This window comes from Dendrobates tinctorius, unplaced genomic scaffold (assembly GCF_039654945.1).
Source record: "Dendrobates tinctorius isolate UK_male_01 unplaced genomic scaffold, ASM3965494v1 ptg000007l, whole genome shotgun sequence".
NCBI classification, from domain to species: domain Eukaryota; kingdom Metazoa; phylum Chordata; class Amphibia; order Anura; family Dendrobatidae; genus Dendrobates; species Dendrobates tinctorius.
Genome location: NW_027361675.1, coordinates 24,317,759 through 24,461,937, shown reverse-complemented (window position 1 = coordinate 24,461,937; position 144,179 = coordinate 24,317,759). Strand labels below are relative to the sequence as shown.

Genomic DNA, 144,179 nt, shown 5'->3' with positions numbered 1-144,179 from the left:
CACATGGAGACTGCGGTAAATGATATGCTGACATTGTTCTCTGCAGCGTGAGTCCTGTTTACACAGGAGAATGTGCCTCCGAGAACAATTTTTTGTGCAGCAGAAAAGAGCAGGTCACCTGACAAACCGGCGTTTTGTTCAGTAATCAGGTGTTCGGCAGCCAATTTATACTGCAAGATTATCATGAAATGAGTGTTCCTTTGAATACCCAATGATGATAATATTGCAGTGTAAATGGACCCTTACAGACTATCAAATTTTTGGGGATCCTTCAGAAGAAAAATGGGTGCCCTTTCATAGATTTCAACTAGAATCATGTTATTCAAATTGTCAAGTGAACTTAATTGGTTGTCCCAACATTACATTGTTTCAGTTATTCATAGGATAGGTGATACATTTCTGATTGCTGGGGGTTCCATCACTGGTACATCCATAGGTAAGAAGCACATGCACTTCCACGTTATTCAAAGTCTATGGGACTAGCAAAAATGGCCATGTATAGTCATTACCTGCCAATGACCTTTACTTTGAATGGAGTTGGCACTGCACATGCTTGGCCTTCACTTCTTACAAACAGGGGATTCGAGATCCCCCTTCCTGTGTTTGAGAGACCTCAAGAATGATAATATAATATGTTGTGATTGTGGGACAACCTCTTTAAATAATAAATTGCGACACTTCTGCACCAAAAAAAACGATAAGGATATTGGAAATTATAAAAGTCAAAACTGCTTCTTAGAAAACCAGTAGAAAAACAGAAATAACCTTTGGGGCCTGTTAAAGACAACTTTTGAGTGGCTAAATTGTAGCATTTATTTTGGCTGCAATGTTCAGTAGGAATGGCTTGAAAAAGTAATAAAATAGAAATTCTGAATGCAAAAACTCCAGTTGTTCAAGTTCTCTGTAAAGAATGTATAGTTGACCTGCACAAGAATGTAACAATCTGAAGAATATGTGTCTTGTTCAGACAGAGGGAATATGACTTATTGCTTTCATGTATTATTGCATCGATGACATAAGCACGGCTTTTTCTAATGAAGTAGCCCTGGAAAACATCTAAACACATGATGCTCTGTGACAATGCAATGACTAGATCTCCTGAGCTGTCAGATGACAGTCTAAATTCACAAGTCTGTGTTATACAGTCTGCGTACAGACCACAAAGCCCAGACCGACCACAGGTCTCCTGACCCAAACTAACTTGCCGAAAGTCTATACACAAACCGTAAAATAGTGTGGTGGTGAAATCCGGCTGACAGATTCCCTTTAACCCTTGTAACCAGTTGTGCCAGGATTTCCCACTATTTCATCAGTATTACCATACAGCTTTATACATGAATTAATATCAAATATTTGTATCACATATAACAGATTCATGCTGTATTTCCCTGGAGTATACTCACTAAAGAATGTGGTGTTTTCACTTGGTGTTTTATGTATTTACAGCTGAAAAAAAGTAATCCACCACCCAAGATGGTGACAAAAACAGCAATCAGACAGGTAATCAACATGACCAATGAATAATCTGCAAACAGAAAATATACATACATATAAAAACATACCATAGTAAAGCATGCAAAAATGTTCTGTATACATTTGCACCATTTATATAGCTGAAAATAATAATTTACTGCATCTGTAAGTGATCTATAAAATCAACCATTACGTGAGTTGAGATAGAAATTTTTAAAGTGTACATATATCTCTCTCATTAAACCCTAGACCCTATCACAGTGATCAAAATAAAAAAAAGTTAGATAAAAATAATAAAATAAAAAAATATATTTATTTCCATTTTTCCATTAAGGTTAGAGTTGGGCTAAAGTTAGTGTTAGAGTTAGATTAAAGTTAGGGTTAGGGTTGGGCTAGGGTTAGGGTTGGTGCTAGGGTTAGGGTTGGGCTAAAGGTAGGGTTGGGCTAAAGCTAGAGTTGTGGTTATAGTTGGGATTACGGTTAGGGTTGGGATTGGGGTAAGGGATATGTTAGGGTTAGGTTTGTGGTTAGGGTTGGGATTAGGGTTAGGGGTGTGTTGGTTAGGGTTGTGGTTAGGGTTATGGTTGGGATTAGGGTTAAGGATGTGTTGGGTTTAGGGTTGGAGTTAGAATTGGGGGGTTCCACTGGGTACATCAGGGGGTCTCCAAACGTTACATGATGCCACCATTGATTCCAGACAATTTTGCGCTCAAAAAGTCAAATGGTGATCCCTCCCTTATAAGCCCTGCCATGCGCCCAAACGGTAGCTTTCTCCACATACGGAGTATTGGCATTCTCAAGAGAAATAGCACAACAAATTTTTTGGTTCATTTTCTCCTGATACTCTTGTGAAAATAAAAAAAAAATGGTTCCAAAGTAAATTTTTTGTGAAAAAAGTAAAATGTTCATTTTTTCCTTCCACATTGCTTTAATTCTAGTGAAGCACCTGAAGGGCTAATAAACTTCTTGAATGTGGTTTTATGCACCTTGAGGGGTGCAGTTTTTAGAATGGTGTCACTTTTGGGTATATTGACTCCCCCAAACTCACTTCAAATGTGAGGTGGTACCTAAAAAAATGGTTTTGTAAATTTTGTTGGAAAAATGAGAAATTGCTGATCAACTTTTAACCCTTATAAATTATGTTTCCAGAATTGTGCTGAAGTAAATATGACATGTGGGAAATGTTATTTATTAACTATTTTGTGTGACACCACTCTCTGATTTAAGGGTACAAAAATTAAAAGCTTAAAAATTGCAAAATTTTCTAAATTTTTGCCAAATTTCTGTTTTTTCATAAATAAACGCAACTCATATCGAAGAAATTTTACCACTAACATGAAGTACAATATGTCATGAAAAACAATCTGAGAATCAGTGGGATACGTTGAATTGTTCTAGAGCTATAAATTTACAAAGTAAATGGAAAAGTCTTTTTCAGCTCACTTGTCCACTCTGTGCATGGCTGCCATCCCAGGAAAATCTAAATCAGAAGCAAAAAAAAATCCAGCACCAAAAGATTGCATTCCAACGAACTTTATTCCAGAATCTTCGTATAAAAGCATAGACAACCGACAGTAGAAAAATGGCTAAGGGGCATATTTAGCCCTGAAATGCTTAATCCGGTTGTCTATGCTTTTATACGAAGATTCTGGAATAAAGTTCGTTGGAGTCCAACCTTTTGGTGATGGATTTTTTTTTTTTTTGCTACTGATTAAACTTTATAAATTGACAGTGGTCAGAATTGTAAAAATTGGCTTGATCATTGAGTACCAAATTGGCTCTGTTACTAAGGGGTTAAGGAGGCAAAGGTGACTTTTATTTTCTATATTTTTAAAAACTTTTCTTTTTAGCTTTTCACTTTTCTTAGTCCCCTTAGAGAATTTGAACCTTCGATCTTCCGATCGCTTGTGCAATATATAGCAATGCCACAGTGCTGCTGTAAATACCAGGTGACAGTATTGATGAGAGTGGGAGCACTACGCTCCCTCTCCCTTCATCCCCCTCTCAGCGTCTGACGTCCCTGATGCAGACACTGACAGCGGTTGTGATTATGTCACTACTCGGCGCCCGCTGTCCAGAGATGTGTGGGCGCTCGGAGGAGTGGGCGAACGAGGAGGAGAGGTGAGTATTGTATTTAGTTATTTCTATGGGGGTACATTATACTATACAGGCCTATATTATATGGAGTCTGCCTATGGAGGATACATTATACAATGTAGAGTCTGCCTTTGGGTGGGTGCAGCATACTATATAGAGTCTGCCTATTGGGGGTGCATTATCAATATAGAGTCTCCCTATGGGGGGTGCATTATACTATATAGAGTCTGCCTATGGGGGTACATTTTACTATATAGAGTTTGCCTAAGGGGGCTGCATTATACTACAGTCTGCATATGGGGATGAATTATACAATATAGAGTCTTCCTATGGGGATGCATTATACAATATAGGGTCTCCCTATGGGGGATGCATTATACAATATAGGGTCTCAATATGGGGATGCATTATACTATATAGAGTCTGCCTATGGGGGTACATTTTACTATATAGAGTTTGCCTATGGGGGCTGCATTATACTACAGTCTGCATATGGGGATGAATTATACAATATAGAGTCTTCCTATGGTGGTGTATTATACTATATAGAGTCTCGCTATGGGGGTGCATTATACAATATAGAGTCTGTGTATGGGGAGTGCATTAAACTAAACAGAGTCTGCCTATGGGAGGTTCTTTATACTATATAGAGTCTGCCTATGATATGAGCATTATACAATTTAGAGTCTCCCTATTGGGGTGCATTATACTATAGAGTCTGCCTATTGGGGGTGTACTATATAGAGCCTCGCTATGGAGGTGCATTAAACAATATACAGTTTGTGTATGGGGAGTGCATTATACTATATAGAGTCTGCCTATGGGTGGGTGCATTATACTATAAAATCTGCCTATAGGGGGTGCATTATACTACAGAGTCTGCCTATTAGGGGTGTATTATACTATATAGAGTCTCGCTATGGGGGTGCATTATACAATATAGCGTCTGTGTATGGGGAGTGCATTATACTTTATAGAGTCTGCCTATGCGGGGTGCATTATACAATATAGTGTCTGCCTATGGGGGTGCATTACATAATATAGAGTATGCCTATGGGGAGTGCACTGTACTATATTGAGCACTATCTAGTGCATTATACTATATGGAGGCTATCTAGGGGGTCATCCTAGAGTGTGGAGATTACAGTGAGGGGACCATCATACAGCGTTGGAGCCATTAAATAGTTTGGGGGATATTAAGGGGTCAGTATATATTCAGTGAGGGGGCATCATACTGTGTATAGGCGAGCTGTACAGGGGGAGACTCGGGACATTATTAAATGTAAAGTGGACACTTATTGTTATAGGGGAACTCCGGTTACTGTGACTGTCAAAGGGGCACACAGAGGGCATTATTACTTTCCAGGGGACAACATGTGGGCACTGTTTTCTAGGGCACTTGCACCCAGCATTACTATATCCTACAGGGTTGCTTTATAATTTAGAGGGCACACAGAACCACACAGCAGGTGTAGCAATGGGGACACATATGGAAGCAGTGGCTCAGTATTGTGGTATCAGCAGGATTAGGAGTTGGTGCAGGTTGAGAATAGTCCCATTGGGGAGAGTGCTGAAAATATGAGAATTGAAATGTGTCTTTCTTGTAATCTCTGTAGCCGAGTCGTGGCTGGAGGAGTTGTCATGTCGGTTTGGGCCAGATGAAAAATATGTCAAAAGTGAACGATTCCATCAGAACCAACGTCAGCTTTAAGTCATTATCTGTAAGTCTGCGGTGATCGCTTATATGTTCTGTAGGACTGGTATCTACCACTGGCCATATGGCGGTAATATCAGTGTTGGTCATTGTATAGAGATTGTTTTCAGAAACAGCGTGTTCATCTGCTGAGGTTCTCCTACATCCACTATTAGGGTGCGTCACGCAGTTGTAATCAAGGTTACCTTGTTAGGAGCCACTCAGAAGTTTAGCCCCCCCCTGATTCAAAACCCTAGCTACACCTCTGGATATAGTCCAACATTACATATAGGTGCAGCAGTATTCCGTGGTTTGTGGGGAAGGAGCTCTACTTCATCGCTTCCTGTATTAGTCTATGGTCACTTTTCTGTTCATCTCTTAAGTAAATTGGTGGAAGCTGCACCAGTGTTCCCCAGTGCAGTGGGTGACACTTTCAAGTGGCTAATAAATGTGCCACAGTCTAAAAATTAATGTCAGGTTGTACTTAAAAAACCATCCCTCGACCAAAACTGTACCGCTAACTATAGACCTGTCTCTAATCTTCCCTTCATCTCTAAACTCCTGGAACGCCTGGTCCACTCCCGTCTTATCCGCTAGCTCTCAGAAAACTCTGTTCTCGACCCTCTCCAATCCGGTTTCCGCTCTTTACACTCCAATGAAACTGCCCTCACTAAAGTCTCTAATGATCTGCTAACAGCTAAATCAAATGGTCATTACTCCATGCTAATTCTCTTGGATCTCTCGGCAGCATTCGACACTGTGGATCATCAGCTCCTCCTCACTATGCTCCGTTCCATTGGCCTCAAGGACACCGTTCTCTCCTGGTTCTCCTCCTATCTCTCTGACCGCTCCTTTACTGTATCTTTTGCCGGTTCCTCCTCCTCTCACCTTCCCCTTACTGTTGGGGTCCCCCAAGGATCGGTTCTAGGCCCCCTCCTCTTCTCCTTGTACACTGCCCCTATTGGTCAAACAATCAGTAGATTTGGGTTCCAGTACCATCTCTATGCTGATGACACCCAATTATACGCTTCTTCTCCTGACATCACGCCAGCCTTTCTAGAAAACACCGGCGATTGTCTAAACGCTGTGTCTAATATCATGTCCTCACTATATCTGAAACTGAACCTGTCAAAAACTGAACTCCTGGTGTTTCCTCCCTCTACTAATGTACCTATACCCGACATTGCTATTTCTGTGGGTGGCTCCACTATTACTCCCCAGCAACAGGCCCGCTGTCTGGGGGTCATACTTGATTCCGAGCTTTCCTTGGCCCCCCACATTCGATCACTGGCTCGCTCTTGTCATCTGCACCTCAAAAACATTTCTAGAATTCGACCTTTTCTTACTTTTGACTCTGCAAAAACTCTTACTGTTTCTCTTATTCATTCTCGCCTTGACTATTGTAACTCTCTTCTAATCGGTCTCCCTCTTACCAAACTCTCCCCTCTCCAATCTGTCTTGCATGCTGCAGCCAGGATCATATTCCTCACCAATCGTTACACCGATGCCTCTACCTTGTGCCAGTCATTACACTGGCTACCCATCCACTCCAGAATTCAGTATAAACTTATTACCCTCACCCACAAAGCCCTCCATGGCTCAGCACCACCCTACATCTTCTCCCTTGTTTCAGTATACCACCCTACCCGCGCCCTCTGTTCTGCTGATGACCTGAGGTTAGTATCCTCAATAATCAGAACCTCCCACTCCCGTCTCCAAGACTTTACACGTGCCGCGCCAATTCTTTGGAATGCACTTCCCAGGTCAATACGATTAGTCCCCAATCCCCACAATTTTAAGCGTGCCCTGAAAACACATTTATTCAGACTGGCCTATCACCTCAACACATTAACCTAATCTATCCCTGTGTGGCACAGCCAAAAGTCTTACCATAACCAGATTTCCCGCATCATGTTCCCACATGCTGTATGCATCCATTAGCCCTCTGTGTCTGTACTGTCACACACTTAACATTATGGCTGGTCCATACAATCAGGGCAACTGTTACCACCCACCTTTCGTGTCTACCTCTTTCCTCATAGACTGTAAGCTTGCGAGCAGGGCCCTCATTCCTCTTGGTATTTGTTATAATCTACTGTATGTGATTATTGCTATGCTGTAATGTCTATTGTCTGTACAAATCCCCTCTGAAATGTAAAGTGCTGCGGAATATGTCGGCGCTATAAAAATAAAATTTATTATTATTATTATATTATTATTACTTACTAATTTATCTAATTTGACTAATGGTGGAAGTGTTTAATAATTTGGGTGTCAAACTCGTATGTTAAAATTTACTTGGACTTCATTTTTTAAGTGCACTGAAATGCCCCCCATTATATCTCCCGCATGATTTGAGCTCTACAAAAAAAGGTAACATTTTATAGTGGACCAAGTGCCTTACACAGTCCTAGCTTCCATATGTGAAAAAATGCTGTTTGGCCTGAGCAACATATTTTTCAAGCTATTTATATTACATTCTTTAGAAGTCCGCTCCTTGTATGTATTTGATATCTGTGGCAGTATTAAAGTTATGTAGTAATGTTACATTGTTTCCTTAGGTGAGACATGCAGCCTTAGCAGAAAATGGGTTATTCATTTGAAAACAACTTTGTATTATAATGTCCGTCTGTCTCCCATGCAGATAAGATAAAAAATGAAAATGGCACTAAATCAAATACCTTCTCCACTTGTGGTTGGCAGATGGGTACAGTCGGTTGCTTTCTATGGGCAGCCATATTAGGCTCTTTAGAGGCTGACCTATAAAGTCCCTAATAGCAGATGATGCTCCAAGTTTTCCCCCATACTTACCAGTCTACCTTTAATATTCTAGCTCCGATAGCTTGCAGCAATAGTTATACATATCAATGAGTTCTGGCTTTACTTGGGGTTATGAGTTGAAAACCTTCTTCTATAATGTATATATGTCCTAACGATTGATTAAACTCTGTTTCTATTTTATTGGTAGAAATAGGAAATACAATTGCTTATCTTCCCCATAATAACATAACAAATATGGGAGGAAAAATATATATAATATTTTACCTGGGAGGGTTCTGACCATAAAATATTGTATAGCACTTTTCCTGTCATTACCGATCGAAACGTATACACTTCCATTATATTCGCTATCAGAGGACAAGCCGGACACTTCAAACGTTCTGTCCGTCTGGGTTTTTTGCCACTGAAATTAATGAAAGGAATTCTCACATGTATATACATAAGTCTAATCACATTAGTCACCAACAGTCACTGAGAAAGCAAATATGCCAAAAAATCATTTATCATATATGTTCTGTAAATATTCAGTATGTATCTGAGAATATTAGAATTTTCCTATGTTGAGGGTAATTAATGTCTGGACAAAGAAAACCATTTTAATGATGCAATAAACAAAACAGAGACAAGCAAATCAAACAATTGTCTTGTTATAGCTAAAAACTTGGATAAGGCGTTCTTCTTGGGTCATTGCCCGACCGGTAGAGTTATGAGAATTGAATGACCTATTGATAGGGCATAGGTGACACAGTAAGCAGACGCTGTAAGCATGCCTGGCACTTTGATTGACAGGTCACTCTGCAGCACATCACTGCGGGCACAGCTGGTAATCAAAACGCTGTGGTGTGCTTACAGTTGTTGGTCGCTGTCTACTGACCGGTAACTTTAGACATGACAGCACGCCTCCATGATTTAAAGCCGGCAGTTTATGGGAGGAATAAACTTCACTTTTTCCCAGTAGCCTCACTTTCACGAGATGGCTGGATAGCATAGTAATGTTATTAACCTGCGGATTAACCCTATATTCTGCAGGTTAATAGCATTTGGGGGCATGATAGTTTTCCTTTAACAAGTACACTGATCATTTAAAGATGATGTTCCCATAAAATTAAATATTTTCCATATACTAGTAAATTCTAAATTATTGTCGTTTCTCTAATTTGCTGTGGTGGCCAATTTTACATTAAATGTCACAGAAAAAAATAGCATTATTGAGTTAGTTTCAGAAAACTATAACTTAGTTATTGATTGGATATGCTAACCAAATGGTAGTTTAGCAAATCTTATGGGACAGAGCAGAGGTACATAACATTTTTTGATTCAAGGGCCGCCATGCGACGCTGAACCAATCTCAAGGGCTTCAAAAAAATGTAAAGGGTATTTACATGAATACATCACAAGAACAACAAATCAGTGCACTAATACATCACCAGAACCAAGTTTTGAGTATTTGAGGAGGATTTTGAGAGATTCTGTTCAGTTTATGCTCCAAAAATAGGTGTGACCAATCCCATACACTAACTTTCACTGAGTTTTTGCAGCAGAAACTAAGCAGAATTTTTCCAATTCCTCTTCATAATCTCAAAATTCTAAGTTATGAGGATTTTTAAGTTTTAAGATAGCCATGAAGCACATTTTGGATTGCCACATGTGTACAAGATCAGAACTATAGTCAGCATAAGAATGCAGCACCAGAACCACTGTCAGTACATGAATTCAGTGCCAGAACCACCATCAGCACATGAATGCAGTGCCAGAACTACTCTCAGGACTTGAATGCAGTGCCAAAACCACCATCAGAACATGAATGCAGTGCCAAAACCACCATCAGAACATGAAAGCAGCAACATACCTACTGCCAGCACATGAATTCAGCACCAGAACCACCATCAGTACATGAATGCAGTGTCAGAATACATTTGAAGTTAGGTAGGAGGGAGCGGCATCTCTCAGGCAGCTCCCTGGGCTTCACAACAAGATTCGGCCGCCGCATGAGCATGTTGTGCAGAGTTGGAATAGTGAGACAATAGAATCACTTCAGATTTTCAGTTGTAGATGGCAACTATATCCATAACTGTGCACCGATCAGATCAAGTACGGTATGGAATAATAAAAGCAGAGAAATACTGAGATACTTACTAAGAAATACATGGGTAATGTGTTGAAGGGATTAAATGGAATTTATTAGCAGCGCTAAAATACATTATGGTTTGTAAATACCTTTCTGGATATGTCCCGATTGATAGAAGGAAGGAAGTAAAGTTAGAACACTACCACCAATTGATCAATACCCTGCTCGGGACTGCTAGTCTTGACTTCACAGGTGTCAATGAAGGCACATTCGTGATCACTGACTGTGATTTTGACTGTAACTAGTCACAGTTGCTGCTACTATCAATACATGAAAATTTTCATGCCAGTGGTTTAGTAACCCCAATCTTTCTGGCAAGTTCCCTTTAAAGGTAATCAGTCAGCAGGCTTTTGCTATGTAATCTAAGTGAAAAATCATGTAGGGGGGTAGACCCTGATTCCAGCAATGTATCGCTTACTATGTTTACTGTAGCTGGTTGTATACAATCAGTGTTTTATCAGCAGGAGATTATCACTACAGGACAACTGGCCTTGTGCCTCCTAGTCCTACCATGCTCAGTTTTCTGCCACTATACAATGTACACAGAAAGCTGTAGTGTGGGTAAGGGTATAATGGTATACACAGCCGAACAATTGAGCTCTGCTAGATGTGCAGCATAGAAAAACGTGATTCTATCATAACTGCTACACACAGTAAACTAAGTGATTGGAATCAGAATATACTGTATGTCCCTAAATCATGTTGCGGTCAGATTACATGGCAAAAAAACGGTTGACAGATCCACTGCAAAAGGTCTGAAAGTAGAAGTTAGCTTAATAAATAGAAAACAGTATGGTGGCAGGAACTAAGCAAGTAATGTATAGAAAGCTGAAGAGAAAGCAGACGAGTAAAGAACACTCACAGTAGGACGGCAAAATAAAAAGAGCAACTGGCTCAGTATTCTTAGTGCTATGCTTTTGGCTGTATCAATAATTAAAGTGTGAAAAGATAAAAATCAAGAAGTGATGCCAAAATGTGAAGTGGCCATTGGACATCCTCTCATTCCAGCAGATTGTAACTATAGCTACTGTAGTAGTAGAAATACAACTTACTGTGTCTTGTTTCTCAGGGTTAAAAAAGTTCAAATGGTATTCAAAACGATCATTTTTGTAAAGATCTTCCACTGTTATTGGCCACTTGTTTTTACCCCTTTTTGGCACCGAAGGAGTGGACACGAGAATTGTTATTGAATTCACATGCTGAATATAGTTTAGCTTTGGTAAAATCAAATATGCTGCAGAGAGGAACAAAAAAAAATCTTAATCAGAGATAGTGGTCATTTCTTAAAAAATATAATAGTCATGTAGTCATATATCCTTCACATACAATTATATATAATAGAGTATAAGGCTAAATCATACCTAAAAACTTTACTTATAACAAAAGACTGACCGTTACTTCCAAACAGAAATCAGGTGTGTGAAGGTGCTTACTAAGAGTAGCCATCTCCATACATAACCAACAAATAAAGTAGCACTCTGAAGTGCTATAGCATTTAAACATGAAATATATGACATTTGAATTGCATCACTGCAATAGAAAATTAGAAAAATGAGAATACTTAGCTCATAAATTGGCCAATTTATGTGTTCCCAGCAGCCAAGCTAAGGCGATTCTCTTTGCTGGGAACCCGCCTAAGGCCGGGGTCACCCTTGCGAGAAACTCTCACAAGTCTTGCGTCTCAATACCCGGCACTGCCGCCAGCACTCGGACCAGAGCGCTCAGCTGCATAGAAATACATGCAGCAGCACACTCCAGTGCCGAGTGCCGGCGGCAGGGCTGGGCATTGAGACACAAGACTCGTGCGAGTTTCTTGCAAGTGTGACCCCGGCCTAATATGAATCCTCTCTTAGGCTGATGCCTACATTATATGGGTAGATAGGAGTAGATAGGATCCTGCTGTGTTTCTCACATGTGTGATCCTGGCCTTAGGCAGGAACCCAGCAAAGAGAATCGCCTTATCTTGGCTGCAGAGTACACATGAATTGACCAATTTATGTTGTATGCATTCTCAATTTTTCCTATTTTCTAGAGCATTAATCCAATTCATATATCATATATTTCATGCTTGCATGCTATAGCGCTACAGAGTGCAACTTTATTTGTTGGTTAAAATCTTTACTAGGCATGGTATAATGAGACATCTAATAAAATACATGTATTATTTGTGCTTTCTTTTATCTGTTACTTGTGTTTCTTCAGACACTTTGCTATTGTATATCATGCCTAATGAAAAGATCTAACGTGTCTTGAGAACTTGCTATTTACTTCCATTACTTTTATTTTTGTTAGCCAAATATATAATATCTGCAAGGTTATTAATCTGCTTTTGTAAGAGCAATAGACATTTACTAAGGAATGTCCGTCATTATAGTGTATAGCGAAATATATTAAAGTTTCCTTCACAAATGAACATATTTTTCTTCTTAAAAATACTCACTGTCATCTCTTGGGTTCAGTCTTTTTGATATTACCCAGTCAGAAGTGCAGTTTGTTGAGAGAGCCATAACTCTTCCAAAATATTGGTTTTCCATGAATTCTTCTACATCACCTATTATAGCATTTGTCAAATTGCAGTGTACTCTGGTGGTATTTTGGCAACCATGCTGCAGCAACCACTCTGTTTGGCCATATCTAAAAAATTATAGTAACAATACTTAGAAACTCCAGACATGATTTAGGATTTTGTCGAATTCTTAAATATTCTGGATTTTTAAACAAGTATATATTATTATATATAGAGAAGAAGAGAACAAAAAAGAAAATCAACGTATTGTTCACGACACATATCTAGTGGCAAGTTTAATAGATATAGCCTCACCAAGTGTACTTTTTATTTAGGTTGTATTGTATGAGTGAATGCAGTTCTGGTCTTCATACAAAGATCTTCTTCAGGCCTCTATACAGAAAATTAAGTCAGCTAAACCTGCCAATTTTGAATGAATAGGTGGACAGTCTATGGGACAATTCATAAAAGATGAAAAGTTGCAGATTTTGTGAGAAGTAAAAAAAATTAGACTTTGGTGTTTTGATGGCATTCTCTCCTCAGCTTCATCCACACTGTCAAAGCAGGGGTGAGAAGGTGTGGCAACGTTTTGGCAAATTCATGACACCTGGCAAACGCCATAAATCTTACTCCAACAGTGGCTGGAGTAAGATTTCAGGCAAGGTGTATATAGTGGCGCATACCACTACGCACCTTGCCTAATTCATTAAACAGGCACTAACAAACGTTTCTATTCTCTTAATATATTGCAATCATCATATTATATAGCACCGTGTACTTACAATTGCTAATTTTGCCTTTCTTCTCAGTAAATACTTCTCTTTTCTCTACGTAGAAACCCAAAAGTATCTTGTCCCTATATCACTCATTCCCCTTTTCAACTCCTGACTCAGCTGTTGCCTCCTCCACCACCCATGCCAGGGACTTTTGATGCGACATAAGCAGAGAAAATTGACCTCCTGTTTCTACATAGAGCTTAGAAGGATTCAGCTAGTCAGTTTTTAATCATGTGATGTCATAGACATAATGGAAAACCGAAGAATCAACTGGGCAGAAACAACCCACTTACCCCCCAGGACGAAGCTCACGCGAAACGCGCGTTGGGGATTAAAACATCTCAAGGTCGTATGCTTTATTTACTCTGTGTCTTACTGGGCTGGCATTATCAACTCAGGGAATGGGAGCCATGCTATGCAGGATTCTTATGGAGTCCACTTTGGTTACTCTTACAATGCATATGCAGCAATTTTATCTAACTGTATGGCATAGGTACCATTAACTATTTGTGTGCCACTTTCTGGCTGCAATTGCAGCTCATTCTACTATGATGTTACCTTCTGTACTACACATTGAAATTTGAGTTGCTTTATCTACTGGTTTGAAAATTCACCTGATTTATCAGTTTCTTTTTGTGATGGATGTAAAACCTTAACCATACCACTGGGATATAATACGACTTAGGTATATATATTTATGGAGGCATTTTTTATATTATATAATATTTAAGCATTTCCCCTGTAATTTTTGAAGTATATAGGCCCTGTCCATTCCTTGATGGATGGAGACACATTCAATTATACTATATATAATATCATTGTGGTTTGGGTGTATTTATACATTTATTGAAGGTTTTTTCATTTGACATTCTTATGAAGCAGCTATACTTTTGAACAACTAGTTTTGTTGATACCTCAAAGGGGATTTTCCTATTGCCAGCACTAGGTGCACTATTTTTGCATTGCATATGTACCTCGTGGTGTTTTATTGGTTATTCATCTCCTTTTAAGATTGTATATGTATGTGTTTTGTATTGATTCCAATAAAGCGGTGCTATTTTTATGGCTATGTGCTTCCGTGATCTTTTTGGATGACATATTGTATTGGAAGTGCCATTTATCTAGGCCCATTTTGTTGTTTGAATTGTTTTAATTAGTCAAGGTACTAGAGATGAGCGGATCAATCCGTGGATGGTCGACTTTGAGTCGAGTTTCCTGAAACTTGAGGTTCCAGGTGAATTTGAAAACTTTTAAATTTGATTCTTGATGATGTAAAAAAAAAAGAACTTGACTTAGGAAAGTCTGACTGACGGCTTCACTGTAATGACCCCTCCCAAAACCCACACTTACCCCTTCTTAACTTAAATAAGACACGACTGTGTGACATTGGATGTAAAAGGCCACAGCAGCCCCGTTTATTAACACCAAACAAGCAATAACATTTTATCCATAAACGTAGAAATATTCCATAAACATAACCACCAGCAAAAGGAGGGGGGGTAAATGAAGAGTCCATTGTACATGATTGCAACACCAGCTCCACCACGTGCCCTCAGCCGCACCACACCGGCTCGAGGACACCCAGCCGAGTGTTGCAAAACCCATTGTACATGATTGCAACACCAGCTCCACCACGTGCCCTCAGCCGCACCACACCGGCTCGAGGACACCCAGCCGAGTGTTGCCCAACCAATGTCCTGCTGGAACTTGAGGTTCCAGGTGAATTTGAAAACTTTTAAATTTGATTCTTGATGATGTAAAAAAAAAAGAACTTTCTCTGCTATAATTTCCCACACTGCTGAAGCTTGAGAGTGGGCCAAAGTTGTTTTTCGTGAACCCCATATGTTTTTCGATAATTTCCTGAAGCTATCATACTTTGTACAGTGGTGGCCACTATCTGTATTTTAAGATATTATTGGGAGCACAAACTATACAGATTATATTGAAACAAAAACTCTCTCTCACTCTCTTTTTTTGCACAAAATGTAAGAGCGTTATACATGCATTTTCGGAGAAATTAGAAACTTTTGGGGAGTGTGTGGCCAAGATGGCAAATTAAAGTTGCAAACAATCTGCTCATCTCTACTAGGTACACATTGTATTTGTGCACAGTGTCGGGCATATACATCCAGGAGATATGTAACCAACAGTTGTTACAGTCAGGATGGATGCCAAGGTTTGCGTTCACCATATGTACCCCTTGTAAAGAAATGTGAACCGCATATAAGTATGGCCCTCTGTATGATACAAAAGTGCAAGCATTTTTCTATACAGTAAAGAAAATGGTATGCAGATGCTTACTAGCAAGAGGGAGCACACTTTTGACCTGATTAATGGAGGCCAACGTGAACATTACAGTATGCAATAGGAAAAGCTCCTGACAAATTGGGCATAGCCGCCATGCGCACCTAGTCTTACAAATATGCAAATAGTACTATAAATGATTTTTATAGTTAGATTAGTTTAGTTAATATGTTTATTTTGCTGACATAGTTCTTGATATTTTTATATTTGGCCATATTTGCTTGTGCAACTGACTGAGTATTAACTAAAAAGCAAATTTTTCATGAATTTGATTAATAGAATTGTTCTAAAAATAAAAAATATATATGACACTGTCAATGTATTTGCTGACTAATTTTTGGCAAATTGATTAAGAAAAGATTAAATTCTTTAAAATTATTAACAAATAAAATATCTTAGTTGTGTGCTCTTACCTAAAGATGATCATCTCCGCTTGAAACAAATTGCTCGCCAGATTTGTAATGTGACAAGAAAAACGTGTGGTCTCCATAAAAGACACAGTTTAGGCCAAATGCATGTAGAATAGGTGGAAATGACACAATTATGACTCAAATTTATACCTGCCCATAACACTTTTAAGGCATTTTAGAAAGCATGGTGACTTACCGTTTGTATTGGACATTGAATGATATATCTGGAGCCAAGTCATGTTTGCTCCAGTGCAATATGAATTGAAAGTTTGTTGCATTAAAGGTCACATTGTAGTTATTGAAGTTTAGGCAACAGTTGCAACTATGCACTGAAATAGGAAACATGTTAACATTATAAGTAATATAATCTTCTAAAGATACTCATTCTGGCCTTTGAAAAGTTTTTTTTTTTCCACAACATTCTAAAAATTATAACTTTTAATTTTTTTCCTCAATGCTGATGTGTAAACTCTATTTCTAGAATCATTATATATTTCTGGTCTCATTGTAACATATCATTCTTTGAATACTTTAAATTACATGAAATATTTGAAAAGTGTCACAATTCATTATGACATTAGTGGCAGCTCTGGTTCTGCTGAAATTTAAATGTTGTTTTTTCCATTTAGTCCAACAAGAGTTAATGTCTCTCTCTTGCTGGCTGTTCTTTCAGGTTGGTCAGCTGATGTTGGTTGGTAACCACTCCCACCTTCCTTTAAATAGTCACATGACCATCAGCTGATCGTCGGTAATAGAGTTACTTCTGTGCAGACCAGCTAGGGGTTTGGAGCTCTCCGGTTTTGGTGGTGTTGCTGCTGTGGAAGTGCAGATTCCTGGTGCCATATTCTCTGTTGCTTTGGAGCTAAGCAGCAGAGCCTGAAGTTGAATATTTTTTCCTTTTTCTTTGTCGGTCCCATGTTTGTCACTTCATATGTGTGTTATCTTCTGCAGAGGTGAGGCTAAAGTCCTTGCTGGCCAGTACACTAGCAAGGGTATATTGAAGTAACAATCAGAGACCAGACACGTAACAGCGTCCGGAGGAAGGACCCGACTAGGGTGTTAGGGGAGCTTAGGGACATACACAAGTTGGTGTCCCATTTCTCGCTCTCTACCATTAGGGCCTTCCTCTCCCTTTTCCATCCTGTCATATTTGTAAGTTGTGTCGTCCGCTGGACCTACCCGTGTCCAATCATGACATAAAAGCTGGATGTTAGTGCATTACAGAGAGTAAAGGGTACACGAAAAAGAGGGTATAATACTATAAATCATTGAGAGAATTTTTCAAGCAATTATGTCTTTTGGTTTGTTCATTTGTTATGATAGATAGATAGATAGATAGACGAGTTCATATATAGATAAGAGATGGACAGACATACAAAATTGAAGCAGCACCAGACTAAATCAGTGTCAAGTGTAGGTTTCAAAGACATGTTCTCAAAAAGTTGAGAAAGGTACTTTTCTTTTTTTTTTTTTATAGTGTAGCAAATCCAGGTAGAACTGGTTTAAATCTTAGCACTTTAGGTCTTGATTAGATGCACCTGACTCATTTTAACTGAGAACCAGGGCCTGTGTTCACTAAGTGTGGCAGTCTGCTGGATGTTGAGCGTAGTCGAGTGTGCTGCTCGTGAGAAGCCAGCAAAAATGTGAGCTACAGTTGGCCGCGTCAATCACCAGAGCTCCACACCATCAAGCATGCATTTCACATGCTTAAGATTCCAGACTTAAGGCAACACTCTGTAAGGGCAAAGATATATGAAAACACTGTTTTTATATATTTTGGCCCTTACAAAGTGCTGCTGTGTTTTCTTTTTCTATATCGTGCAGTTGTTGCAGCTTGCACCTGTTCACACTAAGGAGATACTGGTCAGGTGTTACCTCTTGCAAAAGTGAAAAAATTTGGGCTGAAGCATCATTCTAGAGATAAAATGTACATTTTTTTTCATTCCACTTTGTATTAATTGATGTGTAGCACCTGAAGGGTTAAAAAAAATTCCTGACAACAGTTTTGAGGTATTTGAGGGGTGTAATTTTTAAAATGGTAACACTTTTGGGGAGTTTCCAAAATATAGACCCCTCAAAGTCTATTTAAATCTGAGTTGGTCACTAAAGAAATAGGTTTTGTAAATTTGTTGAAAAAAATTAGAAATTGCTACTAAACGTTTAACCCCTCCAACATCCTAACAAAAATAAAATGAAGTTTGAAAAAGGATGCAGCTATAAATTAGACATGAAAAATGTTATTTATTAATTATTTTAAACAGCATAACTAATTGGTATAAGGATATAAAGACTGAAAGTTTGAAAATTGCATTTGTTTTCCAATGTTTTTCCAAAATTGAAATATTTTCACAAATAAGCGTAAGTCATATCGAACAAATTTTACCATTACCATGAAGTACAATATTTCAGGTTCTCAGAATCAGAGGGATCCATTGAAGCGATCCAGAGCTATAACCTCAAAGTGACAGTGGTCAGAATGGTAAAATTTGGCCTGGTCAGGAAGATGAAAATTAGCTTGGTCCCTAAGGGGTTAAAAATTGCTAACGTAAATAGTGATAACAGTCCAGATCAATGTGCACATGATATATTTATCCTCTGGTGCAGGGAGACATGTGAAAGTTCAATTGCAAAGATTTGAAAAAAATCCAGCATCACTGGATTTATCTTTTTCATATGCTTGTATTGTTTATATAGTTGTCTACCCCTAAATGGGATTTTCACCATTTTGATGACCTATCAGATCGGTAGCGGTTTGACTCCTGGCACCCCAGTGATCTGCTGTTTACATCCTGTCTCACCAGCTTTGTGAGCAGTTGATTTCTGGGGGTTGAAGCTGTTGGACCCCATCCAATTTTGAAAACCTATCCTATCTTAAGGATAGATCATTAAGGTGGTGGAAAACCCTTTATGTTTTATTATAAATATTTTTTAACGACTTATAAGTCTACAGTATATATTTTCTACAGTATGTCTACATGACTTATTTCATGTTCTTCTAAAGCACTATGTACATGACTGCCAGGAACTACCTTCAAACTACATTTCATGCTTCCTAATGCTTATTAGACTTCCGGAAACTCTTTACTATTATGCCTTAAATATTTTGATGATATATGTTTAAAACACTTACCTAAAATCAATTTGAAAACCAGGAATAAATATATTTTCTTCATCTACTTTGAGAAGCCATAAATCATCAAGCTTTGATGTACAGTATTCCCAGTCTGGCTTTTAGGGAAGTGAAACCATAAACACCGAGCTCCATTCCATGTTGTACTTGGTGCGCTCTATCATAATAGTAAGAAAACGTATAGTGTCAAAGATTTTTTTTTCTTATGGTGAGAAGGGAGTTTCCTGTTTCAAGGTGGTTGATGACTCAAGATCTAATGACATCTTCAACCTGAAAGTCAGGTCTTGTGAAACAACATGCTGGCTGTGCATGTAGGGTGAAAAATGCTTGAATATTACATTGGAATTTTCATTTATTATGACCATAGACTATACTCAAATATTACATTGTGCAAAAAAAGAGAAAATTCAGCTCACCGTAGATGACACCTCATGGACATATTCCTCAGGCGGTGCACAGAGAAAATACTGTGTTGGCAGTAGGTCGGAAACAAGCTTAGTAAAGTGCATATAGCAACACGTTCAGAGAGAAAGTAAGTTAAAAAACAACGGTTTTATTCAGATCATATTAAAAATTTGAAAAAAAATGGAGTGAAAAATACTAGAAAAAGGAATGGGAAATTCCCAGGAATAAACCTCCTTATGCATTTTGGAACATATGTTCTTAACCCCTTAAGCCCCAAGGGTGGTTTGCACGTTCATGACCGGGCCAATTTTTACAATTCTGACCACTGTCCCTTTATGAGGTAATAAACGCTTCCATGGATCCCGGTGATTATGACATTATTTTCTCGTCACATATTGTACTTCATGTAAGTGGTAAAATTTCATTCAAATAACTTGCGTTTATTTCCAAAAAAAAAAAATGGAAATTTGGCGAAAATTTTGAAAATTTTCGCAATTTTCCAACTTTGAATTTTTATGCCCTTAAATCACAGAGATACGGCACACAAAAAACTTGATAAGTAACATTGCCCACATGTTTACTTTACATCAGCACAATTTTGGAACCAAAATTTTTTTTTTGTTAGGAAGTTATAAGGGTTAAAAATTGACCAGCGATTTCTCATTTTTGCAACACCATTTTATTTTTACGGACCACATCACATTTGAAGCCACTTTGCGGGGTCTATATGATAGAAAGTGACACCATTCTAAAAACTGCACCCCTTAAGGTGCTCAAAACAACATTCAAGAAGTTTATTAACCCTTTAGGTGCGTCACAGGAATTTTTTGAATATTTAAAAAAAATGAGCATTTAACTTTTTTTTTTTACAAAAAAAATAATTCAGGTTCAATTTTTTTATTTTACCAAGGGTAACAGGAGAAATTGGACTGCAAAAGTTATTGTGCAATTTGTCCTGAGTACGCTGATACCTGATATGTGGGGGGGAACCACTGTTTCGGCGCATGGCATAGTTCAGAAGGGTAGGTGCGCCGCTTGACTTTTTCAATGCAAAATTGGCTGGAATTCAGATCGGACGCCATGTCGCGTTTGGAGAGACCCTGATGTACCTAAACAGTGGAAACCCCTCACAAGTGACCCCATTTTGGAAACTAGACCCCCAAGGAACTTATCTAGATATGTGGTGGGAACTTTGAACCCACAAGGGCTTCACAGAAGTTTATAACGTACAGCGGTACAATTAAAAACTCATATTTTTTCCACAAAAATGATCTTTTCACACCCAATTTTTATTTTCCCAAGGGTAACAGGACCCTAAAAGTTATTGTGCATTTTGTCCTGAGTACGCTGATACCCCACATGTGGGGGTAAACCACTATTTGGGCGCATGGCAGAGCTCGGAAGGGAAGCAGCGCCATTTGACGTTTTTGGCTGGAATTGAGATCGGACACCATGTTGTGTTTGGAAAGCCCCTGATGTACCAAAACAGTGGAAACCCCCCACAAATGACACCATTTTGGAAACTAGACCCCCCAAGGAACTTATCTAGATGTGTGGTGAGAACATTGAACCCCCCCAGTGCTTCACAGAAGTTTATAATGCCTGAGCGTGAAAATAAAAAAATCGTATTTTTTCCACAAACATGATCTTTTAGTCACCAATTTTTTTATTTTCCCAAGGGTAACAGGAGAAATTGGACCCCAAAAGTTGTTGTCCAATTTGTCCTGAGTACACGGATACCTCATATGTGGGAGAAAACTACTGTATGGGCACAAGTCGGGGCTCGGAAGGGAAGTAGTGACGTTTTGGAATGTAGACTTTGATGGAATGGTCTGCGGGTGTCATGTGCGTTTGGAGAGCCCCTGATGTACCTAAACTATTGAAACTCCCCACAAGTGACCCCATTTTGGAAACTAGACCCCCCACGGAACTTATCTAGATGTGTGGTGAGCACTTTGAACCCCCAAGTGATTCACAGAAGTTTATAACGCCCGGGCGTGAAAATAAAAAAATCATTTTTTTCCACAAAAATGATATTTTTGCCCCCAATTTTTTATTTTCCTAAGGGTAACAGGAGAAATTGGACCCCAAAAGTTGTTTTGCAATTTGTCCTGAGTAGGCTGATACCCTATATGTGGGGGTAAAACACTGTTTGGGCGCATTGCTTGGAAGGGAAGGAGCACCATTTGACTTTTTCAACGCAGAATTGGCTGGAATTGAGATCCGACGCCATGTTGCATTTGGAGAGCACCTGATGCACCCAAACAGTGGAAAGCCCCAATTCTAACTCCAACCCTAATCCCAACACACCCCTCACCTCAGCCCTAACCCTAGCCCTAACGGGAAAATGGAAATAAATACATTTTCTTTTAATTTTATTATTTTTCCCTAACAAAAGGGGGTGATAATGGGGGGTTTGATTTACTATTTATGGCGGTTTTTATATTTGGCAGCTGTCATAGGCTAAAAGACGCTTTTTATTGTAAAAATAGTTTTTGCATCACCACATATTGAGAGCTAAAATTTTTCCATATTTTGACCCACCGAGTCATTTGAGGTCTTATTTTTTGCGGGATGAGTTGACGTTTTTATTGGTACCATTTTTGGGCACGTGACATTTTTTGATCGCTTTTTATTCCGATTTTTGGGACGCAGAATGAACAAAAACCAACGTTTCATGAATTTCTTTTGGGGAGTGCGTTTACACCGTTCTGCATGCGGTAAAATTGATAAAGCGCTTTTATTCTTCGGGTCAGTACGGTTACAGGGATACCCCATTTATTTGTTTTTTTATGTTTTGGCGGTTTTATGCAATGAAAGCTATTTTATATAAAAAATAATTATTTTTGCATCGCTTTATTCTGCGAGCTATAACTTTTTTATTTTTTCACTGATGATGCTGTATGGCAGCTCGTTTTTTTCGAGACAAGATGACGATTTCAGTGGTACCATGGATATTTATATGCGTCTTTTTTATCGTGCGTTATTGCACTTTTTGTTCGGCAGTATGATAATAAATCATTATTTTTTGCTTCGTTTTTTATTTTTATTTTTTAAGGGGTTCGCTAAAGGGGTTAACTAATGGGACAGTTTTATAGGGCGAGTCGTTACGGACGCGGTGATACCAAATATGTTTACTTTTATTGTTTTTTTCTTTATTTCCAAAAAATGAATTTATTGGGGAATATTTTTTTTTCTAACTTATTTAGCAATTTTTTTAAAATTATTTTTACACTTTTTTTTAACTTTATTAGGTTGTCCCAGGGGGGACATCACTGTCCTGTGACAGATCGCTGATCTGTCACATCACAGATCACTGTGACAGATCAGCGATCTGTCAAAGGCATAGACTCAGACTTCCTCATGCCTGCGCTTTGCAGGCACTGAGGAAGTCAACTCCCTACAGACCCCCGAAGGTCCCCGTTGCCATCTTGGATCCGGGGACCTGTAGGGAAAGAGACCCCCGCAGCAGCACTGCACATTGCGTTGCTGTGGGGGGCTCAGGGAAGCAAGGAGGGAGCCCCCTACCTGACGATGCTTCCCTTTAACCCCCGGTACACCGCGATCGTGTTTGATCGCGGTGTGCAAGGGGTTAACGTGTCGGAGCGGTCCGTGACTGCCCCTGACACATTGTGCCGGGTGTCAGCTGTGATAATTAGCTGACACCCGGCCGCGATCAGCGGCGCTCACCATGTGGGCGCCGCTGATCGCTGTGACGTACTATCCCGTCCCTGGGAATTAAGTCCCAGGGCACATGGACAGGATAGTATGTCACATGGGATTAAGGGGTTAATCATAGTGAAGTCCCGTAATATACATACTCCATTTGATAGTGTGAGAAAAGGAAATGATTTACACATATCACATAATTAAACATTCTATATAAAAAAAGAAAATTAATGAAAAAGGAATATGAAGATGGTCATAGTTCAATATATACATGAGATCTGATTTAATATTCATGCCCAAAATGGACTCTGGTGTCCAATTCAACTCGTTAGTGACAAAGCCAATTTTGACCTCAATGACAAGGCCACATTTTCAACCCTTTCACGCCAGAGCCTGTTTTTGCCTTCATGACCGGGCCAATTTTTTCAATTCTGACCAGTGTCATTTTATGAGATCATAAATCTAGAAAGCTTCAACGGATTCTGGTGATTCTGAGAATGTTTTGTTGTGACATATGGTACTTTATGATAGTGGTAAAAAAATTTTGATATGACTTTTCACATATGTCTTCTTTACATCAGCGGAATTTTTCAAAAACATAATTTTTTTTATTAGGAAGTTATAAGGGTTAAAAGTTGACCAGCGATTTCTCATCCACATTTACCAAACCATTTTTATTTTAGGAACCACCTCACATTTGAAGTGAGTTTTGGGGGGTCAATATGACAGAAAATACCCAAAAGTGACACCATTCTAAAACCTGCATCCCTTAAGGTGCTCAACACCCCATTCAAGAAGTCAATTTACCCTTTACATGCTTCACAGGAACTGAAGCAATGTGGAAGGAAAAAATGAATGTTTAACTTTTTTTTTACAAACATTTTACTTCAGAACCAATTTTTTTTATTTTTACAAGTGTAAAAAGAGAAAATGAACCACAAAATTTAATGTGCAATTTCTCCTGAATACGCCAGTACCCCCTATGTGGGGGTAAACCACTGTTTAGGCGCATGGCAGAGCTTGGAAGGGAAGAGCGCCATTTGACTGTTTCAATGCAGAATTGGCTGGAATTGAGATTGGACGCCATGTCGTATTTGGAGAGCCCCTGATGTGCCTACACAGTGGAAACCCCCCACAAGTGACCCCATTTTGGAAAACTAGACCACACAAGGAACTTATCTAGATGTGTGGATAGTAGTGATGAGCAAGCACTAAAATGCTCGGGTGCTCGTTGCTCTGGTCGAGCAAATTGGAATACTCAGATACTTGGACAGAATAACAAGCCAAAGGTAAGTCTATGGGAGACCCAAGCATTTTTACCACGATCCCCCCGGGGGTCCTTTCAAGGTCTAAAAATGTCAGAAAATGATGGAAACAATGCTCAAATGACACGGGAACATCATGGCAACTGCCCCTGGAAGCAATTTCTCACTCCTAGGTCACAGCTCTAAATAATGTTGTCATAGTTTCACGCCCTTTTTACAGGGGCACCAAAAAACCTCCAAAATGAAACCAAAATGGATTTTGCTGGTAAATATGTTAAGGAACATCCTTTCCAGGTTAATGACTTTTATCTAAACCAAAATATTTAACCCAAAACAAAAATGTTCCTCCACCACATTTTGCAACTTTAGCATTGCTTTCAACCAATACAAATGCATTCACTAGGAAATGTCATTGTAACATTTAACAACCCTAGCTGGCCATGTGGTGTGTGACACATAAGCAGGCATATCTTGTTTCATTTATGAAGGAGGGACTCTTAAAGTCACAGAGCCTATTTTTTCAGGGGCATCAGGCAGCATTAATCTTCTTAAAGGGCCATTATTATACAGTGGGCCTCCTATGCTGTTATTGCCTATGCAGTGAGTGGATGGGCTGCCAACAATTACGATGCACCCCAATACCCCTTTTACGAGAGGTACAGGAGGTATTCCTGAAAAAATATTGCATTGAGTGCAAGGCTTGGCCTGCCCCAAAGTAACATGCACCCCAATAAGCTTTTGAAGCCACGTACTGGATGGGCACAGGAAAATCTACTTCACATTATTCATTTCATACTCCCATACTGTTTTCTTATGCATTAACTGCAAGGTCTGCCCTACTACCAAGTCATATGCACCCCAATAAGCCTTTGAACCCAGGTACTGGATGGGCACAGGAAAATCCACTTCACATTATTCAGTTGGTCCTGCCATACTGTTTCCTTATGCATTGAATGCAAGGACTGCCTTGACCTAAATTTGCTTGCACCCCACTCCCCCTTGGAAGAAACATGGAGGAAGACCTCATTAAAAAAATAGGCCCAATTGAAAGAAGCGACTCTCCTGGACTTGTAATGCCCATAAACTAAGTGTATGGGCTGGCAAACATATTCCCCTGTGGGGTACACCTCAACCTTTTTCAGAACAAGTATTTTACACCCAGCATAACCACCCATCCTTGTTAAGAAATCAACACTGGCTGGAGAAGCACGGAACACGTTAACCCTGGTGATCTAGAGGAGGTGGATGATGAGACGTGGAGGAAGGCCTCTTTAAACAAAAGGCCCAATTGAAAGAAGCAGCTCTCCTAGACTTGTAATGCCCAAATATACACTAAGTGTATGGGCTGACAAACATTTCCCCATGTCTAATGAACTGTTATGTCTGCTGCCAGCGTTTTGAGATTGTAATTTTTTTTAATAATTCAGCAACAATGGCCCTCAGGTACTGCACCATTTTAGTACACCTGTCTGCCTCTAGAACAAGAGATAGAAAGTTCTCCTTGTAGTGTGGGTCTAAAAGTGTCACTACCCAGTAATGACTGTTACCCGATATTTTTACAATACGAGGGTCACGGGAATGGCAGAGCAACATAAAGTCAGCCATTCATGCCAGTCCGTGTCCTCACCAACAGGACGACTGACCAAGGTGTTTTCCTCCTCCCTGTCCTCAGGCCATCCACACGGAACAGACGGTATGACAGTTGTGTTTGTAGTATCGACTATAGCTCATGAAAGTAGCTCCTGTTCTTCCTCCTCCTCCTCCTCTTCCTCATTGTCAACCAATCCACCTTGGGATGACATGAGTCTGGGCTGTGTGTAATCACCCTGTATAGTTCCTTGCTCCATGTCCTCATGCTCCACCTGCGATGCATCCTCTTTCATTGTGGGCAGAGAGCTTTTCAGGATGCAGAGAAGTGGGATGGTGATGCTAATTATGGCATCATCGCCGCTCACCATCTTGGTGGACTCCTCAAAGATTTGGAGGATATTACATATGTCTGTCATCCATGTCCACTCCTGAGGTCTTATGTGTGGAGTCAAACATTTCAAGCTCAAGCAGACGAGAAATGTGTGAATCTAGTACTGTGGCCTGTTGGGCGTTGGCTGCATATTTCCGCTTACGGTCCAATGACTGGGGTATGGACAACTGAAGGCTGCGCTAGGTTAATAAGGGAAGGAATGATAGGCGCCAATCTCAGAGCAATACACTTAGCATAAATTTTGACATTGGTGTTTAATAATGAAATCGGAAGTTTTGGGGCACCTCTGGTGGCTTTCCCTGTTTCGGGAGTGTGATCACAATAGCTGTCAGCATTTCTTTTGGAAAGCTCCCTTCATTTGCTAGTTGTAGGGTTTTGCACAAGTGTGGGACTAAGGTCTTCTGGAAAGCTTTATAGTACAAATTTGGTGACCGACCGGTTTGGTCAATTCAGTCTCCGTCAAAGGTGCGTTTAAGATTTCTAACTTGTCTGGTGCAAGAGTTGGGAGATTAATGCTTGACAGAAACAGATTCGTATCAGGGGCTGACAGGCCATGGAGGTCTGCTCTTGGATCTAAGTTATACAAGGAAGCATCCTTAATTTTATTGGCAATTTTCCGAGGAGTGTGTATCTTCGAATCGGTAGATAAGTTTCTCAAAAAGGGGATCTTAGTTTTAGAAGTTTTATTTTTCACTCTGGATGCTAGCAGTTTACCGGCTTTATTATTTTGGGAGTAGTAGTGGGCTCTGGTGATCATAAGATTTTTTTCATAGTTGTGAAAGAGTAATTCCCGCAATTGCAGTCAAGATCACGTAGTTTACACATTTGGGCAGAGGATGGGGCTCTTTTATTCATGTATTCCAGTGAACTGATCGACGCTGTAAAGTCTGATAAGCGTTTTTCTCTTTGCTTTTTAAGGATATGGCCTATTTTAATAAAGTGGCCCCTGATAAATGCTTTATGGGCATTCCATACGTGGAAGTAATTAGTGACCGGGTCTGCATTGAGCTCAAAGTATTCTTTAAGAGCTACTTGTGTTTGTGCCACTAGATGGGGGGGGGTTTAGAATAAAGGAGTTCATCTTCCACGGGGAGTAAAGGGGGCACTCAGTTTCTTCCCGAATAGACATCTTTATGGGGGCGTGGTCCAACCAAGTTATTAAGCCTATTTCTGATGAGTTAATGATATTATGGAGAGACCTGCTAACCAAGAATAGGTCTATCTGGGAGTAGGAGTGAAGTACAGTTAGGTCCATATATATTTGGACAGACAACATTTTTCTAATTTTGGTTCTAGACATTACCACAATGAATTTTAAACAAAACAATTCAGATTCAGTTGAAGTTCAGACTTTCAGCTTTCATTTGAGGGTATCCACATTAAAATTGGATGAAGGGTTTAGGAGTTTCAGCTCCTTAACATGTGCCACCCTGTTTTAAAGGGACCAAAAGTAATTGGACAGATTAAATAATTGTAAATAAAATGTTAATTTCTAGTACTTGGTTGAAAACCCTTTCTTGGCAATGACTGCCCGAAGTCTTGAACTCATGGACATCACCAGACGCTGTGTTTCCTCCTTTTTGATGCTCTGCCAGGCCTTCACTGCGGTGGTTTTCAGTTGCTGTTTGTTTGTGGGCCTTTCTGTCTGAAGTTTAGTCTTTAACAAGTGAAATGCATGCTCAATTGGGTTGAGATCAGGTGACTGACTTGGCCATTCAAGAATATTCCACTTCTTTGCTTCAATAAACTCCTGGGTTGCTTTGGCTTTATGCTTTGTGTCATTGTCCATCTGTAGTATGAAACGACAACCAATCAGTTTGGCTGCATTTGGCTGGATCTGAGCACACAGTATGGCTCTGAATACCTCAGAATTAGTGTTGAGCGATACCATCCAATATAGAGAAATATCGGATTGGATCCGCCCTATACAAAAAAAGTATCAGGTATCTCCGATTCCGACACCGGAAGTCCCATTCAAGTCAATGGGACAGAAATATCGGAATGAAAAAAAACCCTTTCTTTACTTGCACATCCAGTTCGGGAGGGGGGAAAAGTGTGGGCGGTGCGTGGGCGGACACTGTGCATGTCTGTGTGTGCGGGCGGGGTCTGTGCGGGCCTGCCGGGGGTCTGAACGGGCCTGCCGGGGGCTTGTGCCAGCTGGCGGGGATCTGTACGGGCCTGCCGGGGGCTTGTGCCGGCTGCGGTGGGTCTGTGCGGGCCTGCTGGGGGTCTTGTGTGTGTGCAGGCATTGTCCGATGGGACTACAAGTCCCATCGGGTGATGCCTGCTACAATGACAGTGTTTGACACATTAGCCAATGATGGGACAGTAGCAGTCCCATCATCCGGCTAATGTGTTGAATGTAAAAAAAAAAAAAAAAAAAAAAAAAAAAAAAAAAAATAAAAAAAATAATAATATATATATATATATATATATATATATATATATATATATATATATACACATACACACACACACACACATATATACACACACACACACACACTACATACATACTTACTACATACTTACTACATACTTACTACATACTTACTACATATATACAACATACATAAAACATGCTACATACAACCTACATACTACATTCATACTACATGTATACTACATTCATACAACATACATACTACATACATGTATACTACATTCATACAACATAGATACATATATACTACATTCATACAACATACATACTACATACATATATACTACATTCATACAACATACATACTACATACTACATACATACTACATTCATACATACAAGATATATACTACATTCATACATACATACAAGATATATACTACATTCATACATACATCATGCTACAGACATACAACATACATACTACATTCATACTAAATATATACTACATTCATACAACATACATACTACATACATATATACTACATTCATACAACATACATACTACATACTACATACATACTACATTCATACAACATACATACAAGATATATACTACATTCATACATACATACATCATGCTACAGACATACAACATACATACTACATTCATACTAAATATATACTACATTCATACAACATACATACATATATACTACATTCATACAGCATACATACATACTACATACAACATACATACAACATGCCACAGATATACAACATACATACTACATACAACATACATGCATTCATACAATACATACTACATTCATACAACATATATACATAGTACATACTACATACATACAACATGCTACATACATACTACATACAACATACATACAATACATACATACTACATTCATACAACATACATACATCATACATACAACATGCTACAGAATTACAACATACATACAACATGCATACATACATACTACTTACTTACATACAATACATTCATACAATACATACATACATATAGACATACAATACATATAACAGAGTACATACTCACCAATACTTGTCACATTGTTCCCCGAAGCCAGTGTCATCTATGAAAAAATATGAAAATAACAAACAAGCCATATACTCCCTGATCCGCCGAAATCCACGAGTGTCCCACGCCGATTTCCCGTGGAGAACAGCAGCATCAGCTGATGCGACCGCTCTCTACGGGGCTCCAGGAATCCAATGATGGGAGGTAGGTGTCCTTCCGCACTGTATTCCTCTGCCACTGTGAAAAAAAAAATAGTCCCTAGTCTCACTTTTGGCATTGCTGTGTGAAAAAGTTCCCACGCAGCTTTTGCCATAAAGTGAGACCAGGGACTATTTTTTTACAGTGGCGGAGGAATACAGTGTGGAAGGATACCTACCTCCCGTCATTGGATTCCTGGAGCCCCGTAGAGAGCGGTCGCATCAGCTGATGCTGCTGTTCTGCACGGGAAATCGGCGTGGGACACGTGGATTTCTGCGGATCAGGGAGTATATGGCTTGTTTGTTATTTTCATATTTTTTCATTGAGGACACTGGCTTCGGGGAACAATGTGACAAGTATTGGTGAGTATGTACTCTATGTTATATGTACTGTATGAATGTATTGTATGTAGTATGTATGTATTGTATGAATGTATGTATGTTGTATGTAGTATGTATGTTGTACGTCTGTAGAATGTTGTATGTATGTTGTATGTATGTAGTATGTATGTTGCATGAATGTAGTATATATGTATGTATGTTGTATGAATGTAGTATATATGTAGTATGTATGTAGTATGAATGTAGTATATATGTAGTATGTACTGTATGTCTGCAGCATGTTGTATGTATGTAGTATGAATGTAGTATGTATGTATGTATGTTGTATGAATGTAGTATATATGTAGTATGTATGCAGTATGTATGTTGTATGAATGTAGTATGTATGTAGTATGAATGTAGTATATATGTAGTATGTACTGTATGTCTGCAGCATGTTGTATGTATGTAGTATGTAGTATGAATGTAGTATGTATGTAGTATGTTGTATGAATGTAGTATGTATGTAGTATGAATGTAGTATATATGTAGTATGCATGTAGTATGTACTGTATGTCTGTAGCATGTTGTATGTATCTAGTATGTATGTAGTATGAATGTAGTATATATGTAGTATGTATGTATGTTGTATGAATGTAGTGTATACGTAGTATGTATGTAGTATAAATGTAGTATGTACTACATGTCTGTAGCATGTTGTATGTATGTAGCATGTATGTAGCATGTATGTAGTATATATGGAGTATGTATGTAGTATATATGTAGTATGTATATATTTTTTTTTTTGTTTTACATTCAACACATTAGCCGGATGATGGGACTACTACTGTCCCATCATTGGCTAATGTGTCAAGCACTGTCATTGTAGCAAGCATCACCCGATGGGACTTGTAGTCCCATCGGACGATGCCTGCACACACACAAGACCCCCAGCAGGCCCGTAGAGACCCCCGGCAGCCGGCACAGGCACCCGGCAGGCCCGTACAGACCCCCGGCAGCCGACACAGGCCCCCGGCAGGCCCGTACAGACCCCCGACAGCCGGCACAAGCCCCCGGCAGGCCCGTACAGACCCCCGGCAGCCGGCACAAGCCCCCGGCAGGCCCGTACAGATCCCCGACAGCCGGCACAGGCCCCCGGCAGGCCCTTACAGGCCCCCCGCAGTCGGTACAGACCACGCATCATGATGACATCAATTCAGCAGCCAATCACAGCCACAACAGTGGCTCATTGCATTATGGAGACTTCCGATTCCGGTATCCTATATTGAAAAAATATCGGTACTCGGTATCGGAATTCCGATACTGCAAATATCGGGTATCGGCCGATGTTCACTGTATCGGAATGCTCAACACTACTCAGAATTCATTCGGCTGCTTCTGTCCTGTGTCACATCATCAATAAACACTAGTGATCCAGTGCCACTGGCAGCCATGCATGCCCAAGCGATCACACTGCCTCCGCCGTGTTTTACAGATGATGTGGTATGCGTTGGATCATGAGCTGTACCACGCCTTCACCCTACTATTCTCTTTCCATCATGCTGGTAGAGGTTGATCTTGGTTTCATCTGTCCAAAGAATGTTCTTCCAGAACTGTGCTGGCTTTTTTAGATTTTATTTTAGCAAAGTCCAGTCTAGCCTTTTTATTCTTGATGCTTATGAGTGGCTTGCACCGTGCAGTGAACCCTCTGTATTTACTTTCATGCAGTCTTCTCTTTACGGTAGATTTGGATATTGATACGCCTTCCTCCTGGAGAGTGTTGTTCACTTGGTTGGCTGTTGTGAAGGGGTTTCTCTTCACCATGGTGATTATTCTGCGATCATCTACCACTGTTGTGTTCCGTGGGCGCCCAGGTCTTTTTGCATTGATGAGTTCACCAGTGCTTTCTTGCTTTCTCAGGATGTACTAAACTGTAGATTTTGCCACTCCTAATGTTGTAGCAATTTCTCGGATGTTTTTTTTTCTGTTTTTGCTGCTTAAGAATGGCTTGTTTCACCTGCATGGAGAGCTCCTTTGACCGCATGTTTCCTTCACAGCAAAACCTTCCAAATGCAAGCACCACACCTCAAATCAACACCAGGCCTTTTATCTGCTTAATTAAGTGACATAATGAAGGGATTGCCCACACCTGTCCATGAAATAGCCTTGGAGTCAATTGTCCAATTACTTTTGGTCCCTTTAAAAACAGGGTGGCACATGTTAATGAACTGAAACTCCTAAACCCTTCATCCAATTTGAATGTGGATACCCTCAAATGAAAGCTGAAAGTCTGAACTTCAACTGCATCTGAATTGTTTTGTTTAAAATTCATTGTGGTAATGTCTAGAACCAAAATTAGAAAAATGTTCTCTGTCCAAATATATATCGACCTAACTGTACCTGTGAAAAGTAGGTATAGTCCTTCCCACATACATGAAGTACCCTCCATATGTCATATAGGTCCTCCCAAAAGGCTAAGGGGGGGAGAACACACGGCCCCCTGGTGATTGGGGCGGAAGAGTCCAGAGAATTATCAAAATCGCAATTAAAATCCCCACATAGGATTACATGGCCCTGTTTAACCTTATTGAGTCTCGTTAATAATTTTTTGATAAATCTAGTCTGCGCTTGGTTTGGAGCATAAATGACGGCTATAGTATATAAAACATTATTTATGGTGCCCACTTGTATGAGGTAACGGCCTGCATGGTCAATTTCTAGATAAGTCGAGGAGAAAGCAACAGACCCCTTGATAGCTAACATCACCCCTCTCTTTTTTCGAGAAATTAGATTGGACCACATAGGGGAAGAGTCAATGAGATAGACTCCCACAGACTTTCTCCAATAAGTGCGTCTCCTGGGCGCAAAACACCTCACATTTAGCTGTGACCGCATCTTTCCACATATAAGATCTTTTATGAGGTGTCACATGTACCTGTCCTGTGTGACACGACCCACAGGTCAGTAACCAAAACAAGACAATAGGGGAACACCGGGGAAACAGTTACAACAGTGGGCCCTGCAAAAGGGAACGGGGACGTGGAGACCTCCTGCACTCCCCTGAGGCAGTGTCACTGAACACTCCTAACGTTCCCTATACAGGCTCTTCACCTGTCGCCGACCAGGATACCCGAATCCCTCACTAGGGAACTGGTTAGTGCGGACACTTGTCCCACCGCTGCACTAATACACACGAAGGAAAATACACCAAATGGGGAAAACAACAAAAACACTCATCTTTCTCTGCTGCAGTCACCAGGCAGCAGAGTTCATCACCGGATTAGCTTTCAGCAGTGGCTCGACACCTCAGAGCCAGCTGCTACCTTCACAGCTTTCTCCGCTGCAGTCACCAGGCAGCAGAGATCAGCACCAGATCAGCTTTCAGCAGTGGCTCGACACCTCAGAGCCAGCTGCTAAATTCACTGTGGTTGGAATCCACAAAGGACCTGCTATAACCAACACCAGCTGATACACCAGGTAACCTTATATAGCAAAGGACGAGTGGTCACCATCAGCAGAGAAACCAAAAACATGTAATAACCCCAGTGACCACCGGGGGCAAAAGGTAAAGCAAAAACCCATATTAAGGCCCCAAAGGCCTGAAAGGAAAAAAAAACAGGTTTAAATGAGAGAATCAGAATCTGACACAGATCCAAGGATTGGACTGTGACATGAGGGCTGTTTAGGCCGCTAACATTAAGTGAACATATCGTAATAACTATATTATAAACATACAGATGCTCGTATGACTAATGGGTTGTCCATTACACCTGTCAGAATTCCCTACAAAGCAGGAAAATGCTAGACCCGAATAAACCACAGGAATGCAAAAAGATAGAAAAAAAACAAAAACTATGCAAACTGATAAAATCAGAACTAAAGTCATGAAACAGACTGAGGACTGCACTTCAGTCCACAAAATGCGGGAGAAGGAAATCCGCGCCGGGGGGGGGGATATATTACTGTCCGTACTGACCAGTCAGGATGCCACCTTTGTGCAAAAGATAGTAAAAAATAGATAATGATTATGTTTTCAGCGCCTGTTTCTTTTTGGGAGGGTTTTCTGCCATGTATTCTCTGCCCTTACAGAGGTTTCTGTTTCTGTTTCTGTTTCTGAGGTTGTTCCTGTTCCATTTAAGCATGCCATCATACATCCACTACTTAAAAAACCATCCCTTGACCAAAACTGTGCCGCTAACTATAGACCTGTCTCTAATCTTCCCTTCATCTCTAAACTCCTGGAACGCCTGGTCCACTCCCGTCTTATCCGCTATCTCTTTGATAACTCTCTTCTCTACCCTTTCCAATCCGGTGTCCGCTCTTTACACTCTACTGAAACTGCCCTCACTAAAGTCTCTAATGCTCTACTAACAGCTAAATCAAATGGTCATTACTCCATGCTAATTCTCTTGGATCTCTCTGCAGCATTTGATACTGTGGATCATCAGCTCCTCCTCACTATGCTCCGTTCCATTGGCCTCAAGGACAGCATTCTCTCCTGGTGCTCCTCCTATCTCTCTGACCGCTCCTTTACTGTATCTTTTGCTGGTTCCTCCTCCTCTCATCTTCCCCTTACTGTTGGGGTTCCTCAAGGATCAGTCCTAGGCCCCCTCCTCTTCTCTTTGTACACGGCCCCTATTGGTCAAGCAATCAGTAGATTTGGTTTCCAGTACCATCTCTATGCTAATGACACCCAATTATACGCTTCTCCTGACATCACGCCAGCCTTTCTAGAAAACACCAGCAATTGTCTAAACGCTGTGTCTAACATCATGTCCTCACTATATCTGAAACTGAACCCGTCAAAGGCTGAACTCATTGTGTTTCCTCCCTCTACTAATGTACCTATACCCGACATTGCCATTTCTATGTGTGGTTCCACTATTACTCCCCAGCAACATGCCCGCTGTCTTGGGATCATACTTGACTCCGAGCTTTCCTTTGCCCGCCACATTCGATCACTGGCTCGCTCTTGTTATCTGCACCTTAAAAACATTTCTAGAATTCGACCTTTTCTTACTTTTGACTCCGCAAAAACTCTTACTGTTTCTCTTATTCATTCTCGTCTCGACTATTGTAACTCTCTTCTAATCGGTCTCCCTCTTACCAAACTCTCCCCTCTCCAATCTGTCTTGAATGCTGCAGCCAGGATCATATTCCTCACCAATCGTTACACCGATGCCTCTACCTTGTGCCAGTCATTTCACTGCCTACCCATCCACTCCAGAATTCAGTATAAACTTATTACCCTCACCCACAAAGCCCTCCATGGCGCATCACCACCCTACATCTCCTCCCTTGTTTCAGTATACCACCCTACGCACGCCCTCCGTTCTGCTGATGACCTGAGGTTAGCATCCTCAATAATCAGAACCTCCCACTCCCGTCTCAAAGACTTTACACATGCTGCGCCAATTCTTTGGAATGCACTTCCCAGGTCAATACGATTAGTCCCCAATCCCTACAATTTTAAGCATGCCCTGAAAACGCATTTATTTAGACTGGCCTACCGCCTCAACACATTAACCTAATCTATCCCTGTGTGGCACAGCCAAAGGTTTTAACATAACCAGGTTCCCCGCATCATGTTCCCACATGCTTTTTGCATCCATTAGCCCTCTGTGTCTGTACTGTTACACACTTAACATTATGGCTGGTCCATACAATCAGGGCAATTGTTACCACCCACCTTTCGTGTCTACCTTTTTCCTCAGACTGTAAGCTTGCGAGCAGGGCCCTCGTTCCTCTTGGTATCTGTTATGATCTATGTGATTATTGTTATGCTGTAATGTCTATCGTCTGTACAAGTCCCATCTGAAATGTAAAGTGCTGCGGAATATGTCAGCGCTATAGAAATACAATTTATTATTATTATTATTATTCCTGCACTTGCATATCCCAGGTACGAAGCAAATATCTTTCTCTTTCATATGAAGAGACAGTATGCCATGATCCTTTGGTGCTAATGAGCAATTTCTTGGGGTACCCCCACCTGTATGCCACCTTAGATCCTCTGAGGGCTGCAGTGATGGGATTCATTAGTATGTGGAAGCGTAGTGTCTCTGTGGAGAGATCAGCATAAATTTTGTTTTGGTGGAAAGGTGAAGGTAGAGATGCTTTCTTTCTGGAATAAGAAAGAAGTTCCTCTTTAATATTATAGGAATTAATGCGTGCAACATTATCCCTCAGAACAGTGTCTGGCAAGTGGCTTGGGCGAGATACTCTGTGTGCTCGATCAATAATTAGCTCATATGGTGAGCATGAGGGGTCCACCGCTTGAATTAAATCTTGCACATAACCCCTCAGCTCAGAGGATGTGATGGTTTCTGGTACCCCCTTAATGTCAGGTTGTTCCTGCGGTTTTGATCCTCCTAGTCCACAAGTTTATTATATATGGCTTCTATGTCTTCTGCTATGTCATTGTGGGAGTCAATAAGGTTGTTATGGGAAAATGCAAATTCTCCCACTTTGTCCTCCACCTCCTGAATGTGAGATGCAACAGGTTTTAACATAAAAGAAAAGTCCTTTAGCATTGCAGTGGTAAAAGCCATCAGCATATCTTTAATTAAAGTTCCTGAAGGAGGGAGATCTGTTGTAGGAAGTTGCTGTAATACTGCTAGTGCACTAGAGGGTGCAAAAGATTTACAATTGTCCTGCATCATCTCTCTTGTTATGCTGGGAGAACAGGGGAGGTGTGCCATCTGCTGGCCGGCTGGAACTACATTTCCCTCGTGTCCCTCTGCAAGTGGGGAAAATCTAGATCCCGGTGACGGACCTGGACCCCGGAGATAAGGTGAGGTGGGTGCTGCCTCATCCCGCACCGCAGCGGTGGTCTTTGCGGGGCTCAGGGGCAGTGGAGAGGGGGACTCTCCTGAGGAGCAGGAGACTCGGCTTACTGAGGGGCCATCTTGTCTGGTATCCCTGTTGAAGAAAATCTCCAATTTGCTTTGGTTCTTGAGATTTCTCTTACAATTTCGTCATCTTGCTGGTGATCAGTGAGGATTCGGGCAGCAGGGAGGGTTGATTTATATGCAGGAAAGGTGCTGAAATTGTCGCTTTGCAGGGTCTCAGGGAAGGAGCACTCAGCTCATGCAACAGGCATCCTAGGCAACCAGGCCACGCCCTGAAGGCTGTGCTGGGACAAGGACGTGGACATGCTTGATGATGGTGCTATTTGACTGTGGGCAACAGCAGGTGCAGGGCAGGAGGCATCTTCGCATGCACCGTGGACAGGTGATTGGCTTGCACGCACAACAGTGGAAGAAGCAGTGGTGTCACCAGCAGACACTGTTACTGAGCCTGGGGTTGGGCGCACAAAGTTGGGTGCTTTGCTGCCTTGTGCCTGATCATGCTGCTGGTGGTAAGGCTGGTAGTTTTGCTACCCCTGCTGATTCTAGCATGACAGGTGTTGCAAATGGCCTGTTTGGGGTTATCGGCAGAGTCTTTAAAAAATAACCAGACAAGGGAAGACCTAACAGTTGGACTGGCAACTTCCGTCATGTTGGTGTGACGGGGAATGAATGCACACCTTCTGTCTGCAGCCACCACACTGCTTCTTCCTGCCTGTTGAGGTGCTACAACTCCCTCCCCCTGTGTGCTGCTGTCCTCACTCTGCATGTCCTCCCGCCAGGTTGGGTCAGGTACTATATCATCCACCACTTCATCTTCCACTTCCGCACCCTGGTCCTCCTCCTGACTTTCTGGCAATTGTGTCTCATCATCGTCCACCTCTTGTGACCGTGGCTGCTCAAATATTTGGGCATCGCTACATGGAATCTCATCTTGCCCCGCTTCAAGTAGACCAGGCGAGAGGCACAAATCTATAAATGGAAAACTTAACAGCTCTTTGGAGTGTCCGAGTGTGGTATCTGTTGTCTCAGGGCACTCAGCATGGTAGGAGGAAGGAGGATCAGGGTGAGGAATATGCAGTCCAAATTCATGGCTACTCAGACTTGACCGTGTGGAAGACAGGGTGCTGGTGGTGGATAAGTAACTGGAAGTATCCGCTATCCAAACAACAGCTTTTTCACACTGCTCGGGGATCAATAGTGCTGTCTTGCTGCAGTCCCCTAGGACTTCAGACACTAAGGTCCAGCGAGAAGATGTGAGCGCTTTTTGTGGCCCAATTTCAGCTTGCCCACGGCCTCGGCATGCACCATGACCATCACGTCCACTTCCCCGTCCCTTGCTATGCGCCTTGCCCATTGTAAATGGACTAAAATATTATACACGTTCACTACAAATGGCTGAATTGGGTGCGAACTTGTATGTGATACGTGTGCGGGAAAACCACACTTTAAACTATCTGGACTGTAGTTAAAAATGTTTTTTTGGTTATCAAATTGGTGTCAATAAGTAGGGTAAGAGACAGCAAAAACACTAGAATATGTAGGCCTAAAATGGCCAAATTTTTTGCACAGATAGATGATTCCTGTCACAGAGATACCACACTGACAAATATGTGGCCTGTTTTTTTTAAATGCAAAATAGTGCTGTATATAACTACTGTCACAGACAGGAAAAACAATGGAATACCGGCCTAAAATGGCAAAACTTGGAGCATGCAGATATATGCTGCGTGGCATGGAGATACCACACTGCCAAATATGTGGCCTGTTTCTTTTTTAAATGCAAATAGTGCTGTATATAACTAGAATGACAGACTGCAAAAAAAAATGGAATTTTGGACTAAAATGCCCAATTTTTTAGCATGAGGCGTGTCACTGATATACCACACTGTAAAATATGTGGCCTGTATTTTTTTTAATGTAAAATAGTGCTGTAAATATAGAGTGACAAAAACACTGGAATACCAGCCTAAAATGCCCAAAATTGCAGCACGCAGATATATGAGGCCTTGTATGGAGATACCACACTGCCAACTATGTGGCCTGTATTTTTTTAATGCAAAGTAGTGCTGTATATAACTAGAGTGACAGACAGGAAAAGACTGGAATACCGGCATAAAATGGCCAAACTTGGACCACGCAGATATATGAGACCTAGCACGGAGATACCACACTGCCAAATATGTGGCCTGTTTTTTTGTTTTTTTTTAACCCTTTCGCGCCTGAGCCTGTTTTTGCCTTCGTGACCAGGCCAATTTTTTCAATTCTGACCAGTGTCACTTTATGAGGCCATAACTCTAGAACGCTTCAACGGATCCTGCTGATTCTGACATTGTTTTCTCATGACATATTGTACTTCAGGATAGTGGTAAAATTTCTTAGATATGAACTGCGCTTATATGTTAAAAAAATCGAAATTTGGCAAAAATTTTGAAAATTTTGCAATTTTCAAACTTTTAATTTTTATGCCCTTAAATCAGAGAGTAGTGATATTGCACAAAATAGTTAATAAATAACATTTCCCACATGTCTACTTTACATCTGCACAATTTTGGAAACATAATTTTTTTTTTTTAGGAAGTTATAAGGGTTAAAAGTTGACCAGCGATTTCTCATTTTTACAACAAAATTTACAACACCATTTTTTTTAGGGACCACCTCACATTTGAAGTGAGTTTGGGGGGGTCAATATGACAGAAAATACCCAAAAGTGACACCATTCTAAAAACTGCACCTCTCAATGTACTCAAAACCACATTCAAGAAGTTTATTAACCCTTCAGGTGTTTCACATGAATGAATGGAATGTGGAAGGAAAAAATAAACATTTAACTTTTTTTCACAAACATTTTACTTCAGAACCATTTTTTTTTATTTTCACAAGTGTAAAAACAGAAAATGAACCACAAAATTTTTTGTGCAATTTCTCCCAAATACGCCGATACCCCGTATGTGGGGCTAAACCACTGTTTGAGCACACGGCAGAGCTCAGAAAGGAAGGAGTGCCGTTTGACTTTTTCAATGCAGAATTGGCTGGAATTGAGATAGGACGCCATGTCGCATTTGGAGAGCCCCTAATGTGCCTAAACAGTGGAAACCCCCACAAGTGACCCCATTTTGGAAACTAGACCCCTTAAAGAACTTATCTAGATGTGTCGTGAGCACTTTGAACCCCCAAGTGCTTCACAGAAGTTTATAACGTAGAGCCATGAAAATAAAAAATCATTTTTGTTCCACAAACATGATCTTTTAGCCCCCAATTTTTTATTTTCACAAGGGTAACAGGAGAAATTGGATGCCAAAAGTTGTTGTCCAATTTGTCCTGAGTACACTGGTACCCCATATGTGGAAGAAAACTACTGTTTGGGCACACGGTGGGGATCGGAAGGGAAGTAGTGATGTTTTGGAATGCAGACTTTGATGGAATGGTCTGCGGGTGTCATGTCGCGTTTGCAGAGCCCCTGATGTGCCTAAACAGTGGAAATCCTCCACAAGTGACCCCTTTTTGGAAACTAGACCCCCCCAAGGAACTTATCTAGATGTGTGGTGAGCACTTTGAACCCCCAAGTGTTTCAGTAAAGTTTATAATGTAGAGCCGTGAAAATAAAAAAATCATTTTTTTTCCACAAAAATGATCTTTTAGCTCCCAATTTTTATTTTCACAAGGGTAACAGGAGAAATTGGACCCTAAGAGTTGTTGTCCAATTTGTCCTGAGTACGCTGGTACCCCACATGTGGGGGGGGACCACTGTTTGGGCACACGGTGGGGCTCGGAAGCGAAGTAGTGACGTTCTGGAATGCAGACTTTGATGGAATGGTCTGCAGGCGTCATATTGCATTTACAGAGCCCCTGATGTACCTAAACAGTGGAAACCCCCAATTTGAATTCCAACCCTAACCCCAACACACCCTTAACTCTAGCCCTAGCCCTAGCCCTAACCCTAGACCTAGCCCCTAGCCTGCCTACCTGCTTTTTTTTTCTTTACTTTTTTTTTTTATTTATGTGTTTTTTATTTTTTGTATTTTTGACTCATAGTAACGCCACTTCTCCTCTGATCTCACACTGGCAGATGATCAGAGGAGAAGCAGCGTTACTATGTGACTAGATCGGTGCCCGGCACATAGTAACGCCACTTCTCCTCTGATCTCACACTGACAGATGAGCAGAGGTGAAGCAGCGTTACTGTGTGACAAGATCACTGCCTGACACAGCTGTGCCAGGCAGCGATCAGCTGTGCCAGGCAGCGATCTAGTCACACTGTAACGCTGCTTCACCTCTGCTCATCTGTCAGCATGAGCTCAGAGGAGAAGTCGCGTTATAATGAGGGAGATCGCCGGGAAACAAGCAGCTTTCCCAGCGAGCTCTCTCATTGGCTGCTGTGACGCGACGTCATCAGGACCTGAACCAATCAGGTCTCGATGACGTCGGGTGTCCCAGCATGCATTGTGCACCGGGATCCCCGCGTTATAAGGTATGAGGGGGTCCCGGGGGGCACAAAACTGCCGACAGTAGATAAACGTCGGCGCTGCACAAAGCCCAGCAAGCGCCAACGTTTATCTACTGTGGGCGGTCGCGAAGAGGTTAAATGCAAAATAGTGCTGTATATAACTAGAGTGACAGACAGCAAAAAAAAAATGGAATTTTGGACTAAAATGCCCAAATTTTTAGCACACGGATGTATGAGGCGTGTCACAGATACACCACACTGCCAAATATGTGGCCTGTTTTTTTAAAAAAAATGCTAAATAGTGCTGTACATAACTAGAGTAACAGACAGGAAAAACACTGGAATACCAGCATAAAATGCCCAAACTTGGAGCACACAGATATATGCGGCCTCACACCGAGATATCACACTGCCAAATATGTGTTATAAACAGAAAGACCATGAAGGAGTAGAAAGTCCATATTTATATCAAAATAGTAAATTTATTAAACAAATTAAACATAAATGACAATACATGTATGAATAAATAGACCAAACAAGGATCAGGTAATGATGGCTAAGGTTACCTATCAAAAAATTGAAAGTGCTGTAGTGCCAGAAGTATAAGCAACAATACAGGGTTTATTTACTATCACCTCCACTAGCAAAAGTCCTTTACACGTGCACAGACAAAAAGCTAGCGTATATTCAATTATTCAAGCATAGTCCTTACCCATATTGTGCTTGACTGGACCAAAGCTCACCGCCACCGACGCGAGTTTCGCTTGCATTTTATCAAGATGTGCCTTCATACAAGTTGGGTCCGCGGTACATCGGTCCTTTTGAAATCCTTGGACGTGACAATGATGTAGCCTATGAGTTAAGGTTAAACGAGGATGTGGAAACCACAATAGAAAAATGCGACCATAGATCCATATTAATAAGATTGCAAATTCTCTTTATTAAATTATGGACAAGACAAGACAAAAATGGGGAACATATGCAAAGGACAATCAAAAAGTGCAATAGTGTAAATGCTGATACGAGCAGGACCTGCCCCAGTCCACCTGAGCTATCATATTAAGGGGTTAATGTATATATTTCTACTCCATATAAAGAGCAACATATGTTAGATCTAAATAGATCAGACAGAAATATGTCATACATAGAAGGGGGACCAATGCCCATCATCTATCGTGCAAAATATATACATATACTGTCCCAAAGAGGTAACTTAAAGGGTTAACAGCAAGTTAACACTGCTGCCCTCGGGCCATGTGGAGCACATCTTACATGTATGAAAAGAGGGAAGATGGTGCAGCGAACAATGCTTAAGCTGCACCAGCGGGCAAATAACCCGCCCTTAATATTGCACTTTTTGATTGTCCTTTGCATATGTTCCCCATTTTTGTCTTGTCTTGTCCATAATTTAATAAAGAGAATTTGCAATCTTATTAATATGGATCTATGATCGCATTTTTCTATTGTGGTTTCCACATCCTCGTTTTACATACTAGCGATTGATCCTAGTTTGTCCAAATAGAGCGACACCTATATGGAGAGATATATAATACATTCAGGATGCGGCTCTGTACCGTTGCTGTTATAATTTATGAGTTAAGGTTGCCTGCTTCGCTCCAAGTCCCGATCACCTCCCATGTCTCTCTCCTGAAACCATTTCCACTCCGCACCCGACTCTGTCTCTCAGCCGTATGGTACAATATCTTCGAGGTAAGGGATATCCTAGCCATGAAAAAAGTCAGAAGGAAAACCTTTTTTCTTATTGATTGGAAAGGGTTTATACCTGAGGAAAGATCCTGGGAACCCCAAGAGAATATCAACACTTCCCGCATTCTTAGGAGATTTTTTGCCATTCTCAGGAGGGGGCGGCTTAAGGGAGGGGGTACTGTTACGGCGGCTCCAGCGTCGCAGTGTCTCTCTGGCCGAGGCTCGTGGCATCCTCCTCCTGCGCTGACAGGTCCGCGGCCGACGGCATCACTACACTCTTTGCACATGCGCCTTAGGCCACGCGTCCTCCCTGCTCCTTGAGCTCCGGCTGTACTCGGACCCGGAAGCACCGCCAGACCAATGGGAGACTGTAGCCGGGTATATCAGGTCGCCCTCCTTTAGTGGAGGCACCTGATCTTTGTGTTTCCACTGTGTATTTGGCCTGTGTTCCCTCTCTGCCTAAGTTACCTACTCTCCCTGTTTGTGTTCCTCCAGTCCTGCCTCCTGTGTCCCACTCGGAAAAAAACACTGCGGATCCGCAATTAAATCCACAGCGTGTGCACATAGTCTAGCATATCCTTTACTGCTTCTACGTCCTCCATCTGAGCCCTCAATCTCTCCCTTAATCAGACATGCCTTCTAATGCAGAGAAAATCCCCCTACCTCTGTACTGCGCTGCCAGAGTAACATAGCTCAAGAGTTGTGGACAGCTATCCTGCCTGAGTTTGATCAATAGCTGTCTACATGGAACCTGGAGCCATGGAAGGCCGTACGCGATAACAGTACAAACCGGCGTGGTGGCCCAACGACGGGGCAACCTCACACATGTGTGTTTACATGGTTCACGACCTCAACCTGTTGGTACAGCAATTTCTCCAAACTGTCCCGGCCTGTATGCACTGCTGAAGAAAGTGAGCTCACTTCTGCCATTCTCACCCCGCAGATCATCGACTTACATCACTACAGAGGTCTTTCGGCCTGCCGGTTAACCGGTTGATATGCGATGTGCCAGAATTCCACTCCGCAGATGTTGCAGGGGCTCTGGCAGCAGCGACAAGCCCTGTTGCATTATGTCCTTTTGCATAACCTGGGCCAACACCATACAGACATGGTGCAAATCACACTTGCGAAGTGGACACTGATGAAGGACCTCTGCACCCTTCTGCACAGTTTCAAAATCACTACTAAGATGGTTAGCACTGGTGATGCCATCATTAGCATCACTATTCCCATCATCTACATGCTGGATCACACTTGGAATAGTCTGCGCGAGGAGGTGGTGGTCCCAGAGGAAAAGGCAGAAAGCAGAGGAGGATGCCAAAGGGATAACAATATCTCAAGTTTCGGACTGTTGCCGCACAGGCGAGTGCCATGGGAGGGTGGATTATAGTAATTGATGGGGGCTCATGGTACCAGACAAACTGTTAGTGAAGGTGCAGGAGCTGAGGAACAAATTGGGGAGGAGGAGGAGGAAGTGGTTATGGATGGGCAACAGTCAGGAGATGAAGAGGATAATGATCCCCTCTCTGTTGCCCGAAGTTGGAGAGAGTGGAAGGATGAAGTAACCATTACTGTTACCCCAAGAGGAAAGATAGTGCAAATGAATAGTGCACACACCAAGGAATTCACAATGAAAAAGGCTTTATTAGGAACAAGAAGTGCCAGAAAACATTAAAAACATGCAAACATGAAAGGACTCAAAATATGACCAACAATACACAGGCATAATGGGGAAAATAACCCATGAATGACCATATAAATAAGACTCGAATTCATATAGGAGATGTGGAAAATGCATGGAGTGAGTATGTTAAATCAGAAACTCTCATATATAAACATGCAATTGTATGGCGTTTACTGTTAGTTTATGGATCATACTCGGTGGTCACACCACATAGGGAGGAAGTGTATATAAAGGAGATAACAAAAGCACTGCAATGAAATGTAGACTGTATAGTCAAATATTAAGAAAAGTGTAAAAGTGCCGTGGAATGCAAAGAGAAAAAAGGTTATACTATGTGCTTTCCCTTATTGCAATAGCACAGACAGTTACAAGAAAAGAAAATTAAACAGCAGCATGTCTATCAAACATACTTACCACAATGTGGAGTCAGATTATGCCTGTTTAGACGCAATGCGTATCGCTAACCCATGTAGCTTCGTTAGGGGAAGTTAAGTCATGGTCAGTCATGTCAGGTACAGTTGTGGCCAAAAGTATTGACACCCCTGCAATTCTGTCAGATAATACTCAGCTTCTTCCTGAAAATGATTGCAAACACAAATTCTTTGGTATTATTATCTTCATTTAATTTGTCTTAAATGAAAAAACACAAAAGGAATTGTCCTAAATCCAAATTGGATATAATTCCACACCAAACATAAAAAAGAGGGTGGACAAAAGTATTGGCACCGTTCGAAAAATCATGTGATGCTTCTCTAATTTGTGTAATTAACAGCACCTGTAACTTACGTGTGGCACCTAACAGGTGTTGGCAATAACTAAATCACACTTGCAGCCAGTTGACATGGATTAAAGTTAACTCTACCTCTGTCCTTGTGTGTACCACATTGAGCATGGAGAAAAAAAAAGAAGACCAAAGAACTGTCTGAGGACTTGAGAAACCAAATTGTGAGGAAGCATGAGCAATCTCAAGGCTACAAGTCCATCTCCAAAGACCTGAATGTTCCTGTGTCTACCGTGCGCAGTGTCATCAAGAAGTTTAAAGCCCATGGTACTGTGGCTAACCTCAATGTGGACGGAAAAGAAAAATTGAATAGAGATTTCAATGCAAGATTGTGCGGATGTTGGATAAAGAACCTCGACTAACATCCAAACAAGTTCAAGCTGCCCTGCAGTCCGAGGGTACGACAGTGTCAACCCGTACTATCCGTCGGCGTCTGAATGAAAAGGGACTGTATGGTAGGAGACCCAGGAAGACCCCACTTCTTACACCGAGACATAAAAAAAGCCAGGCTGGAGTTTGCCAAAACTTACCTGAAAAAGCCTAAAACATTTTGGAAGAATGTTCTCTGGTCAGATGAGACAAAAGTAGAGCTTTTTGGGCAAAGGCATCAACATAGAGTTTACAGGAGAAAAAAAGAGGCATTCAAAGAAAAGAACACAGTCCCTACAGTCAAACATGGCGGAAGTTCCCTGATGTTTTGGGGTTGCTTTGCTGCCTCTGGCACTGAACTGCTTGACCGTGTGCATGGCATTATGAAGTCTGAAGACTACCAACAAATTTTGCAGCATAATGTAGGGCCCAGTGTGAGAAAGCTGGGTCTCCCAGTGGGACAATGACCCAAAACACACTTCAAAAAGCACTAGAAAATGGTTTGAGAGAAAGCACTGGAGACTTCTAAGGTGGCCAGCAATGAGTCCAGACCTGAATCCCATAGAACACCTGTGGAGAGATCTAAAAATGGCAGTTTGGAGAAGGCACCCTTCAAATATCAGGGACCTGGAGCAGTTTGCCAAAGAAGAATGGTCTAAAATTCCAGCAGAGCATTGTAAGAAACTCATTGATGGTTACCGGAAGCGGATGGTCGCAGTTATTTTGGCTAAAGGTTGTGCAACCAAGTATTAGGCTGAGGGTGCCAATACTTTTGTCTGGCCCATTTTTGGAGTTTTGTGTGAAATGATCAATGTTTTGCTTTTTGCTTCATTGTCTTTTGTGTTTTTTCATTTAAGACAAATTAAATGAAGATAATAATACCAAAGAATGTGTTTGCAATCATTTTCAGGAAGAAACTGAGTATTATCTGACAGAATTGCAGGGGTGTCAATACTTTTGGCCACAGCTGTATATACAGGTAAGTGCACTTACTAATCTTCCAATTTTCGCCCACACCTGTGGGTGGCATTCACAGGACATTGACCAGAGCAGTCATAGTTGAGGTACCTGCGCACTAAGATAGCGTGTGTGCAATATAAACCGGAAGTGGATATGTGCGTTCCACCAACCGGAAGTGGACTGCTCACTGGGGTTACGATGTGTAGCAGCTCAGCCGATACTGTGAGAGTGAAGGTTGTGCTTGCGCAAAGGAAGCAGAATAAGAGATGGATCCGAGAATGATGTATATCAAAGAAAAAGAGTAAAGCTAGGTTCACATTTGCGTTTGTGTGTGCAGCGTATCATCTGCATGCCCAAATGCATGCAAACGCATGTTAGCGCAGCGGTTTTATCGGCATCAACTAACGCATGACGGCAAAAAAACAGGTGCATGTGCATGCGTTTGTATGTGTTTTTGCATGTGGATCGCCCACCAGGGCAGTGGGGTTACCCGGTACCGGGTCGGTGTCTCAGAGGGATGTGTCACGGTGGCGGTTACCCGGTCCGTGGCCCTGGGCGTCCATGCAAAAGTGGTGAAACGTGGCTGAATAAAGTTTATAGGTGGATGATACATGACGCCACCTGTGGTGCTCGGCAATGATGGGGTTAAGCCGACGCTGCAGTGCAGATCCTCTGGGACAGATGGTATAAGGCAGCAAGGATGTGATAGCTCCCCACAGGAAGAGCTGTAGTCCCAGGGCAGTAGTAATAGGTGTTGAGGAAGAGGGTGCAGTGTTAGGCACAGATATGTAGCAGTGCTGAAGGGGTTGCAGGAAGAAGGCAATGACACAACAGGGTGCAGTTTCTCTTTACCTTTCCTTTGCTTTGCAGTCCAGGATCCAGATAACAGATGGAACAGGAGCTCATCAGCCTGAAAGCAACTTAGGAATCTCTCTATGCAGATGGGTTGTGTAGTCTCCTTCCTAGCGCTTATCTGAGGTACTTGCAGTACTGAGTTACACTGAAGTTCCTCTTGCTTGCTCTCTTTAGAACTCTCCTCGTATGGCAGACAGCCGTAGCCTCCTATTTCTTCTGGCTGACATAAGTTGCTGCTGTGCCTCCAAGTCTTAGTTGGGAACGGAGCATTTACAGCCCCTCGTTCCTCCGGTTTCTGCTGCAGGACCATCAGCATCCATACAACCTCGGATACCGGACTCCGGACCATGCGCTTACAGCTAGAAGTGAGCCTGAATTCTGCTCAATCCTCCTCTTTTCCAGATCCACACACTTCACCTTCTCCACACGAACTCCACTAACTTCCCCTTCCTGGCCCCAGAGAGCAGCTCCTCCCCCAGTTTGGTTCAGAGCTCCCTCTGCTGGCCTGGAGTGGGAACTGTGCTGTGTGCTGATTTGACAGAGAGATCCTTCATTGCTTCCAAGCATGACATCACCCTCCCTAGGTGGAAGGTAATGCCACTGTGGAGACCATACTCCTGGGGGTGCCACATTCCCCCCTAGTGCAATTCAGTACTCCCGGACTGAGAAAACATGCAAACATATTAACAAATGAACAATTGTAACGGTTACAAGATTTCAAAAATATGAAGATCAGCCGCCGGTACACCCGAGACAGGAGGGACCGGTAGGTGCACGCCTGGATGTTGCCCGTAGACGACAAAGAAAGGCGACTTGGCAGAAGAGTCGCTGGTGTGATTGTTATATGCGAATTCAGCCCACGGGAGTAAGTCAGACCAGTCATTCTGGTGGGCATTAGAGAAATGACGGAGATAATTCACCAGACTCTGGTTAGTCCCCTCCGCTTGACCGTTGGACTGCGGGTGGTATGCCGAGGAGAAGTCAAGTGTGACATTCATAGACTGGCATAGGGCTCTCCAAAATTGAGAGGTGAACTGGACTCCTCTGTCTGAAACAATATGTTGAGGTAGACCGTGGAGACGAAAGATATGTTGGATTAAAACTTTCGCCAAGTCAGGTGCTGAGGGTAAACCAGGGAGAGAAATGAAGTGTGCCATTTTGGAGAATCTGTCCACGACTACAAGGATGACGGTGCAGCCCGAAGACTGAGGTAGATCGGTAATAAAGTCCATTGCAATGTGCTGCCACGGAGACAAAGGGACTGGGAGCGGGTGTAGCCGACCAGAGGGCAGCTGCCTAGGAACCTTGTTCTTGACACAGGACGGACAAGAGGCAACAAAACTTCGGACATCATGGAGAAGGGTAGGGCACCAGTAGTAACAGGACACGAGGACGAGTGTCTTTTTCAGACTGACAGGACCCGCAAGTTTAGAGGCATGCCCCCAGCGTAAGACTCGCTTCCGGTTTTTCACTGGCACGAAAGTTTTACCAGGAGGTAGAGAAGTTAGAGTGAGAGGTGCCACCATGATGAGCCTGGGTTCTTCCTCAGTATCTGCAGACATGAAGGACCTGGACAAAGCGTCGGCCTTGAGGTTTTTGTTGTGGGGCGGAAGTGAAGCTCCAAATCGAAACGGCCAATGAACAGGGACCACCTGGCTTGCCGGGGGTTGAGTCTCTGTGCCGACCGGATGTAAGCTAGGTTCTTATGGTCCATGTAGATTTTAAAAGGATGTACGGCTCCCTCCAATAAGTACCTCCACTCCTCCAGCGCTAATTTGATGGCCAGCAGTTCCTGGTCACCAATGGAATAGTTCCGTTCCGAAGTGGAGAACGTTTTGGAAAAGAAATCGCAAGTAACAAGCCATCCGGAGGAAGATCTCTGAGACAGCACTGCTCCGGCCCCGGTTGCTGAGGCATCAACCACGAGGACGAAAGGTTTGTTAGCCTCTGGGCGGTGGAGCACGGGTGCGGTGGCGAAGGCTTGCTTCAGAGACAGGAAGGCGTTCTCGGCATCAGATGCCCAGATGTGAGGGTTAGCCCCCTTGCGAATCAAAGAGGAGATGGGACCAGAGAAAGAGGAAAAATGAGGAATAAACTACCGGTAGTAATTCGCGAAGCCAAGAAATCGCTGAGTTGCATTAACACCATGAGGACACGGCCAGTCGAGCACAGCGGACACTTTCTCTGGATCCATGCGTAAGCCTGAGTCAGAGATGATGTAACCCAGGAATGGGAGGGACAACTGCTCAAAGGCGCACTTCTCCAGCTTAGCATACAGGCGATTCTCCCTCAGACGCAGCAGTACCTGATGGACATTTTTTCTGTGGGTGGACAGGTTTGGAGAGAAGACAAGGATATCGTCCAGATATACCAACACATAGGAGTACAGAAGGTCTCGGAAAATATCATTCATTCACAAACTCCTGGAATACTGTGGGGGCGTTGCACAAACCCAAGGGCATGACCAGATACTCATAGTGCCCGTCTCTGGTGTTGAAAGCGGTCTTCCATTCATCCCCGGAGCGAATGCGGATGAGGTTGTAGGCTCCACGGAGATCCAGTTTGGTAAAGATCAGTGCTCCCCGCAGCCGATCGAATAACTCCGGAATGAGAGGCAGTGGGTACTTGTTCTTGATTGTGATTTCATTAAGACCCCGGTAGTCGATATAGGGACAAAGAGACCCGTCCTTCTTGACAAAGAAGAAACTTGCGCCAGCGGGTGAAGACGACTTCCGGATAAAGCCTCTGGCCAAATTTTCCTGGATGTACTCGGTCATGGCTTGGGACTCAAGAGGATTCAGAGGATAGATTCGGCCCCTGGGTGGAGTAGAGCCTGGAACAAGATCGATCGGGCAATCATATGGATGATGCGGGGTAAGACTCTCTGCCTCCTTCTTATTGAAGACGTTGGCGAAGGCCCAATAGGCCGAAGGCAAGTCTGCAGGCACCGTGGATGGCCGCGAAGTCTTGAGAGGCAGAACAGGACGGAGGCACTTAGTCTGGCAGGACTGACCCCAACGAATAATGTCTCCAGACCGCCAATCCAGGACAGGTTCATGTATCCTTAACCAAGGAAGACCCAAGAGAAGCGGATGGGATAATGAAGGCAGTACGAAGAAGGCTATCTTCTCCCGATGCAAGGCTCCAATTTGTAACTCCACTCCTTCGGTGACCAAGGTAACGGTCTCCCGCAGGGGAGCACCGTCGACTGAAGCCAACGGCCGAGGAGTCTCCAAGGACCTGACAGGTATCCGCAATTTTTTTACCGCCTCGAGCTGGATGAAGTTCCCTGCTGCCTGTGACGTCTGCCTGCGGTCTGGACTGCAGCCAGACAGCACCCCGAGAAACACTGATACCCTTTACCCCTATACAGGGATCTGGATTTATAGCAGAGCCCAGGAGGCACTGTCTGAATAGGAGCAATGACCAGAGCAGGACGGTCGCCAGAAAGGTGTTCCAATATAGGACACAGAGGCAATGATATCCGAGACTAAACCAGTCAGGCAGCAACGGTACAAAAACAGTAGACAGTAGCAGAGTCAGATTCCAGGCCGAAGCCAGAGTCATAAACCAGGAGAGTCGCAGAGGTACAGAATCGTTAGGCAGAAGCAGAGTCAGAATCCAGGCCGAAGTCAGAGTCATAAACCAGGAGAGTCGCAGAGGTACAGAATCGTTAGGCAGAAGCAGAGTCAGAATCCAGGCCAAAGTCAGAGTCATAAACCAGGAGAGTCGCAGAGGTACAGAATCGTTAGGCAGAAGCAGAGTCAGAAGTCCAGGCAAAAGTCAGAGTCAGTCAACAGCAATTCACACAGTAACACGCAGGGGAACCAAGAATATATCCGGCGGCTTGCAAGCCCAGTCCAAAGGTATTTGAGGGATCAGGTCATCCCTCACAGGCTCCCGGGCTGATGATGTCATCAGGACCGCCCCCAGGACCAGACCTGATGACGATGCACCAACCCCTTCATGACTGAGAGAGGAGCGGAGTCTGTGTCCACTAGACGCCTGCGCAGAAGCCCTTTCACTGTTGCCGCCATTACTCGGGCGCGAGCCACGGCGCCTCACAGTGGCTGAGGGCGGAACAGCAGGCCCTGAATTCGACGATGACATGTCAGTCCGGCGCCTCCTGGTAGCCGAGGCCTGGACAGCAGGCCCCGAGCCCGAGGGCGGCGTGACAGTCCGTCGCCTCCTAGTGGCTGAGGGCGGAACAGCAGGCCCCGAGTCTGACGGTGACGTGACAGTACCCCCCTCTCCAGGAGGGGCCTCCGGACCCTCAAAACCCGGTTTGTCAGGGTGAAGAAGATGAAATCTCCTAATTAATGCCTTGGCATGGACGTTCCCCGCAGGAACCCAGGACCTTTCTTCTGGGCCGTAGCCCTTCCAGTGTACCAGATACTGTACTGAGCCCCTCACAAGGCGGGAGTCAAGGATACCCTGGACTTCATACTCCAGAGCTCCCCCGACCGAAACAGGAGGAGGAGGGGACTGAACAGGGTGAATGGGAGAACGATAAGGTTTGAGGAGAGACCTGTGGAATACGTTAGGCAATTTGAATGACTGTGTAAGTTTTAAGCGGAAGGCTACTGGGTTAACCACCTCGATAATTTCGTATGGGCCGATGAACCTGGGACCTAGTTTGGCGGACGGTACCTTAAGCTTGATATTTTTTGTAGAGAGCCAAACCTTGTCGCCAACTCCCAGGTGCGGCCCCTTAGATCGTCGTCTATTTGCAGCCGAAGCCTGTCTAACCTGAGCCCCTTTCAAATTTGAATTAACCTCAGACCAAATCGTTTTTAGCCGATGTATATTTTGCTCCACCCCAGGGAGCTCCGACATCCTGGCCGAAAACGACCCAAAGCGCGGATGTAGTCCAAGGTTACAAAAGAAAGGGGTAGTTTTAATGGAGTCTTGATATCGATTATTGAGGGCGAACTCAGCCAATGGCAGATGTTCCACCCAATCGGTCTGATGTCCTGACACATAACAGCGGAGGTATTGTTCCAGAGCTTGGTTAGTACGCTCAGTTTGACCATTAGTTTCGGGATGGTATGCCGAAGAAAAGGACAACTCCACACCAATGCGTCTACAGAATGCCCTCCAGAACTTCGAGACAAACTGGGTACCCCTGTCGGACACAATATTTGCCGGAACGCCGTGCAGACGTACAATGTGCAGGATAAACAACTTACTTAAAGTCTCAGAGTTAGGCAACCCAGACAGGGCAATAAAATGGCCCTGCTTGCTGAACCTGTCTACCACCACCCAGATACAAGTTTTCCCATCTGATGGCGGCAGGTCTGTAATGAAATCCATGGAGATGTGGGTCCATGGACTCTCAGGGGTGGGCAAGGACTGAAGCCAGCCGGCAGGGCGACTATGGAGGGACTTGGCGCGGGCACAGACTTCACACGCTGAAACATAGTCCTTACAGTCCTTGACCACCGTCGGCCACCAAAAGTTCCTAGTTACCAACCTGGTGGTATTATTGAGACCCGGATGGCCTGCCAGGACAGAGTCGTGTGATTCTTTTAGAACCTGCAGACGAAGGTTAGCCGGAACGAACAATTTTTTGGGGGGCGTAGTGTCAGGAACTTGCTCTGAAGACCTACGGATCTCCTCCAGAAGGTCCAAAGACACTGCCGACACGACGATTCCATTAGCCAATATTGGGACTGGTTCACAGTCCTCGGTCTGTGTGGGGCAGAAACTGCGAGAGAGGGCATCTGCCCTCACATTTTTAGTCCCGGGGCGGAAGGTGATTATAAAATCAAACCTGGAGAAAAACAAGGCCCACCTAGCCTGCCTGGGATTTAGTCTTTTAGCTGACTCTAGGTAGGTTAGGTTTTTGTGGTCTGTAATAACAGTGACCTTGTGTTTGGCACCTTCGAGGAAGTGGCGCCATTCCTCGAAGGCCCATTTGATCGCCAGTAATTCCCGATTACCGACGTCATAGTTTCCCTCCGTGGCAGAGAATTTGCGGGAGAAAAATGCACATGGGCGAAGCTGAGTGAGGGATGCAGTGCCTTGCGAGAGCACTGCTCCCACTCCGACTTCGGAGGCATCTACTTCAACAATAAAGGGGTGGTCCAAGTTTGGTTGAATCAACACCGGGTTGGCCACGAAGCACTCCTTTAGTGTAGAAAAAGCTCGGGTTGCCTCAGGATTCCAATTAGTCACGTCCGCCCCTTTTCGGGTAAGGTCCGTGAGTGGCTTGGCAATCTCAGAGAAACCCCTGATAAACTTGCGGTAATAATTCGCAAATCCCAAAAACCGCTGCAGCGCTTTCAGCGATTTGGGTTGCACCCAATCCTTAATGGGTTGAATCTTGGCAGGGTCCATGCGAAACCCCTTGCCTGAGACCATGTATCCTAAGAACTGTACCTCTTCAGCAAAAAAAAAACAACACATTTTTCTAATTTCGCATATAAGGAGTTTTTTCGCAGTCTCTGCAATACCGAACGGACGTGTTGAGCATGTGTCACAGGGTCAGCCGAATAAATCAAAATGTCATCCAGATACACGACGACATACACCCCACAAATGTCCCTGAAAATGTCATTGACAAAGTGTTGAAATACGGCAGGTGCGTTACTGAGTCCGAACGGCATTACAAGGTACTCAAAGTGACCAAGAGGTGTATTAAAGGCCGTTTTCCATTCGTCACCGCTTCTTATGCGGACCAGATTATATGCCCCCCGGAGGTCAAGTTTAGTAAACCAGCGGGCTCCCAGTAGCTGATTAAACAGATCAGGAATGAGTGGGAGCGAGTACTGATTTTTTACAGTAATTGCGTTCAGCTCACGATAATCGATGCATGGTCTGAGTCCACCATCTTTTTTTTCTACAAAGAAAAACCCAGCTCCTACAGGTGAGGTGGAAGGTCTAATAAAGCCTTTACGTAGGCTGTCTGCTATGTAGTCATTCATGGCTACACGCTCCGGACCCGAGAGGTTGAATATTCTCCCCTTAGGGAGACGGGCACCAGGGACCAAGTCTATAGGACAGTCGTACTCTCTATGAGGAGGTAGTTTTTCAGACTCCACTATGGAGAAGACATCTTCATAATCTCCGAATGCATATGGAATGGAGGGGTTTTTAATTTTAACTTGGTTCACTGACAGTGACATACAGTGATTCTGACACCGTGGACTCCAGCGCACGATATCACCTATGCGCCAGTCAATAACTGGATTATGCTGGTGCAACCATGGCATGCCTAACACAACTGGATCTGATAAATTGTGTATAACAAAAAATGACATTTGTTCGTTATGTAATGTCCCCACTGACATAGAAATTTCGTCAGTAATGAATTCCACGCCTCCCTGGTCTATAGATGTACCATTAATTGTAATAGTCTGAATAGGCACTTTAAGCTTAAGCAGAGGTACACCCAGACTCTTAGCAAATAAAAAATCCATAAGGTTGCCGGCAGCACCACAATCCACATAAGCCTTCACACACAGACGTTTCTTAGCAAAAGAAAGGGAAACTGGTAACAGTTTGGCCGCTTTTGCGGGCAATACCTGACCCCCAGCGCTGTCCAGGGGGCGATGCTCCAGGAATGTGGATTTCCAACAGCCAGCATTTTCTTTGAAGCTTCCAGGCTGCAGCATGCTTGAGCCTGAGAGTGACCTTCCAGGCTGTGCAATGTAACAGGTGTTTGGGCCAGGAATCAGCTCAGTCAGGAGGAAGAAAAAAAAAAGGTAAGGAAAACTGCTTTTATATGTGTTAAGTATAGACACAAGAGCAGTTTTATTTTTTTGGGCCGGATATAATGTGACGTCTGCCTGCGGTCTGGACTGCAGCCAGACAGCACCCCGAGAAACACTGATACCCTTTACCCCTATACAGGGATCTGGATTTATAGCAGAGCCCAGGAGGCACTGTCTGAATAGGAGCAATGACCAGAGCAGGACGGTCGCCAGAAAGGTGTTCCAATACAGGACACAGAGGCAATGATATCCGAGACTAAACCAGTCAGGCAGCAACAGTACAAAAACAGTAGACAGTAGCAGAGTCAGATTCCAGGCCGAAGCCAGAGTCATAAACCAGGAGAGTCGCAGAGGTACAGAATCGTTAGGCAGAAGCAGAGTCAGAATCCAGGCCGAAGTCAGAGTCATAAACCAGGAGAGTCGCAGAGGTACAGAATCGTTAGGCAGAAGCAGAGTCAGAATCCAGGCCAAAGTCAGAGTCATAAACCAGGAGAGTCGCAGAGGTACAGAATCGTTAGGCAGAAGCAGAGTCAGAAGTCCAGGCAAAAGTCAGAGTCAGTCAACAGCAATTCACACAGTAACACGCAGGGGAACCAAGAATATATCCAGCGGCTTGCAAGCCCAGTCCAAAGGTATTTGAGGGATCAGGTCATCCCTCACAGGCTCCCGGGCTGATGATGTCATCAGGACCGCCCCCAGGACCAGACCTGATGACGATGCACCAACCCCTTCATGACTGAGAGAGGAGCGGAGTCTGTGTCCACTAGACGCCTGCGCAGAAGCCCTTTCACTGTTGCCGCCATTACTCGGGCGCGAGCCACGGCGCCTCACAGTGGCTGAGGGCGGAACAGCAGGCCCTGAATTCGACGATGACATGTCAGTCCGGCGCCTCCTGGTAGCCGAGGCCTGGACAGCAGGCCCCGAGCCCGAGGGCGGCGTGACAGTCCGTCGCCTCCTAGTGGCTGAGGGCGGAACAGCAGGCCCCGAGTCTGACGGTGACGTGACACTGCCCCAGAATCTATACAGGCTACCTCTGAGAAACGTTCAGAGCTCCGGTTTAACAAGACGGAGAGAGTCAAGGGTAGAGAGGTATCAGTGACACCTAGGGAGGCCTCTCTTACCTGTCCTAGGTGGAGGCATTTCCTGGCCTCACTGGACAGGAGCGCAGAAGATGGGCGGCGCTGCCACAATAGAGGCAAAGACCTTGTGCGAGTCTCTCCTGGTGACGCTGCTCAGCTGGCTTGAGTCGGTCCACCTGCATGGGCTCTGGTGCTGAAGCCGCGGTGGTGAATCGCGAGCGGGGAGGACTGCGTGTAGCTGGAGACGAACGAGGAAGTCTTCTCTCCCTGGCAGCTTCGCGGGAATGCTCCTGGAAGCATAGATCAATACGCATCGCCAGGGACATTGGTGCGTCTAGCCCTGCCAGCTCGTCCGTAATTCGAGCGGACAACCAACGCCAAAAAGCTCCTACCAGGGCCTCATTATTCCATCCTAGCTCCAAGGACAACGTACGGAACTGGATGGCATACTGGCCCACAGAGAGAGTACCCTGGCAAGGATTAAATAGGGACTCGGTCGTAGAGACCAGGCGACCGGGCTCGTCAAAGACTTTACGAAAAGCCTCCAGAAAGGTTGCGAGCTGGGAGATCAGAGGATCGTCTCTTTCCCAAAGGGGGTTTACCCAGGCCAGCGCCTCACCCTCCAAGTGGGATACCACAAAGGCCACTTTGGCTTGGTCGGTGGTATAATGTTGTGGCAACAATTCGAAATGCAACTGGCATTGGTTAAGGAACTCCCGACACAACTTGGGATCTCCGCTATACCACAGAGGTTTAGTGAAACAGGGTGACGGATGTGGGACCGGAGCGGGAGCCGAGGCGGCGGATTGTAAAGAGAGCAGCCGATTATCCACCGAGGCCATGTAATTAAGTATGTGGGGTTGGGTGTCTCGCTGCTGGGCTAGTTCTTGCTGGAGACTGGAGACTGGACAGCTGGGACGCGCTTCCCGGATCGGAGGGCTGTAAAGCCGAGAGATGGGACTCCATGGTTTTCAAGAAAGCCATGATCCGGGACTGATTTTCCTGCAGGAACGCTAGTTTGTTTTGGGCGGCGGCAGAGGTACCAGCAGGGTCCATGGCCTGATTGTGCTGTGAGAACTTTGGAGGAACTCCTGGGGTGGACCCGCTGGACCACAGCAACGAACCTCCCTTGGGCGAGCTGACCTGGTGGACCACCCCTATACAGGGAGCGTTAGGGGCAGGCCCAAGAGAGACTTTCACCACGGCAGCTGGTACCCGGAGGACGGACTCAGGAGTCACACCGGGATGCTGGAGAGGCTGGTGGAGGACCGACAGGACAGGAACACGGATGACGGTCAGGGCTGGAATGCCAGCTGGCACGGCAGGAACACGGGCAAGGCAGAGGCACGGGCTGGACGACACGGCTGGGACACAGGTACAAGACAAGACGGGACCATGGGCAGGCAGGCACTAGGAGGAAGGAGAACGGAGATGGAAGGTGAGATACAGGCACAGGCAACGGGGAACGCAGGCAGGGAAAAGCGCAGCAGGACGTGGGGCCAGAATCACTTGTGGAGCACAAACGACAATCGACACCGCCAGGAGGAAAAGGTGGCCTGATAAGTAGAGAGTGCCTAGGACTTCCAGGTCAGGGTCCTCGCAGGGCAGAGTGACAGGAGAGGCCGTCCATGGAGGAAAGGGGAGCGCGTGCACTGCTAAAGGTAGTGCAGCTGCTCGCCCATCGGGGAGCAGAAGCAGAAGACTGAGCGGGAGCACGCAGGGACGCCGAGGACGGGTAAGTGTGCCGGGGGTCAGGAGGCAGCAGCGAGGCAGGCGGCGGTGAAAGGAGCAGCGACGGCCGTGGCGGTGTGTCAAGGTCTACCAGATCTGGCAACTTCTCTAGCCACAGTTTCCTCTCTTCCAAAGGCAATGTCCTCACTAGATCGATCACCACTTGATTCATCTTTTCACACATGCCATTGGTCTGTGGAGGGTACGGTGTTGTCTGTTATGAGCTCATTTTCTGCTCCACCAGTTGAGAGTTCCCCTTCTGTTCTCCCGCTGGTGGTGATGAGAGGTAGTGAGGTTGGTTTAAGTGGTAGTGATCTGCCACCTGGTGAGGAAGATAATGATTGGATCTCTGGAGTATCAGACTGGATATAAGACAGCCGACGCCCTATCCTGTTGCTAGTGACTCAGTCTGCTTCTCAGCTCTAGGACTCAGCTCTGTTCCAGTCTTTCAAGATAAGTTTGTTTTTTGCTAATGTTCACACTTGCTCTTGTTGGTCTTTTCAGTTTTTTGTGTGGTCAGCCAGCCCGGCTGGGCTGTGCTGAATTTCCACTCTTATTTGACAAAATGCCTTTTTTTTGTCCCTTGTTAGATTGGCCTCTTTTTGCTCTGTCTCAGAATATTTCAGAGTGCTGATATAGTGGGAGAAGTCAGTTGTGTTGGACATTTTGTAGGGTTTTTTGGCAGACTGCAGACAGTGTCTTTCCTTTCCTGCCCTTTCTAGTTAGTCGGGCCCCATCGTTTGCTCAGCCTATTTTCCTGCCTTTGTGTGTGTTTTCATCTTGATTCACCGTCAATACATGTGGGGGGCTGTCTTTCCTTTGGGGTCTGCTCTGGGGCAGTTAGTTTTCCTCTTTTCCTGCTTTAGGCTTATGTAGCTCTCTGGTTGTGACGAGGCGTCTAGGACCTACGTAGGAACGCTCCACGACTGCTACTAGTTGTGTGGTTAGAATCAGGGATCTGCAGTCTGCATAGTTACCAACCTCTTTGGTTTTCTGAGACTTAGCTTGTGTTGTTTTTTATTTTCTCCTTGGCTACCCGTTCATAACAGTTGTCCTGATCTTCTTGTAACCGTACAAGTTACAGAATTCCTGGAACACTTCTGCCTCAAAGGCTGGACCTTGATCTGTAAGCACACGCTCGGGATATCCGTGTGGTTGACAAAAGTGCTGTTGGAATGCTCTGGCTGCTGTCCTGGCTGTTTGATCCTTGACAGGCACGACTTCCAGGAATCTTGAGTAGTGATCAACGATGGTAAGAGCATAAACGTAGCCTGAACGGCTTGGGACCAGTTTCACATGGTCCAGGGCTACCAACTCGAGTGGCTGTTTCGTTATTATTGGCTGCAAAGGAGGTCGCTGGCTGTTACGGTCCTTCCTGCGCAGTTTGCATTGTCCACACTCCCATCACCAATTTTCAATGGCTTTCCTCATACCAGCCCAGTAGAATCTCTCTCGGATCAAGGCCTCCAACTTCTTCCATCCAAAGTGTCCTTCTCCATTGTGGTACACTTCCAAGACCATCGATGCCTCCCTATTTGGGACTACCACCTGCCAGACCAGCTCATGAGTGCGGGCATTGATACTCCTCCGACACAGCTTTCCCTCATAGATGAACAGCCTGCTTCTTTCCTTCCACAACTGCTGGGTTTCTTCAGGAGCATCTGGACCTGGGCATGAGTCAGCTTGTGACAGTAGCTCCTTTACCAGGCGGACTGCGGGGTCGCTATCCTGCTTTTCTGCCCAGTCATGATGAGGCAACGGATTTAGGGTGGCCTCTTTCACGATAGATCATCTGTTTCTCACTCCTTGGGCCGCAATTGGCCAGTGGAAGGCAGGTAACTCTATTTCTTCAAGTGCCTCAGGGTCTTCTCCCCCATCTGGCAGATTGGGCATCCTGGACAGCGCATCAGCATTGGCATTCTTGTGCCCGCTCGGTACTTGATGGTAAATTCATAGTTAGACAGCCGGGCCATCCATCGCTGCTCCAGTGCACCTAGTTTTGCAGTTTTCAAGTGAGTCAGCGGGTTGTTGTCCGTGAAGATGGTAAACTTGGCTGAAGCTAGGTAATGCTTGAATCGTTCAGTCACAGCCCAGACTACAGTGAGGAACTCCAGTTTGAAGGAACTGTAGTTGTCAGGGTTCCTTTCAGTGGGACGAAGCTTCCTGCTGGCGTAGGAGATGACTCTTTCTTTGCCATTCTGCACCTGTGACAGTACTGCTCCCAGTCCCACGTTGCTGGCATCAGTATACAGAACAAATGGTTAGTCATAATCTGGGTAGGCCAGAACTTCATTTACTGTGAGAGCCATTTTCAGTCGAGTGAAGGACCTCTCCAGTTCCTCATTCCATTCAAATGTAGGACTCTTCTTCCTGGCTTTCTTGGGCTGGCCCACCAGAAGATTTTGCATAGGTGTGGCTATATCAGTGAATCCTTTGATGAACCTTCGGTAGTAGCCTACCAACCCGAGGAATTGATGTACCTCATGGAGGTTGCTGGGCTTCTGCCAGTTCCGTATGACAGTGACTTTGTCAGGATCCGGTGCCACACCTTGTGCACTCACTACATGACCGAGGCACAGCACCTTGGGCTTCAGGAGGTGGCATTTGGATGACTTCACTTTCAGGCCAAAGTTGGACAAGGCTTCAAACACCTCAGCCAGGTGCTCCAGATGGTCTTCATAAGTCTTGGAGAAAACAATGACATCATCAAGGTACAACAGAACTGTCTCGAAGTTCTTGTGTCCAAGACAGCACTCCATTAGCCGTTGAAATGTCCCTGAGGCGGTGCAGAGCCCGAACAGCATGTAGTTGAACTCGCAGAGACCCATTGGTGTAGTAAACGCTGTTTTCTCCTTGTCTGCCTCTGCCACGGGAACCTGCCAATACCCACTAGTGAGATCTAAGGTGGGAAAATAGTTAGCAGTTTTAAGTGCAGCTAATGACTCTTCAATTCTGGGTAATGGGTAGGCATCCTTATGTGTAATGCTGTTAATTTTTCTGTAATCAACACACAGTCTCATGGTACCATCTTTCTTTTTCACAAAGACTATTGGGGCTGCCCAGGGGCTACAACTATCTCTGATCACCCCAGCTTCCTTCATTTCCCGCAACATACTTTTGGCACATTGATATTGTGTTGGGGGTATAGACCGGTACCTTTCTTTAATGGGTGGATGATCTCCAGTGGGGATACTGTGTTGGACCCCTTTTGCCTTCCCAAAGTCTAGAGGGTGTTTGCTGAATACTTGCTCATACTCCTGAGCCACTCGGTAAACCCCATTCTTTTGGTATGAAGGGGTGGAGTCAGTTCCCACATGCAGCTGCTGACACCACTCCTCAAGCTGCTTTACGGAGCTCTGCTGCCTGTATTGCGTTGTTACTGACAGCAAATAGCTTAGCAACTGTGGCATACCGAGGTATTGTGGCCTCATCCTCCCCACAATTCAAGAGGCGTACAGGTACTCTCCCTTTGCGGATATCAACTACCCCTCTGGTTATCACGACAGTGGGCCGGCTATCAGAGTACACTTGCTCTACTAATGCTTGGTAATCTTTTCCTCTGAGGCCTATGGCTGCCCAACACCAAATTAACATTTCACATCTGGGGGGTTTCGCAATGGGGAAAGAATCACTCACTCTGACGCTGCCAATTTCTCCGCCAGACAGTTCTACCTGCTGTCTTTGCATTAGGGCATTGATCTCCTTCTGCAGGACGCGTTGTTCACTGGAACCAGCAGTCTCGGCTACCTGTTGCAACAAAACAATAACCTCGGCAAGACAATTTTCAATCACATAAGTACCTAGGGTCATCATTGGGTTACATTCTCGTCGATCAATGTCTACAACTATCAGACCTTGAGATTTTAACTCCACTCGCCCCACCTTAATGGTAATCTCTTTACATTCTACTTGCGGCAAAGACTGACCACTGCTGGCAACTACTGTCAGCTCATCACTTGGGCCACAGGTAAGTTCAGAGTCAGCCCAATACCGCTTGTAAAGGATATATGGCATAGTTGTCACCTGAGAGCCAGTGTCCAGCAAAGCGTTCATGGGGATGCCGTCAATCACCACTGGGAGGACTGGTCGCCCTCCAACATACTTGGCTCGCCAGTTCTTTGGGCCTTGTGGTCCTACTCCTGGCCTTGCAGCAGTGATGACAGATGGGACGTCCGTCCTGGTCATAGCGATCATTGTCTCTCCCTTGGAGGGGTGGGATCTTCTTCCGTAGCCACAGGACATCCTCTGGACTGGAGGCCAGCTGGATCTTCTCCTTTGAAGACACCTGCATGGACTGCACAGTTTTGGCAAGTGCAGCCATATTTTTGGTCAGCTCTTGGACCTGAAGGCGCAGTTCTGTAGATGGATCATTATCCAGAGTCTGTGCGTCAGCCTCCACAGGGCTCAGAGGGAAAGATGCTGCTGTAGTGAAATCTCCACCAGGGGGAGCTGGTGAGGGAAGAGAGGTTACACACTAAGAGCAGCAACCCTGAGCAACAGCATAGGTGCCACAGGTAACGAGAGAGAATAGTCAGACGAACCGAGTCAGAAACTAGCAGGAGCAGATGTACCAGAAGGAGCAGCAATACACGTAGTCAAAATACCAAGCCGAGAGTCAGAAAGCCAGAACATGAGCACGGGGTCCAAAACGTGAGACGAAATACGTGGTCGGGGTACAAGCCGGGGAGTCAGATGCCAAAGAGGGAACGTAACAGCAGAGATGAAAACCAAGAGACGGGGTCAGAAATCAGTCCGGGTCATACACGTGAATATCAGTCAAAGGCAGGAGGATCACCAAGGTACAAGGGTCAGAGGCTCTAAACTGGAAGCTTGAGCTATCACTAACACTGGTCAGCAGGCTGTGAGACTGAAATAGCCCAGCTAGCTCCAGAACAAGGCTGAGGAGATTAAATCCCGCATGACCAGTCCGGAGTGAAGACAGCAGAAAATAAACTCTGGACTGGACCATGACAGTACCCCCCTCTCAATGTGGGGCCACTGGACCCCCAGGCTTCCCTGGATGATGAGCGTGAAAGGCCCGGATCAACCGATCCGCATGGACCGAACGCGCCGGCACCCATGACCGATCCTCAGGACCGTATCCTTTCCAATGGACCAAGTACTGAAGTGAACGACGGAGCATACGAGAATCCACCACCTGTTCCACCTCGTACTCGGTCTGACCATCTACCATAACAGGCGGTGGGTACGAGGGAGACTCATCAAAGGAAGGCACCGACAGCTTCAGAAGCGCTTTATGGAACACATTAGGAATCCGCAATGACGGAGGCAAACGCAGGCGAAAGGCCACAGGATTAATCACCTCTAAAATCTCATACGAACCAATAAACTTGGGACCCAACTTAGCAGAGGGAATGCTCAGCCTTATGTTTTTGGTGGATAACCATACCTTATCCCCCACCTGATAAGTCGGCCCCACCAAGCGTCGTTTATCCGCAAAAAAATTATATTTGCCCTTTGCCTCCCCAATGTTTCTCTGAACCTCCCTCCAAACCTCCTCCAACCGCAAAAAGGCCGAATCAGTCCCTGGACACTCCGAATCTAGTCTGGAGAATTCACCAAAATTAGGGTGAAACCCATAGTTACAAAAGAAAGGAGAAGTACCAGTAGACTGATTGACATGATTATTGAAGGCGAATTCCGCTATAGGTATCACAGAGCACCAATCATCCTGTCTGGATGTGACAAGACACTGCAGGATCTGCTCCAAAGACTGGTCCTTTCAGTCTGACCATTGGTCTCGGGATGGTAGGCCGATGAAAAGGTCAGACTGATGGCCAACCTTTTACAAAAAGCTCTTCAGAATTATGCCATAAATTGCACTCCTCTATCAGACACCACACTGACAGGCACACCATGCAACCAAATCACATGCTCAATGAATAGCGTAGATAGAGTCTCAGCATTAGGAAGGCCCGTTAAGGGTACAAAATGTGCTTGTTTACTGAACCTATCCACAACTACCCAGATCACGGTTTTGCCATTAGAGGGTGGGAGATCAGTGATAAAATCCATGGACAGGTGAGTCCACGGTCTATCCGGAATTGGCAGTGGCACCAATTCCCCGGCTGGCCGGTTGTGGAGGCTTTAGCGCAGGCACAAGTTTCACAGGAGGACACAAAACCAGTGACGTCAGAAGTCACCGAGGGCCACCAGAACAGCCTAGTGATGGCTTTACGAGTGGCCGAGATTCCAGGATGCCCACTCAGAGCGGAGTCGTGAAACTCCCGAAGCACCCTTAACCGATACTGGACAGGCACAAAGAGCTTATTTTCAGGTATGGACAGAGGAGCAAGAGATTGGGCCTCACGAATCTCCTGCTCCAATCTCGGGGACACCACAGCCACCACCACCCCACGCTGAAGAATGGAGGAAGGAAGGCTCAGGAGACGATACCGGATCTAGGCTGCGACACAAGGCATCCGCCTTCACATTCTTGGAACCTGGTCTGAAAGTGATGGAAAACTGAAATCGGGAAAAAAAGTGACCACTTTGCCTGTCTCGGAGTCAGACGTTTGGCGGATTCGATGTAAGACAGGTTCTTGTGATCTGTAATGACAGTGATACGATGGACAGCCCCCTCCAAAAAATGCCTCCATTCTTCAAAAGCCAATTTAATGGCGAACAACTCTCGGTTACCCACATCATAATTCCTTTCAGCAGAGGAAAATTTTTTAGAAAAGAAGGCACAGGGTCTTAAGTTAGTTAATGTGGTGGGCCCCTGGGACAACACAGCCCCCACTCCCACCTCAGAGGCTTCCACCTCTATGATGAATGGTTTAGACAAGTCAGGTTGCACCAGTACCGGAGCAGTCATGAAACATTCTTTTAACAAAGAAAACGCAGCCACAGCTGGAGCTAACCAGTTTTTGAGATCGCCCCCTTTTGGGTAAGATCAGTGAGGCGTTTGACCACTTGAGAGATCCCCTTGATGAATTTTCTATAATAATTGGCGAACCCCAGAAATTGCTGAAGACCCTTGAGATCTCAGGGTTGCACCCAATCCACAATGGCCTGTACCTTCCTAGGGTCCATATGAAACCCCTCAGTGGACAGGATGACCCCTAGAAAGGACAATTCTTGAGTAAAAAATGAACATTTCTCCAATTTGGCAAAGAGTGAGTTCTCCCTGAGTCTCTGGAGAACCGCATGAAGATGACCCATATGACTTTGTCTATCAGAAGAATATATGAGTATATCGTCAAGATAAACAAGTACAAAGCGTCCAATAAAATCAGAAAAAACATGGTTAATGAAATTCTGGAATACCGCTGGTGCGGTAGTCAAACCGAAGGGCATAACCAAATTTTCAAACAGACCCTCAGAGGTGAGAAACGCAGTTTTCCATTCATCCCCCTCCCGCATACAGATGAGATTGTATGCTCCCCTGAGGTCCAACTTAGAGAACCACCTGGCCCCCGACAATTGATTGTACAAATCAGGTATCAGTGGGAGAGGATAAGCGTTTCCTATGGTTATTTTATTCAGTTATCGAAAATCGAGGCATGGGCGTAAACCACCATTTTTTTCACAAAAAAGAACCCCGCTGCCACGGGAGAGACAAATGACCGTATATGCCCTTTACGGAGGCTCTCAGAGATATACTCCTTCATAGCAGCCCTAGGAGGAAGGTAATGCCACTGTGGCGACCATACTCCTGGGGGCACCACACATGCGTTTACATTATTTATGCGCATGCGTTCGATATGACACCAGACACCCAATGGGCATGTTTCATGAGATTTCTATATATACACTCTGCTTAGATGCAATCCTCATCATTTGCTGCTGTATCCAGCTTCAAGATAGTTCTTAGTATGGAGAGCTTCATGATTCTTCTTGATTTGTCATTCAAATTGACTGTTGCATTTGCTATGGCTTGTGAAGAAGACGAGAAAGACAGATAAGACGTCGTCGACGCTATTGGCAACATCCCATCATTGAAGTCCGAGAGAGATGTGGAGCCGATCACTCGTACACAGAGCAGCATGAAAATCGGGAGGTTTTTTGACTACACGAGAATGTCGCAACAGAGCTTCCATGACTTGCTGCAACATTTCCGAGGATCCATGACCAGGCAGCTACATCGAGCAATTCCTGCTGAGGAATGTCTGTTGGTAACTCTGAGGTATGTAATTTTGAAAAATAAACACCTGTTATTAATATTATTGTTCTAAAAGCCATGTACTGATTTTTTTTACATTTTTTTCTAAAAGCCATGTATTGATTTTTTTTTACATTTTCTGTTCCACAGATTCCTGGCTATCGGAAAGACCTTAACATCTCTTCATTTCCAGCTCTGGATTGGAGTGGCCATGCTTTCTGGGATTGTTGGAGACACCTGCCGTGCTTTACGTGATGTTCTGCATGCAGAATTCCTCACCCAACCCACAACTGAACTCTGGTTGGAAAATCCTGAAAAATTTCTGAACATTTGTAATTTTCCTAACTATATGGGGGCTGTGGAAGGCAAACACATTCATATTATTAAACCTGCTGGAAGTGGGTCTCAGTATTTCAATTATAAAAAATACTTTTCTGTAGTTCTCATGGCGATTGCAGTTGCTCAGTCTCAATGTTTGTATGGTATTAATTTTAATATTCCACAGCCACGACTGTTATGAATGGGTCACCGAGGAGAAAAAAGCAAAACAAGCTAAGTCACAGAAAACCAGAGAGGTTGGTAACTATGCAGATTGCAGATCCCTGATCCTACCACACAACTAGCAGCAGCCATGGAGCGTACCTACGATGTTCCTAGACGCTTCATCACAGTCAGAGGACTAAATAAGCCTGAAGCATGAAAAGGGGAAAACTAACTGCCCCAGAGCAGACCCCAAAGGAATAGATAGCCCCCACACATGTATTGACGGTGAAACACGAAGGCACAAACACAGGCAGGAAAGTAGGCTGAGCAAACGATGGGGCCCAAACTAACTAGAGAGGAAAGGAAAGACACTGTCCGCAACCTGCAAAAAACCCTACAAAAATAATGTCCAACACTTCTGATAGCAAAATTAACCCTGAAGTCACTAGACTTCTCCCACTATATCAGCACTCTGAAATATTCTGAGACAGAGCAAAAAGAGACCAAACTAGTAAGGGACAAAAAGAAAATTGGAAAAATACTGATAAATAAGAGTGGAAATTCAGCACAGCCCCCAGCCGGGGCTGGCTGACCACACCAAAAAACTGAATAGACCAACAAAATCAAGTGTGAATATTAGCAGAAAAACTTAGCTTTAGATGACTGGAACAGAGCTGAAAACCAAGAGCTGACAAGCCAGAAGGAATCACCAGCAACTGAATAGGGCGTCAGTTGTCTTAAATCCAATCTGAGACTCCTGAGGTCCAATCGTCATCCTCATTCTCAGGTGGCAGATCTCCACCAATCAAATCAGCCTCACTACCTCCTGTTACCACCAGAGGGAGTCTGGAAGGAGAACTCACAACTGGTGAACCAGAGAATGAACTCACAACACACGACCTCTTCCCAACACTGAAGGACCACCAATGCCGTTTGTTCTGGTTGGGGATGAGGCGTTCCAAATGTGTGCCAACCCCTGTTATGAATGAGTCACCGTAGGAGGCAAAACAGAAATACTAGCTAAGTCCAGAAAACCAGAGAAGTTGGCAGCTATTGGATTGCAGACCCCTGAACCTAACAACAACAACTAGCAGTAGCCGTGGGGGGTTCCTACGGTGCCCTAGACCCCTCGATCACAGCCGGAGAACTACATAGCCTAAAGACAGAAAGGGAAATCTAAACTGCCCCAGAGCAGACCCCAAAGCAATAGGCAGCCCCCAACATATAATGACGGTGAAGCAAGATGAAAAAACACAGAAAGATAGGCTGAGCAAATGATGGGGCCCAAGCTAACTAAATAGGACAGGATAGAAAAGCTGCTGTCTGCAATCCGCCAAAACCCTCTCAAAAACAAGAGCCAACAGACTGATAGGGAAAAAAGCCCTGAAGACGCAAGGCTTCAAAAAGACTATATCAGTACTCAGGTATTTTCTGAAGACAGAGCAAAAAGGAATTCAGCTCACCCAGCAGGGGAAGGCAGAAATCCAGAAAAACAAGGCAAAACAAAACCAAAACACAAATGCAAAAAGCAGAGCAGAAAACTTAGCTTTTGAGGAGCAGGAATCAGACTGGTCTCCTAGAATCCCTCAGAGAAATCACCCACAAGGCAGAAGGGCGTCGGCTGCCTTATATCCAGTCAGCAATTCCAGTCACCCAGTCATCATCATTCTGCTCAGGTGCTTTGTAATCAGCCTCACTACCTTCCTTCACCAGAAGAGGGAGTTCATCAGACCTCAATGGTGAAGGGGAAAATGAACTCACAACAGTACCCCCCCTTGAGGGGTCACCGAACCCTCATCCACGACACCAGGGCGATCAGGGTGAGCCCGATGAAAGGCACGCACCAATCTTTTGGCATGAATATCAGAGGCAGAGACCCAGGAATTATCCTCCTGACCATAACCCTTCCACTTAACCAAATACTGGAATCTCCGTCTAGCCAGACGGGAATCCAGTATCTTCTCTACCTCATATTCCATGTTACCTTCAACTAATACAGGGTCCGGAGGTGCCACCCCAGGAACAACTGGTTCAACAAACCTCTTCAACAAGGACTTATGAAACACATTATGAATTTTAAATGTGACAGGAAGAGCCAAACGAAAAGAGACCAGATTAATAATCTCCAAAATCTTGTAAGGTCCAATAAATCTAGGCTTAAACTTAGGAGAAGCCACCTTCATAGCGATATTTTTTGATGATAACCAAACCATATCACCAACCTTAAACTGGGGACCAATGGTCCTATGCCGGTTGGAAAACCGCTTGGCCTTTTCCTGGGAGAGAGATAACTTATCCACCACTTGGTCCCAGATCTGGTGCATTCTCTCCACCACAGTGTCAACACCTGGGCAGGCAGAAGGCTCCACCTGCCCTGAAGAAAATCGAGGATGAAACCCAAAGTTACAAAAAAAGGTGAAATCAAAGTGGCAGAACTAGCTCTATTATTTAAAGCAAATTCGGCCAAGGGCAAAAATGAAACCCAATCATCCTGATCAGCGGAAATAAAACATCTCAAATACGACTCCAAGGTCTGGTTTGTTCTCTCCGTCTGCCCATTGGTCTGAGGGTGAAAAGCAGAGGAGAAGGACAACTGAATTCCCAGCTTGGAACAGAAAGTCCTCCAAAATCTAGACACAAACTGAACTCCTCTGTCAGATACAATGTTCTCAGGAATCCCGTGCAAGCGAACCACCTGTTGCAAAAACAGGGGCCCCAAACCAGAGGAAGATGGCAACTTAGGGAGTGGTACAAGATGAACCATCTTAGAGAACCTATCACAAATCACCCAAATAACAGTCATTCTCTGAGAGACAGGCATATCAGAGATGAAATCCATTGAAATATGGGTCCATGGCCTCCTGGGGACCGGCCAATTCATCAACAACCCACTAGAGCGAGAACAAGGTTTAGACCGGGAGCAAGTCCCACAGGACTGCACAAAATTCCTGACATCACGAGACAAGGCTGGCCACCAAAAAGACCGACTCACGAGATCTCTAGTACCAAAAATACCTGGATGACCAGCCAATGCAGAGCAATGAACTTCAGGTATCACTCTCTTCTTCCACTGGTCAGGAACATACAACTTTCCACTGGGACAACGCTCAGGTTTGTCCTCCTGGAACTCTTCCAGAGCACGTCTCAAATCGGGCAAGATGGCAGAAAGAACTACCCCTTCGCCTAAGATGGTAGCAGGCTTGGTCACCACAGGAGAATCAGCAAAGAAGCTCCTAGAGAGGGCGTCTGCCTTGACATTCTTTGTTCCAGGAAGAAAAGAAACCACAAAATCAAAACGTGTAAAAAACAAGGCCCACCTAGCCTGTCTAGGGTTCAAGCGTTTGGCCGACTCCAGGTAAATCAAATTCTTGTGGTCAGTGAGGACCACGACTTGATGTTTAGCTCCCTCCAACCAATGTCTCCACTCCTCAAATGCCCATTTCATGGCTAACAGTTCCCGATTCCCCACATCATAGTTACGTTCAGATGGAGAGAACTTTCGGGAAAAGAAAGCACAGGGATTCATTTTAGATGTTACAGGATCCTTTTGGGACAAAACAGCTCCTGCACCAATCTCAGAAGCGTCCACCTCTACCTGGAACGGGAGTGAGACATCAGGTTGCCGCAAAACCGGGGCAGAAGTGAATCTTCGCTTCAGCTCCTGAAAGGAAGAAACAGCCTCCGGAGACCAATTCAACACATCAGCACCCTTCTTAGTCAGATCAGTCAATGGCTTGGCAATACTAGAAAATTTTGCTATAAATTTCCGATAAAAATTAGCAAAACCCAAAAACTTCTGGAGGGCCTTCAAAGAAGTGGGCTGAACCCAATCATAAATGGCCTGTACCTTGGCCGGGTCCATTTCAATAGTTGACGGAGACAAAATAAATCCCAAAAATGAAATCCTCTGTACCCCAAAAAGGCATTTCGATCCTTTGACATTCAGGGAATTCTCCCTCAAGATCCGGAACACAGTCCGAACATGTTCCTCATGAGAATCCCAATCCTTGGAGAAGATCAAAATATCATCCAGATAGATAATCAAAAATTTATCCACAAAGTCTCGGAAAATGTCGTTCATGAAGCACTGGAAGACAGAAGGGGCTTTAGTGAGCCCAAAAGGCATCACCAGGTACTCAAAATGTCCCTCCGGAGTATTAAACGCCGTCTTCCATTCATCCCCATGCTTAATGCGGATAAGATTATACGCCCCCCTGAGGTCAAGCTTGGTAAACCAGCAAGCACCTTTAACTCTGGAGAATAGATCAGAAATCAGGGGTAACGGATACGGATATTTAATAGTAATTTTGTTGAGGGCACGATAATCAATACAAGGCCTTAATGAACCATCCTTTTTGGCCACGAAAAAAAAAACGGCACCTAAGGGTGACGAGGATGGTCTAATATGACCCTTCTCCAACGCCTCCTTAATATAGGATCGCATAGCCTCGTGCTCGGGTACAGATAAATTGAAGAGCCGACCCTTGGGAAATTTACACCCCGGGCTCAGTTCAATTGCACAGTCATAACTCCTATGAGGAGGCAAAGACGCAGACTCATTCTCACTAAATACATCATAAAAGTCCGCCAAATAGTCAGGAACATCATGCGACTGAGGAGAGGTGGAAAAAACCGGAGCCTCACTAAGGGCACACCGACAACCCCAACTCACCAAAGACACAGATTTCCAATCCAAAACTGGATTATGAATTTGCAACCAGGGAAACCCCAGAACAATGGTATCATGCAAATTATGCAACACCAAAAATCTGCAATATTCTTGATGGTCTGGGGCGACCCGCATTACCACCTGGGTCCAAAACTGAGGTTTATTTTTCGCCAAAGGAGTATCATCAATCCCCCTCCAAGGGATAGGCGTCCGTAGAGGTGTAATCCGAAATCCACAACGTTTAGCAAAATCCAAGTCCATTAGGTTCAGGGCTGCTCCCGAATCCACAAAAGCCTTGGCGGAAAATGTGGACAGGGAGCACATTAGAGTAATTGCCAGAAGAAACTTAGGTTGAACACCACCCACAGAAAACGTGTGTGCAAAACGTTTCTCTCGTTTAGGACAGACAGAAATAATATGCGAGGCATCTCCACAAAAAAAACACAGCTTATTACGCCTTCTGAACTCCTGACGTTGCTCCCTGGACAAAACTCTATCACATTGCATAGGTTCAGACACTTGTTCAACAGGTGGCAACACCTCTTGTGCAGTCCTGCGTTTACGTAAACGCCGATCAACCTGAATGGCTAATGACATAGAATCGTCAAGACCAGAGGGAACAGGAAATCCCACCATAGTATCTTTTACGGCTTCTGACAAACCCTTCCGAAAGAGAGCAGCCAAGGCATTATCATTCCAGGTAGTAAGGACCGCCGACTTTCAGAATTTTTGACAGTACAATTCTGCAGAATCTCGACCCTGGCTCAATTCCAACAGGGTCTTTTCAGCCTGATCAATAGCATTAGGTTCGTCATACAACAACCCCAAGGCTTGAAAAAATGCGTTCACCTTAGTCAGAATAGGATCATCTGGTTTCAAAGAAAACGCCCAATCCTGGGGATCGCCACGCAGCAAAGAGATGACAATTTTAACCTGCTGCGCGGAGCTCCCTGACGAGTTAGGCTTCAAGGCAAGAAATAATTTACAATTATTTTTGAAATTCAAAAATTTAGACTGATCCCCAAAAAACACATCAGGAGTAGGGATCTTTGGTTCAGCAGCATGTGAATGAGCAAGGTAGGGGGAAATTCCCAGCACTTCCGCAGCGAGCTGCTCCACACGATCAGACAATTGCTTTATCTCCATTGAGAGAAAAAAAAAAATTCCCCCTACAGCCTCAGAGATATAGAGGAAAAAATATACACACTTTTTTTTTTACAATTCTTTCCTGCTATTGAGTACCCTAGGATCTGCGGTATGGCGGGTGATTCTGTTTTGAATGAGTCACCGTAGGAGGCAAAAACAGAAATACTAGCTAAGTCCAGAAAACCAGAGAAGTTAGCAGCTATCGGATTGCAGACCCCTGAACCTAACAACAACAACTAGCAGTAGCCGTGGGGGTTCCTACGGTGCCCTAGACCCCTCGATCACAGCCGGAGAACTACATAGCCTAAAGACAGAAAGGGAAATCTAAACTGCCCCCGAGCAGACCTCAAAGCAATAGGCAGCCCCCAACATATAATGACGGTGAAGCAAGATGAAAAAACACTCACACAGATAGAAAGATAGGCTGAGCAAATGATGGGGCCCAAGCTAACTAAATAGGACAGGATAGAAAAGCTGCTGTCTGCAATCCGCCAAAACCCTCTCAAAAACAAGAGCCAACAGACCGATAGGGAAAAAAGCCCTGAAGACGCTAGGCTTCAAAAAGACTATATTAGTACTCAGGTATTTTCTGAAGACAGAGCAAAAAGGAATTCAATGTTGCCAATTTTGTGGAAAATGCTCTGTAATCCGAGCACAAACCCGAATGTGCAATATTCGTGCTGACTTTGAGATTGGCAAACGTTTTCCAAACAATTTTGCATATCTCTAGTGTGCACCAAACTACTAGCACTGATTTGACTGTTTTATTTGCTCGATATTGGTGGCAGAAGGCAGTGCTAGACAACTGAGCCAGGAACTGCTAGCTCTGCTTGTGAGTTTAGCCAAGGAATCACAGGAAGTTGCCTAGAATCCATTGTAAACAAAAGTGGTGCAGGAAGTAAAGTGAAATTAAAGAGAAACGAAAGGTAGAGACCAAAAAAATTTTATTTGGGTGTCACACAAAACTATCTTTAATAAAAAATAAAATTGGTTAAATAACCTCATTGTTGGTGGCCAGTGGCAGTTGGTGGCCAGATGGCCAGTGGCGGATGGTGGCCAGATGGCCAGTGGCGGATGGTGGCCAGATGGCCAGTGGCGGATGGTGGCCAGATGGCCAGTGGCGGATGGTGGCCAGATGGCCAGTGGCGGATGGTGGCCAGATGGCCAGTGGCGGATGGTGGCCAGATGGCCAGTGGCAGGTGGTGGCCAGATGGCCAGTGGCAGGTGGTGGCCAGATGGCCAGTGGCAGGTGGTGGCCAGATGGCCAGTGGCAGGTGGTGGCCAGATGGCCAGTGGCAGGTGGTGGCCAGATGGCCAGTGGCAGGTGGTGGCCAGATGGCGAGTGGCAGTTGGTGGCCAGATGGCGAGTGGCAGTTGGTGGCCAGATGGCGAGTGGCAGTTGGTGGCCAGATGGCGAGTGGCAGTTGGTGGCCAGATGGCGAGTGGCAGTTGGTGGCCAGATGGCGAGTGGCAGTTGGTGGCCAGATGGCGAGTGGCAGTTGGTGGCCAGATGGCGAGTGGCAGTTGGTGGCCAGATGGCGAGTGGCAGTTGGTGGCCAGATGGCGAGTGGCAGTTGGTGGCCAGATGGCGAGTGGCAGTTGGTGGCCAGATGGCGAGTGGCAGTTTGTTGGCAGGTGGTGGCAGTTGGTTGGCAGATGGTGAGTGGCAGATGGTGAGTGGCAGATGGTGAGTGGCGGATGGTTGCCAGATGGTGAGTGGCGGATGGTTGCCTGATGGTGAGTGGCGGATGGTTGACAGATGGTGAGTGGCGGTTTTTTGGCAGGTGGTGAGTGGTGGTTGGTTGCCTGATTATGAGTGGCAATTGGTGGCCAAGTGGTAAGTGGCTGCTTGTGGCCAGGTGGTAAGTGGCAGTTGGTTTCCAGGTGGTAAGTGGCAGTTGTTTTCCAGATGGTAAGTGGCAGTTGTTTTCCAGATGGTAAGTGGCAGTTGATTTCTTGGTGGTAAGTGTCAATTGGTTGCCAGGTGGTAAGTGGCTTTTTCCTATATAGAATGGAGATATAACAAACAACAATGTTAAAGCTCATTTCAGTCACAAGATATTGATCATTTTTTCTCAGGACCTACAATATATCACAAAAGTGAGTACACCCCTAATTGTAAGGGTATGTGCACATGTTGCGGATATGGCTGCAGATCCGCAGAGGATTTGGCCCCGCGGATCTGCAGCAGTTTTCCCATGTGGTGTACAGTACCATGTAACCCTATGGAAAACCAAATCCGCTGTGCACATTGCTGTGGAAAACTCCCGCGAAGATTTGCTGTAGTTTATTATCCGCAGCATGTCAATTCTTTGTGCGGAATCCGCAGCGTTTTTACACCTCTTCCATTATAGGAATCCGCAGGTTTAAAAATGCAGGTGAACACCGCAGAAAATCTGCAGAAAATCTGTACTAAATCCGCAGGTAAAACACAGGTCATTTTACCTGCGGATTTAGCAAAATCTGCGTGGAAAAATCCGTAGCAAAATCCGCAACGTATGCACATACACTAATAAGGCTATGTGCACATGGTGCTGATTAATCCGCGGATTTTTCCACGCGGATTTTGCACAATCCGCAGGTCAAAAGACCTGCGGTTTACCTGCGGATTAGCCTGCGGTTTTGCCCTGCGGTTTCACACTGCCATAATGGAGGAGATGTCAAACCGCAGCGGAATCCGCAGAGAAGAATGACATGTCAATTCTTTCTGCGGATTTGAAACCGCAGGCAAAACCGCGCGGAAAAATCTGCACCGTCTGCACAGCGGTTTCAATTTTCCATAGGCTAGAATGGTACTGTACATCACCTGCAGTTCTGGTGCGGATCAGCAGGGCCAAATCCGCTGCGGATCCGCAGCAGAATCAGTACTGTGTGCACAGGGCCTAAATGACTAAATTGTGCACAATTAAGCATTTGTTTCTCCCCTGTTTCATGTGGCTCATTCATTTTACCAGGTCTCAGGTGTGAATGGGGAGCAGGTGGGATAAATTTGGTATTATCACTCTCTCAAACTGGTCACTGGAAGTTCAACATGGAACCTCATGGCAAAAAACTCTGAGAATCTGAAAAAAAGAATTGCTGCTCTACATAAAGATAGCCTAGGGTAGAAGATGATTGCCAACACCCTGAAATTTAGCTGCAGCACGGTGGCCAAGACCATACAGCGGTTTAACAAGATAGGTTCCACTCAGAATTGGCCTTTCCATGGTCGACTAAAGAAGTTGAGCGCTTTGCTTAGCGTCATATTCAGAGTTTACTTTTTCAAAATAGAAGTACAAGTACTGCCATAATTGCTGCAGAGGTTAAAGGGGTGCGTGGTCAGCCTGTCAGTGCTCAGACCACACACTGCATCAAATGTTTCTGCATGGCTGTCATCCCAGAAGGAAGCCTCTCCTAAAGATGATGCACAACAAAATCCGCAATCACTTTGCTGAAGACAGGCAGACTAAGGATACAAATTACTGGAACCAAGTCCTGTGGTCTGATGAGACCAATATCAATTTATTTGGTCCAGATGGTGTCAAGCAGGTGTGGCAGCTACCAGGTGAGGAGTATGAAGAAAAGTGTATCTTGCCTACAATCAATCATGGTGATGTGAGTGTCATGGTTTGTGGATGCATGAGGTCTGCTGGCTGTGGGGAGCTACAGTTCATTCAGGGAACCATGAATGCCAACATGTACTATTATATACTGAAGCAGAGCAAGATCCTTTCCCTTCAGAAGCTTGGATGCAGGGTAGTATTGCAACATGAAAACAACCTCAAAAACACCTCCAATATGACTACTGCCTTGCTAAAGGAACTGAGGGTGCTGGACTGGCCAGTCATCTCTAAACCTAAACCCTGTAGGGCATCCTCAAACGAAAAGTGGAGGAGCGCAAGGGCTCTAACATCCACCAGCTTTATGTTGTTGTCATGGAGGAGTGGAAAAAGATTCCAATGGGAACTAGTGGAGTGAACGTGCTCAGATAATGTCTTATCCGAGCATGCTGGGCGTGTTCTTATATTATGTTCAAGTCCCTGCGGCTGCATGATTTACAGCTGTTAGACAGCCTCAACACTTGTGGGGATTGACTTTTTGTTATGCAATCCCCACATGTGTTCAGGCTGTCTATAAACCGCAAACCATGCAGCCGCAGGGACTCGATCATAATATATGAGCACAGCCAGATGCTCGGATAACACCCGGGCATGCTTGGAGAAGACATTATAGAGCACATTCGCTCATCACTAGTGGCAACCTTTGAAGCTCTGGGGAATTCCATGCCCAAGACAGTTAAGCCAGTGCTTGAAAATAATGGTGGCCACACAAAATATTGACACTTTGGGCACACTTTGGCCATTTTCTCTTAGAGGTGTGCTCCTCTTTGTTGCCAGCGGTTTAGACATTAATGGCTGTGTGTTGTTATTAAGAGGGCAAACCAAATTTACACTGTTATACAAGCTGTACACTGGATATTTTACATTGCATGAAAGTTGACCCATGCTATACATTGACTGAGCCTAAATATTGGAACTCTATACAATATGTTTAAGCCGGAGGTTATAATGCTGATCAGTGGCAGTGATGGGTGATGGACCACCCACTAATCTGATATTGATGACCCATACTAAGCATAGGTAATCAATATCTTGTGATGTGACAGGACAACTGTGACAAATAGAAGCTGCACTGTTGATTTAGAATCATCCCGCAACTATAGGGGTTGAAATGGTTATCTCAGAAAGGGAGTGGTTAGCTTAGCACCACTGGATACTGGGGAATGTCATGATCCAGGTTGAATTATGACAGATTTTGCACAAGTAACCTTTTTTTTTTCCCTTTAAGCTGTTTGCTTAAAGTTAGTTTTGCCCCCGATGGCCATTAGGGTCATTACTCTGTGGTTGTTTTAGTTCTAGTTTTGCCACCGGTGGCCGTTAGGGTCATTGCACTCTGGTTACTTTAGTTTAGTTGCCCCTGGTGGCCGCTAGTGTTATTGCACGTGATAATGAAGCAGGTGCGATTCCCTGGCTGCTACCTATAAAGGAGTAGCAGGTGGTCTCACTCACTGTTGGTGATATTGCTCATTTCCAACCAAGTCTGGTGAAAGAAGGAACTACAGAGAGGAGTTCCTGGCAGCTCAGGGGAGCTCTGGTGTAATAGCTTTAGGCGGAAGCTGAATTCAGGTGTCGAGCTTCAGGGGTGAAGCTGAACTTTGGTGTTGTACTCTGTTGCCGGGAGCAATAGCAACAGAGCAAAGCTAAGTGGTGTTTTTCCCTGTTTGTGACTTTCCTTGTGTGTGTATTAGTGCTGTGGTGGGATTAGTTTCTGCACCGTCCAGTTCACTAGAAAGGGACAGGTGCAGGGCGAGCTAGGGATTTGAGGTATCCGGCTCAACGCCAGGTGCGGAACCTGCCTAGGGATCGTCAGGAGTGTAGGGACACTGATTCAGGGGAGTGCAGGAGGTCTCCACGTCCCCGTTCCCTATTGCAGGGCCCTCCATTGTAACGGTTTCCCCGGTGTTTCCCTTAACTCTGTTTAAATTCGCCCTGCTGGAGGCGGTGTATCCAGGTTCACGGGTGTTATAGAAATTCGCCCTGCTGGAGGCAGTGTATCCAGTCACATGTGACATTACAGTACAGGGAAGTTGTTATTGAGTCCTGAACAAAGATGAATTCTTATCTCCACACAATGAGAAAAAAGAATGGATCTACCTGTGGCAAAACATTTTTGTATCCCCGGTCACAGCATGATGGACATTAAATTACTTGCATTAAAAGGTAACTTCAAGTGTCAGAGAGACAGGAGGGTCTGGGAGTATAAATTTATGACAACCTTTGACACTCTCAGTGCAGGAATGAATGTGTTGCATGGATTTATGTCTTTTTACATCAATTTGCTCTTCAGACCTTCTGGGTTCATCACACAACACAGAACCAGACCCCAGTCAGAGAACAATATAACTTTCACACTCCTTAACTAGGAACTGTTCCAATATTTATGTTTATCTTTCTCCCATAATGACAATTCTGCTTCACGTCACTTGTCTTTTCCATTGCGTTATTTCTGTGCTGTTTTGTGTCTAAATATGTGATTCTTCAGATGTTGTATTAGTCCAGCCTGATGAAGAGACCTGAGTAGTCTTGAAAGCTTGCAATGTGTTACTGTCTTTTCAGTTAGCCATTTAAAGGTATCAACCACTGAGGACTCTCAGTTCTAAATATTGTGTCCGGGAGATTCAAGAGTCTGTGCTAAAGAATTTCCTGTTAGACTGAAATCAGACAAGCTGTATAGCCCAGTTCGTCCTGGGAAGGGATTGCTGTAATCATAGAAGCAAACAGGACAGCCAGGACAGCATCTTTATTACCTAAAGATTGAAGAGAAAGAGCTACAGCAGCGGACTCACCCCCTCCCCCTACCTCACTGCATGAGCAAGGTACAGATCTGCTTAGGTTCCAACACTGTGTGTAAAGAGAAGTCTGTAAAGAGACTTTCATATATGTTGATGAAGCATTGAATGAAGAGAAGTGATTGTGTGTGACGACAAGAAGCTTGAATAAAAACCCTGTGATCAACTTCAGCTTAGAACTGTATTATAGCTGTGTGCCTGTAAACCGTTATCTACCTTCTAAGGCTATGTGCACACGTTGCGGATTCCGCTGCGGGTTTTTCCGCGCGGAAACGCAGGTAAAGTGACCTGCGGTTTTCCGGCGGTTTAGTCTGCAGTTTTGCCCTGCGGTTTCACACCTGTACTATGTTAAAGGTGTGAAACCGCTGCGGATATCGCCCAAACAATTGACATGCTGCGGTTTGTAAACCGCAGCAAAACCGCGCTGAAAAAATTGCAGCGTGAGCACAGCGTTTTTGAAAACCCATAGGCTTTCATTGTACTGTACCATGTTAGCGGAACTGCTGCGTTTCTGCAGGGTCAAAACCGCTGCGGAAACGCAGCAGAATCCGCAACGTGTGCACATAGCCTAATGTGAAGATAAGTAGGTAATTAATGGTCACCCTGAGTAAGTTTTACCAAGGATTCCAACAAGAACTCATGATTCCTTTGTATTGCATTCATATACTGAGTGGCGTTTGAGCAACACAACCCCTTTAAGTAATAGCCGAGCTATATTTTTATGTTTACTAACATCTAAACATCCTGATTAATAATGAATAAATTATTAACTATATAATTTGCTAGAACTACAAGGATGTCATTTAATGCTGAAGTTATTCCTGCCTGCGATGGTTAGTGGTGCCATATTTTACAGAAAAAATATTTAGGAAATGCCTTTAAAATTATGTGATCATTAGCAACTGCATACACTGTAAAAATGTTTGTTTTAATAATCATTCACTTCAAAGGGCACTCCCAAAATCATAATATGTATGTACAAAATTAAGACCATATTTATTTGTGTATGCAAATGCAACTCATATTTAAATATCCCTTTTAGCAAATCACCCCCTCATGTTTCCATCCCGTGGCTCCAATGCTATCAGTTGAGCATGCCCTCTGTTGTCTCTTTATTTCTCCATAGGCTTTTTGGCCAAGTATGAATGATGACCTGGCCTGAAGCACCAAGGAGAAGCTGTGTGCTTCTGGGAAATTAAAGATAGGAAGAATAGGATGGTTCGCTCAGCCCTGTTAAGCTGGATACACAAAAGGGCTGAAGGAGAATAAAAAAAATGCAAAAATGTGCAAATAAGAAATCTCATGCTGGGCTGGTCTGTATATTAACAATAATTATACAGACTTGGAGCTTTGTGTAAAACATTCCCATTGGGGGAATGATGTTTTAAATGCCCAAAATGCAGGCAAAAGAACAGCAGACATAGAAAACTGTTTCAAAGTACATATTGACTACCATGAATTATACTAGCTAGTAATTAGTTAGTAAAAATTTGCTCTACTGGAAATTTCAGTCTTAAAGCTGGAGGCAGCATATTACAAAATGACGGTAAGACTTGGGGGTGACATATACAGAAAGGATCTTGTATACTCACTGTTTTAGATCCTGAAGTAAGAGAAATGGGAAAGGAAGGACTGAAGACTAAAAAAGAAATAAAAATAAGGTAACATGAGTGTCAAGAAAACCATCCTCCATTTCCAGAGATACCATGATATTAAGTACACTCACTTAGGCTAGGTTCACATTGAGGTGGTGCTGCGGACTTCTTTCCTGAAGCTCCGCCTACTTCCGCATGCGCCCTGCATACCTATCTTTAACATTGTGTACGCAGGGACATGTGTTGTATGTGGATGCGTCCGCGTGCGTCAATTTGACGTGCCCGCCGAACGCAAGAAAATGCAACATGTTGCGTTCGGAGGGCACTTCAAAGCGATGCACTCAGACGCATCCGCATAAAATGCATGTCCCTGCGTACACAATGTTAAAGACAGTTACGCAGGATGCATGTGGAAGTAGGCAGAGCTTAAGGAAAGAAGTCACCAGCACCACGCTGCAGACTCAAATGTTAATGTGAACCCGGCCTTACTCTACAAATATGTCCAGAAGACTCATGAAGTATGAGCGGATCTCCAGAAATCCTGGGACATTAGGCAAGTAGCACAGTTTGAATGAATGGAAGTGCCAGGTACTGCAGCTAGCACCATTCAAGTGAATAAAACCGCCATCGATTACCTTTTTACCAACAACCACTGTACACGTACGGTGCAAGCTGGTAGTGGGTGCATGGAGCGAGTCCACAGGGAGAGAAGGTCCTGGTAACTTCCTTTCTTGCCCTGCACAGATCACACTGCAGCACAGTTTTCTCAGTACCTGGGAATGATGCGGTGTCCATGCTCTCATAGTTCTGGACTATTATACGCACCCACTTTAACCCATTAATGACCGCCGATACGCCTTTTAACATCCGCAGTTAAGGGTACTTATTCCTCAGTGCCGCTTTTTAACGGCGCTGAGAAATAAAGTTATAGCGCCCCCCCAGCTTTGGAAAATCTCCGGGGTCTCGACTAACGCGGGTAGCTGAGACCCCAGAGAACATGATTCAGGTCTGTTTTACCAACCCCAGTATTGCGATCACTATTAATCACGGTATAACGGCAACCGCAAAAAAGTCAGATTTCCTATTAATTTCTCTCTCCTCTGATATGATCTAACATCTCTGAGGAGAGTGAAATGAAGTCCCTGGAGCCCCTCCAGTACCTCCGGTGTCCTCCAGTTCCTCCAGCTGTGTCCCCCGGCCTTCGATGTCTTGTTCCGTGAAGAAAATGGTGGGCGCATGTGCAGTGCACCTGCCGAGATCTGCCGGCCGGCACCTGGCAACAATAGTAGATTTTTCCTATTGATTCATTTTGATCACTGTGATAGACCCTTTCACAGTGATCAAAATAAAAAAAAAAGTAAATCAAACCCCCCTTTATCACCCCTTTAGTTAGGTAAAAATAAAATTTAAAAAAAATGTATTTTTTTCCATTTTTGTATTAGTGTTAAGGTTAGGTCTAGGGTTATGGTTGGGGTTATAGCTAGCTTTAGGGTTGGGGCTAGGGTTAGAGCTAGGGTTGGGGTTAAGGCCCCTTTACATTTAGCGATTCACCAGCGATCCCGACCACGATATGACCCGGTCAGGATCACTGGTACATCGCTAAATGGTCGCTAGTGAGCTGCCAAACAGGCAGTGATGCAGATATGCTTCAGGTATGGATTGCATTTGATATGGTCTTGCTTTTAAAACATTTAGGAGGCCGCAATGGCACAGTGAATAAATAAAAATGTAGAGTAGGACCCCCCATATGAGATTGCCTTGGCGTGGCGGGGTGGCTCAATATATTGATCAATATTTTGCTAAATGTCTCATTTTGAATGCAGTAAGATATGTGCATATGCACCTCATGTTATGCGTTCTGACCACTGGCAGTGCTGGCTCCTCTTTTTTTAGTGAAGAAAATGGTGGGCGCATGTGCAGTGCACCCGCCGAGATCTGCCGGCCGGCACCTGGCAACAATAGTAGATTTTTCCTATTGATTCATTTTGATCACTGTGATAGACCCTTTCACAGTGATCAAAATAAAAAAAAAAGTAAATCAAACCCCCCTTTATCACCCCTTTAGTTAGGTAAAAATAAAATTTAAAAAAAATGTATTTTTTTCCATTTTTGTATTAGTGTTAAGGTTAGGTCTAGGGTTATAGCTAGCTTTAGGGTTGGGGCTAGGGTTAGAGCTAGGGTTGGGGTTAAGGCCCCTTTACATTTAGCGATTCACCAGCGATCCCGACCACGATATGACCCGGTCAGGATCACTGGTACATCGCTAAATGGTCGCTAGTGAGCTGCCAAACAGGCAGATCTCACCAGCGATGCAGCGACACAGCAGCGGTCGTTACTTACCTGTCAGACGCGGCGATTATGACGTCCTCCGCCTGCGTCCACGCGTCGCTCGTTGGCGCCAGCAGGAAGCAGCCGACGAGAAATGGACCTGGACGATCTCGCGTGATCAGCGATAGCCAGCAGGGGAGCCGGTCGGAGGGAAGTATCACATGTAGCGATATCGCTAGCAATATCGTTGCCGCGTCACAAAATCGGTGACACTTTAGCAATATTGCTAGCGGTATCGCTATGTGTAAAGGGTCCTTTAGAGCTAGGGTTAGGGTTGGGCTAGGGTTAGAGGTGGGGCTAGGGTTGGGATTAGAGCTAGGGCTAGTGTTTGGCTAAGGTTAGGGTTGGGGCTAAGGTTAGGGTTGTGACTAGGATTGTGGTGTTGCAGTTAGGGTTGTGGTTAGGGTTGGGATTAGGTGTGTGTTGGGGGTTAGGGTTGGGGTTAGGGCTGTGTTAGGGTTGGAGTTAAAATTGGGGAGTTTCCACTGTTTAGGTACATCAGGGGGTCTCGAAAAGCGGCATCGTGCACGCCATTGATTCCAGCCAATTTTGTGTTAAAAAAATCAAATGGTGCTCCCTCCCTTCTGAGCCTTGGCACAACAAATTTTGTGGTTCATTTTCTCCTGATACCTTTGTGAATATAAAAAAAGTTTGGTTCCAAAGTACATTTTTGTGAAAAAAATAAAAGGTTCATTTTTTCCTTCCACATCACTTTAGCTCTCGCGAAGCACCTGAAGGGTTAATAAACTTATTGAATGTGGTTTAGCGCACGTTCAGGGGTGCAATTTTTAGAATGGTGTCACTTTTGGATATTTTCTGTTATATTGACCCCCCAAACTCACTTCAATGTGAGATGGTTCCTAAAAAATGGTTTTGTAAATTTTGTTGGAAAAATGGGAAATCGCTGGTCAACTTTTAACTGACCCTTATAACGCCCTACCAAAAAAAAAAATATGTTTCCAAAACTGTGCTGATGTAAAGTAGATATGTGGGAAATGTTATTTATTAACTATTTTGTGCGATACGACTGTCTGATTTAAGGGCACACAAATTAAAAGTTTGAAAATTGCTAAATATTCTAAAATTTTGCCAAATTTCTTCTTTTTTCATAAATAAATAAAAGTCATAAAGCTGATAAGAAAAGAAATACACCGCGCTATACTGGGAACTGAAAAAAATAATAACTGAGTACTTACTTGCTGGTGTGTGAAAAGAAAGAAAAAGATGGAAATTGAAGAAAAGAAGAAAGAAGAAAGAAAGAAGAGGGATAAAGAAAGGGAAAGGGAAGATAGGAGAAAGGAGAAAAAAAAAAAAAAAAAAAGAAGAGAAGGAGAAAAGGAAAGAAAAATCCCTGATACAATAAGAGCAGGAATTAAAACCTTCTTTTTTTTTTTTTTTTTGTATTAACACCTAAGTATATCTCATTTATTGGAATCAATTTGGTAGGAGGATATGGTACTAATCATAATCATGCCATTATGCTGAATAAGACCCCAATATCGTGCATTTATTTAGCCATCATGTAAGCCTATGAACCCTTCGAGTATAATGAAACAAACATCTAAAGAGGCACCTCATCGGTAGATTTTGGGCTTTGGCACATTTTCATTGTCATTTTTTAAACTGATTTTTTATACACAATTTTAATAACACTTTTTATACATTTATATAAATAAAGGATATGTTTTATTTTTATTTTTTAATTTTTCACTTTTTAATTCTCATAAGGAATTTTTGGACCAAATAGGGTTAAAATTTAACCCATCTCTTTAGCACATTGGTAATGATAGGGTCCCGCAATCATTTAGTTACATGTAGACACACCAGTACTTTGTACTACATCTAATTTAGGCCTGTTTCACACTTCCGTTTTTGTGTCCGCCAAACGGATCCGTTTCCGTTTTTTTGACGGAAACTGATGCAAACGGATCCGTTTTTTTAAAAACGGATCCGTTTTTTTGACGGATCCGCGGTAACCGTAATGGAAGTCTATGGGACCAAAAAAACGGATCCTGCAAAAAATGGCGGATCCGTTTTTTGACGGAAAACAACGGATTTTGACGGATTTGAAAAAACGGAAGTGTGAAACAGGCCTAAGTCGCTCAATCAGGCATTTGGGTCAGGTGATCACTTAATTCAGGCTCAGTCTGCTATAAATTGACGGTCTGCACACTAATAGGCACAACCCTGATGAAGAGAGTAGCTATCTCTCGAAACATGTCGGTATTGTGCTGCCTTTGAGCCACCGTCTTACCCCCAGTGTGACGTCACGCTAGCCCTGCCCCATCACACGCCGAGTCCCTCAGCGTTGCTCTCGGCCGGAGCACGCGAGGCAACGGCGGTCTCCACGTCCATACAGATTAGCAGCAGCAGCCCCAGCCCCAGCCCCCACGCTGAGCACCCAAGCCTGCCTCACTGAGCACTGGCCCTGCAAGTAAGTGCACCAGAATTAAGCACCTCGTTCCACTAGTGGGCACATGCTGTCACTAACGCTCATTCACTTTGCAGGAACTGTGCCATCATTTGTTTTGCACAGGATTAATCATTCTGACCTCGCCTGTTGAAATTGGCATGCAGTAAGGTCAGCAATCAGTTATCATCTCAAACATCTATTTATCCCCCTCTTTTTTTTTTTTTTTTTTTTTGTTTTATTTTTCAACTATTATATTTTTTACATCAGAAACAGGCTGCAACATTCCAATCTTAATACTTGGCAATGGCTACATTTACAGCATATATTTTATATGGTTCTGATTTCCTTAAGTGAGTAAATCAAGATTAGTTCATATTTTATTTTATTTTTTTTTAATTTTTTTTTTTCCCTCTAACACACTAACAGGTTCACCCCCATTTAACCCTATATTATCTACTCAGCAGTTTTGGCATCCAAATATATACATCTATGACAAGGTGAATAGTCTCAGAATACTGCTATACATCCACCACCATGTGATTTTTTCACACACCAGCAAGTAAGTACTCAGTTATATTATTTTTTTCAGTTCCCAGTATAGCGCGGTGTATTTCTTTTCTTATCAGCTTTAGCTCTTTTAAACAGGCACCAGCACAGAGCCTGTTATTCACCAGCTGCATCTGGGAATAGTGGACCTGCCTTCTCTGTCCAAGTGGACTGGCGCCAGTGTGTTAATCTTAAACAAATAAAAGTCATATCGAAGAAATTTTACCACTAACATGAAGTACAATATGTCACGAAAAACAGTCTCAGAATCAGTGCGATCCGTTGAATCGTTCCAGAGCTATAATCTCATAAAGTGACAGTGGTCAGAATTGTAAAAATTGGCTTGGTCATTAGGTACCAAATTGGGTCTGGCACTAAGGGGTTAAGCATTATTTTTTTTTTGTTAAAACAGAGCATCTTATAGACCAGTAAATACAGTATAGGTCTTATATGAATTATAAAAAATGACATATGTGGCTTTAGAAAAGTATATTAGTTTGTAAAACAAAAAAATAAGTTGTCTTGCCTGTGTAATTGTCTTGTCTTATAGAATAAGCTTATCATGTAATATATACTGAATGGTGAATGCTGGGAATAAATATCACAATAAACAATGGGGAAATTACTGATGATTTAATTTCATTATCTAAAAAAGTACACGTTTTTCAACACTTTTTAGGTGTATGGTGTTAATAAAAATTACAGTGCATCTCGCTTTGCATTGATTTATCATGATGAAAGAATAAAGGTATGACCACTGGAACAATGGGGGAAATCATTGTACCAGAACGTTAAGAGTGTGTTCACACTCAGTATTTTTCCTCAGTCTTTGGAGTAGGAACCAAGCAGAAATTCATAGTTTTTTTGAGCTTTGAATTTTTGATGACGATGTTGGAGACTCAATGTGAACACACCCGTTGTGGTTACATCAGGAACAGTATATGCACATAGAACTTTTAGATTTTTTTTAAAGCAAATAAGCAAAATCCACCTAAAAAAATTGCTTCACAAACTCCGGGGAAGCAATTCCAGTTCATTCCTGTGGGAAATCCACTTTGTTATTTACATAAGGTTTTTTTATTTTTTGTTTTTCTTCCTTGAAAAAAGAGGTTTAGAAAAATCCAGGCAAAAAAAAATGCATGTGATTTCTTTGAAGAGGATCCAAAAGGAAACCTTTGGAAACATGGCACTGTCCAATTACAAGGCAGTGGAGAACCCTTCAGGGAAAAAAAAATCTTCCAAAAACCTATTAAAAATCAGGTTTATAAGATGCATGAGTGGTAACATTAAATGGCCGCTATCTGTGCAGTCAGATATACAAAGTACAGGTATACAACATACAGGTTTGCTCAGTAATCTCTGTTCTTACCTGCTCTTGTTGTTGGTGTTGTTTGCTTTGTTTTCTATGGTCTCTTCCCTGCAGTACATGAAATATATATTCTCTCATGTAAATGTGCAAGTAACAGTGGGTATTAGGATTTGTAAGAGGTTTGTTTTTAGGACATGACAGAGTAAATTCCTCAGCTTCACAGTTCAACCCAAATACTTTCTTAGGCCTCATACTCACTGGCGATAAAATCGGACGATTGCAATCAGATTTTTAATCGATTGCACTCTGACCCATGTTAGTGAATGGGTGACATCTCACTTGCGATTTTTTTCTCAGCCAAAATCGGTCTGAGAAAAAAAAAAAAAAAACAGCATGCTGCGATTTGCAGCGATTTTCGCCAATAGAAGTCAATGGGTGCGATTAAAAAAAAGGACCAAAAATGGACCATCCGTTTTCCATCCGTTTTTAACGGATACATCACCATTCTGTGGTATAGAACACTGTAAATGGTCCTGTAAATGACTGTAGAAAAAGAGTGGCTGGGAAAAAAAAAACGGATGAAAAACGGATGGAAAAATAAAAAATCACATAGAAATCGCATGACACTGGCATAACACTCCACCCTTTTTTCCAGTCCAGAAATCAGATGGTTTTTTTAATCGCCAATGGGTATGAGGCCATAGGCCTTTTTCACATGTCCGTGTCTCCGGTATGTGTGGTGACAGTTTTCACACGTACCGGAGACACGTGCACACATAGCCCCATTCAAAGGAGTGGGTCTATGCACGTTAGTGTGTTTCCACTGGCAAAACACGCTGACATGTCCGTTTTTTGCCAGACGGCAAAACGTCCCGCACACGTGCACACAGAACACACACATTGATGTCCTCCGTGTGACACGTACGTGCACCGGGGTAGAAGCGCTACTGTAAGTGCTGTTCTCCGGTGCTGGTGCTGAAGCTGGCCGTCATTCTCCCCTGCTCTGCCAGCAAGCAGAGAGTGATGAGCGCTATATTAAAGTCCGAACAACAGCAAGTGGTGGCTTTTGGGACAGTTACCCCCATCATCCGACACCTGCTGTCGCTAATAACAGTGACATTAGGTGAGGATGATTGGGGTATTCGGACTTTAATATAACGCTCATCATTCTCCTCTGCTCACCGGCAGAGCAGGGGAGAATGATGACAGCCTGCTTCAGCATCATCCGCCGGAGAACAACGCTAACAGTAGCGCTTCTTCCCCGGAGGCTGTCCGTGTGGTACTGATACAGCACACAGGTGGCACAAATTTGCCACTGCCACACGATTTACACACACGGACATGGATATCTCCGGTACCAGTTTTTCTGGTACCGGAAATATACGGACATGTGAAAGAGGCCTTAGCAAAATGTGTCCGTTTCCTACATCCCACAGATAAAAGGTTTCCCAGGGTTCGAATACTGATGAGGATATGTCCCAAATACCAGCAGGGCCAGTGTTAGGGGCAGGCAAAGTAGGCATTTTCTTAGGGCCTCCACTGCCCAGGGTCTCCAAGCCAGTGGCATCATAGATGTCGATACAATTGAAAGCAATGGCAGAAGATGCATTATACTCTATGGAGGCTGCATTATACCATATGGGAATACATGTTAGTCCATAAACAACCTAAACCACACAGGTTACACTCTATTTAGTATTCTTTTACCAGAACCCAAAACAGGGAAGCAGGGAATGTATAGAATATTAGAAACATTTTATTAATATATTCAACCATAAATTAGAGTATAAAAAATGGATGCCTACTGTCTGAATAAAAAAAAACACAGCAGCAGACTGACGACCTTTTCTAGGTTACAGGAGTAGTATTTCGCTGATATAAAAGCCTCAAAAAACTTGTTCAAAATGTATCGGTATTATATTGCTCATCCATAGACTATTCCATGATCTGGAGTACATTTAATTGCTATATAAGTGGGTCGCCCTCCCAGGGCTGTGGGGTTACTTGGTACTGGGCCAGTCTCAGCGGGTGGTGTGTCACAGCAGCGGTGATCCGGTCTGTGGCCCTGGGCGCCCAAGTAATGGCGGGATAATGCCTATGGTGGAATGTAAAACTTCTAGGCAGGGTTCTCTCCTAACCCACGACCTCTGTGTTCCCTTTTCTCCTACGTTCCGTACTTGTCTTTCTCTCTTATGGAAGCTCAGGCTTCAGTTCAACGTCTTTCTCTTTCTTTCCTTTCCCGTGCCAGCAAACCCGGGTCACTCAGGCCTGCTGCAGCACTCCTTCCTCCATCCCTCTTCCAGGGATCCCCACTTCTCTCCAAGTGGCTTCCTCTCTGATTCTCCTTCAGACTGACCTGTAATCCTAAACCTTCCCACTCTTTTATGTATTCTCAACTCCACCCACCTCCCAGCACGTTTAGTGTTCCAAGCAGGGAACCACCAAAGGTGCTCTGCTTCTCTCTGGGGCACCACACCTTAGGAGAAGGTGCAGTACCTCTGTGACGACTGAGCCTCAGGGGCGCCACATAAGCCTCAAAAAACTTGTTCAAAATTTATCGGTATCAAATGACTCACCCGTAGGGTATTACATCTTCTTGGGTACATTTTGGTGCTATAAAAGCCTCAAAAACCTTGTTTAAAATTAATGAGTATTATATTGCTCATCTATAGACAATTCTTTAGTCTGGAGTTATTACTCCTCCGTGGGTTATTACATCTTCTTGGGTAGATTTAGTTGCTATAAAAGCCTCAAAAAACTTGCTCAAAATTTATCTGTATTATATTGTTGATGCATAGGGTATTACATATTCTTGGCTACATCTCGTTAGTATATAACCCTCAAAAACTTGTTCAAAAAATTAGGCTGTGTGCACACGTTGCAGATTGGTTGTGTTTTTATTGCGTTTTTTCTGAGCGTATTTGTGACAAAACCTGTAGCAAAACCTGATGCAGCAAAGTGACTGAGAAAACTGAAGTGTCATGCAGACATTGAGTATTTTTGAGTTGCTGATTTGGTGCAGAAAATTATTTGTAGCATGTCCATTCTCTGTGCATTTTTCACCATTCACTTCACTGAAATCAATCAAAAACTCCGGATCAAAAATGCAGAAAAAAATGTCCATTTTTGCAGCTGCATTTTACATCACTGACACAAAAGAGGACTTTAAAATCCTCCAAAATGTTTTTCCTTTAAAAACACCAGAAAAAAGGCAGAGATGCTTACCTGCCCAGGACTCCAAACAAATGCACTATCAGGGTGCAGCGGACCCAATTAAAGATGGCAGCAACACAGGTGCAGCAATACCGAGGAAACAACCACCCTGACAATCCATCCAAGGGGTGGCTGTTTGGTATATTAGTGCACAATAAACAATCTGTATGCCGCATTATTAACACACAGATAATGCAGAGCATCTGGCTTACAGCCTATTACTGGCGCCCATACTCTTAGATCAGGTGGGCTGCCCAGTGCTAACCAAAATGCATCCTGTGTGAACGGAGGCCACAGTTTACAGAGCCTTCTGGGTCCGCTGCACCCTGATAGGTCATTGTTTGGAGGCCTGGGCAGGTAAGCATCTCTGCCTTTTTTTCTGGTGTTTTTTAAGGAAAACATTTTTGGATTATGTTAAGTTCTCTTTTAGTGTCCGTGAGCTCTGTTTTGTTGTTTAGTGTTAAGACTCGCAAACGTGGAGACCCTTGATGTGTGTTGCGAGCTTCTATATTTTGGCCATAACATCAACTAATACCTCACATATATTGATATGTGTTTTTTGCACTTTATTTATTTTTCATGGTGCAGCTGGACCCAGACCAAAATGAAGAAAATGGTGTAAAATAATAAGAGCCATTGTTCACATGACAAATCCTGCACTGCATCAACAAAGTTAGCGACAACCCACATGACCACTGCAGCTAATCACTGTCATTTTTTCATTTCCCATTTTTGGACAAAGATTTTTATACTGGACAGCCAATGAAATCTAAGTGATATGGGTTATGGAAGGGATGAGAGTAAATGATGTTGGCAACTGCGATCCATTTCTCTTATAGGAACACATTTATATCTTCTCATATTAACAGTAAATATCTGCACTTACATAGCTGCGATGTTATCTTTCACGATGTCCTCCTCCATCATCTGTTTGGGAGTCTCTTCCCTATAGTACATGAAACAGATATCCTATATGTTAGGCGAGGGTTACACTTTTTTTTTTTTTTTTTTAGACTTTTTTAATACTAATGATTGATTTTAACTATATACTGTACAATACACAGTATTTACTGTATACACACACACTATATATCACACACTATATACTGCACACTCTATACTGTATAATTACTTTACATACTGTGTACATATACACGCTCTATATACTTTACATATACTGTACATACATTATATACATATATACTGTACACATAATATATGTATATTTATATACCCACCATATACTACATATACACAACCTTCATGTGTTTCACAATTTTGCTTTCTCAAGGGGAGTGTCATAATACATGTAACGTGCATCATCTATGATAGGGTCTACTTTTTTAATATATTTTTGTGCAATAAAACTGTATTAAATTTCATAATTCCATGAGTGGTGTTATTGGATACTTTGCTACATTATACAACCTACATTTGAATACAATCTAGTTTCTAAAAATTTAATATTAATGGGGAGACTAATACTGACATGACTCTAGCCACTGTAGCTACGAGTATATGTTTTTGAATATTTGCATGATACATAAGAAATGGCTGGAGTGAGCCTCCCAACCCCCTGGAGGAGGCGTGGGCGGAGGCCAACATGACGGGGGGTTGGAAGTTAGTGAGGGAAGGGTTAAAGGGGAGGGGGAGCTAAGGGGTATTTAAAGCAGGGTCTGGGGGGTGCCCGCCCTCTGTTCCTGTTTTCCCAGCTCCTGAACAGTTCCACAACTTACCAGGATGTCGGGAGTAGACCAGGCCCTGGACAGACTGCGGGCGGCAGCGGCAGGGCAGCCTCCTGGCTGGCTGGAGGCGCAGGTGGCCGGCCTGCTTCAACAAGCGCCGGGGCAGGCCGAGGTGAGAGAACGGAGGCCCCGGCGGGAGCGGCCTCCAGAGCGGCTATCCCCCGACACCGCTCCCCGGTACTCGCGTCGCCGTCGGAGCCCCTTCCGGGACCCTCCAGGCCGCGCGACGCTGCCTTCCCCGTCTGGGGGTGCGCGGCCTGGGAGGAATCCTCTCATGCGGCGAGGCCCTGCGGCGGCGTCCGGACCTTCGCCCCGGGGCAGGAAGGGGGCGGGGCCGGCGCATGCCCGACTTCTGGCAGCACCAGGTCCTTCGGGGAGCCGCGGCGGTGGTGGACGTGCCGCGCGGCCTGCCTCGGCGGGCACTTCGGCCGCCGGCAAAGTGGCGGCCTGCCAGGCGGCAGGGCCGAGTCGGGTCGCGTCCCCCAGCAGTGGGGGGGGGAACTAGCTGGAACGGGGGGGCGCTGCTGCGGTGCCCCTGCAGCGGCGCTTGCCTCTGACCCCCCCGAGAATGTGCCACAGCCCTATGGCTGCAGCGGGACCGGAGGGCAGCCCGGCGGAGTCAGGGCCGGCTGCCAGAAGATTGGAGCGGAGGACACTGTCGGGCTCCCAGTTGCCGTGGAGGGCCCTGAGCGACCGGGTGCCTCGCGATGGCTTGGCTGAATTGACTCTCGGCGGGGGGGAGGCAGGAGCCTTCATTTGTGGGGGTGCCGCGGCCCAGTTCCGTCGGGGGGTTCAGGCCTCCTACCCCGGCTCAGTCTGCAGGGGTGTTCGGGCCGCAACAACGAGGCGATGAGTTCGCCGCCGGGAGGCGCGAGGTCCATGAGGCATCTGGGGATCCAGGATTTCCGGCTGGAAGGCACACAGCCCCCTCGCAGCCCGGTGAGTATGCGTCTATGTCCCCTGTTTGTCACCCGCTTTTGTCTTCGTCAGTGGTGGTAGGGGGCCCCTTAGCAGAGTCCGGGGGCGGTGGGGTTGAGGCTGGTTTGAGCAGTTCAGGGTCGGCCGGGGGAGCATGTGATATGTTGGCGGATGTGCGCAGCTTGCTTTTACGTTTGGAGCGGGGTTTTGTTGGGTCGTCACCGGTAGCAGCGTGGGTTGGGCCACAGGGTGGCTGGTTGGCGGGTCAGGGCGCGGCTGCGTCGGGCCCTTGTGTTGGCACGCCGGTGTCAGTGTCGGTGCAAACCGAGAAGGAAAAGGAGTGTCGTGTGCATCTGGATGATCGGGCGCATGGCGAGGTGCATGTGTGTTTTGAAGGTTCGTTGGGGGCCCATCTGAAAAAGGAGGTGAAAGAGCAGATTTGGAAGGATGAATATGTGGAAATATTTTCGCTATTGCCTCTTGAGAAGTTTAGTTTGGACAAAAGTAAGAAACAGGATAGCAAAAAGGAAGAGGAGGAAAAGCGGAGGTGGCGCTTGATTCCTCAGACATTTGTAAATTGGCAGCAGGCGTTTGCCATTTTGGCGAGTGTTATCAGGGAACAGGCCCCTGATAATTGCTCCGCGTTATTTTGTTATTTGGATGCTATGGGGGAGGCTTATAGAGTTTATGGCGGTAAGGCGTGGCTGCGGTATGACGAGCAGTTTCGTCAGAGGAAAGCTGTGCGTCCGGCTATCCGCTGGGACCAAAAAGACATTGGCTTGTGGATGCGTGTGATAGCGCAAAATAAGTCTGGGAGTTCCTTTCTTGGGGGGGCTGGAAGCACCAGCCAGAATAGCGGCACTGCCGGCTCTACGAGTGGTGGGGGTCAAGGGCAGTCGGGAACGCACAAGGCGGGTGTGTGCTGGCAGTTTAATGACGGCCAGTGTAAGTTTGGGGCCAACTGTAAATTTAAACACCTCTGCTCAAACTGCAACGGTACTTCACACGGGGCATCAAAGTGTTTCAAGAAAGGGAAGTCCAAATCGGGCGGGGGTAATTCGCAAGGGGGAGACTCCAGTGAATCTGGAAAGGATGGTCCCCTATCTAAATAGATACTCTGATAGGGTAAGAGCGGGGCTGTTGTATTCAGGTTTTCAGGAGGGTTTTCGGATTCCGGGTCCTCCGTTTGAAATCCCGTTTGTTTTAAAAAATTTGCGCTCTGCTTTGGAGAATCCGTCAGTTGTTTCGGAGAAGATCCGGAAAGAAGTTTCATTGGGGTGCATGGCGGGCCCTTTCGTGTCCCCCTCCTTTTCCGAATCTGGTCGTTTCCCCGTTGGGGGTGGTTCCGAAGAAGGAGCCCAATAAGTTTCGGCTCATTCAGCATTTGTCTTACCCACGGGGGAGGTCGGTTAACGACGGTATTGATCCGGAGAATTGTTCAGTGGTATACTCTTCATTTGATGAAGCGGCGAGTTGGGTCCGGAAATGTGGTCGCGGGGCCTTATGGCTAAGACTGATGTTGAATCCGCTTTTCGTTTGCTTCCGGTTCGCCCAGACAGCGTGAGGTTGTTGGGCTGTTTCTGGGAAGACAGGTTTTTTGTAGATAGGTGTTTACCTATGGGTTGTTCCTTGTCTTGTGCGTATTTTGAGGCTTTTAGTTCTTTTCTTGAGTGGGTCGTGTGCGACGTCTCTGGTTGTGATTCGATAGTTCATTATTTGGATGATTTCTTGTGCATTGGCCCGGCGGATTCTTCACGTTGTCTCAGGATTTTGAAAGCGATTGAGTGGGTGGCGGATCGGTTCGGGGTTCCGCTGGCGCCCGGAAAAACTGAAGGCCCCAGTACGTGTTTGCGTTTTCTGGGGATCGTCATCGATACTGTTGAATGGGAATTTCGGTTGCCGGAGGACAAGCTTGATGATTTGAGGTCTGAGGTGGTTCGTGCACGTCGGTTGCGGAAAATATCGTTGCGGGACCTTCAGTCGCTGTTGGGAAAGCTTAACTTCGCTTGTCGGGTGATGCCGATGGGTCGAGTTTTTTCACGTAGGCTGGCTAGCGCTACTTCGGGGGTTCGGGCTCCTCATCATTTTGTGAGATTGTCGGCGGAGCTCAGGGCCGATTTGGTGGTTTGGGAGTCCTTTTTGGAGAAGTACAACGGTCGTTCGTTGGTAATGGCTGATGTGGTTTGTAACGATGCTTTGGATTTGTTTACGGATGCGGCAGGCGGATTCGGTTTTGGTGCCTATTTGGGAGGGCAATGGTGCGCCGCTCAGTGGCCTGCTGCTTGGGTTTCGGCGGGGTTGGTGCGTAACATCACGTTGTTGGAGATTTTTACGATTCTGGTGGCTGTTAATTTGTGGGGTCAGGAGTTTCGGAATCGGCGCGTTCGTTTCAATTGCGACAACATGGGGGTTGTGAGCGCGATTAATGGTCTTACTGCATCGTCCCCTCCAGTGGTCAGAGTTTTGCAGAAGTTGGTGCTAGCATGTTTGTCTTTGAATGTGCATGTGACGGCGACGCATGTGCCTGGAGTGAAGAACGAGATAGCTGACTCTCTCTCTCGCTTACAGTGGGATCGTTTTCGTTCCTTGGCCCCGGAGGCAGAGTTCGAGGGTCTGATTTGTCCGGAGGAATTGTGGAGGGTGGCTTACGAGCCGCGGAGTCACTGATCGTATCGTCTTTGGCACCAAAAACCTGGGAGGCCTACCGGAATGTGTGGTGTACGTGGGAAGAGGTCCTTACGGCTGGCTCCACCAGTGGGGTCAGGCTTGAGCAAGAGGGTCTGTTGTTGTCATGGTTGGGGCAGGGCGCAAACGAAGGTTGGTCTCGGGCAAAGGTGACACGTTTGTTGGCCGGATTGTCTTTCGGTTTTCAGTTGCGCGGGTACAGGGATTTGACAAACGTTTTTGGTTAGACAGGCGGTGAAAGGTTTTCACAGTTTTCGGGGGGGGGGGTGATTTAAGGCGGCCCATATCGTTTAATATGCTTGAGCAATTGGGACTGGTTCTGGGATCGGTATGCGCGGATGGTTATGAGGTTGCGTTGTTTCGTCTGGCTTTTTCCTTTGCATTTTTTGGGGCACTGCGGATTGGGGAACTTGTGTCTCACAATAAAGAGTCTGTGGGCGGGTTGTTAGCCAGGGATGTGACTTTGACTTCTCAGGGCGTCGAATTTTGGCTACGTAGGTCAAAAACGGACCAGTCTGGAAAAGGCCGTTGAGTTGTGTTGGGTGTTGTCTGGTTCCGGAATGTGCCCAGCTCAGTGTTTGCGTAGATTTTGGGACCTTCGTCCTAGTCTGGGCGGATCTTTGTTGTGTCACGCAGACGGTGGAAGTCTGTCTCGATATCAGTTTGGCGCAGTGTTTAAGAAGTCAATTCGGTGTTTGGGATTGGATGATTCTAGGTTTGCTTCTCATTCTTTTCGGATTGGTGCGGCGACTGAGGCAGCTGGGCGTGGTTTGGGTCCCTCTTTCATACAGCGCATCGGCGGGTGGAGGTCTAATCGTTATCGTAGTTATGTTCGGCCTTCAGGTGTGCAAGAGGTGTGCCCGGTTGGTGTGGTCCATGGGGTAGATTAAATGTTACAAGTATTGGAGCGTTTTCTTTGCGATATGTTTCTGTGAGTGTCGTTTTGTGTTTCAGGTACGGAACCGCTGCTGGTCTGGATATTTGGTCACTCCTTTGTTTACTGGGGAGCGGTGAGAGCCGATGTCAGGAACGACGGCAGACAGTTGGGAATTTCCAGATCGGCGGCGGTGGTGCGGTGGATCAGTTTTAGGGGCCTGGTGTGGCGTCGGGTGTTGCCGGAAATTCACGAGTGTGTTCGTTTGGACCGGGCACCAGATGTTCTCGTTATTCATGCTGGGGGTAATGATCTGGCTGTCCGTCCCTTCCGGGAGTTGATCAAGGATATTAAGCAAGATTGTTTGCGGTTGTGGGTGACTTATCGGGAAGTCACGATTGTGTGGTCAGAGATCGTGCCACGCAGGCGTTGACGGTCCATGAGATCGTTGGAAAAGGTCAACCGGGCCAGGATCAAGGTCAACAGAGCGGTGTCCGCTTTTATAGTTAAAAACGGGGGAGTTGCCGTGCGACACTTTGATTTGGAGAAGGGTGAGGGCGATTACTGGTTGGCGGACGGGATTCACTTGAATGCAGTGGGCCCTTGCCCTTCAGGAGGGTATAGAGAAGGCTGTCGCTTGGCGGGTTGTGGGGGGTCTCGGGTCATTGAGGCGTTCAAAGGCCCCTCGTTGTGGCGGTTTTGGGGGAGGGGGAGTCCTTGAAGTCGGTGGAAATTGGTTTTGGAGACTCTGTGGGTAGGGTCTCCTTCGTTTAAAGGTATGCTGGTCGTGATCTGGTGAAAGGTGGATGGGGAGTTTTCCGTCGGAAGAGGGCGGATCCCCAAGGAGTTTGTGGACAACATCTATTGGTGTGCTGGTGCTCCCGAGCCTGTGGGGTAACGGCTGGGAGCAAATGGTCGGGGGTTGTTCACAATATTTGGACTATTTCACCACGATCTTGTGGCTTCAAGGACTTCTCCTTCCAGGGTTAAATTCATTGTACTCATGTTGTTTATGATAGTGTTTATTGTTGTTATAATAAAAAGGCTGCTGTGGCCATAAAATTCCAAAAGAAATACCGATGTCTGTATTAGTGGGCGCCGAGGTGGGGGTGGTCATTTTATGGTCACGGTGGGGGTTTTTGGGGGTAAGTCAAGACGCTTGATATCCCCTTACGAGGTAAATACTTGACAATACCAACGTCATGTACACACCCACTCTATTTACTGTATACCGTATATAAGGACTCTACATACTTTATACATACACACTTATATACTGTATACATACACTATATACATGTATTTATTTTTTTATTTTACTCATATTGCACCATTAATTCCACAGCGCTTTAGACATTATACACACTGTATACTACATACATACGCACTCTATATACTGTATGCATAAGTACTCTACATACTGTATAAATACACACACTAATATACTATATACAGATACACACTCTATACTGTATACATACACACTGTATACATATATACACACTATATACTACATATATATACATATGCACTCTATATACTGTATGCATAAGTACTCTAAAGACTGTACACATACACACACTATATACTACAGTACACACACATACAATATGGGCCACACATATATTGAGTGTGTGTATATATACTGGTGCCGTACATGAAGGGAGATATGTGTCACAAAGGTGGCTTTCCTGCATGATGTGAAAGCCATAAGTGTTTTCTCCAGCATGATATGTACTGAGAGCAATCTAGTTGCTATATAGGCTTGGCTTTCATGGTGGGTAGGTCAGAGATGGGCAGGACACCTACCCACCATATCTCCACCTCCAGGGTGTGGCCGGAGGGAGTTAAATGTCCAGTTATTTTTTTTTCCCTCTGGCTGCATGTGTGCAGGAAAGGAAGCCTCTTGACTGCCAACTTCTGCAAGAGCTGCCATATGTGTTGTCCAAGAGGAACTGGGCAGAACTTTATATGAACTTTTTATTTTCAATTGAGCCAGAAAGGATGTTTTTCTGTTAATAGTTTGGGTTTTTGGTTTATGATGCGATAAACCACCCAGAGACTTTAACCACACGTGTGCCTGTGTCTACCTCGAGGAGCAGCTACAGTTGTGGCCAAAAGTATTGACACCCCTGCAATTTTGTCAGATAATACTTCTTCCTGAAAATGATTGCAAGCACAAATTCTTTGGTATTATTATCTTCATTTAATTTGTCTTAAATGAAAAAACACAAAAGAGAATGAAGCAAAAAGCAAAACATTGATCATTTCACACACAACGCAAAAAATGGGCCAGACAAAAGTATTGGCACCTTCAGCCTAATACTTGGTTGCACAACCTTTAGCCAAAATAACTGCGACCAACCGCTTCCGGTAACCATCAATGAGTTTCTTACAATGCTCTGCTGGAATTTTAGACCATTCTTCTTTGGCAAACTGCTCCAGGTCCCTGATATTTGAAGGGTGCCTTCTCCAAACTGCCATTTTTAGATCTCTCCACAGGTGTTCTATGGGATTCAGGTCTGGACTCATTGCTGGCCACCTTAGAAGTCTCCAGTGCTTTCTCTCAAACCATTTTCTAGTGCTTTTTGAAGTGTGTTTTGGGTCATTGTACTGCTGGAAGACCCATGACCTCTGAGGGAGACCCAGCTTTCTCACACTGGGCCCTACATTATGCTGCAAAATTTATTGGTAGTCTTCAGACTTCATAATGCCATGCAGACGGAATGTGAATGACTTGGTGGGCCTCGAAGAAAGTTACCAGGTGGCCAAGGGGTCCCTAAAGAAGCCGGGGTACTCAGCGAGAGCCTGTGGCGCCCCTGAGGCTCAGTTGCCACAGAGGTACTGCACCTCCTCCTGAGGTGTGGTATCCCACCATCCAGGTAAGGTGGGGACTCCTGACCATGCTCCAACACCTGCACCCCACACCACAAAGTAGTGTAGCAAAGCACCTTCGGTGGCTCCCTGCTTGGAACACGAAACGTGCTGGGAGGTGGGTGGAGTTACAGGACATTACAAAGAGCCGGAAGAGTTTAGGACAACAGTTAGTTGAGTCTGTCAGTTGGTTAGAGAGTTGGAGAGAAGATCTGTTATGAATGAGTCACCGTAGGAGGCAAAAACAGAAATTCAAGCTAAGTCCAGAAAACCAGAGAAGTTGGCAACTATCAGATTGCAGACCCCTGAACCTATCAACACAACTTGCAGTAGCCGTGGGGGGTTCCTACGATGCCCTAGACCCCTCGATCACAGCCGGAGAATTAAATAGGCCTAAAGAAAGAAAGGGGAAATCTAAACTGCCCCAGAGCAGACCCCAAAGCAATAGGCAGCCCCCAACATATAATGACGGTGAAGCAAGATGAAAACACTAACACAGACAGAAAGATAGACTGAGCATAGACGGGGCCCAAAAACTACCTAGATAGGAAAGGACAGGAAGGCTGCTGTCTGCAATCTGCCAAAACCCTATCAAAGACATAAGCCAACAAGCTGATATGAAAAAGGCCCTGAAGCAGCTAGGCTTCAAAAACTAAATCAGCACTCAGGTATTTTCAGAAGACAGAGCTAAAGGAATTCAGCACACCCCAGCAGGGAATGGCAGAAATCCAGAAAAACAAAGCAAAACAAAGTCAAAGCACAAAGCAAAAGGCCGAGCAGCAAACTTAGCTTTAGAGGAGCAGGAATTCAGACTGGTCTCCAAGGATCCCACAGAGAAATCACCCGCAGGGCAGAAGGGCGTCGGCAGCCTTATATCCAGTCAGTAACTCCACTCAGCCAGTCATCATCATCAGCCTCAGGTGTTTGATAATCAGGCTCACTACCTTTCTTTACCAGAAGAGGGAGTTCCTCGGGCCTCAGTAATGAAGGGGAAAATAAACTCACAACAAAGATCCCTGGAGAGAGGGATAGTTGGATAGAAGTGCTGCAGCAGATCCCAGTGACCTGGGTCTGCTGGCACGGGAAAGGAAGAGAGAGGGCAACATAGACTGAAAGCCTGATTCTCCATAGAAAGGAAGACTAGTACGGAACGTGAGGAGTAAAAGAGAACAGAGGGCGTGGGTTAGAAGAGAACCCTTCCTAGAAGTTCCAAGCGCAAGGCCGGGGCCCGGTCCCCGAGGTTGTATGGATACTAATGGTCCTGCAGCAGACACCGGAGGAATAGAAGTAGTGACCACTTTATTCCCACACAAGACTTGGGGGCACAACAGCAACTGGATAGTGAGCCGGGACTTAGTAGCAAGAAGTCCCCGAAGCAGGCTAAAGCTGTCTGCCATACAAGTAGAGTTCATAAGAACATCGGACAGGAGGAACTCCAGTGTAACTCAGTACTAGGAGTACTTCATTTAAAGGCGCTATAAGAGGAGGCGTTCAGAAAGGCACATGTTGACATAGTGTTGGAAAGGAGTATTCCATCTAGCCTGGAAGTTGACTGAGTCCCTGACTCGGAGGACACGGCACGGAAGCGGGCACCTGTTTGCACAACAAACTGTGAGTAAAGCTTTGGAACCACATGCCCTGGTGTCCTCCACTTATTCCTGCGCCAACCTGCCCAGCACTGCTACATCCCTTGCGCCTGACACTACACCATCTACGTGTCACTTCACCTACTCTGCCCTGGGACTACAGCCCTGCCTGTGGAGGGCTATAACATCACTGCTGCACCACACCATCTGTCCCAGAGGACTTGTCTGCAGCGTCAGCTTACATCTCTATTGCCGAACACCACAGGTGGCGTCACAAATCACTCATCATAAGCACACTGAACATTCCCCTTTTACAATGGGCGCCCAGGGCCACAGGCCGGGTCCCAGCTGCCGTGACATCTCCCATTGAAGCTCATCGGGCGCGATACCGAGTACCCCACAGCCCTGGGAGGGCGACCCATTTACTTTTCATCTTTAATACTCAAATTAAAGAAGGGCTGAGAAATAGTTTTAGGCAATTACTCTCTATTTCATCTGCACTCGTGATTACATGTGAGGTCCAGTGTTCATATAGTATTACATTCCTATATCGCATCCCCACTTTGAAAGACAGAAAAGTTCATGGGTTGTGAGTTCACTCAGTGTTCTATCACTGTAGAATACCAACATATATGCTCCATTCCCAAAGTATAAAACCTCCCCAGTATGACACTCACACAATGCTTCTGCATACAGTATGAAGGGCCAGAGATGATTATATAAACTTATAGGATAATACACCCAACAAACACATTATGATGCCCCTAAATATGGTGACAATGCACCTGCACACAGTATGCTGCCCAAGGCTTCCTTCTTGCACTATGATGTTCCCACAGTATAATGCCCCAAGGTGCTCCTTCACACTCACTCACACTCAGTACAACACCTCAAATTGCCCTCCCCAGTGTCCCACCTCCCAACTCTCAGAATAGTGCAATAGTTCCCATGATAAGCCCGAATCTACAGGCTGCTCTGTTCTGTGCTGTGTGTGGCTGGACGCTACAAGCAAGATCTAGTGACCTCATTGTGTCTTCTGCACCGGACCTTAGAGAGTGCAGAGAGCGCAGGCCGTGTGGTGGAGCAGGAAGCTGCCGGCTCCCTACTCCACTATTGCATTCAGCCATATCTATGAGGGTATAGACTGGACATATGCCGACCTCCAGAGACAGCTTCTCAAATCAGGGATCCTACACAGGGGTATGCTATAGAAAGTATACAAGCTTATAATTATCACTTGTGTATTTCTAAAGGGGCCATATAAAATGCTAGATCGTGCTTTATTTTTCCTGGTATCCATATTTAAGAGTCAAATAAATTTCATCTAAATCATGTTTGCTATAAACCTTCTAAACTGAGAAATAACTTTATCTCACTGACAACTATCAGTGTAGCTATATAGTATGTGCAGACAGGCTTTATATCATCTGTACCTGAGAAAAGCACTTACAAGATTTCCTCTATTGAGTCCAATTCTGTCTTCTTCTCTTCTAGTGATTTTTCAAACGATTGTTTGATTTCCTTCCTGTTGTATATGGAACATATATCATCATCTCATATGTAAATGTATAAATGTACAAACATCTGCAATTTGAAGAGCATTAGTGAACAAATTCCGCCCCTTGGCCTCCATCCAAAATGCTTTGCCAATACTTTTCACCTACATCACACAAATGATGCAATGTTGTCTACGTGGAGCTACCACTAGAGGGCGATAACTGTATATGGACAGAAGAAACCTAGAAGGCTGGCAGCATAAATAGACCTCATGGTCCATCTGCCCAAATGATTTACTTTTGATAGATATCCATCTCAGGCTTATTTCATGATATAATGACTGGGAAATTTTCTATTTTGGAGTCTTCATTTTTTATTCCCCGTCGTCCAAGAGCCATATCCTTTATTGTTTTGTTCTACATAATCATTTGAGGACTTGATTTTTGCGGCTCAAGTTGTAGTTTTGAATTACACCATTCCCTTTTCCATATAATGTAATCAAAAATGGGAAAGAATTCCAAAAGTGGTAAAATGGTGAAAGAAAACCACAATTCATTATAGCATTCATTATCTAATAAAAATGGCTTGGCAGTATGATTGTTTAGGTCAGCTAGAATAAGGTGGTTAAAAATAATTTAAAACTTTGTAAATAAAAAAATTAGTTTGTGACACCATTTTCTGAGACCACATAAGACGTTTCAATTTATTTTTACTGCATGTTTTATATTTTTATAGATCGGTGATATAAAATGTCTTTGTTTTTTATTCTTTTTTTCAATATGAAACAGAGGACTATTGAACATTTTTAGGTTTTTTTTTTTTAATATATTTTTAAAAATGACTCTCGGGAAATGGTGACAAACAGAATTTTTTATCTACACCTGTAGATAAATTCCTAAAGGGGTATAATTTCCAAAATGGGGGTCACTTGAAGGGGAATTCTGCTCTTCTAGCAATTAGGGGATCTTTATATGCAATCCAGAAACTAGTCTAGGAAAATCTGCGCTCCAAGAGGCAAATAGCGCTCTGTTCCTCCTGAAATTGTGGGACAAATTATGGTGCCATTTTTACCCAATTCTTCTGTCAAAATGTAAAATCTGGGACTAAAACAAAATTTTAGTGGTAAAAATGTAGTAATTTTTTCTTCACTGCCCAGTGGTCTAGAATTCTGTGACACACCTGTGGTGTCAATATGATCACTGCACCACTAGATGAATTCATTGAAAGGTGTAGTTTATTAAATGAGGTCACTTATGGGGGGGGGGGGGGGTCTTCTGCTGGCACCCACAAACCATAACAGTAAAATCAGCGTTACAGTGGGTACGGAAAGTATTCAGACCCCTTTAAATTTTTCACTCTGTTTCATTGCAGCCATTTGGTAAACAACTCTGTGACCATTCCTGACTGGACCAACAAGAGTCCTGACCTAAACCCAACTGAGCATCTCTGGAGAGACCTGAAAATGGCTGTCCACCAACATTCACCATCCAACCTGACGGAACTGGAGAGGATCTGCAAGGAAGAATGGCAGAGGATCCCCAAATCCAGGTGTGAAAAACATGTTGCATCGTTCTCAAGAAGACTCAAGGCTGTACTAGCTCAAAAGGGTGCTTCTACTCAATACTGAGAAAAGGGTCTGAATACTTATGACCATGTTTTTTTTTTAATACATTTGCAGAAATTTCTACATTTCTGTTTTTTCAGCCAAGATGGGGTGTAGAGTGTACATTAATTTCTAAGACAGGTGTGTGCCATTACAAATCAAGTCCTATCAGTTTAATTAAACACAGCTGGACTCCAATGAAGGAGTGGAACCATCTCAAGGAGGATCACAAGGAAATGGACAGCATGTGACTTAAATATGAGTGTCTGAGCAAAGGGTCTGAATACTTATGACCATGTGATATTTAAATTTTTCTTTTTTAATACATTTGCAGAAATTTCTGCATTTCTGTTTTTTCAGTAAAGATGGGGTGTAGAGTGTACATTAATGAGAAAAAAATGAACTTTTTTGAGTTTACTAAATGGCTGCACTGAAAGAGTGAAAAATTTAAAGGGGGCTGAATACTTTCCAACCCCACTGTAGTTCATGATATCATCTATAACGTTTACTTATATTACATCAACAATTCTCTCTACTTACATTTTCACTATCCAATTCTTTGTGAATTCTGTATGCTTCCCAGATTCTGTTATCTTTGTGGTGTTCTTACTATTGTACAAAAAAGGTACATCAACTTGTGAGAAATGGTCAAAAACTCGCAAATATGAGAAGCTTTACAATCTATTTTATCAGAGAAATATGCTTCCTTCTCCACTTATGAGCCACTTCTACTCCCCCCACCTCCTGAACTCACTGTCTACGCTGAAGAAAAAAATAACACAGGTTAAATCTATCCAGAGGGACTGTCGGCTCACTGTGATGTCTGCTTACACTGCCTATTATAGTCTGGGTAGAGGAGAATCAGTGCAAATCACTAGGAGGCAGATGTATAGTACCCTGCGGCAAACACTACAAGTAAACGGTCAGATCCGCACGTAAGTACATCCATCAGCCGCCTCCATTGACACCGATAACAGCTGATTGGCGAGAGTGCCGGGTGCCAGACCCCAGACATTGATGACCTATCCTAAGGATAAGCCATCAATGTAAAAGTAGTGGACAACCTCTTTATAGATTAATTGTGTCCAGGAACATCACCCGTGCCATAACCAATGCACTTACTGGCATTGTCACTTAATGACCAACACGTGGATAAGCGCTTGTGGCCAGGGATGCTATATTTCCCTGATGGCACACTGGGTGAACGTTGTGGAGGCTGGGGCTGAGTCACACCCTGGCACGGTGCATGTGCTCCCAACATTGAGGATTGCTGGCTCTACTTCTATGAGGGTTTCCACCACCTTCTACACCAGTTCCTGCACCCCCTCCTGCTCCTACTCATCCTCCATCTCCGATGTGGTATCGCCGAGCTGGTCATCCGCATCAGCCGGAAGCTCTGCAGCACTGCCTCAGTGAAATGGCAACAGGCTCTGCTGAAGCTAATTTGTCTAGAGGACAAACCGCACACCGCGGCAGAGTTACTTGATGTAATAAGAAACCAGACAGATCTGTGGTTTTTGTTACTGAACCTCCAAGGTGGCAGCTGTGAAGCTTAGCCAGCTCACACATGTACCATGCTTGGCACATGTTCTCAATTTGGTAGTTCAGTGGTTTCTGAAAACAAACCCAGATTTGCCAGAGCTTTTGGTTAAGGTACGTCGCGTCAGCGCTCACTTCCGCAAGTAGGCTACAGCTGCCACACTCTGGCAGTGCTGCAGCAGGGCATGCAAATGCCAGCTCACTAACTGGTATGCAACTTCACCACGTGCTGGAACTCCACACTGCACATGCTGGCACGGCATTGTGAGCAGAAGGGGACAGTGATTGAGTCCCAGCTACAACATGCCCGTCGGTATTCTGTCCAGCCTCTGCACATATCAACTGGAGCATGGATATCTGACATTTGTTTTGTTCTGCAAGATTTTGAGGACTCCACAAAGGTGGTGAGTGGCGATGGCGCCATAGTCGGTGCAACTATCCCGCTTCTGTGCCTACTTAAACATGAAGCTTTACATGCAGACCAGGTGGGGATGGAGGAAGATATAACAGAGAGATTGTAGCCAGCCCAGTCTCATCTCATCTGCTCAGCGCGGATTGGGTGATAATGAGTAGGTGGACGCTGAGGAGGAGGAAGAGGAGGAACTGGAGCTGGTGGCTAGGGCAACAGAGGCTAGCCACCATACAAGCTTTGTTCCATCTCTCTTACGTGGATGGGCTGAGGATGGGAATGATGAGAAAGAGAGGAAGGAAGAGGAGATGGAGAGTCATCATCATGGTGGAGACAGGGATTTATTACTGTATAAGTACATCAACTACACTTTCTAAATCTTTTCGTTCAAAATATTTTTTTATGGATTCATCGACTCATCTATATAGTTTATCATCTAACACGGTTATTGTTGCATTATGGTGGTATATAAAATTTACAAAAAGCGTAGAAAAATATTTCAGGATTACTCATCCATAGAGCATTCCATGCTTTCTGTCACATTTTGGTGGTATATAACAGTACAAAAAAGCATTTTAAAATGTTGCTTTTTTGTTCACATTTCTTACAGATACACTACTCCGTGATCTGGTGTACATTTTTGTGATATATAACATTCAAAAACAGTTTAAAAATTTTGCTGAGTTATAGTTCTCAGCCATACAGTATTACATGTTCTTGAGTACATTTTGTAGCTTATAACCCTCAAAAAACTTCTTTAAAATTTTACTCTTATTATATTGCTCACCCATAGGGTATTATATCTTTTTTGGTTCATTTTGTCGCTATAAAACCCTCAAAAAACTTGTTCAAAATTTATTGCACCTGTCCACCAGGCCCGGATGGGTAATATACCCAACCGGGCATTTTCCCGCTGGGCCGCTGTCATGTGGGCCGCTTGCCAGCTGATGCCGCCACTGGCACTCCATTCTCGCCCTAGCATGAGAACTCCCCCGCCCCGCCCAGCAGCCACTCACAGCGTCGCTTGCCTGCTCTCTTCTCTGTACACAGGACCTTTGATGAGGTCACAGGAGGGGAGGAGTCAGGGGTCACATGATCAGGAGCCTTTGTCGAGACCACTGATCATGTGACCCCTGACTCTGCCCCTCCTGTGACCTCATCACAGGTCCTGTGCGCACAGCCCTGCCTCTTGGTGTCTGCAGGACTCGGCTGTGCTGGTTGTCATTGTGCTGGATGAGGGAAGTATGTGTGGGGTCAGGAGGGGTTTACAGGATAGATGTAGCAGAGCTGTGTGTGTACGGAGAGGAGCCGCGTGTGTACGAGGTGTACGGAGAGGAGCCGCGTGTGTACGAGGTGTACGGAGAGGAGCCGCGTGTGTACGAGGTGTACGGAGAGGAGCCGCGTGTGTACGAGGTGTACGGAGAGGAGCCGCGTGTGTACGAGGTGTACGGAGAGGAGCCGCGTGTGTGTACGAGGTGTACGGAGAGGAGCCGCGTGTGTGTACGAGGTGTACGGAGCGGAGCCGCGTGTGTGTACGAGGTGTACGGAGCGGAGCCGCGTAGGTGTACGGAGCGGAGCCGCGTGTGTTTACGAGGTGTGCGGAGCCGCGTGTGTTTACGAGGTGTACGGAGCGGAGCCGCGTGTGTACACGAGGTGTACGGAGCGGAGCCGCGTGTGTACACGAGGTGTACGGAGCGGAGCCGCGTGTGTACACGAGGTGTACGGAGCGGAGCCGCGTGTGTACACGAGGTGTACGGAGCCGAGCCGCGTGTGTACACGAGGTGTACGGAGCGGAGCCGCGTGTGTACACGAGGTGTACGGAGCCGAGCCGCGTGTGTACACGAGGTGTACGGAGCCGAGCCGCGTGTGTACACGAGGTGTACGGAGCCGAGCCGCGTGTGTACACGAGGTGTACGGAGCCGAGCCGCGTGTGTACACGAGGTGTACGGAGCCGAGCCGCGTGTGTACACGAGGTGTACGGAGCCGAGCCGTGTATGGAACGGAGCCGCGTGTACGGAGCGGAGCCGGATGTGTATGAGGTGTTCGTAATGGAGCCGCGTGTACAAGGTGTACGGAGCGTAGCCGCGCATGTACGAGGTGAGCGGAGCCACGTGTGTACGGAGAGGAGCCGCGCGTGTATGAGGTGTACGGACCGGAGCCATGTGTGTACGGAGTGGAGCCATATGTGTACGGGATGAATGGAGCGGAGCCGCGTGTGTACGAGGTGTACGGAGAGGAGCTGCTTGTGTACGAGGTGTACGGAGCGGAGCCAGATGTGTACGAGGTGTACGGAGAGGAGCCGCGCGTGTACGAGGTGTACGGAGTGGAGCCATATGTGTACGGGATGAATGGAGCGGAGCCAAGTGTGTACGAAGCATACAAAGCGGACTTTTCCCACGGACACAGGAGTACACAGCAGAGCCCCGAGGTGCATTTTAAAACTCGCACATGATGTTCCACCTGAAGTGATGTGCTGGAAGCTGACCGGAAATGAGATAATTTCATGAGGAGATTGTGACGGAACTAGGAATGCTTCAGATCCATCACCATGTCCTCCTCCGACAGCGCAGACAGCAGGATCGCCTTGGAATCGGGGATGCCGGCCATGTGAGCGGATCATGATATGTCCTGCATCAGGAGGCTCAGGTGGGCACTACAATGGGAGCTGGGCTGCTATAGTAGCTTTATAGAATAATTCTTTATTTCTTTCTCTCTGTTTCTTTCTTTCTCTGTTCTTTCTTTCTCATTCTCTGTTCTGTCTTTCCCTCATTTTCTCTCTCTCTAATCTTTCTTTTTTCTTTCTCTCTCTGTTCTTTCTTTCCCCTCTTTCTTTCTCTCTGCTTTCTTCTCTCTCGCTCTCCTTTCTTTCTCTATCTCTGTTTTCTTTTTTCTCTTTCTCTGTTTTCTCTCTTCCTTAGTGCCAGTCAGTGTGCCCATAATGCCAGCCACTGTGCCCTCAGTACCAGTCAGTGTGATCAGCAGTGCTAAATGGGTGTGGTTGGGCGTGGACATGGGTGTGACTAGTTGTGAAGTGGGTGTGGCCGGGGCATGGCCTAAAATTTGCTGCGCGCCGCAGTCTTTGTCCCTCTTTCCCTTCTTTAAAACTTGGGAGGTATGATAGGGGCGGCTATGACCAGGTGGTCTGGTTGCCCAATGGATAGCAGTTCTGCCAGGAATTCTGTCATCATGCATACAAAAGGGGACAGAGCTTTGGGAGGAGTACTGTACCTAAAAGCAATAAATAGGACTGAGCTGAAATACTGGGCATAGCTGTGACTACATGTTAATCTCCTCTCACTTCTTGTAACCTACAAGTGTACAAAGTTATTATATAGTCACCATGTGACTAGTGGGCCTGTGTAACTTCAAATGCCAGGGCTGAATTTTAGTCCCAGTCCGGCCCTGCTGTCCACACTGCCAAAAGTACCAATACCTGGTTTAAAAACAACAGTATCACTGTGCTTGATTGGCCAGCAAACTCGTCTGACCTTAACCCCATAGAGAATCTATGGGGTATTGTAAAGAGGAAGATGAGAGACACCAGACCCAAAAATGCAGACGAGCTGAAGGCTGCTAACAAAGCAACCTGGGATTCCATAACACCTCAGCAGTGCTATAGGCTGATCGCCCCCATGCCACGCCGAAGTAATTAATGCAAAGGGAGCCCCGATCAAGTATTGAGTGCATTTACTTAACATAAAGCACCAATGATAATCATCAAATCCTAACAACTGCATTCATACATTTAGAATTTTTACATTTTAGGCAAATAGGGAAATTAGTCGATATTTTAATTTTAAACTCCCCCAAATTTCTTTTTTTACAAATGCTGCATGATGTAGGGTTGGCTATTTTACAGCCCAACACAACTTGATCTTGACATATCCTAGAGATAATCCATCACTTTCTGAATTGGAAAAATGCTTTAAAAAATTCTTAGATTTTTCCAAAAATGCACGATGGCAGCACTAGCCAGAGAATAGTGAGGAGAAATGCACACTAGACCGGAATCATTCCATCTTTGGTACACTTGAATCCTCTTTTACATATAATTCACATATAATTTACATATAATACATAATACATATAATTCACATAATTTTACATATAATTCACATAATATATTCACTAATAAAATATACGTACTCGGTAGCTCGACTCAAGCTGATCCGTCTGAACCATCTTTTTCTTTTTTTAGGTCTATAATAAAAACAGTTTTAATACATGAGGCCTTGTATCATGATTCACCGATTATACACTATATTACAATACATACATCTGATTTACATAGTTACATTGGTGGAAAAAAGATCTAGGTCCATCAAGTTCAGCCTTTATCCACCAATTATACATTTTTTTGTCACTATATTATCTATAACCCACAATGTTATGTGTACAGAGAAAATCATCCAGCCTTTTTTTAAAGGCTGTTATAGTGTCTGCCATTACTGCGTCTTGTGGAAGGGTATTCCACAGTCTGACTGCAATAACTGTAAAGAACCCTTTCCTATTTAGCTGCCACGGTACCACATCAGCCATCCTCCAATCCTGTGGCACCAACCCGATTACCAGAGAGTCAAGAAGATGGGCTACAGCAGTCTTTTAATAACTGAGCTCAATTCCCTCAGTATCCGTGAATTAATGCCATCTTGTTCCGGGGGATTTGTCAATGTTTAATTTGCTCAGACGCAGTCATACTTCTTCTTGTGTTAAACTATATCAGTTGGTGAACTTTGTTTTTTGCCTTGTTGAATGATCGCTGGAACCATCAGTTCATTGGTGAACATGGATTAAAAGTGACTGTTTAATATCTCAGCCTTTTCTTTGTCCTTTATAATTATCTTGTTATCATCTGTTAAGCGGCAGATACCATCTATTTTTTTCTTTTTGGCATTGATGTATTTTTAACATTTTTGGAGATGTATTTTAATGTCGGTAGCGACTTGTGTTTCAGTAGCTAACTTTGCTAGCTTGAGTTCTTTTTTCCTTTTAAAAGATATCTGTCACCAGGTTTGAACCACCTAATCTGAGAGCAGCAAAGTGTAAAGACAGAGACTCTGATTCCAGTGATGTCCTACTTACTGGGCTGCTTCCTGTAGTTTCATAAAATCACAGTTTTATCAGGAAGATATTATCACTTGTGGACTAGTAAATCTGCCACCATATAGTCCTCCATATTTTTGAGCTCTATATAGCCCCGCCCCCCACTGTCACAGATTGGCAGCTTTCTGCCAATGCCCAGTGTACACAGAAAGCAGCCAATCACTGGTGTGGGCGGGGTTATACAGAGCTCAACATTCAGAGAACTGCTAGATCTGATTTTGATAAAACAGTGATTTTATCAAAACTGCAGTAACAAGCTTAGTAAGTGACACATTGCTGAAATCAGGGTCTCTGCACCTACATCATGCTGTTCTCAGATGGAATAGTAAAATCCTGGTGACAGATTCCCTTCATGGTGTTTACGTCTCAGCATTCACCAGTCCTGTGCGTGTCTTAAAACCACCGTATAACTGAGTAATATCAAATTTCATTATTATTGAAATATATACAGATGCTATGAGCCAGATCTGAGGACATGTTTTCGCTTTTACCTGCAGGTATCACTAGAAGACTAGTTGTCTCATGTTATTTAGTCTCCTGCTCTGTGTAACCTCGCCCTCACCACTAATTAGCAGATTTCTGTCAATGTATGGTCGTGGGGGTCCGACTACCAGTACTCCTCCCAGAGATCCTGAGAGTAAAGGGTCCACAGCGCTGGTTTAGTGTTGCATCACCTCTATTATTCCAGGTAGCACTGTGCTCTCAGCCATGTCTGAATTAGGGGCAGCACTGCCTCATTCACCTACATGAAGATATGTGGTAGCCCCCTGTATAATGGGGCGGGGGGGGGGATCATTGAATCTTGCTGGTGACTATGGTTCTCCACAGTCAAATTCACTTGGTTTCCCTGTAACTGTAAAGTGTAACTAAGCCCCCCAGTAAGTCACAGTCCACAGTGTGAGGGGAGCGGAGAAACTGTAATAATATAGATCATTTATCATCTATAACGTTTGGTTTAATTAGCACTTACTCAGTCACTTTTAGGTTTTCAAGGTCGATGGTCCTCTCCTCAATTTTCTTTTGTAGGAAGTTTATGTACTTCTCCCTATTGTACATGGAAAATTTATCTTATATTAAAATATACAAATCCCAGTATTAGTGACCATGACAAATTTAGCTAAATTCCTCCTCTTCTCCCTCCATTCCAGATACTCTCTTTGCCAACAGTTTTACATTTCCTATATTCCACTGTTAAAGGGAATCTGTCAGCAGGATTTTTGCTATTTAATATGGGAGCAGCATGATATACAGTTGTGCTCAAAAGTTTACATACCCCGGCAGAATTTTTGCTTTCTTGACCTTTTTTTCAGAGAATATGAATGATAACACCAAACCTTTTTCTCCACTCATGGTTAGTGGTTGGGTGAAGCTATTTATTGTCAAACTACTGTGTTTTCTCTTTTTTAAATCATAATGACAACCCAAAACATCCAAATGACCCTGATCAAAGGTTCACATACCCCATTTCTTAATACCGTATATTGCCCCCTCTAACATCAATGACAGGTGAAGTCTTTTGTGGTAATTGTGGATGAGGTTCTTTATTTTCTCAGATGGTAAAGCTGCCCACGCTTCTTGGCAAAAAGCCTCCAGTTCTGGTAAATTCCTGGGCTGTCTAACATGAACTGAGCACTTGAGATCTCCCCAGAGTGTCTCAATGACACTGAGGTCAGGAGTCTGAGATGGCCACTCCAGAACCTTCACTTTGTTCTGCTGTAGTCAATGACAGGTCGACTTGGCCTTGTGTTTTGGGTCATTGTCATGTTGGAACATCCAAGTACGTCCAATGCGCAGCTTCCGGGCAGATGATTGCAAATTTGCCTCCAGTATTTGCTGATAATGTGCTGCATTCATCTTTCCTTCAACTTTGACCAAGTTTCCTGTTCCTTTGTAGCTCATACATCTGCAAAAACATCAGCGATCTACCTTCATGCTTTACAGTAGGAATGGTGTTTCTTTCATCATAGGCCTTGTTGACCGCTCTCTGTGCTGTTTTGTATATTGTAGGTGAGATGCTTTGTAGCATTTGCGCAGTAATGGCTTTCTTTTGGCAACTTGACCATGCAGCCCATTTTTCTTCAAGTGCCTCCTTATTGTGCATCTTGAAACAGCCACACCGCTAGTTTTCAGAGCGTCCAGTATTTCAGCTGATGTTATTTGTGGGTTTTTCTTTGCATTCCAAACTATTTTCTTGGCAGTTGTGGACAAAATTTTTGTTGGTCTTCCTGACCGTGGTTTTGTTTTTACAGAGCCTCTGATTTTTCCATTTGTTAATCACAGTTTGAACACCGCTGACTGGCATTATCAATTCCCTGCATTTGTTTTTTTCTTATCTCTTTCCTGTTTTACACAGTTCAACTACCTTTTCCTATTGACAATTCTTTTGCTTTCCCCCATGTCTCACAATCCAGAAACATCAGTGGCTGGATGAAAGATGCATGAGTCTGTCTGGATCCCAAAAACGCACTCAGCTTTATGAACACACACTGATTACAAGCAAAGAGGTCACAGGTGAGGATGTCATCTTTACTAGCCAGTCAAGCCCCTTTGTGTCAACTTCTGTGCATGTTATCAGGCCAAAATCACCAGGGTGTGCAAACTTTTGATCAGGGTCATTTGGATGTTTTGGTTGTCATTATGATTTAAAAAGAGAAAACAGTAGTTTGAGAATGGCTTCACCCAACCACTAACCATAAGTGTAGAAAAAGTTTTGGTGTTATCATTCATATTCTCTGAAAAACGGCCAAGAAAGCAAAAATTCTGCAAGGGTATGTAAACTTTTGAGCAGAGACCCTGATTTCAGCGATGTCACTTATCGGCCTGCGTGCAGGAGGCTCAATTAAATCACTGTTTTAACAGCAGGAGATAGATTATCCATAGAGAGCTAGTTGTCACTTGTCAGATAGTCCTTCTGCTTTGTATAACTGCATTCCCAGCACTGATTAGCAGCCTTCTGTCATGTACAATTTACCCACAAAGTTGTCAATCAGTGCTGGGGTGGAGTTATACAGGGCTCAACATTGAGAACTGATTGATCTATAGCAGGAAAAACAGTGTTTTTATTAAAACTGCACCAAATAGTCCAGTAACTGATACATCGCTGGAATCAGGGTCTCTGTCCCTGCATTATGCTGCTGTCAGATTACATATCAAAAATTTGGTGACAGATTCTCTTTAAAGACACCAGGTATTTGCCACTAATCTGAAAGCATCATAATGTAGAGACAGAAATCTGACTTCCAATGACGTGTTACTTAGTTGGGTTGCTTGCTGTAGTTTTGTTAAAATCACGGTTTTATCAGCATGAGAATTTCACTAGATGACTAGTAAATCTGCTGCCACGTAGTCCTCCACACTCATGAGCTCTGTTTAATTCTGTACCCACCCCTGTTTAGCAATCCTTTGCCTATGCACAGTGTACACAGAAAGCTGCCAATCAGTGGTGTGGGTGGGGTTATATAGAGCTCAGCATTAGAGCACTGCTCGATCGTCAGCAGATAAAAGATTGATTTTATTAAGGCTACTTTCACACTAGCGTCGTGCGACGCACGTCACCCTGCGTCGGGGCGACGTAGCGTCGCACGTTGTGAAAGTTTTGCCCAAAGGGGGCAGTGGATGCAGTTTTTCAATGCATCCGCTGCCCCATTGTAATGTCCGGGGAGGAGGGGGCGGAGTTTCGGCTGCACATGCGCGGTCGAAAATGGCGTACACGACGCATCAAAAAATGTTACATGTAACGTTTGAGTGAGTCGCGGCCGCCAAAACACGACGCATCCGTCGCACGACGGATGCGACGTGTGGCAATGCGTCGCAATGCGCCGCTAATGCAAGTCTATGGAGAAAAAAAACGCATCCTGCGGGCAACTTTGCAGGATGTGTTTTTTCGCCAACACGACGCATTGTGACGTACATCGGCCGACGCTAGTGTGAAAGTAGCCTAAAACTGCAGCAAGCAGCACAGTAAGCCTCTTTCACACATCAGGTTTTCGCCGTCAGGCGCGATCCGGCGCTTTTGACAAAAACCGGATCCGGCGAAATGCAATGCCGGATCCGGTTTCCCCACCATTGACTTACATTAGAGCCGGATCGAGCCGGATGGCCATGCGTTTCATCCGGTTTTCGCCGGATCCGGCAATGTGTCGCGATCCGGCGTCTGGAAAAAACGGCTACTGTAACGTTTTTTGTCTCCGGCGAAAAAGCCGGACACGCCGGATCCGGCGTGTCCGGCTTTTTCACACAATGAAAGCCTATGAGCGCCGCAATGCGCCTGATCCGGCAACAGCCGGATCCGGTGGCCGGATCTGGTTTTTTTGGTCTGAGCATGCTCAGTAGCTCTGCCCACAAGACACATATATAAAAGCAAGACAGTGGGACCCTCAGCCACACCCAACATGCCACCCAAGACAGCAACCAGGCGCAGGAGAAGGCAGGAGACCACTGCAGCAACATCAGCACCACCACCACGCCAAATGGAGCAGCAAATGGAACATGCTGAACAACGGGAGGGGAGTCCAGCAGCAGATGAGAGACGGTAATTATCAAATCCCCCATTCCTCCAAACTAGGGCCATGGAATATCAAGATATTCATTGCCCCTTTGTTTCTCTTTATTCAACAGCCGCCCAAGAGATGCAGCAGCAGCAGCAGGAATGGCAGCACTGGCAGCAGCAACACCACCCACAGCCATGGAGTCTGGCCAGCAGGAAGACAGCACATCTTCTTCTGAGAGCCCTCCCTCGCATCGTCAGCGTTTGACGGTAAGTTTTTATTTCCAAAATCCATCATCTCTGTAATATATGTCTATTCATTGCCTTTTATTTCAAAACAGGAATCACAAGATGAAGAGGAGCTCCCAGAAGAAGAAGGAAGGGGTGAACAGACACTTGGAGTGGGCTCACAATTGGTAAGTTTTTTGCATCAAACGCAGAAACACAACATCACACTACACACAACACATAGTAAACAATGTTCTGCAGACCACACACAGCAAACAAATGCCTACATCCAAAGACATAACATTTTTTGTTTTCTTCTCTAGTCTTCCCAATCTGGTGCTCGGCCAAGAGGTCCTCGCAGTGCCTCCCAGGGTCGTCGGCGACAGCAACACGGCGGTCACCAGCGTGTAAGTATAAATATTTTTGCTTTGTTTTTTTGCACTTTTTATTTCATTTCTTTTGTGGAGGCTAATTATGTTATTTTTGTCTTTTTCTTTAACAGCCTTCACAGCGTGCTCCCGACTCTGACGGTGAGGATGGAGGGATTGATGTGGACCGCCTCATCGATCTCGTCAGAGAAAGGGAGCCACTCTGGAATATGGCTGACCGCCGCCACGCTGACCTGATCGTTCCCCGACGACTCTGGGAGGAAATCTGTTCGCTCATGGTGGGCCGCTGGGAGGACCTCGATGCTCGGGCCCAGATTAAAGAGCGTAAGTATATACAGTACCGGTTGCTTGATGTAAACCAGTGTTTCCCGAACTCCAGTCCTCGTGGTCCCCACGGATCATGTGTTCAGGATTTCTATTTACTTTGGAAATCCTGAAAACATGACCCCTGGGGACCATGAGGACTGGAGTTTGGGAAACACTGATGTTGTATACTAACCACTTTGTCCTTTCTCGTTTCAGGGGAGAGAATTGTGAAGCGGTGGCGGTCTGTGAGGGATCGTTTCAAGAAGGAGTTCAATAAAGAGATGCGGGCCCCGAGTGGATCTGGAGGACGCAGGAGCAAGTACAAGTACGCACGAGCCCTGTCGTTCCTCCGGGAAACAATGGTCACCAGAAGGTAAATATTACACACCACATGTGACAAAAAAATGTTTAGATGTAACTTTTTTTTTTCAGCCAGGGCCATACCATGTCACTATTTTAATTGTTTTTTTTTCTCTTTATTCCACAGCACGGTGAGCAGCACTCGGGAGCCTGCACGATTGGACCCTTCTGAGGCGATCCCTGAGGAGACCGGCACCGAGGGACACTTCGACCGCCCCGGTACATCTGCACCTTCCCAGCCTTCCCACACATTCAACCCATCTGTCCCATCCACCAGCACAGGAGCATCGTGGCCGCCTACATTACATGAAGCTGCTGGTGAGGAGATCGCTTTCCCTTTACCCCACCCTTCTGCCCCTGCCACCTCTAGTACACCTGCGGGTACTGGGCGGCAGCGGCAGAGGGGTCAGGAAAAGACTTATGCGCCAGAGTTCTTGCATCTGAATGCATCTTTCCAGAACTGTCTAAAAGTCTTGTCAGAGCAAATCTCCGCAGGCTTTCAGCAGATCAACTCCAGCATTCTGGAGGTGAAGACACTTCTGCAAACCATGCATTCAGAAGCAAGATCTTCGCCAAACCACACCTTTTTCAGGTCTGTTGTGGAGCGCATGGAAACGCTCTCTCCTACCCAGCAGATGCATGTAATGCATTCATGCCACGGTGCTCTCCAGCACGTTACCTCCCAACCTCCTCCTCCCACCACAGTAGTTCCTCCACCTGCACCCCCTCCAGCCACTTTCCATCCTCCCCCTCCTATTACATACCATCCACCTCCCCAGTACCAGCAACCTCCCCAGTACCAGCAACCTCCCCAGTACCAGCAACCTCCCTAGTACCAGCAACCTCCCCAGTACCAGCAACCTCCCCAGTACCAGCAACCTCCCCAGTACCAGCAACCTCCCCACTTCCAGCAACCTGCCCCGTACCAAACTCCTTCCCCGTACCAAACTTCTTCCCCATACAACTTGCCATCAACATCATGTGCTCCTACAGTCCCTGCCCAACCCTCCACTCCACCGCCCACCACCTCTTCTGCCTCCCACATGTCCACCCATTCTGTAGCTTTTTCCACACCTTCACCTCTAACTGTTCCTTCCCCTCTAACTGTTCCTTCCCCACCACGATCCCAGTCCTCTCTCCACACTCCCAGTGTCGAAGTGTCCCGCAGCCCCTCCAGCAGTATTTCCACCACACACTACACCGAGTTGTAATGTTTTTTTTTTAATAAAAATGCCCATTTGTTTGTTTTCAAACATTTATTCAAAAAGTTTTTTTAACTAACTTTAAAAACATTTTACAAAAAAAAAAAAATTTCAAATAAAAGTTAAATTACTTTTACAATGTTGTCTCATTTCTTTCTGCGGCGAAATATGTTTACAAAAAAAGGTTAAATAATTTCAAAGGTCAAAAGGTATTCAAAACCTGGTATATAACTGTGGGTAAATTTTACCTTTTTGCCACAGTTGTGTTCCTGGTTGTGTTGGAAGCAAAGTATTTCACCTAAAAAGTTGTGTTTATTGTTGGTGATTTCCTAACAATGTACACAACTTTTGTTAAAAGGTGAAATACTTTGCATAAAACACAACCAGGTACACACCTGTGGCCTAAAGGTAAAAATAGTAAGACCATGACAAGATAGCCAACTTTGGTTGGCAAAGGTATATACTGTTGGTACAGAAGGTACACAAGTTTGGTTAAGGGCACAAATCTTTCACACTCTGTCATCCTGCCAGTGTACTCTGCCTTGAGGTGACAAAGTATAGTGCAAAATTGTCCCTCATTACTGAAACCGTCACAGAACTTCTAGTGGTAATGTCATGGTAATCTTGCAAGGTGGTTTCTTCAGAGGTGTCCTCAATGGAAATGGGTTCCTTGCAGATAACAAAATTGTGGAGTACCACGCACGCTTTGATCACCTCGTCCACAGTTTCTGTCTTGAGGTTGATCGCAGTCAATAGGACCCGCCATTTGGCTGTCAGAATCCCAAAGGTACATTCAACCATTCTTCTTGCTCTTGTGAGGCGGTAATTAAAAATGCGTTTTGTTCTTGACAATCCTCTGCTAGAGTACGGTTTCAAAAGGTGTTCTGACAGCTGGAAGGCTTCATCCCCTACACAGACAAATGGCATAGGTGGACCAGATGTTTGCGGCAGCGGTCTAGGTGGTGGGAACTGGAAGGTGTTTCCATACAGTTTATGCCCCATGGCAGACAGTTTGAAAACTTGAGAGTCATTGGAGCGGCCATAGGCCCCAATATCAACAGCAATAAATTTGTATTCCGCGTCAGCGATGGCCATGAGGACAATGGAAAAATATTTCTTGTAATTGAAATATTCCGATCCCGATCTGGCTGGCTTTACAATGCGGATATGTTTCCCGTCCACAGCGCCCAAGCAGTTGGGAAACTGACATATCTGTTGAAACTTTTCTGAAATTTCAATCCACCTCTCTGTTGTGGGCTCTGGTAAAAACTCTTCAGCTAAGGAGTCCCACAGTGCACGGCATGTGTACTTCACTATTCCTGATATGGTGGAAATCCCGAGTCTGTACTGGAAATGCAGTGACGAAAGGGATTCTCCAGTTGCAAGAAATCTGTGGGGAATTAAAAAACAATCAATTAGTTTTAAATCACAGCATTACATACCAAAACTGACCTATAACACTTGGAGATACAAACTACCACCAACAAGATTGCAGTGAAAGTGTGCTCTGATGCGATCACATCCAATAAATGTGGCTTACCTTAAAGTCACCATCAGACGCTCTGCGGGTGAAACAGAGAAGCGGCAATAGGTGTCCGCTTTTCTTATGAGGTGTGCAATGCGCTCCACCAAGTAATCAAAATTCTCCATTTTCATCCGAACATATCCAAAAAATTTATCCGGGTTTCGTCGAAGGTCCATGCATAGTGTAGAATAGACCCCACGCGTCATTCTCTTGGCTGTGATGGGGTGGATCCACAAACGTCGTCTACGATGCCTGATGCGCTGCTGTCTCGCTCTCTCCTTCTCCAGAACAATCACCCTCAAACGATTCGCCTCCGCTGTAAAATCCGCCAAATTCTTCAAAATATTTCCAATGACAACATCCATCTTCGCCAGTAACTTGCTCTTCTCTCCAACCTGCACTTTCTCCTCTACAACCTGTCAAAGAAGGGCTGTAGGAACACGCTATATATAGTTTTCCAGTAGCCAATCCCGTTCGGAAGGCAACAAGGGTCAATTTTAAAAACCGGATCTGGCGTAATCCGTCGAAAAATGGAACAAAAACCGGATGAACCGGATGAGACGGATCCGGTTTTGTCTGTGAAGAACAAGACGGATCCGGCAGAAAAACGGATCCGTCACATCCGGTTTTACGAAATATTTGCCGGATCTGGCGCTCCGGCACGACGCCGGATCGCGCCTGACGCCGAAAACCTGATGTGTGAAAGTAGCCTAAGTGACAGATTGCTGGAATGGTTGCTTTTAGATGGGGTATCAAACACCCGGTGATACATTTCCTTTAATACCAAGGTCACATGACAGTAGATTCTCTGAGGGAATAGGGTTGATTATGCTAACAACTCTCTGATTAAACTCTGATATGAACATCAGCACAATGTGATCCGACTCTCTTGGATGAAAGAATAGGATCACGCTGTGCACAGAAGATGGAGAATAACATTTCTCCATCTGTTCTATTGTATGAGTCAGTGAAAATCGAACTGCACTCAGCTGTCATCCAAGTGCAGTCTGTTGTTTTCCTTGCACCCACAGACTTGAATGGGTGAATGACATTCAATTTTAGAGTGAAATCGTAGCATGCTGTGATTTTTTTTCACTATATTCTGTCAGTGAAAAAAATTGTTGATCAGCACTGCCCCTTTGAATAACATTGATCCGAGTGCTATCTAATAAAAAAATCAGATAGCAATCGTCCGATGTATACTGCGCTGCGAGCTAGCCCTAAATGCTAGAATTCTGCCTATCAGAGGCTGCCAATAAAAAGCATTTTTGTATGGGGAAACCTAGAGATCTAGACGATTGTTGGCAGAAAAAGACCACATGCTCCATCTTGTCTATATTATTTTGCTTTTTTACGTATACAACAGAGGATTGCTTATTCCAGATATAATGCATTTAATATACTGGTTATTTTTCTAACTATATACCAGAAAGTGAATATTGTAAACATTGATAGCAAAAAATAGCAATATTGCAGTTGTTTGGGATTTTGTCTTCTGCAGCCTCCATACATTCCAATACACTGCAGGCTGCTCAGTGCTGTTCACTGGGAAAACTGTCAGATGAGCTCTGTATACACATCCCTACAGAAAGCATCCATCATTTCTGTCTAAAGAAGCCATACTGCAATAGTGGCTCAAATGGTTGGACATACCGCCGGTTCAACCGGTGCGACTGCAGCGGGGCCCAGAGACTCCAGGGGGCCCCTGCCGGGTGGCCAATGATGAGGGCAATCTGGCCGGTTTCTACAGGCCTGAGGCTCCGGGGGGCCCCTGGCTAGATTGCCCTCATGTGCGGCGGGAAGGGAGCAATCCCAGCAGCTCCCCTGCCTGCAAGAGAAAATAGGAGCGGAGCTGCAAGGATCCTTCCTGCCCGGCACCAGCGCTTCCTGTCTCTGACACAGCAGCGCCGCTGGATGACGAAGAAGCAGCCGGAGGACGGAGGCGGTGATGCTGTGGACAGGTGAAGTGCTGTCACTGGTGTGTGTGTGTGTGTGTGTGTGTGTGGAGGAGAAGGCCATGACGGTGTGTGTGTGTGTGTGTGTGTGGAGGAGAAGGCCATGATGGGGTGATGGGGAGAAGGCCATGATGGGGGTGATACTTATTATGTATAACACAGTCCCTTAGCATATAGTTCACTTACTTATTATGTATAACACAGTCCCTTAGTATATAGTATACGTACTTATTATGTATAACAGTCCCTTAGCATATAGTGTACTCACTAATTCTGTATGACACCATCCTTAGTTACAGTTTCCTCTTTTATTATGTACAGTCATATGTAAAAGTTTGGGCACCCCTATTAATGTTAACCTTTTTTCTTTATAACAATTTTGGTTTTTGCAACAGCTATTTCAGTTTCATATATCTAATAACTGATGGACTCAGTTATATTTCTGGATTCAAATGAGGTTTATTGTGCTAACAGAAAATGTGCAATCTGCATTTAAACAAAATTTGACCGGTGCAAAAGTATGGGCACCCTTATCATTTTCTTGATTTGAACACTCCTAACTACTTTTTACTGACTTCCTGAAGAACTAAATTGGTTTTGTAACCTCATTGAACTTCATAGCCAGGTGTATCAAATCATGAGAAAAGGTATTTAAGGTGGCCACTTGCAAGTAGTTCTCCTATTTGATTCTCCTATGAAGAGTGGCATCATGGGCTCCTCAAAACAACTCTCAAATGATCTGAAAACAAAGATTATTCAACATAGCTTTTCAGGGGAAGGATACAAAAAGTTGTCTCAGAGATTTAACCTGTCAGTTTCCACTGTGAGGAACATAGTAAGGAAATGGAAGAACACAGGTACAGTTCTTGTTAAGCCCAGAAGTGGCAGGCCAAGAAAAATATCTGAAAGGCAGAGAAGAAGAATGGTGAGAACAGTCAAGGACAATCCACAGACCACCTCCAAAGACCTGCAGCATCATCTTGCTGCAGATGGTGTCACTGTGCATCGGTCAACAATACAGCGCATGCATAATGCCTTTTTGTATGACCAAACAACTCAATCTTTGTTTCATCAGTCCACAGGACCTTCTTCCAAAATGTAACTGGCTTGTCCCAATGTGCTTTTGCAGACCTCAGGCGACTCTGTTTGTGGCGTGCTTGCAGAAACGGCTTCTCTCGCATCACTCTCCCATACAGCTTCTCCTTGTGCAAAGTGCGCTGTATTGTTGACCGATGCACAGTGACACCATCTGCAGCAAGATGATGCTGCAGGTCTTTAGAGGTGGTCTGTGGATTGTCCTTGACTGTTCTCACCATTCTCCTTCTCTGCCTTTCTGATATTTTTCTTGGTCTGCCACTTCTGGTCTTAACAAGAACTGTACCTGTGTTCTTCCATTTCCTTACTATGTTCCTCACAGTGGAAACTGACAGGTTAAATCTCTGAGACAACTTTTTGTATCCTTCCCCTGAAAAGCTATGTTGAATAATCTTTGTTTTCAGATCATTTGAGAGTTGTTTTGAGGAGCCCATGATGCCACTCTTCATAGGAGAATCAAATAGGAGAACTACTTGCAAGTGGCCACTTTAAATACCTTTTCTCATGATTTGATACACCTGGCTATGAAGTTCAAAGCTCAATGAGGTTACAAAACCAATTTAGTGCTTCAGGAAGTCAGTAAAAAGTAGTTGGGAGTGTTCAAATCAAGAAAATGATAAGGGTGCCCATACTTTTGCACCGGTCAAATTTTGTTTAAATGCAGATTGCACATTTTCTGTTAGTACAATAAACCTCATTTGAATCCAGAACTATAACTGAGTCCATCAGTTATTAGATATATGAAACTGAAATAGCTGTTGCAAAAACCAAAATTGTTATAAAGAAAAAAGGTTAACATTAATAGGGGTGCCCAAACTTTTACATATGACTGTATATCACTGTCTCTTATTACATACCATCCTCTCTAGTTATATATGGTGCCGTCCCTTATTATACACCGTATTTTTCGGACCATAAGACGCACTTTTTTCCCAAAAAATTTTGGGGGAAAGTGGGGGGTGCATCTTATGATCGCAATGTACTAACCTCCGAGGCTGGTGCGGGTGCCGCGGGGGCTCTGTAGTGCGCTCTGTAGTGCGGTGGTGGCAGCGGCTCTCTGTGCTCCGGTGCAGGGGCGGCGGCTCCGCTGGCATTTCCTCCAAGCCCGGAGGCCCCCACACATCCCTTGCTGGCCGCCGCCATGTTCCGGTGGCCTCCAGGAACATGAACACCGGGAAGATGACCGCCGGTCCGGGGACGGCGCATGCGCAGGTTCGGATCTCGTCCCGAGATCTCGGGGGACAAGATCTCGTTGCCGAGATTTGAATCTCGTCCCCCGAGATCTCGGGACGAGATTTGAACCTGCGCATGCGCCGTCCCCGGGCCGGCAGCCATCTTCCCGGCATCCATGTTCTCGGAGGCCACCGGAACATGGCGGTGGCCAGCAAGGGGATGTGCTGGGGCCTCCGGGCTTGGAGGAAATGCCGGCAGAGCCGCTGCCCCTGCACCGGAGCACAGAGAGCCGCCACCCTCACCCCAGCTGCCCCAGCCCCAGCACAGCCCACCTGCCCCAGCACAGCACAGCTGCCCCAGCACAACCCAGCTGCCCCAGCCCAGCTGCCCCAGCACAGCACAGCTGCCCAGCTGCCCCAGTACAGCACAGCTGCCCCAGCACAACCAACCTGCCCCAGCACAGAGCCGCCACTGCACGAGCCTGGACCACTGAATGACCCCTGTGACCACTCCTCCACCTGTGCCGGATCCCTTCCCAGGTAAGCTGAATTCGGACTGTAAGACGGACCCCCATTTGACACATTATTTTTTTCCCTATTTTCCTTCTGAAAATTGGGGTGCGTCTTATGGTCCGGTGTGTCTCATAGTCCGAAAAATACGGTAGCTTCCTCTACTGTTATGTATAGTGCTGTCTCGTACATAGTGTATTCTTGTTAATTTTGTTATTTACAGCGCCTTCTTTTATTACATAGTCCCCTCTCTTTTTAGATATAAAATGACTGCTGATGAAGCAGCCAGTGACCAGACTACCAGTCCATCAGCTCCTCCATTAGAAAGGATGCTTTCCCATGCTCCATCAGCCATCATTGCATTATAAAGCCAACAAGACAGGACGGTATGTAATAAAAAAAAAAGCTCTATATAATCCAATATGTAAAGGACGGTACTGTACATAACAAGAGAGGGAACTGTGTAAGGGACAGCAATGTACATAATAAAGGAGACTATATAATATATATACATAAGGGGGCACAGACACATTTCTTGCACAGGGGCCCAAGCTGTCAGTGTCCGCCCCTGGTGGCTCATGTGTGTTTTCTCCTGGTAGCCATTTAGCAAGTTAAGCAGGCACGCCCATCATTCTCTTAATATATTGCAATCACCATATTATATAGCACCGTGTACTTTCAATTGCTCATTTTGCCTTTCTACCCAGTTAATTCTATTTTTCATTAGGTCTTTGACATCATATAATTAAGAACTGACTATTTGAATCCTTCTAAACTCTATGTAGTAGCAGGAGGTCCATTTTCCCTGCACAAGTTCATCAGTCACTGCAAATGTGTATGGAAGGGGGAATAGCGGAGCAACTGGTTCAGAAGTTGAAGAGGGAAATGCCTAAATGCAGGGAAAAGAGACTTCCTGTTACTACATAGATCAAAGAAAAGAGAATAATTCAATGGGTAGAAAGGCAAAATGAGAAATTGCAACAGTGCTGTATAATATGATGATTGCAATATATTAAGAGGATAAACACTTTGATGAGTGGAAGGCTTCATTAAATAATAATTCCTGTACTGTTTATATTCCCATAAAATTTGCTATGGCATTTCCGTATGTAAAATATGATACATAACTGGTACCCAATAAATGGCGGCTACGTGTGTAGACAAATATTTGTGTGCAGACAGGTTTACATTGTATCATCACTACCTGAATATAATGAATCAGTCGTCAGAGATAAGGAAACATCAATATCATTATGGAATCTATAAGGTTTTCTTATATTATATCATTACATTTTCTCACTTACAAAGTTGTGATCTCCTCAATAATTTTATACTTCTGAATTAGAAATCCAGTGTTCGTCCTACAGTAGAAGGAAAACATGTCAATGTGTGGATCAGGTAAGGGTTAAACTAGGAGTTTTACTAACACTGGTAATTGATTTGAACAGTTAAAATTGATGTCCCAACTTAGTTCTCCCCAATCCACAGGGAATCAGGTGCTGATTCTGGGGATCCGTCATCTGGACCCTCCAGCTCTTGAACGCCCCCTGCAGAATGGAGCCGAGGTTGCGCATGCGCACTGCACACTATACAATGAGAAGAAAGACTCTTACCTATGATTATCATCTGCAGCTGAAAAACAAACAGCAGCTTAGAATTAGATTTCCTGAAGTAGTCCCTTGTAGTCAGTCACTGTGTGAGTGTGATCCACAATTTGCCCCAAAGCTGACATGTTGCCAGCTCTATAGACTAAGGGCCAGTGATAAAACTGACATGTTACTAGCTCCATAGGCTATAAGGGCAAGTGATGAAGCTGACATGTTACTAGCTCCATAGGCTATAAGGGCCAGTGATAAAACTGACATGTTACTAGCTCCATAGGCTATAAGGGCAAGTGATGAAGCTGACATGTTGCCAGCTCCATAGACTATAAGGGCAAGTGATGAAGCTGACATGGTACTAGCTCCATAGACTATAAGGGCAAGTGATGAAGCTGACATGTTACTAGCTCCATAGGCTATAAGGGCCAGTTATAAAGCTGACATGTTACTAGCTCCATAGACTACAAGGGCCAGTGATAAAGCTGACATGTTACTAGCTCCATAGGCTATAAGGGCCAGTGATAAAGCTGACATGGTACTAGCTCCATAGACTATAAGGGCAAGTGATGAAGCTGACATGTTACTAGCTCCATAGGCTATAAGGGCAGTTATAAAGCTGACATGTTACTTGCTCCATAGACTACAAGGGCAAGTGACAAAGCTGACATGGTACTAGCTCCATAGACTATAAAGGCCAGTGAAAAACAGCTGGTACATAGCCAAACATGTAAATGAGTCCTTCCTTTACAACGTGAATGTACAGAGACTTCCTTACACAATATCGGATCTGCTCTGGCAATCAGGTTTTGGCTATAGGGTCACGACTGGTATGCAGGGGTGTTATAGACCACGTGGCCTGCGAGTCCTGGGGATTGCTGGCTCTGAGCCAACACCGCAAGCGTCATCACAATGTTACACTCAGCTTCCTGTCCTACCATTCAGCCCCTGTGCGTTTGAGACTCAGCTCAGCAGGTGCGATTATGTCACTAGATAGCACCTGCTGTGGAAAGCCTAAGACCCACCCTGCACAGACCGGAGCAGGGCGGTGCTAGTGGGACATAGCCAGGTATTAATGCCTGTGAGAAAGTCAATACTTACATGGGATGTTACTGACTGCAGGCTGAAATAGTAAAACAGAGAAGTGTAAAAGGTCCATTAAATAGTTCAGCTTCTTACATTGTAGTATATATCACATACTCATAGGCTTACATTACACTGGATAATGAATGGGTTTTTAAGTTAAAGGGGTATTCTCATCTCCAATATCCTATCCCAATATATAATAGGTTTAAAAATATTATTACCAAATACCTCCAATTAAAAATGGAGCATAGTTCTTCTGATTCACTATGTTGCTTACCCCATGTGCTGGGCAATGTGGTAGCTTAGGTATCAATAGTTACAACCACTAATAACTAGCAGTAACTATATGAGTGGTCATACCCATGGATTCCTAAGCTACTGCAATGCATGCACAAGGAGTAAGTGACATAGCGAATCAGAAGAACTATACTACATTTTTGTGCCCCATGCAGCAGTCATATAGTTAATTAACAGTACAATTGGTATGTGACCCCTGCATCTGCTGACAACTCAGGGCGGCATCTGCCGACAACACGGGGGGGCATTTGCTGACAACTCAGGGCAGCATTTGCTGACAACACAGGGGGTCATCTGCTGACAACTCAGGGCAGCATTTGCTGACAACACGGGGGGGCATCTGCTGACAACACGGGGGGGCATCTGCTGACAACACGGGGGGGCATCTGCTGACAACACGGGGGGGCATCTGCTGACAACTCAGGGTGACATTTAACTTTATTTTCTACTTTTTCATCCATAAAATATGTGGAATATATTTATAAATGAGTTGCACATTGTGAATCTCCATTTTTCCAGAATTACTTCTGGTAATGGGGCAAACTGGCAGTTGCTGCCATCTAAGCATGACGTTATCCCAGGAGCAGGGGGGCTGTTATGACAGTTGGGGGCCGGATAAACACCCGGGTCTGTCATGTTATCTCTCCTGTGGCTGGGCGTCATAGGAGACAGTGATTTCTGCTATATACCGTGATATTGCTGTATTGCGGTATACGGCATAAGAGATCAGACGGGCACAGATTCAGGCCCTCTATGGGGACTAAAAAATAGAGAAAAATGTGAAGAAAAAAAAAAATGTACAAAAAATGAAAATCACCCCTCCTTTTCTCCAGTTAATATTAAATAAAGGAAAAAATACACATATTTGCTATCAACGTGTTCAAAAAAGTCTGATCTATGAAAAGATAAAACGGACCCAATCAGTAAAAACTGTAAAGACAAAAAAGTGGCAAAATGATGTGTTTTTGATTGCCACAATTCCACAGAAATGCATTGTTTTATATACAAGTATGGAGACATCACAGGCACTATTCTGAATGACTTTTCTGATTTCGGACTTACATGAATTTCTCTCTGATTTTTGCTCTTCATTGTTCAAATCTGAATAAACGCAAAATCCTGAATGGGACAAAGAGAGGTTTCCTGATAAATCGCCCGATCTTAAAATACCAGTTATATCAATAGTAAATATCGCCATAGCGAGCTAATTAATAAATAGAAGGTTTTCTCATTAATAATGTAAGGGATATGAGAATTGGGAAGTAGAGGAAGCTTGTCAGAAGAAATCAGAAACTTATATGGATAGGAAATGGGAAATAATAAGAACAGACCAGGAGTGTAAGAGACGCATACTCACTCTCAGCTCCTACTAGAACCCTCAAAGGAGTTCCGGGCGAGCGTCTGCTTCTATATCCTTCATGATGTCATAAGAGGTGATCATTGCGCCGATCCTGTGATGTAACAGCTTTCTAGAATGTTCCCTGCAGCCAATAAGATCCAGTATAATCCTGTGTAATAAAGTCTATGGAGGGTTTATAAATGTATGGAAATAATCTGATACAGCAAATTGTTGGAAATGATAGGACCCCTTCACACACCCATGATCAGATATACACAGAAGCATCTTCTAATATAATATTTTTCTTATATTCTTATTATACTTATACACTGTATGGACGTTAGTATAGGGATACAGAATTTTCTAACATCCCATTCTAAATTTGTATGCATTCATTTGGAGTTGGTCCTTTTTCTATAAGATTTTGGAGGCGTCTCTGGGGATTTTTGCCCCATCATTCAGAAGAACGATTGTGACATCAGACACTGATGCTGGATGGGTGGTCCGGACTAGCAATCTTCATCCCACAGGTGTTGGATGGGGTTGACGTCCAGGCTCTGTGCAGCCAGTCAGGTTCTTCCACACCAAACTCTTGCAACCTTGCCTCTATGGACCTTGCTTTGTGCACTATAGTCATGCTTGGACAGAAAAGGGCCTTCTTCAAACTGTCCCTACAATGTTGGAAGCATACATCTGTCCACAATGTCTTCTATGCTGAAGAATTAAGACTTCCCTTCACTGGAACTAGGATGCCAAGGCTGACCCCTAAATACAACCACATAGCATTATCCCCCTCCACCAAATTTACAGCTGTCACAGTGGAGTCAGGCAGGTAATGTTCTCCTTGTATTCACCAAACCTAGAGTCATCCATCAGATGGCAGATAGGGAAGCACGATCCGTGACTGCAGTGCACTGAACACATTTCTGCTGCTCTGTGGTATGACCGATTTATAAGGGTTAATGCCAGGGCCGGACTGGCAATTTTAGCAAATGTCAGAAGGGCCTGTATGGTCATGGGTCGCCTTGTCTGTTACATTGTTATCATAATATGCATCCTCAAGATGCCAATACTGTTAACTGTTGTGACAGAGTACAAAGTCACCGGCCCTGTCACTTGTCCCAGCAGGCTGCTGGCGTCCTTTCTGGCCGTGACCTCCTAGCCCCAGCACCAACAGGTGACGGTGGGTGGTGCAATGACGTCACTGCATTGCCCCACCAGCATCCACTGCGAGAATGGATAGAAGAGGAGTCAGATGCTGCGGAGGGTGAGGTGTCTGGATTATGGGAGTATAGGGATTTTTTTTGGGAGGGGATTGTTGGGGACCATCACACTATATAGGGCACTGTGAGTTGAACAATCATAGTATATAATGGGTTGTGGGGTGGACCACCATCAGCGTCGGACTGGAACACCTTGGGCCCACCAGAGAAAATCATTCTTGGGGCCCACTATGTAGCTGCATAGAGTTAAATACCAGACCACCAATTATTACTATATGGGTGGACCGTCATACTATATAAGGCAGGGGTGGGGAACCTTTTTTCTGCCCAGGGCCATTTGGAATTTTATAATAGCATTCAGGGGCTGTATAAAATTATTAACTTAAACATTAGCCAAGACCCCATGTATGCAGACCCCAATCATATCTGGGCAGTGTGCGGACCCCCTGTCATATATTTGGGCAGTGTGCGGATCACCTGTCATATATTTTGGAAGTGTGCAGACCCCTGTCATAAATTTGGGAAGTGTGCAGACCCCCGTCATATATTAGGGAAGTGTGCGGACTCCCTGTCATATATTTGGGAAGTGTGCGGATCCCCAGTCATATATTTGGGAAGTGTGCGGATCCCCAGTCATATATTTGGGAAGTGTGCGGACCCCCTGTTATATATTTGGGAAGTGCGCAGACCCCGTCATATATTTGGGAAGTGCGCGGATCCCCAGTCATATTTGGGAAGTGTGCAGACCCTCGTCATATATTTGGGAAATGTGCAGACTGTCATATATTTGGGAAGTGTGCGGACCCCTGTCATATATTTAGAAAGTGTGCGGACCCCCTGTCATGTATTTGGGAAGTGTGCAGACCCCGTCATATATTTGGGAAGTGCGCGCATCCCCAGTCATATTTGGGAAGTGTGCAGACCCTCGTCATATATTTGGGAAATGTGCAGACTGTCATATATTTGGGTAGTGTGCGGATCCCCTGTCATATATTTAGAAAGTGTGCGGACCCCTTGTCATATATTTGGACAGTGTGCAGACCCCTGCACTTATTACATAACTATTTGGATACTTGCAGTGCAGTGAGGCATACGCCATACAGTATATTTGGGAAGTGTGCCGACCCCCTGTCATATATTTACAAAGTGTGCTGACACCTTGTCATATACTGTATTTGGGAAGTGTGCCGACCCCCTGTCATATATTTGGGAAGTGTGCCGACCCCCTGTCATATATTTGGGAAGTGTGCGGACTCCCTGTCATATATTTGGGCAGTGTGCAGACCCCTGCATTTATTACATAACTACCTGGATACTTGCAGTGCAGTGAGGCACACTAACCAGCAAGGGGGGGGCATTTCCAAGCAAATTTTTGGACACTCATCACAAAACAACTTTAGTAATTGATCCCACTGGAGCAGGTGGCCACCACTAGCCCACGCAGAATGAAGCTAATACTCTCCACAACCCGCAGCACACAGCAGCTGCTCGGCGCCACCTCAGCATTAATGACAACAGCCCCCGTGACAATCAGCCAATCACCGCTGCGATCCCACTGCTTCACAGCTCTGCAACTGTCTATGCGCGGCATAGCAGCCCCCCCATATGCCACACTCCTCCTCAGGCACTGGCAATAGAGTACGCCGGACACAATACCGCGTGCACCTCTGATGAATGAAAGGGCCTGTGGCCAAAAAACAGGCAAAGTGGCTGTGGGCCGCATCAGCTGATATCGCGGACCATATACGGCCCACCGGCCGGACATTCCCCACCCCTGATATAAGGGGTTTTGAGGTGAACCATCATACTATAAAGGGACTGTGAGGTGTACCAGCTTAGTATATAATGAGCTGTGAGGTAGAATGTAAGTCCGCAAGGACAGGGTCCTCTCCCCTCTGTACCAGTCTTTCATCGTAAATTTGTTTACTGTTAACGATATCTATAACTTTGTATGTAACCCCCCTTCTCATGTACAGCACCATGGAATTAATGGCGCTATATAAATAATAATAATATACTATGAGGAGTGTTGGGGGACCATCATACTATATGGGGGACTATGAGGTGGACCATCATACGATATAGGTGGCTGTGATGTGGACCATCATACTATATATAGGGGGTTGTGGGTGGACCGTCATACAGTATTGAGGCTTTAGGGGATCTTCATAGTATATGGGGAATCTATCATACTGTGTGGCTGTTGGGGGACCAACTTACTGTGTAGGGAGGTTGTGGTGGACATCATACTGTGTGGGGTGGCTGTGGCAAACATTATATTGTCTGGAGGTCTATGGGGTACAGTATGCTATGTTGGGAGCTGTGGTCACCATCATACTCTATGGGATGGTTATGGGGGACGTCATAATGTATCAGGGCTGTGGGGTCTTCACACTGTATGGGAGTCTTTGGTGGATATACTGTGGGGGGTCTGTGGTACCTCTTATACTGTATATTGGGGCTGTGGTGGATACCATACTGTATGAGAGGCTGTGGTGGCAATCTTACTGTGTGGGGTGCTGTGGGGAATCATACTTTGTATAAGGTTTGTGGGGCAATCATACTGTGTGGGATTGTAATGGCGGCCAGGGGGTAGTCGTGGCTAATGGTGGCTGCTCTGTCGCACCCTGGCCCACCATCACATAAACACACTGTCCCTTGTGTAGTGCACTTGTAAGACGGGGTTCTCCCTGGACTGCTGGGCCTTCTTTTCCTTCAGCATTACGCAATGACAGGCAGAGTCCAGGTTCAACATTAACACAACAAGTTTACTCCGCTTGCCAGTTTAGTCACAGAAACAGCACAAGGTTCTTTACAAAACATCACCATTCGGTTCCCTGTACTGTCCCTCACTTCTCCAGTAATATTGCAGGGTTGTACCATCACCTTCGGTACCACAACTTCTTGTATGGTCAGCCCAACTCGCTTCAGGAGTTCCCTGTCCGTTTTGCCCCGGACGGTTAGGGTTGTTCCCACAAAGTTTGCCGCTACCATATTGATGCTGCTCTGTATTTCTCCACTACCGTGTGACTATCAGCCCATAGGCCCTGGATGGCTGGGCTACCAGCTTTAACTTTACGGGACACAACTGTCCTATCCTGGCTCCCAGCCCCTTCTAACTGAACTCAGTAAGCTCCCTAACTTACTCCAAGTTGGCCCCTCCTAGTTAACTAAATCCTGTTGGTCCATCTAATTCCTCACTTACTCTGTTCTATTGTGCCCCCTCTAGTGGGCTAATCTAAATCCTATACTTTCCCTATATTTATACAATACAAGGAATATATACAGTATATATATTTGCAACATATTACACAGCATAGCAATATTATAATACACATACCATATATCGGACATACACAATATAGCAGCATTATAGGACATAATAAAAGTACCAGCTTCTCAGGGACGTAGAAACACGGGCAAGGGAAGTGGGGCACAAACCAGTTCTTGTAACCCCTTACAGGGTCAAGCTATTTTATGGGGGCATATTGCTCTACGGGGGTCATGAAAGAGGTATCGTTGCAAGTGAGACCACTTAGGGACTTCAGTAGGGGCAAAATAACTAAAAGCTGCAATACATTTCCTTCTACGTTACTTAAAATGTTGGGAGATGTGCTCTTCACTTACAATGACTGGATAGGACTTTTTATATGAGGCACCTGTTATTTCTATGCAAGCCCCACTCAGGAGCATTATTGCAATAAAGAGGCAGTGAGGGACATTATTTTAAGGAGACCCAATCATGGGGATTGTCTGACATTTTAGGGGAAGCAAGAAGACATTAGTATTAATATTAGAAAGCACAAGGATATTTTTATCATTATAAGGAGGTACAGGGTCATTATTAGGCCGGGGTCACACTTGCGAGAAACTTGCATTAGTCTCGCATCTCAATACCCGGCACTGCCACCAGCACTCGGGACCAGAGTGTGCAGCTGCATGTATTTCTATGTAGCTGAGCGCTCCGGTCCCGAGTGCCGGCGGCAGTGCCGGGTATTGAGATGCGAGACTCCTGCGAGTTTCTCGCAAGTGTGACCCCGGCCTTATAAGGCATCACAAGTTGTGGTTTGTGCAGAGGTGATGTAACAATGTGGCATGGGGGGGGGTAGTTATTGCCGAGCTACTTAAAGGAACAGTCCACTGAGCAAACAGTCAGCGAGCACCCCCGGCCCTTGTACATAAATAGACAGGACTGACACAGTTTATTCCCACGGGTTACCTTTCCTCCCTCCAGCCACAGTACTCCGGTCAAGTAAAGTCCAAGGACACAGCTGCTGTCCATCAGGGAATAACTTTTAATCAACTTTGATGAGGAAGAAAAGAATACAACACTGGCTTCCTGCTCTCTCCCTAACACTATCCACAGCCATACCCACAACACATATTGGATCCACTGGGCTTCCGTAACCATAGACACCCGGGACTCCTCTGTACGCAGGCCACAGATGTCAGCTGGAACAGGTGTGAGCAGTTGAAGCACGGGTGCTGTCGCTCCCAGGGACGACAACGGATGGGACCCACTGGACAGCTCCGGTGAAGACGGCGGGGCCACAGGAAGCAGGTGAGCAGAGGGCGAGGTGGCAGGACGGCCAGGTGGAGAGCATTTACTCACCGCCGCGCCCGACGATAGTCCTTTAGCGTGGCTGCAAGGGTCAGTAATCGCGACTGCCATGATGCCTCGGAGGGTTCTCGTAGGGGTATCGCCAGTCCTTCATCCGCCTTGCAGTCCTTGACCTCTACAGGTGGTTGATGCTTTCGCCAGAACAAGGGCCGGTCCAGTTCCTCGGACCACCAAGCCTCGAAGCTTAGGCCTGTCTCCACCTGTGCCTTGGACCGCCTTCAGTTCTGGCAGCCGATGCCGCCGTGGAACAACATGCTGTATCTTTCCATATCTGCAGGCAATGGCGCCTTATTCATTATCAGATAGTCCATCCCCTTGCTTCTCCACCTATTTCTCCTGAACAGGCTGTAAGGGCGGCAGCTCCTTCTTCGCCCACAGCCATTAAGGGCAGGCATACTTCACAAAGGGAAGTGGCTTTCTTCTTTTTGGCACCAAACTGCTCGTTGATACCCACGACAAACAGCCTCATCCTTACTTTTCGCACCAAGGGCCGCCATCTTTTTAGCAGCGGTCAGCGCTATTTCTGAGTCCACAACATCCGCCATCTGCATTTCTGTCACGGCGGGTAACAAAACACAAGTCCCAAATTCAAAGTCACAAGTCTCAAAGTCGCTGTCAGCCAACAGCTCCATTTCTTCTAGTTCGGGCAGCAAACCACAAATTTCAGGCTCATAGTCAGTCAGGAACCATCTCAAGCAATCCCAGGGTTGCAATGCTGTTCCATCCTGATGCACTACGCCAAGTGTAACGAAGAGGCACGGGGGTTGGTAGTTATGGCCGAGTTACTTAAAGGCACAGTCCACAGAGTCCACTGAGCAAACGGTCAGCGAGTACCCACGGTTCCTTGTACATAAATAGACAGGACAGACACAGCTTCTTCCCACGGACTGCCTTTCCTCCCTCCGGCCACAGTACTCTAGGCAAGTAAAGTCCAAGAACACGGCGGCGGTACAACAGGAAATAACTTTTAATAAACGTTGATGAGTAAGAAAAGAATACAACACTGGCTTCCTGCTCTCTTCCTGACAAGATCCACGGCCATACCCACAAAGTTACGCAGTAGTCCACTCACTGGGATCTGGACGCTTATAGTCCCTTCAGCTTGGGGCCCTTCCCTTCCGAGGTCCTGGGGCCCGTGTTGCGGTCCATAGCTCCTTCGGAGTCCTTTTGAGTCCAGGGCAGCAGATCTTCTCCCCTCTGGGAGTCTGGCAATGACCGGCTGCTACTACACATCTGCCCAGGGCTAATGTGCCTGAGCGTCTGACTAGGAGCCGCAGCTTCCTCCTGCCTTCCTGCTGCTGGCCCAGCCCCCAACTTAACCCCGAACTGTCCCTAGCTTAACAGTAGTAATTAAAGGGGAACTCCCCACAATAAACAATACATTACATAGTATACAAGTACAACATATGGCTGTACATTGCGGGTTCACACAGTGCAAACACAGCATAGGAATACATAACATAATTACATTAGTACACTAGATATAAACAATATGGTAAATGCACACATCAAAAACAGGACAGTGCACATAGGATAGAGGAGAGCAGACTGGGGGGTTCCTGCTACCTCCTTACAGTGGCAAAATGTGAGGAGGATAATGGTGCTGGCGCTGGGAGTTGGTGATCATGTGCAGTGGCGTAACTCAAACAACATGGGCCCCAAAGCAAAAGCTCTAATGGGGCCCCCTATTATTGCAAGTCTTTAATAGCATTGGTCTTTTTATATAGGCCAAAGGAACTTTTGGGCCCCCCTAGACTCCAGGGCCCAGATTCAATTGCAGATCTCGCACCTACTGTATTTACAACCTTGATCATGTTACCGCAAGTATGTGATTTGCATACATGCGGTCACATGCCAACTAGATATGCTCGGCCTCGCTCAATACAAATGAAATTAGCAAAGCCAAGTACAATTAGCGGGAGGTGTGAAAATCGTATACTTTCAGTCACATGACGGTTGCTCCCAATGCCGGCACCGGAGAATCCTCACAGTGTGCGCTAGGAGGATTCAGAAGTCTGAAGTTACATAGACTTGAACTTCAACCACTTTAATGATCAGTATGGTGCTTATCAATATTGTATATGATGGTAATATTTGCTTATGGTTTGTTGGTATTTGCAATATTATTATTTTGGCATTATAATTATGTAATATTATACAGCAATATTATTTGTATTATTAGAAATATTGGTCTTGTAGGAAATCTTGATTTCCTCCAGGCAGAGTAATATTAGTAATATATCCTCACTTGGTGCTCTAGGGTCAGGGACAGCATGGGCCTGTGTGATCTCAAATCCAAGGGCTGAATTTCAGTCCCAGTCCTAGTCTGTCACTGGCAATCAGTCATAGGGATGCTGCAGGCGTGGGTTCAGTCACTGCTCAGTGCATAGTGAGTGGCGACTGTAACCGCCCCCCCAGCACTGACTGACAACAGGATAAGCATTAGGGCCAGCTGTCAGTCAGGGTCAGGGGTGCGGTTATATCTGTCGCTCTCTATACACAGTGACTGAACCAGCACTGGAACCTCCCCTATAACTCAAACCCGCACTGCAGAGGGGAATAAAGTTCATTCTTCCTGGCAGCAGGGGTCTAAGTGCAGGTGCTGGGCAGGTTCAGAACTCTATTAACCTGCAGATTAACCCCGCATATGCAGGTTAATAGCGTTTTCTGCAAAACCACAAAAATACAGATTTAATCTTTTGGACACAAATATACCAAACTGCCACCCCCTGATTGTAGGCTGGCTGTTTCATCGGTATTGCTGCACCTGTGTTGCCGCCATCTTTAATTGGGTCCACTGCACCCTGATAGTGCATTTGTTTTGAGGCTTGTTCAGGTAAGCATCTCTGCCTTTTTCCTGGTGTTTTTTTTATAAATTTTTGGAGGATTTTTAAGCCCTCTTTTTCACACACAGGAGATGCAGAGCATCTGGCTTACAGCCTATTAATGATGCCCATACACTTAGATCAGGCGGGCTGCCCAGTGCTAACCAAAATGAATCCTGTGTGAACAGGCACCACAGTTTATAGAGCCATCTGGGCCCAACTGCACCCTGAAAAACATAACTAAAGTGCAAAAAACACATAGCAATATATGTGCGGTATTATTTGATACTATGGCCAAAATACGGAAGCTTTCAACCCACATCATGGGTCCCCGCAATTGCGAGTCCTACTCTAACAGCAAAACCACAAAAAGAGGACTTAAAAATCCTCCAGGATATATTGCTATGTGTTTTTTACACTTTATTTATTTTTCAGGGTGCAGTTGTTGATGTCCACTACACCATGCACCCCCACTGATCAGTGGCTGGAAGTTCTTGGATGCTGCTGGTATAACAGGCCAGATAAAACCCCCGCCCAGAATATACCCCCTCCAGGTCAGAATAGACCCCAGCTGCTGTAGATCAGATTTTTCAGGCTTTTGAGAACCATTGAGTGATATACTCAATAAGGCAGCACATGGGGGCAGAGACAGCAAACATGGTCCCAGGTAGCACACGGGGCCCCAGGCAGCACACAGGGCCCTAGGCAGCACACGGGGCCCCAGGCAGCACACGGAGGCAGAGACAGTGAACGGGGTCCCAGGTAGTGAACGGGGTCCCAGGTAGCACACTGGGCCCCAGGCAGCACACAGGGCCCTAGGCAGCAAATAGGGCCCCAGGCAGTGCAAAGGGGCACTGTCTCTGCCCCCTGTGCACTGCCTGGGGCCCTTGTGTGCTGCTTGGGGCCCTGTGTGCTTCCTGGGGCCCCTTGCACTGTCTGCCACCTGTGCACTGCCTGTGGGCCCCTTTGCACTGCCTGTGGCCTTGTGTGCTGCCTGGAGCCCTGTGTGCTGCCTGGGACCCTGTACGCTGCCTTGGGCCCCGTGCGCTGTCTCTGCCCCCCTGTGTGCTGCCTGAGGCCCTGTGTGCTGCCAGGGGCTCTGTGCATTGCCTGGGGCCCCTATGTGTTGCTTGGGGCCCTGTATGCTGTCTTGGGCCCCATGCACTGTCTCTGCCCCCTGTGCACTGCCTGGGGGCCTTATGTGCTGCCTGGGGCCCCTGTGTGCTGCCTGGGGCCCCTATGCAGTGACTGGGGCCCCTTTATTAAGTATATCACTCAATGGTTCTCAAAAGCGTGAAAAATCTGATCTACAGCAGTTGGGGTATATTCTGACCTGGAAGGGTTTAATCTGTTCTAGGCCAAACTATACCCCGGGGTATAGTTTGGCCTAGGCTATAATATACCTGGGTATATTCTGGCCCTGAGGGGTATAGTTTGGCCTAGGCTAGAATATACCCAGGGTATAATCTGGCCCAGGCCACTTTAATCCCTGGTATATTCTGGGCGGGGGGGGTTAATCTGGCCTGTTACACCGGAACACAGCAGCTCCATTATTTCAATAGTGGCCGCCGGCAGGTACTGCAGATCCATCCCATTTCCAAATGATAAGGCTCCATATTTATATACAGTATATTGTGTAGCCCTGGGTGACAGGATCATCCAGGGAGGTAAAGGGATGTGAGATAAATAAGAGTATGTCATTGATTTTGTACTGAAAGGGAACGATTACAATGCCTTAGAATTTAGTTTTTGTTTGGAGAGAGACTATAGAGAGTTTAAAGTGAAGGGGTGACAAGTCATCCTTGCCTCATCCCTCTGAATGTCAATGGGTGGGGTATTATATCCATTTATTGTGATCCCCGTATATACTTTTTGTCAACTAGGCCTAAGAGCATCATAATAAGAGAGTGTCGTGTTCTAGCTTGAAGTCTTGATTCAATGGTTGCCCTGTCCTTCAAACCACATGTCCAAAACTTGCCACCTCCTGTCGCCTCCAACTCAAAAATATTTCCAGAATCTGTCCCTTCCTCAGCCCTCAATCTACTAAAACTCTTGTACATGCCCTCATTATCTTCCGCCTTGACTACTGCAACACTCTCCTCTGTGGCCTCCCTGCTAACTCTGTTGCACCACTCCAGTCTGTCCTCAACTCTGCTGCCTGACTAATCCACCTCTCTCCTCTGATAATCCCTCCACTGGCTCCCAATTCACCAAAGAATCCAGTTCAGACTACTAACACTGACCTACAAAGCCATCCACAACCTATCCCCTCCCTATATCTCTGAACTAATCTCCCAATATCATGTAAAGGTAAAATCACAATGAGAAATATGACGACAATATATACCTCTTGGAAACCTACAGGCGCCAAGGTATCCTGTATGTTGGGGAGCTCATAAAATTCTAACAGATCCAGCACATCCCACAATCCGCCTCCGCATGAGTTAACCAAGGGCGGGTATGTGGGCTTAACTTTGAGCTAATAAAACGCAGTAGTTAGGTTTGGGTCATTTGTCAGTTCTGGAAGGTACAGCTTGCTGTAGTTCTGTCTGTTTTCTTAGGGAGTACCTCCCTCCATTAAGCTCTGAGCCATTTCTGTGATATCAGGTTTAGGAATTTTCTTTCGCTATTCCTTTTTATTTCATATAATTGTATATATCATATTGTTTTGTTCCCGTTTTGTATATTTTTTTTATAAACACTGCCTACTTTTCTAGATTAAATATATAAAATGTAATGGCTCGGTTCCTCTTGCTCTGTAAACCGCACCGCTGAAGCCATACGCTACCTGTAACGGGTGTCCAGTTGGCCTGTATAAATGATTGGTGGTGGCAGCTAGTAGTGGTTCCTTTTTTTCGTATTGTGGATTTTTGGTATTATGCTCATTGTGAATTCCCCAATAAATAGAAGTGAAAGCAGCCACGGTCTTGTCCATCACTCGTCACTCAATTGCGAAATTATACAGACAATTGGAGGCAGTGGAGTTGCGCTTCCCTAACATATTGGCGGCAACGGTGAGATCTGTGTGATCTCTCTGGTGTCATCTGTGACAAAATGGTAACAGGGGAGGGATCGGTGTGACCCCCCCCGGCTCTGTGTCCTTAACAATTAGGGACACACAGTAGATATTTAGCAAATGATATCTGATATCTTGCATTGCATTGTCTTCATATATGAAGCGTCCCTCAGGGTCAGAATACGAGTCAAGAATAGCACATGTCAGGGATTTCTGTATATTAATAGCTACGCCTCTCGATTTTGAGTTGTAAGAGATCGTCATGCAGTCTCATATTCATTTTGCCTTTAGTGTACATTTCTCATCTTTTTTTACAATGTATAAGAAGGTGATATGTGTTTGTAATCGGTGGAAGTGTGTGGTTAACGTTTCCTCTTAATTATAATATTGAAGCCTGCAACATTTCATGAAATAAGTTTGGGTGATATGTGTGATGGGGTTGAAAAGGACATTTCAGTATTCTCCCTATATCTTCCTCTCTGTCCCAACAATCAGAGGGTTCTAGTGTTTGTTGTCTATATGGACATCCAAATGTTTGGGAAGGTGAGATGGGGCGAGATGTCTCTGGATAGGAAAAAAGTAAGAACAAACATAAGTACTGATACCATTTTCTGAACAATTAGAAAAATGTCAATGATTCTCTTATCAAATGACATCTGGTTTCTGTGGGATCTTCATACATGACAGGTCCTATGCATGCCAAGTACAACAATTGTAATAGGATATTAGTTTAGTAGAGATTTTTTTTTATGTTGGAGTGAAAGATTTCTTCCGCGCTATAACATTGGTTGAAATGTCCCCAAACATGAGGGTTCTGCTATACTGGATCTGGAGTACTCTAGTCTTGCTGAATGCTGGGAGGATATTTACTTCTGTCATCCAATTGAGGTGTTTGGCTATGAGTACAAATTTAAAAAAACTGACCGTCACATCCGAGCATAAACTAAATGTGAACAGGTGCTTAACCTAGAGTCACTAACTCATATAACCTCAAACAAAAAGGAAGCACGCTGTAGCGCCATATCATGCAAACATGAAATATGAAATGCATTAGAAATATGAAAAATTGAGAAAGCTTAGCGCATAAAATGGCCAATTTATGTGTACCTGGAAGCCACAGTAAGGCATTTATCATTTTCCAGGACCCTAACCTAATGCCAATCCTCACTTAGACTAAAGTCTTCATCTGAATGGGAACCTATGTAAATCCTCTCCTTAGACTGAAATCTATATCTCTGTGGAGGGGTGGTGACCCTGCTGTGATTAAAAACGCCTGCGGCTAAGAGGTGGAGTGCTCAGTCAGAAGGATAATCCATACAGATGAAGACTTTAGTTTAAGTGAGGATTGGTATAACGATAGGGTCCTGGAAAACGAGAAACATCTTAACGTGACTTCCAGGTACACATAAATTGGCCATTTTATGCGCTTCCTTTTTTGTTTCTTTGGCTAAGAGTAGTCTTGGCCATGCTTCTCGCTCTTAGTGGGCTCTTTCACTTGTAAAGGAGTTTGGTCAATTTGGATCGCTAGTGGCATCTCCTCTACCAAACAGTGAGTTAGCTTGTCTTCAGAGATTTCTTCATGGAACCTCTATTAGTCCGAGATTGTTTCATGTTTATTCATTTTCAGGATCCTCGAGTTTGTCTTGAAGTATTAATTCATCATTTTATCTTTGGGATAGGGTGTGATTCTTCCTTAATATGTTTTGTTTGCAGATTATAACTTGCATTTTTAAGTTTACTATTTCTTGAGCTCTGGCTACTATTTGTGGCAATGCTGAGTTTCTGGAGGCATTTAACATATCAAAGTATTTGTCCCGCATCGTCCACAAGTGATGTAAGACTGTGTGTCATATTTAGTGTTGTGATCTCAAGGTGATGAAGACTACAAACTTCCTAACTTGGTTGGAGTTGATGGCTTTGTGTCTTCTTTCAGTCTTAAGACTTATGAAACTCTGTGCAGGCTATAAGTTTTGCTAGAGACATTGAGGACAACATGTCCATACTTTGTAAGGGTTCTTTCTTATGCAATGTTTCGTCTCTTTTTGTAATTTGCCTTTTGTGAGCTTGATTTGTGACACGGTGGTGCTTTGTGATTGTTGTAACTCTCTACTGGTTATTCTGAATGTATTTTTACTGAGGTATTCAGTACTGTATTCACATCCAGGATGGAAGATTGGCGCTCTTGTATTAAAATCATTTTACGTTTTTGCAACCTACCCTATTTATTGTGTTAAGTTACCATCAAAGGATAGGTTTTTCCTGAAAGTCTCGGCTGGGGTATAAATTCTAGTGAGAATAGGAGCAGGTACTGTTTTTCAAATGTCCACTAGATGCAGATTTTGTTTAGGACTGATCACACTTTTAAGCTGCTCCACTAGATGGCAGCAAAGCTCTTTGGATAAATGGATCCCTCTTGTGGTGTAATATTGTTCATAGTGTAATCTGGTGTAGAGAAGAACTCCATGTAATAAAGAGGCACTGCCTTTATTTTTTTCATTCACTAAACCTGTGTAAATGTAGTTTAAGTGTAGTAATACACTAACCGATCGCTGTCATTGCATTGCCAGTTTCCAACTCCTGTTATATTCTGGCCTAGGTCGTGTGATGCTAGTCTGACTTAACGGATCGTATTGCTATCTGTATATGAGCCGGAAGTGGCTTTGTCAATGTAAGCCTGTGGAGGCTCGTTCTGATGCTCTATAGGCTTCCATTGTAAATGCCACTTCTGGGTCATACAAACCTCCAGTGTGAACTAGCAATTCGGAAGCGCCGTCACGTGACTCAGAAGAGTCAGAGCGCTGGAAACCGGGGAAGATGGCGACTGGTTAGGCCTGTTTCACACATCCGTTTTTCAGATCAGTTGTAATCCGCGAAAATGGCAGAAAACGGATCCGTCGGTGGATTGACAGCAACATGTGGCACCGGACCGTTGTTTTTACGGATCCGGTGAAGGTTGAATTTTAAAGGTACCCGTGCCTGGAAAAAAGGAGAGAGAGAGGAGAGTTTTAGCGGCTCCCAGGACAGCATTTCAGGGTTAAAACTGCTCCCGGCTTTCACCTTTCGGGCATGCGCAGTTAAAAATAGCGGACCATCAACCAAAAAAAAAACGTTGCAGTGTCCGTCTGGTCCTCCCGGGAGCCGCT

General features: G+C 44.7%; 2 protein-coding genes across 5 annotated transcripts in view; both read right to left on the bottom strand.

Annotated features, from left to right (window-relative positions):
• Positions 1–19,457, bottom strand: part of IL22RA1 (interleukin 22 receptor subunit alpha 1) — a 21,645-nt gene extending 2,188 nt beyond the window's left edge. The window contains exons 1-6 of one of the 2 annotated variants that reach the window (XM_073572679.1): positions 19,299–19,457; positions 16,365–16,497; positions 12,613–12,806; positions 11,225–11,406; positions 8,309–8,447; positions 1,404–1,525 (exon numbers count right to left, since the gene is read on the bottom strand). In XM_073572679.1, the coding sequence (XP_073428780.1) occupies positions 1,404–1,525; positions 8,309–8,447; positions 11,225–11,406; positions 12,613–12,806; positions 16,365–16,497; positions 19,299–19,341 (813 nt within the window). In that variant the 5' untranslated portion in view covers positions 19,342–19,457. Of the gene's footprint in view, positions 1–1,403; positions 1,526–8,308; positions 8,448–11,224; positions 11,407–12,612; positions 12,807–16,171; positions 16,498–19,298 lie in introns of those variants that run through there. The other variant, XM_073572687.1, reaches the window with a different exon arrangement.
• A 54,648-nt stretch (positions 19,458–74,105) lies between these two features.
• Positions 74,106–137,589, bottom strand: LOC141086517 (uncharacterized). 3 transcript variants are annotated; one of them, XM_073572654.1, is made up of 15 exons: positions 137,444–137,584; positions 129,370–129,493; positions 129,075–129,131; positions 127,731–127,752; positions 126,645–126,663; positions 126,336–126,392; positions 112,774–112,848; positions 110,847–110,900; positions 105,293–105,361; positions 103,103–103,177; positions 91,857–91,916; positions 87,818–87,865; positions 82,322–82,434; positions 81,159–81,205; positions 74,106–75,180 (listed from the first exon to the last, which is right to left on the bottom strand). In XM_073572654.1, the coding sequence occupies exons 3-15, from the start codon at positions 129,102–129,104 to the stop codon at positions 75,148–75,150; spliced, it is 702 nt and encodes a 233-aa protein (XP_073428755.1). In that variant the 5' UTR covers positions 129,105–129,131; positions 129,370–129,493; positions 137,444–137,584; the 3' UTR covers positions 74,106–75,147. The 3 variants fall into 3 exon arrangements, with proteins under 3 accessions (XP_073428755.1, XP_073428763.1, XP_073428770.1); XM_073572662.1 differs by lacking the exon at positions 82,322–82,434 and having other exon boundaries at positions 137,444–137,585; XM_073572669.1 differs by lacking the exons at positions 74,106–75,180; positions 82,322–82,434 and having other exon boundaries at positions 81,158–81,205; positions 137,444–137,589.
• Between the last annotated feature and the right edge of the window lie 6,590 nt (positions 137,590–144,179).

Coding starts and splice junctions, on each gene's coding strand:
- LOC141086517 (XM_073572654.1), bottom strand. CDS start 129,104: ATGAAGAGCAAAAATCAGAGAGAAATTCAT. Junction 105,362..110,846: donor AGCTTGAGTCGAGCTACCGA/GTACGTATATTT, acceptor TTTGTACAATAG/TAAGAACACCACAAAGATAA. Junction 82,435..87,817: donor AACACCAACAACAAGAGCAG/GTAAGAACAGAG, acceptor TATTGTTGCCAG/GTGCCGGCCGGCAGATCTCG.